The sequence below is a fragment of the Prionailurus viverrinus genome, chromosome C1 (genome assembly GCF_022837055.1).
Source record: "Prionailurus viverrinus isolate Anna chromosome C1, UM_Priviv_1.0, whole genome shotgun sequence".
NCBI lineage: Eukaryota > Metazoa > Chordata > Mammalia > Carnivora > Felidae > Prionailurus > Prionailurus viverrinus.
Genome location: NC_062568.1, coordinates 212,246,851 through 212,372,263, shown reverse-complemented (window position 1 = coordinate 212,372,263; position 125,413 = coordinate 212,246,851). Strand labels below are relative to the sequence as shown.

Genomic DNA, 125,413 nt, shown 5'->3' with positions numbered 1-125,413 from the left:
TCAGAGTTTAAGAACTGCTGGGTTTCAGCAGTGTCTGGGCTGGCAAGAGGCCGTTCAGGGGCCCGCTGTGCCTTTAAGCCCCTCCCCAAGTGTCCGTGGGAGGGGGTCCCGGAAGAGAGGCGCCTGGACTCCCCCCCCCCCCCCCACAGGCCCCAGCTTCTCCCCAGGCGGTGTCGGGGGAGGGGCTGCAAGTCGAGCAGGCCAGAGGACACAGGACAGGGCCGCCGGCCTGCCCCGGCCAGCCAGCCAGCCTGTACCAGCCGCCGCCCCGTCCCTGTCCTTCCCCCGCCTCCGGGGAAGCTCTGGGGCCTGATCTGTCGGGAACGGGGAGGGGGGCAGCAGTTATCCGCCCAAGGACCCGCGGCGCGTCCAGTCTCCAGGGTCCAGCAGCTGTCCGGAGGCCCCCGCGAGGGCCTGGCCTGGGTGGAGGCAGCCTCTCACATTCCTGAGGGTAGGGTTTGGCGGATTTGCAGCCTCCCTGGGTTGGATTCCCGCTTTGCCGGCTCCCATGTGACCCTGGCAAGTGGCTTGACCACTTGGCGTCGGTTCACCTGCTGAGCCAGGTGAGAAGGTTCCGGTGCCCGCCCCCCCCTCCGCCCCCTCAGCCCGCCCCTCCCCCCTCAGCCTGTGCCCCGCCCCCTCAGCGCCCCCACCTCCTCCCGCCCCCTCAGCCCCCCTCCCCATCCCTCAGCCCCTCCCCTGCCCCTCTGGCCGTAGCCCGGGCAGCATGCAGACCCAGCAGAGTGGCGTCCAGTACAGCAGGTGGGATGACAGCAGCCGGGACGAAGTCCACGTGGCTGCCGAGTCTAGCACGGAGGAGGCCTCAAGCTGGGCGAGGTGAGGGCTGGGGGGAGGAGCCCCGCCCGCTGGGTCACGCCCTCCGCCTCCTTGTCTCCGCCGGTCAGCAGAGTGCCAGGCCCTCCTCCTTCGGGGCCCACTGCCCCCCCTTCCCCGCCCCCCCCCCCCCCCCCCCCCCCCGCCCAGCCCCTGCAGCCCACTCGGGCTCACGTGCTGGCGGTTCCCTCTCCAGGATCTCCCGGAAGCTGTGCTCAGGCAAGCTGGGCATCGCCTGAAGGTGCTGGGCGGAGTGGCCCTCTTCTGGGCCGTCTTCATCCTGGGCTACGTCACCGGCTACTACGTGCACAAGTGCAAATAAGGCTTCCCAGCATACACGCATGTGCCCGGGGACGCGGGCCCGGGCGGACACCCCTGTACACCAGAATCCCCTTTGCATGCACAGACCCTCATGTACACGGATCCCTCGTATACACCAGGTTTCCTCCACGTGCATAGACTCGCCGCCCCCCCACAGACCCCACTGTGCAGCAAGCAGTCACTGGCCATCCAGGGGCACGCAGAGGAACAGGGACACAGGTCCTCGATGACATATACACATGCCTCGCACAGGCAGCCAGCCAGGGGCACACGTGGCCGGGAGACTCTGCCCAGTTTGAGCTGGGACCACGGGGCACACCTCTGGGTCCTCCCTGAGTGGGCGCTGTGTGGGGCTGGGGGTGCCTGGGTGGGCCTCTGGGCCCTCTTGTTTTGTAAGGATGGCTCTGGGGGAGGCGGGGCTATGTATGTCCCTCTGCCCACCCCCCTCCCCGGGCTGAGACCCCATCCTGGAAGTCGATCCTGGGCAGGGTGGGGAGCGGGAGCCACCCTCAAGTGTTCTCTGTTCTGTGGTGCGGTGGGCATAGTTGCTCCGGGGCTTGGAGCCAGCAGGAAGGCCGTTGCCCCCTCCATGCCCAGGGCGGATGGGAACCTGTGCACCGATGCAGTCATTAAAAGTCTGTTGCATGAAGGTTGGGTGAGGGCCTCTCCCACGGGGGCCCCCCAGGCGCCTGCCCACGTGAGGCCAGCTGGAGGCCCTCGGACAACAGTGGGAGGCTTCTGGGAAGGGCCCTTCCTCCCACTTGGCTCTGGGACTCCGTGTGTGTCGGCTGCGCCCTCTGGTGGGAAGCGAGCCCCTGGGGGTCGGCCTGAGGGCTGGCAGGTGGCGGGACGTCTTCCTGCCTCGCCCAACCGACCAACTGTGGACAAGGCCTCGAGGCTCAGGCTGCTCCTGCCTGCCCAGCAGATTCCCGAGACCTGCCCTCCTGGGCCTGTGCTCACCCCCACCTACTTGCCGCAAGCTCACATCTCTGGCCCCGCAGACCCTTTGTGGCAGAAACACAAAGTTAGGAGAGTGCTTCTTCTCCAAGGACTGAGGGCTGGAGATGAAGGACAGACACTGTCCTTGTGGGGCCTGAGGTTGAAGGCCACGTGGCAAGCCTGCGTGTCCGAGGCCGAGCTGGAGGGGAATGGCAGAGACCCCCCCCCCCTCCCCCGCAAAGACCGGCCTGCCCGTCAGGCAGGGCTGCACCCGGGTCATCCCAGCCAGGCCCTGTCCACCAGGAAAGCGAAGCACCTGGTGGGGTCTGTCCTGGGCGGGGGTCTCCAAGCAGCGATGCTTCAGTAGCGATCGGCTGCGGGCTGGGGGCAAGGAGAGCTGGTTAGGGGACAGCGGCAGAGGGTCTGGTCCAGCCAGCCCCCCATCTCTGGGCCTCAGCACCTGTCTCCAAAAGACCCCACCTTCCAGCTCTGTTTGGGCTTCCACACTGCAGGCCCACGTCTGTCCAGCCCAACTTTGGTGCCCCAGCTGGAGCCACCACAGGGTGGGCACTGGGTGGGTGGGGCTCAGTTGGGCTGCATGGCCTCCGTGGACTCCAGGAGGTTGGCACTCCGCTCCTGAGGTGCAGGGGCCGGGCCTCCCCGAGGCTGGGTGTAGCCGCTGCCGAGAGCCGGGCTGGGGTGAGGGACGGAAAGGAGGCCCACGGCTGCTCTCTCTACGGCCATTCTGGCCTCCCTAGCTCCCGAAATGCCTTGCAGGCTCTGGGTCATGCTCCCTGGGCAGCCCGAGGTTAGGACGGAGTGGGTCTGCTGAAGGGCAGGTCAGATGGAACTGGCGCGGGACAAGGCTGGAGTACAGTGGGCAGGGGAGGGGCGGGGAGGATAGGGCGGGGTAAGGAGGGGCAGTGAGCAGGTGCTGTCCAGGCACGTGGATGCTGGCAGGATCAGGGGAGGGAGGTGCCCTCAGCCTGTGCAGCTCGTCTAGCCCCGTCCAGCGAGCCCTGTGGGCCCACATACCTACTCCCTGGACTGGGGGTCCCCACGGGGGACAGATGATGGGCCGTTTGATGTGTACTTCATGCCCTGTGTGCCCTGAGGCCCCTAAGCCCCCGGGTGAGAGTGGGGTGCACAGTCCATTCCCTACACAGCGTCCCCTTCCCTGGGCTCCGCCAGCAGCCCGGCCTCTGGCGCACACGACCCCTCCCCCCCTGCCCAGGTGTGGTCCCCGGGCCTGGCCAGAGCCCGATTGGCTGCAACAGAGGTGGTGGTTCCTGCCCCACGGCCCCCTGGGGAGCCCCCTTCCAGCCCCGGGGGGGGGGGGGGGGGGGGGGGGGGTGTGTGTGTGTGTGTGTGTAGGGGAAGATGCTGGGAAAGGGATGTGGTGCCCTGCCATCTTGCCCCTGGGTGGGGGTCCGCCCCCCCCCCCCCCCCCCCCCCCCCCCCCCCCCCAGGCTCCAGGCCTGGAGAGCCCAGCAGCCTCTCTGGGCTGAGACTGTGATGATTCAGTGCCTCTTGCTCTTTGCTGGCAGGCGGGGGTGGGGTGGGGTGGGTCCAGGTCCTCAGTTTCCCCACAGACACTTCCCCGAGATACTGGCAGGAAAGGCTTCACTGGGGAGGAGTGGAGATGTTCTTATTAAATGTTTATTAGAGGGCCGCACTGGCAAAGAGAAAGAGTGTCCGGGTTTATGAGTGGGTCGGGCCGGCCAAGGGAAGACCATCCTCTGTCCACGGTGAGTTGAATACATCCAGCACCTCACCCGGGGCTGAGCTGCATCACAGGCGGCGGGGCTGGCGTCTCCGTCCACGTCAGCGAGGTCACAGTCCAGACAGGGCCTGGCCATGGAACCGAGTGCCAGGAGCCAAGAGAACCGCTCGGCCGTGGCCCAGCCGCAGACCCCGAGCCGGCCACGGTGCCAGCAGTTGCTGTCCCGATCGCTCAAGGCTCATAACATGACAAGCCAGAGCCACCAACACAGATATCTGGCAGGTCTGGGGTTCCCAAGACCAGGCAGAGCCACCCTGGTGCACCTGCTTCAGCCCAGCCCAGCCCAGCCCAGCCCAGCCCAGCAGCCGCAGCCTTCAGGGGCCAACGGGAAGGCTTGGAGGTGACCAGAGCCGGGACAGGGTCTCAAGGCAGCTGGGTCCTGTCCTACAAAGCAGGTTGGCTGAGCTCTGAGAGAACCGTGTGGCTTTTTGAGTGTGCCCTCCCCCCCCCCCAGGAGGAGGCTCAAGCTTCACATGTGTCTGGTCCTGACGGCTAAGGGCCTGGGTTCAGCGTGCCTCTTGCAAATGCTCCCCAAATCAGCAGAACACACGGCTCGTCTTTTACAAGTCACAGAACATGAAACAGACGGAGTCAGTAAATGACAAAAGCCAGGGAGGCAGTTTCTTGACATCCAGGCCACCTAGGAGGCAGAGGCCAGTAAAACCCACCTACTCTGTGGCTGGCTGCTGCCTGGCTGCAAGCACGTTCTGCCTCCAGGGAGGAGTGTGTGTGCTCACACACGTAAACACACACACACGCACGTGCGCACGCGTACACACACACACACACTCACTCACTCACTCACTGGTGGTCTATGGGCCCAGACCTTCAAAACTGGAAATCCCTAAAACACAAGAGGCTGCACAACAGTTCACCCCTCATGCGGCCATGGCCACTGTCCGTCCTTGGGCCAGCTGACGGCAGAGGTGTCCCGTGCATCTGTGAAGCCTGTTCTGCGCCGGAAACCTGCGTGCTGGCCCTGGGCTGCACGTTCCGACATCGGCCCGTCCCTGTGGCGCGAGCGCACAGGCGAGCAAAGCCCTGATCCTCTTTCTGCCCTGCCAGGGCCGCACGGGGGACCTGTGCGGCTCTACCCCTAAAGCAGCCACAGTATTAAGAAAAATGCCTTTGCCAATTCCAAGATCACATAAAAATATTCTTTTCATAAAAAGATGACTTGTGGCCAGCTAGGGACATGGCGTCACTCCAGGCCTCTAAGCTGCACTACTGGTTCGGTGCAATTTTAAAAGCTGCTGTATCGTAGAAAAATAGTTGTGTGGTTCTGTAAAACGCACATTGTTCAGCTTCCCGGTTTAGATCTGAATAGCGAAACCAATCAGTGTCTTTCTCCCCTGAATGACGTTAGTCGCTGTGTCTACGTGATTTCGGAACAAACATCCTGAACGGCTCACTCCAGTATTTGAGAAACTTCATACAAAGCGTTAGTACAATCAGTTTGGTGCCGAAAGGCAAAGTCACCTAAGCACGCGACAACGCGGCATCATCTGTGACAGAATCGTCTGGAAAAGCAAGGGACGCGCATCTTAAAAACCACCGAGGTGAAACTTAACAAACAACGTAACAGCACCGCACACACGCCCTGCTGCGGCCCGGGGCTCAGCGGATCACGGTCACGTGGGGAGCAGCGAGGCCCAGGTCCGTCTTGGAGGGGTACACCACCCTCAGGTGCCCTTCCTCGTCCACCACCCGGACCTGCTCCACCACCAGGGAGGCGTTCCCAGCCTTGTCTGCACTTGCGTCCGCGCTGGGCTCCGGAAGCTGTCCAGAAAGTGCGTCGGCCTCGGCATCCGAAACGGATCCGTCCTCTTTATTTCCCAAAGCAGATTTGTTGATTTCTGCCATTTTCTGCGAAAGAAAAACATCTTTTTAGAGGTGATCAGGAAAGATACGCAGCAAAGGCAGCCATGCGAGGGGCGGCAGGAAGATGCGGGGCGGGGGGAGGGACGACACATGTCATCTGTGCCTCGCGGCCAGAGCGCCGACGGGGCGAGATGATGAGGCCGGCTCACCAGCACCAGGGCGTCCATGATCTCTTTACATATCTGTAGACTCGTGGCACTTGTTACTTCCAAAAACAAATCTGAGGTGGTTTTCTTAATCTTAAAAGGAAATGAGAAGGATCTCAGAAGAGAATAAAGTTGTCGAAAGTAAGACGTCAGCAACTGTTCCAAAAAAAAGCCTCTGGGACAGTGTCTGTCCCCTTCCCGAAGACAGGCATGAGCCAGACCGCCGTGCACACGGGGGCCCTTGGTGCGGCACTGAGTGTGACGGGGACGCCCAGCTCTGTGCAAGCGGCCCGGGCTCTCAGGCCTGCGCGTCCGTCCCATGGGACATCACGTCACTGGACGACTGACGCTTGTGCTAAGTCTGCACGTGAAACAGCCCCGGACGTGCATGTGCAGACGGCGCCTACCTTCGTCTTCTCGCTGTTGGTTATGGGCGGGAAGGAGATCACATCGCCATCTGCATCCACAAGGCAGGGGTAGCTTTCTTTACCGTCCAGTAAGTGCAGGTACCTGTGAGGGAGGAAACAGGGTGGAGACGACACTACGAGAAAACGTGCCTAGAGGCCCGGACAAATCGGTTCTTCACACAGAGTCGGTGCAACACCAGCGAATGTGTCCTCAGCTCTGGACGAAGGACATTCTACAGCCCGTGCTCACACGGGAACGGTGGCCGGCAGGCTGGGTGCCCTCTTGGTTCTGTGGCCACGGGTCGCCCTTCACCAACCTGTGCCCCGCGTCACATGGACAGAACGTAGGGGGTGACCGCAGTGCCCTCCCGTGTCCCTGTGCATCCGGCGTGGACCCCGCTGTCCCTCCAGGCCACAGAGCCTGCACCTGAGAAAGACTGTTCTCCCCAAGTGGCATCTGAGCCCCGGGGCCCTCGAGAGGAGAGGCCTAGCAGCGCTGCTCTCACCCCAGGCAAGAGTCCCTAATAGCCTGGGGAACGAGGTCTGGGAGGTTTGCTCAACATCGGGGAGGAGAAGGGGAGAAGGATGCACGCCAGTCAGCCTGGGAGCGAGCGGGGGTGGGGACGGCGCCCCGAGGGGACGCCCGCTGACCTGTGCAGGCCTGAGACGTTCTGCCTCTTCTTCTGCTTCCTGTGCTCCTCGGCCTCCAGCTGTAGCTGCCGCACCAGGTCCTTGGCCTTGACTTCTCTGCGCCCCAAGGGGACGATCTGTGGGGCGGACACTGCTCCGTGAGCTCCGGGGGGGCCTCCTGTGCTCACTGGGCCATTGGTATCAACGTCCCCTCTTGGCTCTCCCTCAGGGAGCCCTGTGACCACGGGGCCCCTCTCCGGCATGCATGAGCACCCCTCGGGGACCTCACCACCACTCGTCCCCTCAAGGCGGAGCGCAGCCTCCAGCCCACCCACAAACGACGGCGTCTCCCAGGCCTGCGGCCCCTGGACGACCCGAGGGAGGGGGCAGACCTGGACCAGCCAGGCCCACGAAGCTCAGCTCCACACGAGGGGTTTTGCGGTTTGCTATAAACCACAAGTTTTGCTTAAAAGTGACCACACGAAGGAAACCACTTTCCGGCTGCTACCTTCCCTGAGGAGTTCACTTTTATACAACGGGCCTGACGAACCCGCCAGGAGCAGCTGAGATTCTATCTCAGAACTGGCGTCACCAGAGCGCACCTGTCAGGGGGGCACGCGGACAGGGCCGCTGCAGCGGCAGGCAGGGAGGGGCGCAGGGCGTCACCTTGAGGTCCTGCGGCGGGCGGGTGTCATACAGCAGGGGCCCGCGGACGGCTCTGAGGTCGTGGGTGGCGATGGTGGCGGCCGTTCTCTTCTCACAGAGCTCCTCGTGGAGCTTGGTCTGCAACACACGGCCCGAGGCACCCAGAGCTCAGCACCCTGCCCCCGATGCCCTGCCCCCTGGCCTCCCCCTCGGCCTCCCCAGCCAAAAATGTATTTTGTGGAAACTTCCCCGGATGATTATCTTATCTGTTTACTGGCAGAATTTCTTGTTTCTCTAACTCTGGAACAGAGTATTTGAGACTTCAAAGAACCCTCCTTGAACTAGAATTTATGACTGAATAAACAGAAGTAGGACTTAAAAAGAAAACTACCCCCAGCATGGTTTCCTTCCAAAACACCGATCTCTGGGTTTTAAACTCCCGGCTGGGAGTGCCCTTTGCTTCCTCCCTGAACATGAGCTTCCAGAAAGCTGCCTCTGTCCCCACGGGCCACACTGGGGGGGAGGGGGGGGGTCCTGCAAACTTCAAAGATGGGGTTTTTACTTTAAAAGCTGGCAGACTGCATACAAAAACAAATCAGGAAGTTCGTCTAGCTAAAACCCGAACAAAAACCAAACAGCTCACACGACAACAGGCTGGCCAGTGCTGACGATCTCCGTACTGTCTTCTAACAAAACCAACTGTGCAATTCATTACAGAAACCCCAAATCCCATCCCCCAAGATGTCAGAAACTCGGGAAACGCTCATCTCCCATTGCAACAAAGCCTTGAGAAATGAGGCAGGCCTGGAAGGGTCTCTGTGGACGAGCTGACAGGCAGGCAGCCTCCTGGGGCCGAGGCCCAGGTCCGACCTGCCCTGGGGCGCACCCGGCGGGTGTCATCCTCACCCGTGCCCGGAGCCAGGTCCCGCCATGCACAGCGTGACACCGGGCCACCTCGCCCCCACCCCCACCCCCCCACCGCGGGCCGCGCACACCCACCTGGGAGGTGAGGAGCCGTCTGAGCGCGTTCCCCGTCTGCAGGTCTAGGCCCCTCACGATGGCCCCCACGATGAACGGCCGGACGTCCCTGACCGTGGGGCTGACCCGCACCGTCAGCGGGGCGGGGCTCTCGGACACGTGCAGCACCCGGAGCAGCATCCGGCCGGCGTCGCCCACCTCCTCGTCCTCCGCCTCGCCGCTCTCCCTCCTCCGCCGCTCACGCCGCCTCCTGCGGGCCTCGTCCTTCTCCGGGCCGTGCGCCTTGCCCCCGCCCCGCCCGCCGCCCCGGCCCCCGGCGCGCAGGTACTCCAGGATGGACCTGGTCTGGCAGCCGCGGACCATCTTCTCCAGCCGCCGGTCCGTCAGCTTGTTCCCCCGGAAGTTGACCTCCTTGAGCTTGGGGCAGTCGGCCAGCTCCGCCGGGACCTCGCTGAGCTGGTTGTTGGAGAGGTCCAGCGTCTGCGAGGGACACAGAGGACCCGGTCACACGCAGCCCACCCAGCCACGGGGCCGTGCTGCCTCCTCCAGCACCCCCGCCCCCCCCGCGGTCTGTGCCCAGACTGATGCCCGCTACCGCCACCAAGCAGCCCTGAGGGGGACGGGGGGCTGGGGGGGGGGGCGGTGGTTGCCAATGGTCCCCACAGAATGCCTGTCCTCCTCTTCCTGCTCCCCTGCAAGTTCCCTGTGACAACTGTCCCAATGGACAGGTTAGAGGAGGAGCACAGGACACGGAGAACGTGCGGTCATGAACACTGTGTGCTTCAGAAACACGCTCCCCACAAAATGGTGCTGAGATTTTTAAAATTAGACGAACTAAACAGACAGAACACGGCATCACCCTTCATGCAGGAACACGGTGCACGGTGCTCCAACTCTGCGTGCACAAAACGGCAGAGCGGCTCCGACCCTGGCCTGCTCTCGGCCTGCGTCTGGACCCAGGGAGGGGTGTCGCAGCCTCAAGAGGCGCACGGAAGCCGCCCAAGAACCTACCGCCGCTCCTGCCGCCTGGGCTCTGACAAAACCATGTGTGGGAATCAGCAGCACAGAGACGTGTTACCAACGGGCCGCCCTGAGGGGTCAGGCGGGGCAGGAGGAACACTAAGGAGCGAGGTCAGACCCCAGGACACCGAGGCAGCATCTTCTGGTCGTGGGGTCTCGGCTTCCCCTTCTGCAGCCGGGTAGAGGACAGGCCCCCCAGGAAGAGGCCAGCCGCTGTCCCCTCTGCTCTCCTCCCAGGCAGTGCGGGGCATCGTGCACAGGGCCCCTTTCTTGTTCTCCTCCTGGCCCAGTGGGAAGCTCTGGCCTGGCCTGGCTCGGCACGGCTGAGAGCAGACGGGGGCATAGGGCCTCGGGAGAAACCCTCCTATCTGGTCAGCTGGAGTGAGTGCGGGGGAGGGCGGCTTGGGGAGAGCTCTGGGGCACAGGGGGCCTGTCTGGACTGCACCCCGGGTCAAAGCCACACCGGCAGGCAGCCATCTGCACGCAAACCTACGGCAAGAGCTCACACTTGGTGGGCGAGACCGCTGACCGGTCCCGGTTCTGGCTGGGATGTTAACGGGCCCGGATAAAGAGGGTGACAGACTTCATCACGAACTGGAAAGGGGGCAGGGGCTCTGATGATCCAGAAGATGCCTCCACTTTGGCTGGTACAGAGGGCTTCGGACAGAACTTCACAGACTCAGTTACCAACAGAGCTGTCCTGGTTCAGGCCATCAAACTGCCGAGAAGCCGGGGAGCCAGAGTGGAGGAGGGGGTCAGAGCTGGGGGAAGGGACGGTGTCACAGAGGAGCCTCTAAAGGCTATGCTGGGGCCTTAGCAGGGCGGCAGGCTCCCATCTCGCACTCAGGATGGGGACGAGGAAAGGAGGCATGGCTTTTAGTCACCTTGGGGGACCAAGGGGCCCGAGAGGCGGTGGGCAACGCAATTTCGTACAATTGTGCCCATTTCGTGCCTCACTGGGCCCTTCTCCCCGGCTTAAGTGGGAATGGGAGCGGGGGATGAATGGACTGTATCACGGCCTGTCCCGGTCTCTGCCACACGGAGGCTTGTGAGTGGCACTGACATTCTGAGGTCAGCACCCCCCGCACATGCCAGCTTTGACTCGGCCGCACTGTCCAGGGGGCTTTGGCCGGCTCGAGGACTGCACTGGGACGGCCCTCACCGCTACACGGAACCCGCCGGCCAGGCAGATGGAGCGCGCAGGTAGCAGAGAAGAGCCGGCAAGGAGGGGAGACTGGGGGACGGGGCCTCACTGCCCGGCCACTTCAGCTGCAGCCGCTGCAGGCCGGGGAGGTCTCCACAGAGGACCAAGGCGTGGGGTTACTGGGGGGCCAGGGCAGCTCTGCCTTCAGAGGCAACAATGACCGAATGATGGACATTTCAGGCCCTGTAAACAGGGAGGGGAGGAAGCAGCAGATCAGGGAAGTTGTGCCAGGCTCTAGAGGGGGGGCCTTGTAGAGATGCGGACACTTGCACGTAAGAGGACAAGCCGCCCCCACACCAAGCCTGCGCTCCGTTGGCGCTGGGCACCACAGCAGCAGACTCCGTGAGGTCTCACGCCTAGAAAAGCAACACTAATGGAAGACAGGGCCTTCAGGAGATGCCGAGGTGACAGGTAACGCCTGTACGCGGCTGAAATCACGCAGGACCGGGGAACAGAGCTCTTGTTTTCCGACGGAGGAAGTGGAGTCTGGACTGTCAGTGCCAATCCCCAAAAGGTACAAAATGCACAGAGGCTGAAGGGAGTGGCGTCCAGGAACCTGCCTCTGCCTGGAGCCGACCCACAAGGACACCCACTTACTCCCTTCCTGCCGGTAACACAAGCATCTCCGACCTGGGTGAGGCGGCTGACTGCCTTCTGGGAACATCCCTTCTGCTGGGATGTGCTGCTGGGGTGGGGGGGTCCTAGATCCCCGGCTGGGCGAATGGGCGAACCGAAAACATGTGAGCCAAGGGCGTGTTGGCCAAGGGGACCCGGACGTGACCCGGGCACCCAGTGAGCCTGTCACCTCTGCCCTGCTGAAAAGATAGAGATGGACGAAGGGCTCCTTGGGGCTGGACAGGGGTTTCACATGCAAAGTTTGGTTTTTCTGGGAAACCTGACCACAGTGGGAGTCCCATCTGTGAGCCACGTGGACGGTCCCAGTGAGCACGAGCCCCGAAACAGGGGGAGGCCTGGCCGGTGTGGCCTTCCAGCCGGCTTCCAGCTGCCAGGCCCATTCCTCTGTCAGCCCTGAAGGCCAGCGCCCCGGCCTGAGTCAGTCGCCTATGACAAAGGCAAGGGTGACGCAATGGGCCATCATCCCTGGTGCACCACAGGTAACAGAACCCCAGAACAAGGACACATGCCACCAGGAGAAACCACTCCAGATTCTCTTAGGTCTCCCATGGGGAGCCAAGCTGGATGGCCAGACAGCAGGACGGCGACAGGGCAGGCTGGGTCCGGGCAGTTAAGTAGGTGGTGAGGTTACGGCACAGTGGATACACAGCGGTCTCTCGGGCTCCCTCGTCCCAGGTGGTGGGAGTGGGGAAGAGGGTCTGGGGCCCCCATCTGGGGCAGCTTCCTGGGGGAGGGTGCATGAGGCACGCATCTCCTTGCCTCAGGGGAAGTGAGGGGACAAGTGGGGGCCCGTGGGATGCTACTCTGGTGGCCCCCGTGGAACCGAGCCTCTGGGCATTTACATCCTGTGTGGCGTCTCCCCACGAATCTGGACTGGGCTTGCTCACTTAACCAGTGGGTGCAGTGGGAGCCAGGGTGCTGGTTCCAAGCCCCTTCTTCAAGGAGCCCTGTGGTCGGAGAACTGGGCCACCCTGCCGCGCGGGGAGAGGTGCCGAGATGACATGGGGCCAGAGGAGCCGGCACAGCATCGCAGCGGAGCCCAGCCCCAAGCACACGTGATCTATGGCGAGCCCGGGATGGAAAACGGGCAGCACGTGACATGACTGGTGTTGTTTTCGGCCACAAGGTTTTGTTGGCACGGTCCTTAGTCACGGTGACCGCAGCACCACTGCCCCTGTTCACGGCACTGTGGCCGTCCCCAGTCTCTCTCACAGGTGCAAGAACCAGCAGCAATGCCAGGACACGCTGAGGGGACCCCCACCTCTGCCTGTGAGCTCAGTTCTCCACCCAGGCCGCCTCCCCGCAGCATCCACAAGGACGAGAACACGTTTGTACTCAGGACCCCAGCGCGCACACAGGGCAACGTGGCCTCGCACGGATCTGGTACCGCTCCTCACGGAGGCATCGTTTCAGAGAGGCCCCCGAAGGACAGCTGAGTCCAAGAGGGACTCCAAGCGGCTCTGGCACGACCCTCCCCAAGACACAGGCGTCTTCGTGGGGAGGAGAGCCGATGGGGGCCTAGCAGCGGCCAGAGTGGAGGAGGCCAGGGGGCTCAGCAGAGGAGACGCACCCTGACCTGGATGCAGGTGTCTGCACACGATAAAGGCCACACGCGTCACCGGTGGGCACCACGGACGCGGTACAGAACGTCTGAAACGAAGCAGTCGTACACACTGGCAAGCGATTCCGGTGAAGTACAACACCCAATCCTGCCCTCGAGGGACCGCGCTTGGCTACACACCTGGCCCGTCAACCTTCTGGAAAACCAAGAGACCGGACCGAACAGACCCGAGCGAGCAGCATTGCACATCACCCATCACACCTCTGCCATAAAGGGACGCCTTATAGCCGGAGGTGACCAACATGTCCCAGGAGCACCCCTCACAGCCTCTTTCTGGAAATGCCAGCAAGCACTCTGCTGAGAGGCCTCGTCCGTTTCTCTTAACTACACACACACACGTGCACACATATTCATGCACACTTGCAGACACATCTTTACACAGACATACACGTTTGTAAAATCAGGTGGCAACACCTTAAGAGTAACTTCGGCTGGAAATAGATCAGTTGCTAAACTGTATACACATTTTACTGCTTAAAAAAAGTCTGCATGGGGTGCCCGGCGGGGGGCGGGGGAGGGGCTCAGCCAGTTAAATGCCTGACTCTTGATCTCAGCTCAGGTCACGACCTCACCGTTTGGGAATTTGAGCCCCGAGACCTGCTTGGGATTCTTTCTCTCTCTGTGCCCCTCTCCTGTGTGTACGTGCTCTCTCAAATAAACATTAAAAAAATAAAGGTCTGCATGAAAAGGATGAAAAGTAGGAGCAAAACCAAACAAAGACCTGCTTTTTTCATGACGAAAGGAAAAGGGAACACGGGGAAAGAGGGCTGCCCAGGGGCCTCAGGACTGGAGTTAGGGCAGGGCTCTGCAATGTCCATCCTCCCCTCTCCTGCACACCTGTCTCAGCCAAGCATTACGCTGGGGCCTGCAGACCTAACGGGAGTACGTTAGCAGCCTCTGGACAACGGAGTCTAGAGAAAAGCCCAAATGATTTGTTGTGGACTCGGCAACCCCTTCCGGCCTTCGGTAAACCAGGAATAACAACTCTTACTTTAGAAGGCGGTCGTCGGGGTGAAGGGAACAGCATACAGGAAATCACACCGTGTGGCATTATGCGAAATCCCGGTAAATCACATCTCCGGGCCTTGCCTGGGTACCCCCCCCCCCCCCCCCCCCCCCGCCCAGAGTCACTGAATCATTTCACAAATGCGTGAAGACACAGGAATTTAGGCGTGGGGCCCTGCTGTTGAGCCAACCACGCGAGGATGGGGAGCCCGGACACGGGAGGGAGGGCGACTGGGACTGCGGCGTCCCCGGGACGGCTCGCCCGGGAGCAGCTCCCTCCCCACCGCTCCTCCAGGGCCCCGGCTCGCAGTCCCCGCTGACCTTGAGCGAGGCCAGGTGGGCGATGTCGGGGCTGAGCTCTCGGAGGCAGTTGTCGGCGGCCGCCAGTTCGCTGAGCAGGGGCAGCGCGCCGGGGCGGAAGAGCGCGGCGGGGAAGGAGTCCAGGCGGTTACCGGTGAGGTTGAGGGTCTGCAGGCGAGGGGCGCAGCGCGCCAGGTCGGCGGGCAGCTCGCGCAGCCTGTTGCCGCTGAGATTGAGGCTCTGCAGCTGCGGGAGGCCCGGCGGCTCGGCGGGGCCCAGGCCCTGGCCCGGCGGCAGCGCCTCCAGCGCGTTGCCGGACAGGTCGAGCACGCGCAGCGCGGGCAGCGGGCCGAGCTCGGGGCTCAGGCCGGGCCCCAGCGCGTTGCGCCGCAGCACGAGGCTGTGCAGCTGCGGGAGGCCCTGCGCCAGGCCCGGGCCCGGCTCGCGCAGGCTCCCGCAGCCGCTCACCTCCAGGTAGTGCAGCAGCGGCAGCGTGAAGAGCCTCGGCGGCAGCCGCCCGCCCGCCGCGCGCACCCGCTGCTCCAGCCCGGGCCCCGTCAGCAGCAGCTCGCGCCGCCGCTCGCGCTCCGCCAGCTCCAGCTCGGGCCAGGCCTCGGGGACGGGGGCCGCCGCCGCCGCCGCCGCCATGACGCCGCCGCTTCCGCTGCAGCTCCCGGGGCACTTCCGGGGCACGGCGCGTCACTTCCGGCTCGGGCTGGGAGGAGAGAACGCGCGGGGCGGGACTGGTCGCGCGGGGGGGCGGGGCGAAGCGAGGAGGGGCGGGGCGGGCGCCTACCTGGGAAGAGTGGCAGAGAGGTGCCTCCTGGCGGCCGAGGTTCTTTGCCCGCGCTCCGGAGGCCGCACCTGGAAGAGTCACCGTAGCGGAGCGGCGCGTCCTGGGGAGGCGACCCGCCTCCCGGGTCCAGCCCCTCGCCTCGCGCTGCCCCGGGTCCGGTTGCTCGCCCTGATCGCCCTTGACCGCCCCTCGGGTCCAGCCCCGCGCCCCAATCGCCCCGTGAGTCCCGCCCCGCGCTCCGCGCGACCCCCTCCCCGGTTCGGCCCCACGCCCCGCTCGTCTCCCCGGGTCTGGCGCCGCGCCCTGATCGCCCCGACAGCCCCTCCACCCCAGGTCCGCCCTCGCACAGGGGTCTGGGATCGAATCTCCTGGTTTGCACCAGCACCCAGGGCAGCTGTGTCGTCCACAGATGAGTGGCTCTCGCATCAGAAGCGGGAGATTACCAATGACTGAGGCCTGGCCCCTGGTTAGAGAGAGATTCTGGCCTAATTAATGGTCTGGGCTGCGGGTCGGCCCGGGATGGCCCCCAGTTCCCAGGTGTCGAGTGGGTGGCAGGGTTGAGAAGGTGCTCGGGGATGGGTCAGTTTTCCCTGGTCCGGCACCAGGGCAGCTGGGGCGTTGGAGGAGGGAAGGGGGAGTGCGAGCTCAGGGTAGCTGCCCCTCTGCTCATTAACGCCCCACCCCAGGGGTTGGGGGGTTCCCTTGCTTCGTTTTGTTTTAGAATTTTTGAACTTTGTATTGAAGTGTGATCTACACCCAGAAAAGTGTGCACACTTTGAATTTTGCCCCAGTTGAACACATCCGTGTAGCCATCATGCACAAGACACAGGTTATTGCGTCTCCTCAGCCCCCTGGTGCCCCAAGGGACGTGGCTTTCTTGGGCCCGGACACCACACATCAGAGCTTCCTGTGTGATGTGCAGGGTGTTCGCTGAGCCTGGCTGCTTTCCTTCCACACCATGCCTTTGGGATTCATCCACGTGACAGGCAGCTGTGGACGGTCTGCTGTCTAGTATTAGAAGTAAATTGTGAATATGCCGTATTTTTCTCCAGCGGGGTCCTCGGGCTAACTGGGAACCCGCCCCCCTCCCCGCAGCACGTCACCTAGAGAAAAGATGGTGTTTTGCCTTGGTTGCCTTTGCGACCAACTCCATCTGTGAAGGACAGGCATCAGTGGGGGCGAACTCGGAGCCTGCATCTGGCCCTCCTTTCTGAGCTGGCTGCAGCTCAGAACCTGCAGGACCTCGTGCTCTGCGTCCTGCTGGAGCCACGCCACCCAAGCGCTGCAGAACTTTAGCCTTCCCCAGGGATTTCTTGGTTTCTCTGGAGTAGATTTTTGGGAATGAGTCCACCAGCTCATGCTATTTATATTGCCCTCCCGACCGGCTATGAGAACATTAATGGTTTTATAGTAGCCAACACTGGAAACAAACCAGATGTCCATCAACAGGAGAATGGATCAATACTGGGTGAGACATCTCCTAAAATGGGTGAGCACGTCGGGAGTGAGTATTCGGCTACGCCCGACAGCATGGTGATTCTCAAGGTCGTGCAGAAGGATATGTAGTGTGATTCTATTTGCATGGCTTAAAAACACGTCAAGCTCAAGGTGATATTATTTAGGGATACGTTCCTATGTGGTAAGTCTACGTAGGCAGCCAAGTGTTGAGACGTTTCCTGAGAAGCAAGGCCGAGTTTACTACCTTGTAAAGCAAGGGGGCCTCCGGGTCCCCCGAGCACTGCCAACAGGTCTCCAACGGATTATGCAGGTGGTTAGCAAGTGACTTGTTTCTCTGGAGCCCCGCTAATGCCTCCGAGCCAACCTTGTGACGCTGTGTGGGCCAGCTTTTATTTATTTATTTATTTATTTATTTATTTATTTATTTATTTATCATGATTATTTTTTTAATGTTTTTTGTTTTTAAATTTTTGAGACAGAGCATGAGCAGGGGGAGGGGCAGAGAGAGGGGGAGACACAGAATGTGAAGCAGGCTCCAGGCTCTGAGCTGTCAGCACGGAGCCTGACGCGGGGCTCCAACTCACAGAGTGTGAGATCATGACCTGAGCCGAAGTCGGACGCTTCACCGACTGAGCCACCCCAGCGCCCCGGTGTGGGCCAGGTTTTAAAGAGGGAAGGGACGGGCGACCGAGTGAAACTGCTTGCCCGGAGTGTAGGTGGAGTGCATCCGCTGTGGGCAGGGGGCGAGGGAGCCAACGACCAAGTGCGCACTCGGGGCTGGTGTGCCTGCCTCCCGGTCATGTGGCAAGAACTAGGAGGAGGCACCTAAGTGTGAATCTGTAATGGAAGCTTCCATCGGTGTTGAGGGAAAATTCTTTAGAATCACAGTCAGGGCTGGAAGGAACTCAGCCTTGAATCCTCTCAAGCCGCCGCCACGACGGGAACGTCTCTGCTTCGTCCCCTCTGCAGTTCCTGCCCTGGCTGAGCTCTGCCACCTCTGTTCCCACAAGGCTTTGTGTAGGTGGCACCTGCCCTGCCCCAGGGGAAGAATCAGGGCTGGTCACGGAAGTCTCTTTGCCAACAGTTATTCTGAGGATAGACTGACTTCAACCTGGTCCGTAAGCAAAATGGATTTCTGCTGGGGAGAAACTCCTGGGGAGTTTTTCTTTCCTGAGAAGACAGAGGCATGTGAGGAGAAAGCCCGTTCTCTCTTAACCACCTTTGTTTTGGCTTAGCACACTGGAAGTAGGATGTGATGCTTGGTGCTGTAGTAGCCATCTTGTGACCATGAGGAAAGACAGCACCAAATCAATGAGATCTGGAAGGAGCCCGGACCATTTCCAGTGGTTTGCTGTTGTTTAGTTATTTTAAAAATTCTGAAAATTTAAACTATGCACTGAGTCAGCATTGCTAATCTAACAAAGTGACCTGCACTTGCTCAGAAAGTGTTCTTGTATACCTGCCCAATCCTCAAGAGAAGAAAGAAAGTACCGACCAAGAAGGCACAAGCTTCTGTTGCGGGATGATTTGGAAAGTGACGGAATAACTCAGCAGTGGCATTTCCGAGGGCTCCTGGGACACACTGGAGGTGCTTCCTGTGGAAAAAACTGCTTCTCATTATCATTAGAGACAGTGTCATTCCACACACAGAGTCTTCTCTGAATACTACGTCCCCACCAGCGTGGAATGAAAAGGAGCATTTTTTAATATTTTTATAAATGTTATCCTCTATTTTATTTGCTTATTGAATGGTTACTTACACTTAATACTTACCTTTATGAATTTATAGTTCACTTCATATTTTGTAACATGTTTATAAATTATTAAAAAAAATTTTTTAACGTTTATTTATTTTTGAGACAGAGAGAGAGCATGAACGGGGGAGGATCAGAGAGAGCGAGACACAGAATCTGAAGCAGGCTCCAGGCTCTGAGCCGTCAGCACAGAGCCCGACGCGGGGCTCGAACTCACCGACCGCGAGATTGTGACCTGAGCCGAAGTCGGCTGCTTAACCGACTGAGCCGCCCAGGCGCCCCTATAAATTATTTCAAATGCAATGGATATTAAGTTGCCCTGATATTTTTGTCATATGAGTTGTGAACAATTTTTAGTAAAAATACTGTTTTTATGTAAATACTGAAGTGCCTGCCAGTATTGTTATTTTTTTCTGGTATCGCCATCAGTAATCTTTGTTAAACTTTTTCTGAATATCCTCCGGGTTGTGAGGGCCTTTTTGAAACGTGATGTAGACATTAGTCATGTGGTGTCCTTACACGTACGGTGGGCGGAGTAATGGCCCCCAACAAAGTCCACGTCCTAACCCCGGAAGCGGGGAGGGTATCAGGTTTTGTGGCACAGGGGGACTGAGGCTGCGAATGGAATTACGGTGGATAGTCGGTGACCTTGAGGTGCTGGCCTTGAACGTGGGGGAGGGGCCCTGGGTCCAGGAAAGGGGGTGCCTCTAGAGGCCGGGTTCTGCTCGGAGCGCCCACAAAGGGGTGCACCCCGCTGAGCCCCCGTCTTAGTCCAGTGAGACCCCGTCAGACTCGTGAGCTGTGGGACCGTGAGGGGGTGAGTGTGTGCCATCAGTAACTCTGCTCACGATGACGGGTCCCAGCGGCAGCAGAACACTTGGGTGCCATGTTCTGGAATTACCTACCTGTTTTCACTCACACAGAAAGCCTGGCTGGAGGCCTGCTGGTCCCTTTCCTGATGACAGTAGGAATTCCGCGTCTTTTGGGTACTGATCCTTTGTCGTCTGCGTGTGTTTTCCATCTCTGTAAGGTGTCCTTATGCGCCTTTCTCGTGCACGGACGTTCATGATTATAGTGGATTCCAAAGACGGGTTGTTTAGTTGTTGTGTTTGTGTCATTTCACAAATCTCTACCTCGTTCAGGAGCAGAAAATACAAAACATCAGCTCCAGGTAGGTGACAGGTGTTGGTGTTAAAAAGCAAACTTTTAAACTTTCAATAGGAAGAAGGTAAGTGATTATTTTTTCTGTTCCTGGCCCTGTTCTGTCCCAGCCCTGCCCAGGCTGAGACTTGGAGCCAGGCCCGGACATCTGCAGGCTCGCCCTCTGGTCTCCCCCAGCCACCAGGGACTGCGCCCCTCCCCCCCCCCCCCCCCACCATTCCAGGATCCCGGAATTTGGTAAACAGCACTCCCAAGGTGCTCCCTACCCCATGGGGAGAGAGAGAGATCTCCATCCAGAACCCTGGCATTGGTTCCCACAATGTCCCCCACCTTCAGGCAGGACACTGGTCCCAGGACACTGAGAGGTACCAGGACCTCTCCTGGGGAGTCCTGGGGGGTCCTCAACCTGCAGGACCACAGCACACAAAAGGGCTTTGCTTAGGGATGACCTCCTTCTGTGCACAAGGAAATCCAACCAATGGGGAGTCTGACCTCAGCCCTCCCCACTCTCCAGGCCCCTCCCCTGGAATCCCAGCACAGTCCCTCAGGTGGGCAGGTCTGGGGTCTGGGAAGCTCCGTGGGGTTTTGAGCCCTTCTGGGCAGGGGGTGGTCCATGCCTGGGTCTCCCTGTTCCCCAGCCCCTTGCTGCTACAGCCTAATGAGGGACGAAGGGCTGGGGGGACCCCTCAGCTTAAGTGTGGGCTCCCTCCCCAAACTTGCAGACTCACTGCCCAGGCTGGGCCTCTTCAGCACCTTCTATTTGGCTCCACTCCACAGAGGGGAAACTGAGGCAGGGATCAGCTGCTGTCCACCGGCCTCCCTGGTCTGACCCATCACGACCCAGGTGCACATTTGGGCTCACTGCCTTCCAGGAAGCCGGCGTCCCTGTGTACCATTGAGGATATCCTCAGCTGCGTCGTGCGGGCCTCGAGAGGTCCCGGGAGACCCCGGGGGGACACGCTCTGCAGGAGCAGCACAGAAGGTCACCAACCCACTGACCACTTTCTCTGGTGGCCTGCATTTCAGAGCCAGGGGGCTCAGCCCGGGCCTCATCCGGGATGAGGTGGGTGGAGGCCCCAAAGCCCCGAGGGGCAAGAGCCAGGAAGGCTGCTGCACACGCACCAAACCGCTCAGCGGGCCTAGGTTTTAAGAGCAAATACGCAACGGCACAAATGAACACCTAATTCGAACAGCACACGGACGGGTTCTTTCCCTCTCGCACATCTCTGCAGGTGTGAATGCAGCGCACGCCCCTCGCTTGCCCTTGGCTTCTTTGGAAAGCGTGCTCTTTCGTCCTGCACTCGTGCAGTGCACACACCTAGCACCTGCATGTTATAACTTCAAAACGGTAGCAATTATACAATTACCAAAACTAATAAAAGCTTAAAAACACTCCAGAAATCAACAGAGGAAATACTGCCGCTTTACTTATTTGAAAGCAAAATAGCCTTGTTGGCCGGCAAAAGTTCCTCTGTCAAAAGGGAAGAGCCCGTGCAGAGACCGTAAGTGCAGCCCCCCCCCCCCAACATTCCGACTTTATCCCACAAGATAAAGCGGGTCAGCGATTCTCTCCAATTTACACGCACTTAAAATTCTTTAGCTTCTTCAGCGGGGAAACTCCTTTCGACACACCCTACGTGGGGCCAGGCTCGCCCCCCCCCCCCCCACGCCCCAACCCGCCCCAGCCACGCCCGGTGTGGGCCAGAGTGCATGCAACCCGTTCACCTTTTAGTTACAATCTTGAAATAAAAGTGACAGGATGTTTTGTGACCTTTTTATTGTGTTAACATGCTCAGAGTGAACTGACCCCTAGGCCCTGAAATAACAACAAAAATATATTGGTTAGATACTATAATTCTGGTGCCTGAAATAAAGACAAATAGAAAACTATATTAAAACATTAAAAAGTTAAAAATTTTCATTAAAGGTATTTACATGTGTATTCTGATGCCAAATTTATACACACATTTCTTTTAAATTAAAATATTTTGAAATATGAAAATAAGAGAAATAAATATCCACAACATATTCATAGTGAAAATTATTAATTCTTGTTCCAAATTTACATTTTTATTTATAAATGGCCAAGGGATCCTACACTTCCTTCAGAATTGCCTGTCCTTTATTTTCAGTTCCTTAACAGCCTCTACCTCTGCAAAGCTCTTTGTAGCCGCGAAGCAGGGCTCACTTCGACAGAAACGCCCGCTCCTTCTGTAACCAGCAAGGCTAACCGTCTTGAACGCATCCAACTGTTCAATCACTAAAGTGAAATATTTTTATGAATCTTTTTGAAGTTATGATATATGGAAAATATTACATACATGTTTTTTGCGAGTGCTGATTAGAGGGAAGAGAATGGCTCCTCGACTAGCGTTTCTCATCACTGCTCGTGTTACGGAGCGGCTCGCCTGGAGGAGGAGGGACCAGGTCGTGGCCGCGGTCTGTGAAGCCAGGAGGGGTCGCGTCCCAGTTCCCTCGGCGTCTGTGTTCTGCTCTGTCTGATGAAGGTTTACGTTCTTTCTCCCCACTACTTATTTCTTAATTGAGTTATTTTTTGCAAAGGCAGTTCTCTTAGTCCTATTCTTGCTGTATTTTGAGTCAACCATATGCGAAAGTGTTAGTTCACCCAGAACGGAGAGTGGTTAGCGCAAACTCCCCGTCACTAACCCACTCGGGGGACGCACTGCTCCAACGGCTATGAGGGGTTTTCTGAAACGTGTTTTCTTTCACGTGGGGGGGAAGTAAACAGGTGTGTATGCTGATGAGGCGGTACAAATCCCACCCATTTCTCAGCGGCACCCCGGAGGCCTGCTGTCTACTCGCCTACCGCTCGGGAGAACGGAAGCATGCTGGGCTGCGGGCGGGGTGGGAAGGGCCGGCCTCCCTGGGTCTCTGGGGGCCCGGCAGGCAGCGGGAGCGCAGGCCGGCACAAGGGAGACGGGACGCTTCCCAGCAGGTTTCGGACACACCCTGGCTTTGCCCCGCGGCCACCTGGACACGAAGCCCGGGGACCGCTTCTGTGGGACACGAGGGCTGGTCTCTTCATTTTAAGCCATGTTGGGGTTTGAAGTGTCACGGGGGGTGTTTGAGACAAATGAACTTAGGGCTCCGATTCGTAGATCTGTGAGGGGCAGGACAGGCCCAAAGCAGACACCCGAGCCTGCTGGTCCGCGCTGAAGGCTCGTTCGCGCGTGTTAACCAAGCGCGGCTGCTCCCCACCAGGGTCGAGGGCGAGGCCATGCCTGCTCAGGGGTTTGAGAGAGGGCTGTTCTGACCGACACGTGTTCAGGGCGCAGGACAATCGGTGGAGAGGCGGGTCCTAACTCTGTTCTAGAACCACAGGTGTGGTTCTAGAAGGAAGGAGCTGGAAGCACCGGGAGGAGAGCCCCGATGGAGCCACAGGGTGGCAGGCTCGGCTCCCAGGGGCTGCAGCTTGGGGTCGGGCGGGACCCAGCACTCCGCACGGTGGCAGGGGTGGGGGTCGGGGGGGGGGCCCTAGCGGGGCAGGTGCTGCAGGGGGACCCATGCGTGGCGACCGCAGGTGCGTCTTTCCCTCTCGTGACAGCAGGAGGTGCGGGGTCCGCACACAGTGGGGAGGTGCGCTGGGTGGGGGCCGGCGCCCGCCGAGATCCGTGCCCGCCGTCTCTCTCCCGGCTGGTTCGCGCGGCCCAGTGAGCCAAAGCCCTGCGGAAATTCTGTCACGTGAGAGACCGACGTGCACGAGGTTTACAGCGAAGCCTTTATGGAAACCACTCCAAGCGCTTGAGGAGAGGGTGCTCTGCTCAGAGGACACCCGACCCGGACAGGGAGGTCGGTCCCCTTCAAATGGAATGGCTGCTCTTCTGGCAACGGCGGCCTCGGAGGCCAGAAGCCTGGTTGCTTCAAACCGCGGTGAGCTTGGTCTGAACCCCGGACGCAGGCTCTTGCGTCAGCCCCTCACAGGGAGCGGCAGGAGAGGACAGCAGGGCCACGGGCGGAGGGACGGCGGGGGCGGAGCACAGGGTCACCACGTCCAAAGGCGGATCTTAGGAGAGATGGTTCGCAATCAAGAAACTTGCTCAGTCCCTCGTGGGGACGAAGGAGACAGAATGTGGGTCACGTCACCGCTTCGTGTATGTTCTGCCAGAGCTTTTGCTCAGTCCCTTTGGGGTAGGGATCTTGCTTCCGACCTTGGATGCGGAGGTCCCTGATTTGGTCGTGGCTGGGCCTTTACCTGCTGGACACACAACACACAACACACAGGCCCCGTGTCAGCAGGGAGACTAACACACCAACAGAGCGCCAAGCCACAGTGAGGGCATGGCGGCCAGGTGTCGTCAGGCCCCGGGGACAGGCAGAGCGCCAGCGGGGTCTGCAGGGGGCAGCACAGCGGCCACTCGGTCCATAGGCGGCCCGGCTGAGTGGGGCACGTGTGGGAGCTGGCTGCCGGGCTGAGGAGCAGGGCTCGTGCGTCCCCAACGGGCTCAGAGGAGACGCCTGGCCCGAGGGCGGGAAGAAAGAGAACTTGCTCATTTACCCGGGTGTCGGCTGTAGAGACTCAGCTCCAGAAACGAAGAAAAGGAGCAGCCACGTGACTACAGCTTCGCTTCCAGGCTGAGTCGCCCTGGGCAGGCGCCCCCTCCAGGTGCCCATATTCCCTCCGTTATGAGAGAGGTGGCCGGGTGCGGGGGGGGGCGTCAGCCACACTCAGCCCTCGGCCGGGTATCTGGCAGGTGGAGCCCAGAGCCCACATCCCGTCACACTTGTTTTTATTACTCTCTCACTTATTAACGCCCCTGAAGTAAGAACGTCCGTCCACGGTTTTTCGTCAGGAAGAATTTTCTAATGAAAAACGCCCTGCTTTCCTGTCGGCGTTCTCAATCTAACACAAAGCAGCTGCAATTACAATTTACGAGGCAGGGAGCGGCGATATCTGTGAGTCTACTATCTGTCTGTTTCCGAGCGCTCGGCTTTGGCGATGCAGAGAGCTGGGAGCAGGGGCGTGTGCCCGAAGGACGCGGCGCGGCGGGAGCCCTCAGGCAAGAGCGAGCGTGGTGCTGACGACAAGAGGTCTGGGCACACATCAGCCTACTCGCTAAGGGCCATCGGCCGGACGCGAAGACGGGAGGGAAGCACGTCTGTGTGACCCCAGAGGTGCGGGGACCCCGCCACGCGGCACCCACGTGCAGCAAGGCCCCAGACCTCACCTGGCGGCAGAGCCTTGTGCAGCACGTGCGTCTTGCGCAGGTTCATCGTGCAGCCGGCGGGGCCCATGAGGTGAGCCTTCCACGCCTGAAACAAAAGAGGAGGCACACGCCGCGTCAACCAGGCGACCGGGAGGGAGCAGACGAGCTGAGCTCCTGTCAGACCTGAAACCAGAGGCGGCCGCAGCTCCCAACGTGGCCGCACCTCACATCCCGACGCGGCACGCGGAGCCCCTCCGTCCTCGTCACCTCCGAGCACGGCGCGCTCGGACTGTTGTCACATAAGCACGTGCACGTGAGTGGATTCGGGGAGTACACGGGGCAGGGTGACCGCCAGGAGCGGGGAGTGGCCCCTGGCTGCCAGCCGGCAGAAAACAGGGACCCCAGTCCTGTAGTGACAGAAGAATTCTGCCAGCACTGGGGGAGCTCGGGAAACCCCCGCCCCCCGGCCGAGCCCACGGATGAGAACGCGGCCCAGTCTACGTGTCGCTGCGGCCTGGTGACTCCTGGAGCAGAGGACCCGTTCAGTTGTGCCCACGACTCCTGCCCCACAGAAACTGACATCATAGAAGGATGTTTGAGCCGCCAAGCGTGTGGTGACTGGCTGCAGGCATGGACCACTGAACCGAGAGCAAGCAGAGAAGTCCGAGAGGCCTGCTGTCGGCCTTGGAGCCACGAGCTGTCGCACGCCGGGGGACACAGCTGCCAGGAGGAGAGGGGCTGAGGTCTGCATCGCGCGGAGCAGGAGATGACGGCAGCCACACAGGGACCGGGTGTCCCGTGGCAGCTAGTGTCACGGTAGAAATCAGACCCCGGACACAAAGCCTGAGTTTCACACGCGAACGGAGAGCAGGCGTGTGCACGTGAGGACTACCTACACGACTTTTAACAGGGAAAACCACTACAAACGGCCCTGGTAGGAAGGAGGGGCGGTGGGCAGGGGCAGGGACTGCGGCTGCTCTCGGTTCTTCTGTGCGTGTGTCCCATTTTACAGACTTCAGAACCGGTCGAGCGTTTCATATGATTACAGGACTTAATTTTACGCCCCCCCCCCCCAAACCGAATACACAATAAAGCAGATGACGTAAACGCACTGTGGCCGTGAAACAGCTCGTGGACCCCCCACCGCCAGGGGACACGGAAAGGACGTGAACGGGGACTCGCGGCCCCGAGTCTGGGCACTGCCGCCAGGCACGTGCTGCGTGTGGGGTCGCGCAGCGCGCGTGGACGACGGGCGGCAGGCGGGTCTGGCATCTCTGGGCTCTGAGAACCCAACCCTTGGGCTGGGGAAAGGGGACGCTGGGAGACACAGGGTGCGTCGGAAATGTCGGGCTGAACTCATGGGGTGGTCATGTCAGCATTTTCACCCGGCTCTGTCCACCGGGAAGGCCGGCGACAGTGACCAACTCGGTAGCTGTGAGCACGGGAGACACCGATGCTGTTCTAAAATATCCATTTCCACCGGAGGGAGCCCAGGTCCGGGGTCGGCCTGGGCAGGGCCGGCCTGGAGCGGGCAGAGCGTGACAACAGCCGGGGGGTGCCGAGAACACCGGGGTCCGACCAACAAGGCCAGGAGCCCGTCCGAGAGGCCGCGCTGGCCAGAGACCAGGCGACTCAGGCCTCAGAGAGGCTGCAGGACACCGGTTGAGTCTGCGTGTTTACGACACTAAGGGACACGCTGGTGAGCGGCTTGCTCCTGTGCAGCCCGTGGACCATGCGGGAGGCACACACGTTCTCGCCCGGGGGCGACTGCAGGGCAGAGGGAGGGACGCTTCTCTCGGAAGCGGCGGCCCAGCTGACGACTGAAGGGTGGCAGGCTGGGCTGTGTGGACCTGACGGTCCCTGACGGTCGTGGGATGTGTCTGGTCACGGAAGGGCAGGCCACTGGCTAAGAAGTGGCTGCGGGCAAGTCTGAGGTTTAAACGGACCCGGCCTATAGAGCCAACCTGTGATTCACAGGAACCGGGCGGGAACGACCTCTTAACGGTGCCGGGAGGGAAGCCATCCGCAAACCCAGCCCACGGGAAACCCAGCCCACGGGAAACCCTGCCAGGCAGACCGCTTCTCACCAAACTCTAAAACAGAGCACACGGAGGAGGCTACTTAGAAACACATCCAGCAGTCTCCGCGTGCAGCCTCACCGGGGGCCGGGACACTGACCCCGAGGGGAGGCTGGGGGACGCTCTTGAGAGCGCCTCCACGAGCACTGTTTCCGGAGCCCCACGGCAGAGCATTTCCAGAGGAAGCGACGTGCCGTCTGGCTGCACCTCAGCGTGGCCTGGGCGGGGAGCCGCAGCTGGGTGCACATGAGGCAGGGGTGGCTGCGAGCCCACGGCCACGCGAGCCGGCGATGGGGCGTGAGGGGTGCCTGCGGGCCCCTCTGCTCTGCCGCGCACTGTGTTGTGTATCTGACGTTTTCTGAGAGAGGGACGACGGGCCTGGGACGGCGGCGTGGGCGCAGGGCCGTCTGCTATGTGATCTCGGAGGTCGAGGGCGAGCTGCAGAGCACGGCTGGGTCCGAGCCGTCTCGTGGGCACATCCCAGACGGCTGGGGCAGGGAGAGCCCGCGGCGGGACCCGTGGGGAACTGCAGGTGCAGCGGCTAAGGGGGCTGGAGCGGAAGCGACGGAGCCAGAGGCAGGTCCCCAGAACCGCCCTGCCTGGCACGCGGAGGACATCACCACTGTCGTGTCAGCTGAACCTCCGACACGAGCCTCAGACCTGCTCTGCTCAGAGCAGGGGGCCCAGGGAGGAGGGGGGCGGGAACCGGAAGCCAGAGTCCCCGGCGCCGGGGAAGGGAGGAGAGCTTGCAGTCGTCTGCGAGGTGGAACCTCCCAACTGCACTGGGCTGGATGGCAGCAATGAGAAGAGACCCGCACGTCTGGCCCAGACGCCACTCAGGGCCCCAGCGCACAGAGGGGTGCCGCGCCCAGACAGAGGCGAAAGCCCCTCGCGCTCACCCACCCAGAGCTGAGGCCCCCGCAGAGGGTCCATGGCGCTACAGGAGGGAGAACTCATGGGAGACGGCAGGTGACAGCGTGTCAGGCGGACCTGAAGCAGGACCGGGGTGCTCCCCGAACACTCACGGTCCCCCACCCGCGGCCCAGCCCTGACAGCCTCGTCGCCGGGTCAGCCCCGGGTAGGGTCACGCTCCAGTTAGGTCCTCACCTCCTCCCCCGGTGAGAAGTTCTCGTGGCACAGAGGACAGCGGTTTGCCAGCTTCTCCGGTTTGGCGGCTGAAACGGCATCAGCGGGACAAGGCTCAGCTCCTCCCGAGACCTGAGCCAGGAGCTATAGACACGGGACGGGCCAGCGCTCCACGCAGGGCCTCCCCAGGCAGGGCCCGGGGGGCACAGCGGGCACTGAGGGGTCTGGGCGGGGCCGAGCAGGCACTCACGATTACAGTCCTTTGCTTTGATGTGTCTGGGCAGCTCTTCCTTCAGAACAGCCTCGTTGCAGCGGTAACACTTTCCAAACCCGTCTTTCTTGTCGCACTCGGTCAGCAGGTGCTCCGTCAGGCTGGAGATCTCGACCACCTGCATCCAGAAATGCAGAAGGAAGCAGGGTGCTGAGAGCACGGGGCGCGTGCGGCACCACCCTGCACTTGTTCCCCAGGGCCGGAACACGCACACCTCTTCTCTCACTTGGTCCTGACCCCACCGGCCCCAGGGGGCTTCCTCGGGCGTTCACTATACTCTGCTGAAGACCCCGTGCCCCCCGTGTCTCCCTCCTTGTGTTATGGTGGTAGCGCACAGAGGACACTGCCAAGGAGGGGGGGGGGACAGAGGAGCGATGGCTAACCCCCGCAGCGCACGCAGGAAGCCGCGGAACAGCTTAGCCGTGTGGCCTCTGGGTTCAAATCCTGCCTCCCTGTTGCTTGTAAGAATGTGCAGAGACGGGGTCACAGAAAGACTGTTAGGAGAGTCTCTCACCACCCAGGCACGTTCAGCAGGAGTGACCACTATGCACGGACTCATACACCTGCTGGGAATCCAGCCACCAACCCGGGCTGGGAGTTGGGGGGAGGCTAGAAGTCTGCACTGCCAGGCTGTGGGGGGTGGGGGTGGGGGCTCTGCCTACTTGAGAGCTGCTGTGTAGCCTGCAAGAGCCCCAAGGTAGAGGCCAGAAGTTCATTCTCCTCCTTTATTAAAAGGAAGGCCTTACTGCATCAGAGAAGACCTGCAAATCCGGGGGTGGGAGTCTTCTTCAACAAGATACACAACGCGTAAACCACGGGCAAGACGAACAAGGTGGGCAGCGTTTAAACTTAAAAGACACGCTGGGGTGACAAACAGGCCAGACCCCAAGCGGGAGAGGGCAACTGTGGCACCTGGGGCTGGCCAAGGACTCCGGTCCGCGCACCTGAAGCATGACTACAGATCAGTAGAGCGGGGCCGGCAACGCAATTCAAAACGTGAGCAAGAGACTAGAAGCTATTTTACAAAAGAGGGCACTCGGGTGGCCAAGAGACGGATGGACAGGGGCCACACCTCACTGTGGGCAGGAACCACGGAGCTGGCGAGGATGTGGCACAGCCCCCCACGCCCTTAAGACCCCTCCGGAGCCCTTAAGACCCCTCCGGAGCACGGCCTGCGTCAGCCCCGCAGCCCAGCGCTGGCTCGCCCAGCCACTCTGCCCCCGGGGGTGCACCCAAAAAGGCGCGTTCGCAGGCGCACTGGGAGTGGATACAAGAGTGTCTGTGGCAGCGCTATTTGTGATAGGCTCTAACCGGACGCAACCTGAGTTCCAAAAACAGTAGGATGGAGGGATGAATCGCGGACTGCTCAAACAACGGAACACTATAAAGCTGGAAGACCAACCTGACATAAAGTAGGTGCATTTTGTAGGGTTCTATCACGTAAACCCAAAACGCAAGCGACACTAACTTGTGGTGTCAGAAATCAGGACGGTGGGGTGACTCAGGGCGGGGGGAGGTGGTGCACTTTGAGGGGCCTGGGTGCTGGGGACACGGGTGTGTTATTTTGTGGGGGCTCCGCGGGCTCTCACACTCATGGCTTTACGGACGGGCACCTCCTGTCACGTGCTTCGCAGATGCCGCGTTCTCTGCAGACGGAGGGGCTGCGGCGACCCTGCACTGACGGGGTCATTCGCCACCACCGTCCCGGCGGCATTTGCGCACTTTGCGTCCGTATCACGTTTTAGTAATTCTTGCAACACGTCAAATGTTTTCACTGTCGTATGTGTGACGGTGACCTGTGATCAGCGAATAGGACTTTGCCAGAAGCCCAAATGCTGGCCAGCGTTTTTTAGTACGTGTGTGACGCATGCACGTCGTTTTTTAGGTGCGGCTCACACACTGAACAGACCACAGGCCACAGCACACGTAACTTCCCCGCGCCCCGGGAAGCCACAAAGGTCACGTGACTCGCTTTCTTGCGCTCTGTGTGTTCCCGGGTGGTCCGGAACGGGACCCTACCGCTGAGGTGTGCCTGCACGTTTACGTACGTGGGACACGGCTCGCTTAAAATGGCGGGAAAAAGTAAGCAAACGGGGTGACAGCCATTCAGCCACTTTCCCCGCGACTTCTCCCCGGGGAGCGCTACACGTGGGGCAGGTCTGTGACGGGCCGTGGAGGGACCGCGTGCGGCCGGGCGCCTGACCTGCCTGCAGCAGGTGCATCTTGTCAGCATGAGACACTGCTTCCAGTAGTGCAGGTCCAGGCCCTCCTCCGTGAAGGACTCACTCCTCTCCCCACAGAAGATACATAAACTGAAACGAGACAGGAGCGAGAGATGAGGCGCGGAGGAGCCTGGATGCACACGTGCCCTCGCCTTCCCTGGGCGGCCCCGCTGCCCTGGCTGGAGGCTCCGTTGGGGGGGGGGGCGGCCCACTTGTTTGACACAAGTCGGCTTCGGGTCCCGCAAGTTCTAACCCGCCAGCACAATCAGGCAGAAACGCTAACTTGCATCGGAAAAAAAGGCAAAGGTGTTCTATTGAAATTCCTTGCACATGCGCTGTGGCGGCCGCACAGGGGACATGCTTCGCTGTTGTCACATGTGGTACCTTTAACAGCCCTCTGACAATCGGCCGCTAAGCAGTGTTGGGTAAGGTGCGGGGGGGGGAAACCGGACACACCCAGAGTTAAGCCCGTCAGCGTGGAGGGCAATTTACCAACTCGTACAAATGAGCGACGCGAGCCTATCAGCCCACAGGCTCGCAGTGCGCTGGGGCGAAAATATCTACTGAGTCGCGTTTTATGTGGCCGGTCCCGTCCATCTCTATACACCGGGCTGAGGATGACCCCACGCACTTATCTAAGTAGTGAGCGGCGGGGACTTCCGGGGCAGGACGTGCGGCTGCCTTCCCTCCTTCCGTGTCTGAAATGAGAAAGAAAAAATGAAAAAAAAAAAAAAAAAAGGTTATTTTTTAAAATGACCTTTTGTAGAAATTATTTTCAAAGTTTTAGTAACCAGTTTGGTGTGAAATACACTTAAAAGCACGTGAGTTAACAAAGGTCGTACAATGTCCCGCCCTCCAGTATTTGCTAAATGGCCGAGGGGACCGAGCACCTACCCTGACTGTCTGCCTCCAGCGCGGGGCCTGCCGTCGCCTCCTAAGACACAAGAGCAGAAGGGTCAGGGACAAATGGCTGTACACAGTCTGTCCAGGGCGTGTTGACCCTGAAAGCAAATTCTTCTGTTTTCAGACTCTCTTTTTTTTGTTTTTAACATTTACTTATTTTTGAGAGAAAGAGCATGAGCAGGGGAGGGGCAGAGAGAGAGGGAGACACAGAATCGCAAGCAGGCTCCAGGCTCGGAGCTGTCAGCACAGAGCCCGACGCGGGGCCTGAACCCACAAACCGCGAGATCATGACCTGAGCCCAAGTCAGATGCTCAACTGACTGAGCCCCCAAGGCGGCCCTGTTTTCAGACTTTCTACCAACAAGTATCACAGCTCTGTGAGCTCCCAACGCCCAAATACGTGTCTTCCCCTCTCAAGTCCCTGCCTCAGGCTCCTGTCCCTGCTGCCGCTCCCCTGCTCCCCGCTGGCTCTCCAGTGGCTCACCTTGGTGCTGTGAGCTCTGGGCAGCACGTGACCGTCGCCCTGCCCTGTGGATGCCCAGGGTGCCCCTCAAACGTCATTTCCTCAGCCGTCTCCCGTTTCCTAGTTGCTCATGCTAGGGGTGCCCTCCCCGGCCCCCCAGCTTGCCGCCCCCCGGGGTGGATGAGCAAGCGTTCAGCCTTCTCTCCCTGGGGGTCCCAGGCCCCGGCTTCTCCTGACCAGGCCTAGCAGCTGCCCCGCCCACCCTGCTGTGGACGAGGCTCCAGTGCCCCAGGTGCAAACTGGGGCACAAACTGGGAGAGATCTGGGCTTCTCCCCCTTCCCCCACGCAACCTCCATGAGCCCACCGGCGAATCCTAGGCTGCACTTCACGCACGCACAGGCCACCCTCCTCGCCTCTGCCCGCACGGTCCTCTCTCCAGGCCGGGGGCACTACTCAGGAGTCCTCCTGCGTGAAGGCTGGTGGCCCTGTGAAGGCCTCGGAGAGCAGATTTACTCTTGCTTGAAACCCTCAGACAGCTTCCTGAGTCACTCAGCTGTCCACTCAGCTTGTTATCTTTGGTGCCCCGTGCGCCAGCCACCCGGCTCTGGCCGCCCCTGAGGGCCCCTGGTGCTCAGGCTCGGGCCCTGGCCTCCTGTCGCCAGGCCTTTCCCAAGACAAGCTCTACGAGAGGCCCCCCGGAGCAAGGCGCCAGGCGGCAGCCCCTCCTCCGAAGCCGCTCCTCTGCGGTCCCCCACTCTCTCTCACAAGCTCCCTGAGTATCTGGATTGCTGTCGGATGCCACTGAGAGAGGACAGGGTCCCTGGGGATGGGGAGTTTTGTCTGTTCTGTTCTCTGGCACACACCGTCCCCAGCCCACCGGCGGACCCAAGGGATGAAGGTCAGAGCAGCACTGTTCGTGGCAGGGACGCTGCTGGGTGCCACGCCCTGGAACGTTCTCTCCCGCACAGCTGACACTTCACGCTCCCCCGTGGCTACTGCCCACCCCCTCTCCCCCTTTCTTTCTTTTAGAGGCAGGTTCTTTCTACTCAAGGAACCAAATTACGAAATCAGTGGCATGCAGCCGGTGTTTATATCCCCCAAGCACCTCCTGACCCCCCCGCGGACAACGTCCCCCCGAGGCGGAGGACCCTGGGCTCCCTGAGGTGGAGCGTCTACCTGAACCCCCCCTTTTTAGTGCACGGGAATCACATCTTCACATTCAGCCACATTTTCCTCCTTTGCCCCTGGAGGAGGCCGGGAGCTCCGGAGAGGAAATGTCCTTGTACCAGGACCATTTAGCCCAGAGGTTTCCTCTCTAGGAAACCTCCCCCCAGGCGGCCCTGCTTTTAGACATCAGCGGCTGCGAGCGGCTCGTGCCACCGCCCGGGAGGTGAAGAGTGGGGACCCGGAATCTAACGCAGAGCAGCTAGTGGGAGGTCCCTTTATTCACCCCAGACTAGTTTTAGAAGCACTCGCAGCAGAGAACACAAACAGCCACCCGCCTGAGGCCACAGAAAGTCACGCGAGCCTGCCGTGCGTCTGTCTGGGGGGCCGACAGCGGCGACCGGGGAAGGATGCGCTGACCTTGCCAGGCTGGACTCCGGCCTGAATTTCGGAGAGCACTGCCAACTGCCCTTGTAAAGCTTTAATTTCTTCTTTCTTTCGTTTTTCCGCTTCTTCTGTAGCCGCTTTCTTCTGTGCCTGATATGAAAATTATTTTTTCGTTAGAACAGCTTTTTAGGATGGTCTTCGAAATTGGGAGGGAATTACGGCATATCAATTACATCTCTTATATGTTAGAACGGTCGCTGACAACGTAACGAGGGTTCAAAGTAAATTCGCCAGATCGGCCTGAAAACATTTACTGGCAGATAAAATCGCCCATGTTCTCTCAGCTGTCGTTGCTCCAAAACTGAGGGTCTCACAGGCAGCAAGTGCAAGGGCCTGCACCTGAGCTCAGAGTGCCGGTTTCCTCTACGTGGAGCTCCTCTGTCACTTTAGTCGGGGACCAAATAACCCCTTCGGTACAGGATCAGATCGCGGTTTCACACAAACTAACGTACCTTCGTGTCAGCATCTGTAGGTCTGCCGTCTATTTTAGCAAATCCGTCAAAAATTATTTTATAGAGAACGTTCTTGCGCGTGGTGTTGTCGTCTGGAGGGAGGTACTCTAGAATAAAAGCCCGGTGCTGTTTATACATGTCCAAAATAATTCTAACCGCTGTCTCTCGAACCTCATACACTCTGTGCTCCAGGGCACTCACTGAAAACTAAAAATAAAGTTGGGAGGGGTTCTTGTGGTTACTGATTCTTACAATAACAGTATTTTTTCCAGCATAAAAGAAATAAAGGCACATGACGAAAATTCAAAAAACAGACCACCACCCACACAATTCCATTATGACAGAGAGTTTCTCACCGTGTGTCTCACACAATGTGATTGAACTCTGGTCGTATATGTAACTTTGTTTTGCTCTTTTCCACTTAACACACTAACAAGCATTTGTTTAGGTTACAACCTTCCATAAACTTCACATTAAATATTACAAAATATTCCAATCACGGAGGAGAGCAAAGGTGATAAACTTTACACGTCCACCATCCACATCACCAAAGCTGTAATTCTGCCATGTCTCTGTGGGACCTCTGTCTTTCAGAAGCGAGGCACCGCGGTGATGGCGTGAGTCCCCCGTGGAAGCCTCCTGGGCCCACTGTCCTCCCGTGCTCCTTGGAGGCGTGGCTCTCCCGAAGTAGACCTGCAAGCTCCTACCCATCCACTAGTCCACTAGCATCAGTGTGCGTGTACCATGGTGTGTTTAATGTTTTAAACAGCATCCTGCGCTTATCTTTCTGGAGCTTTCTTTTCCTGCTCGACACTCTTCTGTCAAGGACGCCCATCTGTTTCAGCCGCAGGCGCTGTCACGGGGACCTGTGGTGACACGTTCACCCCATCGCAGAATGGTGTTGCCGCGACAGTGGACCGACACCTCCCGTGGTGGTCTGGACGCCAGGCTGCTCACTTCCCATGGCGTCAGCCTGGCCACGGGCTCTTTGGTTTTACCCCAGAGCCTGCCTGCCCCCCACCGCCCCCCGGAGCGGCTCGCCCCTAGGTCTCCTCCCTTCCCCACTTTCTTGTACTCCCTCCCTGACAGCTCCCCAACCCCACTGGGGCTCCGGTCCATTCCTGCACCCACTACCGTCTCCTCCTGTCTGTCACCTCCCTCCAGCTGTCCCTGCCCTGGGCGTCCAGCCTGGACAGTGCGGTCCATCGCTAGGTCACTTCCAGCGTTCACGCACACCCTTAGAATCTGGGACCCCGTCTTCTCCTGCGTAGTCGTGGGCCGCGTGGACTGTGCCTGCAGACTTGAGGCACGTGGTGACTGGCCACTGCAGGTGTCACGGGGACCCCGGTGCACAGGGCACCGACTGTGGCATTTCCAGTCACTTCACCTTCTCAGACGTCCAGGGGGTGTTTCATATTCCTTCTTGTCTCTTGAACCTCTGCCATCGGGTCCGGCTTCCGTGAAGCCCATGTGTTGTTCCCTGCTCCACACGCAGCCAGCCCGCTGAGTCTTTACCAGAGCCACTCGGGACTTTGCTCCTGCGGTAACTGACCCCTCCTTCCCACTTCTGTTCATTTCTTTCTTCTTTTCCTTCCATCAGGATCACTCCTTCCAGCATTCAGATGGACCTGAACGTGGCTACGGGCTCGACAGGCCAGCCTCCTTCTTCAGTGCACACAGCCGTGGCACCCTTCCCAGGTCCTGTGTGTGTGGGCCACTGCGGTCACAGGAAGTGTGGCGGGAGCAGCGTGGCCCATAAGGACACCCTCACCACCCTCTCGTCGCTTCCTTCATTCAGTGACCTCCCAGGTTGTGCGTGAAAGCTGGTGGTGGCGACCCAGGAGGAAGCGGCGACCCTGAGGGCCTGCGTGGGCCAGAGCGCCGTCTCTCCTCCAGAACCAGGACTGCAGGGGAGAGCCGCGGGCACCGCCCCCGCCAGCTTCCAGAACCGATGCTGACGTTGGCACCGTGGAGCGGGGCGCCCGTAACAGGAATTTAAGTGTGCGGGGCAGGCTCCAGGCTCTGTGCTGGGGAGCACGGAATGAACGTGGGGGCGAGAAACATGGAGGTCCCCGTGGCCGCGGGGCTGCTGCCGCCAGAAGTGGTGGAGGCGGCTGGGTACTGTGTACGGGGGCTACCACCGGCTGCCCCTGGCATTTGTAGAAGAAGAGACAGGAGCTCAGGAGCGACCACTGACGGCCAACAGACTGCAAGTCGAAGCTCCTACGGGAGCCAGGCACGCGGAGTCCACAGAGGAGGGAGAGACGGCACTGAAATCACGCCGCAGACCCTGCCCTCCCGCACCGACAGGAGCGAGTACGGGGCGGCTGCGTGGGCTGCACCGGGCACCGTGTGTCCGCATCCGGCCAACACGCTGGTGGCGTGCACAGAGCTTCCGTGCGGACCATGTGGCACCAGGGACGCGGGGCCTCTGCTGTGGCCGTGTCTCTCCAGCGGCTTCTTAGTTGCACTGGGTTGTCCAGGCACACAAACTCCCTGCACTTCCGTAAACCTGACGTTCTTGCGGACTCGGCACCCGCCTCTCTGTGAGCTGTCCACTGCGGCCAAGACCTGTACAGACCAGTTACCAACTCGGGGCACAGCCAACAGCAGGGAGACTTCTGGTGCACTCGTTTGTGACACGAAACAGTGACTGTCTTTCTGAGGTCATGCATTCGTTCGTTCGTTCAACAAGCAGTGACCGGACACCCACCGCACCCCAGGCCCACCTCCCGTGCGGAGGCCACGGCAGCACACATACAGGTGCACTTACCTTCATCACGTTATCGACGGTGAAACCCGTGTTCCCGGTGCCCAGGTCTCTCAGGAGCCGGGCCAGGAGGTCCATCTGACTCATTGCCAGATGAGCCGAAGAGTTTGGTTTTAACGGCTGTACCAAGTACGGTGGGATAATCTGGAGAGACCTAACTTCCTTAAACAAGGCCATTTCCTATAAAAACCAACAGAACTTGTCAATTTTTACTGGAAAACGCTAGAGTCCACGTAGCATAATTTAGCATGATCCCCCAAATATGCTCGTGTTTCTATTCAAGGTGTACTGATTAAAAATAAAACCCTAAAGGAGCCTGTGCGGCTCAGTCGGTTGAGGGTCCGACTCTCGATTTCGGCTCAGGTTGTGATCCCAGGGTCACGGGATTGAGCCCCGTGTCGGGCTCTGCGCCGAGCGTGGAGGCTGTTTAAGATTCCCTCCCAGCCCCTCTGCCCCTCTGCTCCTCTCCCCACTCACACTTGCTCCTTCTCAAAACAAAAACAAAAAACCCTAAAGCATGAGAAATAAAACCATGATCACCCAAAGATAAATGAAAGACTTCCACAAAATGTGATCGAAAACTTAAGATTTCTCAGGATTTCCCAACTGTAAGAAAAAGGTTTTCTAATTTCTAAAATTCTCAAAGAAATGAGTGCTGTGCTACTATTTAGGAAACGTCAACTGAGAGCACAGCAGTCACAGACGGCTGGCGGACGGGGCCTTGGGGGGCTCACAGGACAGCACGTAAGTCCACTAGCAACAGACACGTCTTCCTGTAATTAACGTGTTTATCACTCAGCAACCAGACACAGAAAGAAAACGGTAAGACACTAAAGCATATGGGCTGCAACACAGAAGAAAATCCGTTAACAGGCAGCAGGCCACACCACCTCAAACAGCCTCTGGCTTTTCCAGAAGTTCCCTTTACGTCCGGGCCCCTGGGGACTCTGCCCGAGATCACAGGTGTGTGGGCGGCCAACCCCGCCCACAGCTCGTTCACGGCCGGCCCTGCGACCTGCTGCTGGACGAGGGCACCACACCGCGGCACCTCCAAACTACTCGGAAACCAGAGGTCTTAAAAATGGCTTCATGGAGGAAAGACACGCTCTCGTTTTCAACACCCCTTTTGAAAACTGCCATCTCCCCCAAACCGAGTCACAAGCAAGAGGGGGTGTCTTGTAGGACTCTGGGGTCACTTTTACCTTATTAGCAGAACTCCCTCCTCCTTTTTCATACTCAACAAACTCAGGTTTGTTGAAGAAAATGAGATTAGTGGTTCTTCACACTGAAAAGGATCCCTCTGAGAATGTTGTACAGGACTTGCGGGGTTCATAGACTTGCTGAAGCCCAAGCCTGGAGCTCGGGGCAACAGCTCCCTCGGGATTTCCCACGATGCCTGGCTGGAGGAGGCTCGTTTGCGGCAAGGACACAACTACTTAGACTGAGGTCATTGCACATTTATCTCTTTGCCCCCGATTTCCTATTCTGGTTCAGCTTTCCGTCCAGTCTCACTAGAAGTTACTAGCGCGTGTCGACGCAGACAAATACCAGACGAGCCAAACTATCCTTTACCGAAGTTTATGTCTAAGGCAAAACTCAGCTTTCAGAGCACAAGAGACGCAGGGCAGGGCGTCACGAAGGAGAATGGGTGACGCTCTTTGGGGAGACAGAACCTCGCAAGGCCCACCGGCTGGAGTGACACGCTTTTTTGCCGTTTCAAGTTTCACGGCGGCATCCGTACCTGGATAAAATTGGAAGCTATGACCCGGAGGCGAGCAGAGGAGTCTCCGGTCCTGGTGAGCAGAACGGGAACGGTTCTCTCCACACAGTGGGCCGTTTCGAGCTTACTCAGCTTGTGTTTGGGAATATATTGTGTAATTATCATTTTCAGCAATTTCAAAGAAGCCTGAAAGACCTAAGGAGAAAGTGATAAAAGCCGAGGCGCTCCTCTGACATTTACTGTGAACGATAAACATGAGCATCGTGCTGAACATCACGTGCTGCGGGAAGGGCCGCAGAGGGCGAGCTGAAAACCACCTCCTGAACACGGCGCCTCGAGCTGGGAAGACACGTGCCCGCACCTCACGTGTCAGGAGGCACCCGCTTCGCCCTGGACGCCAAGCGCCTGACCTTCCTGCCGGGCCGGGGAAATGCGGACGGCGGTGCCGCCGGGCGAGCTCACTGTCACGGCCCCTGTGGGGTCGGGGGATTCGCTAACGGCCCTGGGCTCCTCGGGCTTGTGAAACATAAAAACGTCAACCGAGTGCCTGCGGGTCGCGGGGAGCCCGGCCTCAGCGAACGCTGCTTTAAAGAGCGCGGCAAAGCTGGTGCCGTTCGAGAGCAGAGCGCGTGGCCGGGCGGAGACGGACTCCGATGCCCTTCGCTGAGCACGCTTCGTGCCACAGAACCTTGATTCCCAGCGACACCCGTGCCCCCTCCCGGGCTACCCCGAGCCCCGGGGGCACCTCAACCGTAGAGCCGGGGCCACTGAGGGGCGGAGGGGACTCACTGGGGTCACGAGGTCTCTGACGGCTCTCCTCACGAGGAAGATGGACGCTCGCAGAACGTTCTTCAGCTCCTCCTTGGGGGCTCCAGCGGGCATCTGCATCAGCCGTTTGCACAGTGCGAGCAGCGCATCTTCCCGGTACGACCACGTCTTGGAATAGGCCCCAGCGACCTGCCACAGACCGGAGGCTGCCTTACTCCGTGCAGGCGTTTCAGTGATGTCACGCCGCCCCCCAGGACCCTGCGACCCCAGCCTCTGTTTGTTCCGGACGGAGAAAAATCTCTTGTGAGAACAGAATTAATACATACGCTTAAAGAATAATTTCTCTAACGCAGAACACTGAAGGCCCTGCTGAAATACGGAAAGTATCAGAAGTTCCGCCAGGAGAAATACCGTGAAGCTGGCGCCCAGGGGCCCGGGGACCAGGGAGAGGCCCACTGGGCTCATTTCAAGAGGAGACTGCCGTCCTCTGTTTTGTTTTGCCATCATTTCCACCACCCCCCCCCCCACCCCGAGTTAGCAGGTGTTCTGGGTGGGGCAGATTTTCAACACGGCCTCTGGCAATACTAGACAGTATCTTCAATACTCGTTCATAAAATCTTAAGTTCTAGCTTATGCATCTGTTTTATATAATTAATAATTATCAGAAGGCTTCAATCGAACAACAAGGACAACAGGAAGCCAAGGACATCTCAGACACAGAGCCGTGGGCGCTTTCCCGCCCTCGTCCCTCCCCGTGACCCGTGCCCACCCGCAGGGCCCGCTCGTTACCAGGGCTTCTCCGAGCACGTCCACGGCAGCGCTGGCCTCTCTCAATGCCTTCTCTGTTAAGGGCTCCGGCTCCCCAGTGGCAGCTCCTCTGGGAGCCTCGCTGCTATCCCAGTCACTCTTCTCTGGTTCCAGGGCTGCCGCAGGCTGCTTCCGGGTAGCAGGAAGGGGCCGCTCATCGTAGGGCACGGCCTGGAGCTACGGGAGAGGAAGGGCGGCTACAGAGCTCCGGCGGGGCTCCCCCACTGCCAACACCATGTCTACACTGCAGGCTTACTGCTCTGCACTGACCTGGTCTGAACAACGGTATTTCGCTAAATATCAGTTTCATCAGATTAGGACAACTTCCACGACGGTAGGATTTAATAGGAAAAATTAGACAGGGTCTCTATTCCTTTCTGAGTTCACTACAGACCTAACAACAAAGTGGCCCGAATTCTGCGTCAGGTGCTATTCACTGCTGGTAATTACAGTTCACAGGACGTGGAACTGACTAGGGTACAAGTCATTGCGTTTTCTTGACAAGACTTCTGTTTTTTTCCATACTTTATGACTTAGAAATAATGATCAGGCCTCATTTTAAACGTGCTTGTCATCCGGCAGACTTCTAGGAAGACGGGCGGCCCAGCCGAGGACCTCAGGGCAGCCTTCTGCTCTTCCTGCTGCTCCGGGCGCGCGCTCAGCCCCACAGGTGTTCGTCGGGCCCCTGGCCCAAGCAGTGGGCGACACGGACTCCCCGCCTCCCGGGGCTTCATCCCCACGCGGAGACTGACACGCAACTCGACAAGTAAGTATGTAGCAGACTTCCGGAAAATTAAGTGAGAGCAGAAATTGCTGAGTCATTTCCCGAGGCAGGTGTCACTGGGACGCTTCACTCACACTTAATACCCACTGAGACATAAACGGGGGGTACACCGTGTGCGAGAATGAGTTTCTCATCTTCCAAAATCTACTCTGCTGTAAAACACGTTGATGTGGTAACAAAGGGGACGTTAGAGTATCATGTGCCGAGGTATTAAATATGACTTAAAGCAACGAAGTTACAGACAAGATGCTCCTGGGGAGGCAGCCACACCAGTGCCATCCTCGCTGGCTTTCCTGGGCCTCAGGCTGCAGCAGACCCTCCCCGTGCCCGCCTGGCGCCCTGCCTCCCCACCCAGAGGCCACCGGCCACACCGCCTGGCGCACAGACGGGAGCTCTGGTGAGGCCCTCCTCTGGTCCCTGTCACACTTCTGGGCCGGCACGTGACGGATACGTTCAGGTGCGCACGGTCCCTTTGGACAGGACGCCGTGTGCACCTGAAGCCACGTGGCAGGTCCAGCCCCAGGGCGCCTCGGACCCACAGGAAGCAGAGTTGAGACAGGAAGGCAGCGGGCGTCGAGGACACTGCCGAGCTGCTGAATCAAACCAAGCCCGAACCTACGCGGGCCCTCGAGTCCCTCGTTATTGAAGCCAGCAGGCCCCCAGTTTAGCCGGGTTTTCTGTTACCTACAACACAGAAGATTCTGGAAGCACGGTACCTTGCATGTGTACGTGACAAGCGCATGACTCGTCCTGAGGGTCTACCGAAGGCAGCTACGTTAGGCCGCACAAACACTGTCTCATTTATTCCTGGAAGCAATCCTTCCAGCTGCTGCTTGCGCCTGCTTACAGGTGAAGCACAGGCTCTGGAAGCCAGCGTGTCCCGGGCCGCCTGCGGTGGGAGGCCCGGCCGGTCCAAGTGCACACAGGGCCTCCCCAGGAGGGGTGATTACCTGCCGGCTGCTTAGGCTTCGGCACTTACGTCCCTGTCCTGGAACGCGGGACGGGTGGGGGCTGTGCAGGCATGTGCCCTGATCCCTGCGCTGGGAGAGCCCGGGCACCAATGGGTCCTCACTGTGTGTCTCTTGATTGTGCTGCACCCAACGTGAAACTGAGTTACCTACGTGGGTCCTGAAGTGAGGGTCCGCGGCGGGCGGGGCCTGGTCCGCTGTGGCGGGCTGAGGAGGGCCCAGGGGATTTGCCGGAGGCTTTTCCTGAAGGAAGGGCTCTGCATGCAGGCTTTCTGGGGCTCTGTCCTCTCGTGGTCGAGAGAGTGCTGGCTGCTGGTGGCGAGGACTGCCAGAGTGCGCCAGGGGCTGCAGGGGCAGGTCGGGAGGCCTTCGCACCTGGGGAGAAACAGGACCCTTCATTCCTGGGGCTGCTGCCGCGCCATTCCCGGGGGCTGGGGGGGGGGGAGGGCGTGACAGCTGAGGCAGGCCGAGGGGCCCCCAGTCCTGTCGCCCCATCTGACCCGTCTCTCGACGGTTGTATGCGCTATGGAAGAGGCGGCACGCCAGAGCGCCAGCGTGACCGCGAGCATACCGCCTGGGTCACTGCAGGGCGGAAGTGCGCGTGCACACCTGCCAGCAGAGACGAGGTATGTGGGCAGAGGGTGCCTGGCGAGACCCGAACCCGGCACGGCCGTGCGCTACGCCCTGTGGCTGCGAAAGCGGGTGCCTCTGTGTCATCGTGACATCGGTTAGCTCGCGCCGGGCACGGAGGGAAGTGCACCGGACAATCTCCGTTGAGGTACGCCTCGTACATAGGGTAAGGAAACCTAGGACTGGCCCTGAGATCACACCGCCAGCAATGGGGCCGGATCTGAGCCCGGCAGTGCCGCGGCAGGGTGCGCGCTCTCACACGGACTCCGTTGTGCGGCTCTGGGCCTCAGTTTCCTAGCCTGTGATGTGGGATGGGCACCACGGCCCCGTGTGGGCTCTAAAGATCCGAGGCACGGCATCTCCCAGGAGACCGTCTTAGCGAGCCGGGGCTGTCGGGACTGTTCACGCTCGACGCTCCCGAGGCCACGAGGCACACGTGAGGAGGGCTGGCAAACGAGGAAACCGGGCTGGGGAGATGCGGGGAGATACGGGCCCCGGCCCGTTCCCCTCCTCCTCCCCCGTGAGTCTCACCCCTCGTGGCCAGCAGCACCTCCCACGGAGGCCGAGGGAGCCGAAGTCACCTATCTTTTCTTTGGATCTTTTAGTTAAGAAAGTTTTTTAAAGTTTTATTTTAGAAAAAGAGCACACGTGCGCACACGCACAAGCAGGGGACAGAGGCAGAGGGAGCGAGAGAACCCTGAGCGGGCTGACGCGGGGCTCGAACCCACGACCAGGAGATCGTGACCCGGGCTGAAATCAGGGGTTGGGTGCTCCACCGACTGAGTCCCCGCAGGTGCCCCTGAGGTCACCTATCTGAACCGTGACCTGAGCGCCACAGGGCCGCGTGCGTCTCACAAATGCACGCTGTGGGCGAGCGGCCCCTGGGGGCGGCCCGCGCACCTACCAGCTCGGCGTCCACGAGGCTGTGCAGCCGCAGCTGCTCGTACACTTGGCTGCGGAACCGTTCCATCTGCTGCTGCTTCTCCTTGGCGCGGTCGTAGTCCTCCTTCTCCACTGCGCAGCGTTTCTCCACCTCGTACCGCCCGAGGCGCTCGCCCACCTGAAGCACACAGGGTCACTCTGCCTCATGCGGGCCTGCGTGCCTTGGGCACACGCACGGCTTGCCCCGCGAGGCTCGGGTGACGGCATCACTCGCGGGGGGGCTGGGGCCACGGAGCAGCAGCCACGCAGGCCCACGAGGGGCGCTGCGTGTCCCTGCCCCAGCGTCTAAGACCCTGCGCGAGTCACAGGGACCATAAACCTCTTGGGTTCCCTGGCACTTCAGGACAGCGACGCGGCCGTGGAGGACGAGGTCTGAAGAGGCGGGGCCTGTGCCTTCACTTACGCTTAACCTAGGGGCTGGACCATCCCTAACTTCGTTTTGCTTATGTCTTTGGACCCACGCTAAACGTCCACGGGCCTCGGTCGTGCCACGCGTCGGGGTCACGGGCGGCCTTCTCACAGAACTGAGGGGGGGGCCGCTCTCTCCAGAAGCAGTACCTTTTGCAAATCCGCAATAGCTTGTTTCAGCTTCTTGGCATAGTCGTAACGTTCCTTTTGGACGGCTTCGCGTTTTCTTTCGTCTAATTTACGTATAATCTGGGCAACTTCTGGATCTTGGTACATATCGAAAGCTAAGTCATCTAGTGGAGAAATGTAGTCAGATTTCCTAAAGGAACGAAACGGGTATTTCAGAGTGGACAGGGCAGTGGTAGAGGGAGCCCCGAGGGTCCAGTGCCGAAGACAGGGTCGCAGACACGGCACCCCCACCACTTCTGCTCCTGGAGCCTTCTTGCCCGGGAAAGCAGAGGCTCAGAAAAACTGTGACGGGCTTCGGTCACCCAGCTCTCAGTGCAAGCAGGTCTTTCTGACTCCACAGCTTATGCTCTTGGCCATTAGTTAAACTGTACTTGGGGCGTCTGAGCCTTTGCTGCATTCCTCAACAGGTATTTCTTTTTTTTTAAATTCTATTTCTTTTTTAACGTTTTATTTACTCTTCAACAGATACTTTGAGTGCAGACTCCGTGCCCAGCTCTGTTCTGGGCACCGGGGACAGGACAGTGCACGTCAATCATCTGAAGGACGGGGAAAACCCGAACTAAAATGAACACGTTTCTATGCACCATCCTTAAGGAGTCTGACTTGTGGGGCCAGGAGTCCAGGCGCCCAGCATGCCTGACACCAGCACCACCCTCTGACGGGCGCTATAGATGGAGAAGCACTTTGCCTGGCCTTCTCCTCTAAGTGTCCGTCTGTGGGACATCCCAATTCCTGGGGAGACCAGAAAAATCCTTCCAGGAATAAATGACCTTTTTGGTTATCTGAACACCCCATTTATGATTAACTGTCACCCCACTCTTTCTTTCAAATTCCACAGCAGGCTGGCAGCCTTCTCCTGGGTCTAACATTTAAAACAGCAATGCCAACGTAACCGCTCAACAAAAATGCTAAGGACATGTTTCAGAGTCTCCGTCTGCTGTATGAGCTACACAAAGTAAGCCAGTTGTTAGCTTTGGCTTAGAAACTTTTATATACAGGGGGCGCCTGGGTGGCTCAGTCATTTAAGCTTCTGACTTTGGCTCAGGTCATGATCTCATGGTTCATGGGTTCAAGCCCTGCGTTGGGCTCTGTGTTGACAGCTCGGAGCCTGAAGCCTGATTCGGATTCTGTGTCCCCCCCCATATCTCCCCCTCCAGCTCACACTCTGTCTCTCTCTCCTTTAAAAGTAAATAAACATTAAAAAAATATTTATATATAGGTAGATTTTGATGAAAATATTACTCATCATAAAAGTCTGGTTGTCTGATATCATTGTTCACAGCCCCCCAGCCCTTCCCCACCCCTGGAATTCAGCACTCCACCAGACCTGGTGGTGGGGTCAGCTTCAGCAGCTTAGAACAACATCAATTAATCTCGATGATGGGAAGGGAGAGAGAACGGCTAGGGGCATCTGGGGGGCTCAGTCGGTTAAGCGTCCAACTTCGGTTCAGGTCACGGTCTCACGGTTCAGGGATTTGAGCCCTGTGTTGGGTGAACTTGAGCCCCACTTTGGGCTCTGCACGGTGTGGAGCCTCTGTGGGATTCTCCCCCCACCTCTCTCTCTCTGCTCCTTGCTCACTCTTGCCCTCCCTCTCAAGAAGAAACAAAGGTCAGTGATGACCAGGCAGTAACATGCTTTGGTACTGGTACAAGATTAACCATTTCCGCCTAAACGTATTCTATACTCTTCAGTCAAAGTTGCTTTGCCCCGAAGTCCTAGAGATGAAAGCAAAGACTCCATCTCGCTACGAAAATGCCACAAAGAGAAGAGTGGCACCTGTCCTCTGGCCCCTTGGTCACAATTCCAGGGCGCTGGGCAGTTTCAGGAGCGCGGGTCTCCCCACGGTCCACGAGTACCCCCTGGCGGTGACCCGGGCACCTTTATGTCTGGTGCCGCCGCACGACACAGCACACAGGCTTTCTACCGACCTCTCTGTGCCTTCAGCCAAGCCCTGCGGATGCGTCAGGATGGGCACGCTGTGCACCACCGCTCCAGCGGGCTAACTTGATAAAGAACTAACGTAAACAGAGTCCAAATAACCTAAAGAACTTCTGTGGGAGCTACTAAGACCAGCCAGAGGGTCTGGCGGTCCCTGTTCTACCCCTGGGGCTTCACTGAGGGCAGAGCCGAGGAGCTGTCTGGGGGGTGGTGCTGACGGACGTGGAGGGATCACTGTCAGTCCTCACCTGGAAAAGTAAGGAGGGCGTTGCTGTCACCCTGTGGGGCACAGGGAGCGTCTGCGGGAGGCCAAGCGGCCTGTGGAGGTGAGAGGTCACTTTCCTCATTATTTTTATACACACGTAGGGACAGTGTCCCTACTCACATCCTTACACCCATGCCGTAACTGCCAGGCGGCGGGCCCGGGGACGCTCTGCAGGAAGCAAGGCAGTCCAGACCGCTGACACAGAGTAATTCATTCCTAAGCCGGGCTCCTCTGCTTGCATAAAACATGGACAGATTCTCTCTGTGGCTCAGGAGGCACTTGTGTCCCAAGTACACACACCAGTGGACAGTGAGCCTCGCTCCCAGGGGAGCCTCCCTTGGGCCTGCAGCCCAGCTGTCACGGGGTGCGTGTGAGCGGGGAGTGTTTAAAGCAGACATAAGATGAAGGCTCTAGGAACTGACAATTCGGGTCAAGTAATTCCTTTAATTCTTACCCAGAAAGTTGCCTGTGCCAATAAAATATCAAAGCACGGTGGACGGATCCTTTACCTGCGTGCATTTTAGGAACTTTCCAGTAATACCTGAACACACGAGAAATGAAGATGTCTCTGAAGGGCAATAAATGAAGACGTGCTAAAGAAAACAGTGACCTTAATCTTTAAGTGTATTTAAGTCAATCGCATCAGTGGCTTATCTAGCTCAGAATTGAACTGAGAGGCTCTCGAGTCCAGAATCCTCTGGAGGTGACTCACACTTTGGTGATTCTGAGGAGCGTCACAGGAGTTGATGGCCTTGGGAGGAGGGACTCTTACCCAGTACAAGTTCCTTCCAGAGCTGGGTCCTCGGTGTTGTGCCCCAGATAACGATCAATCAGCTTCTCTCTAGAGGTCTTTGGGAACAAAACATTCTGCTTAGCGTCTCAGAGGAAAACAGGATCAACACAAAACCTTAACTAAGAGGTGACGTGATAGGAAGGTGTCAGCAGGCTTTAAGGACCCTAGTCTTTTGGAAGAACAGTTCAAATTCTTGAGTGAAAGAAACTTTAATACACTATAGCTACTAAAAATTATCTGGTAATTATTCAACAGACAATTTTATAAACATTTTCAAGAGGACACTTTATGTGACAAAAGTGATCCATCCCCTCTTGCTAGAAATACATTTTCTTCTCTAGGAATGAAACTTCCCAAACTTACAATATTGCTTTCGTCACCAAAATCTGCAGGGTCTCCAATGATATTTACTGCAACCAGAGCAACCTAAGGGAGAGTTGACCAACAGAAATTAAGTATCAGATTTGTGACTTACTCCCTTTAAGACAAGCTGCCCACTCATACTGTCATCGAGGATGATGCACATCAAAGCACATTCATTATAAAATGCCAAGTGTATTGAATTCTAGTGTATAGAATTACCACGAATAGTTTCTACGAATTACATAAGTTGATATTCTAATACCAAATCGAGTGGCTATTTTAACATCTAAAGTATATTAAAACGATAAAGGCTAAAAGACCTCCACAGGTTGGTTTTTTTTTTTTTTTTCCAACGTTTATTTATTTTTGGGACAGAGAGAGACAGAGCATGAACGGGGGAGGGGCAGAGAGAGAGGGAGACACAGAATCGGAAACAGGCTCCAGGCTCCAAGCCATCAGCCCAGAGCCCGACGCGGGCTCGAACTCACGGACCGCGAGATCGTGACCTGGCTGAAGTTGGACGCTTAACCGACTGCGCCACCCAGGCGCCCCTGGTTTTTTTTTTTAATTAAAAAAATTTTTTTTTTAATGTTTATTTATTTTTGAAGGAGAGAGAGAGAGACAAAGTCCGAGCGGGGGAAGGGCAGAGAGAGAGGGAGACACAGACTCTGAAGCAGACTCCAGGCTCTGAGCTGTCAGCACAGAGCCCGACATGGGGCTCGAACCCACAGACCGTGAGATCATGGCCTGAGCCAAAGTTGGAAGCGTAACCGACTGAGTCCCCCCAGCCGCCCCAAAACCTCCACAGGTTTAACACAGCCTCGTGTTGAACTGCTTCCTCACAGTCAAGTGTTGGGGCCCATCCACATGATCTTGGTAAACTAGACAACGAACTGAAACTCTACATTGACGTAGCTCAGTCTGTCTGGATCAGTGATTCCCTGGGGCGCCTGGGTGGCGCAGTCAGTTAAGTGTCCGACTTCAACCAGGTCACGATCTCGCGGTCCGTGAGTTCGAGCCCCGCGTCGGGCTCTGGGCTGATGGCTCAGAGCCTGGAGCCTGTTTCCGATTCTGTGTCTCCCTCTCTGCCCCTCCCCCGTTCATGCTCTGTCTCTCTCTGTCCCAAAAATAAATAAACGTTGGATCAGTGATTCCCTGAAGGGGGAGGAGTCCCCTTCCCACATCCTCCCTTTCTTGAGGATCACTACCAGAATGAAGTGAGGGGAACTGCAGGTTCACACGCACAAGATGGGGAGGAGAAAGTATCAGTCTTCTAGTTTATGGTCAAGCATGGCTGCAATGGACCAAGTAACGTCTCAGAGCTTGCCTCTAACTCACTGGCTGAATATAAAACTTTGATTTGGTGGAATGTTTCCATTTCTCTTGGAGGGGGCAGGGAGTGTTGAAAGTATCTGTGCTAATTAAGAGTCTGCTGTGGACACAGTTGATTTCTACTACATTAATCATGCCCAAAACAAAACAGAACTGAAAAAGAGAAAAGAAAAAGAAAGATGGGAAGGGAGGGAGGAAAAGATGAGAGTTATTTGCTTGGAGCTGGACTACATGCAACATTTCATCACATCCCCAATTTCTCCCAGGGGGTTGATTTATCTTGCAAAATTTAGTGGGTTTACCTAGAAGAGTGTCCTCTAACAGAAACGGTGCAAATCACACAGGTAATTTTAAATTTCCTTTTTGTTTTTTTTGAGTTTATTTATTTCGAGAGAGACAGAGAGGGAGTGTGTGCGTGCACACAAGGGAGGGGCAGAGAGAGAGGTGAGAGGGAAATCCCAAGCAGGCTCTTCACTGTCAGTGTGGAACTCCACTCGGGGCTCGATCACACAAACTGCGAGATCATGACCTGAGCCAAAACCAAGAGTCAGACGCTTAACCGACTGAGCCACCCAGATGCCCCAAGTTTTCTAATGGACACAGTAAAAAACTGTGAAAAGAATGACGTCGATTTTAAACTGAACATGGCCACAATATTATCACTTCACTGTGGAAATGACTCTCTTCCTCACGTGAAGCCTCTGAACTCGTGTCCAGTTAACCCGCACAGCCCCTCGCGCTTGGGTGCCCAGGCCCCCAGGGTGCAACGTCCGTGTGCGGCAGCGGCTCCTGATGGGACAGCGTGGCTCGGAACGGCCTACCGCCCTTCCGTAAAAGTTACCATCTTAGAGAAAGACTTGAAGTGTCTTTGCCAAGGGGTGCGGGCCCACACAATGCCACCAGGAGGCAGGAGGCGGTCAAGGGGAGGGCCCGCGTCTCACCTGATTATATATGTTGTACTTGTTGAGGTGGTTTTCGTGAAAGGTCAGCTTGAGAAACTGTCCCACCGCGTCCACGTAGACGGACTTCAGCTCCCGGGCTCTGCAGCCCGTCTTCTCGTTGTCACAGAGAGAGACATAGCTGAAAGAGAGCACGCGCCAGAGTCATGTTGACAGGGACCGTCCTGCGCAGCGGAAGTGGCCGCTGCTACCACTGAACTCCACAGGGTTAAATACAAGTTAAGTCTAGAGTGGAAAGACCTAGGGAAAAAGCTCAGAAGTTGCACTCTAACCAGGCTTCTTAAAACAAGTTCTAGATCTGAAGGCAGAGACGAGCTCTATGGATGAAAACGATAGCCCTGCTAACAGAGCATATTCTACGTGGGGCGGCTGCTCAGACACCATGTCCCCCGGCAGCAAAGACAAGTCTGTGACACAGGACCAACCGCAGGGGGTGATCCGTTGGTTTGCATCGCACTGAGACAGGCAGTCGGGTTGACAGTTCCCACCAGACCTTTCCAGGTCACGCTCACCCGAGCCTTCGAAAGCGCTCCGCCTGGTAGGGCACGAAGTACTCGGGCAGGCTCTCGCTGACGTAGAACTCCACTTTGCTGGGGATCATGTACTGGTGGGCGAGCAGCTGCAGCTTTCTTATTCGACACCTCTCCACCATCTGGAGAACGATCTCTTGCGGAAACTGGCAAAATCTGAAAGCAAACCATTGTTTTTTCCACACGGTCACGGCCGCGGTTTCCAGTCGTGTGCGTGGCGCTCCCCACGTAGCAAGGCGGTCCGGGTGCTGACGTGAGGGCCCCACGCGGCACGGCTGCTCCCTCCAGCCTCCAGCTTCGCAAGGAGGGGCTCAGGCTCTAGTTCACACCCGACCTGCGTGAGTCAGACTTTTCACGGTAGAAAACAGTCCAAAATGAAACCTGAGGTTTACCATGAGATCAATACTTCCGTCTTAAGAGGCTGTTCTAGTGGGCAAGCAGGGCCGAAGGGTTTTCCCCAGGAACGCAGATGCTTCAGGGAAACCACCTGCTTGGCGAATCCCGAGCGAAGGGTGCCGGGCAAGAATCAACACTGAGCGAGGCCCACGTGTGCCTGGCGGTGCGCAGAAGCCTGCGACTGGCCACTGTGGAGCTTCTAATTTTGCTTAGTACGCGACACAGCGCGTTAAGAACCTACACTGGAGGTCAGAGAACCGCAGTGTCAGCACAGCCCTCACGCTGCGTGATCTGATCACGATGAACAACAGAGCACAGCGTTTGGGCAGCAGACGCCGCGCCCGCTGAGCTGGCACGCTCACAATGGTGGGGCATCCAGGGCCCCGGGAGGGGGACGCACCCAAGGAGGGGACAGGTGGAAGGGGCTCGGCGGCCTGCAGGGTGTGCTCACTCCTGCCCCCTGGTCGTGCTCCCTGGCCCTCCTCCGCCACCTCTCCAGGCGCCTCCCTCCCCACTGAGAAGACAAGAACCTCAGATGGGGCTGCTCACTCCCCGAATGGGGCGGTGTCCCTGCCGGTGCCCCGCCCCCCCCTCAGCCTCCTGAACAGTGCTAGAGCAAGCCTGCCCCCGAAACTTCCAGCAACACACAGACGCACTCTTAAGAGCCCCCCATCCTAAGAAACCCCTCCTGTGACCGCACCGGGGCCTGGCTGCCCATGTTACACAGGAGCTGTCTGTGGCCACCAGCTCAGCTCTTCACGCACCCTCCCCAGTCCCTGCAGGGCATATGCTGTCACAGCCAACTCTGGCCAAGGCCATGTGCAGTGGACTTCCCAGTCCTGCTCTGTTCAGTCCGCAGCTCCTGGCCTCCTCCTACCTTAGGGTGCCCTCCCCTGGGCTGGGTTCCAGGCTCCTTCCTCTCCCCACACTCACCATAGGGGGCCTATCTGACCACGGCTTTAGAAACCTCCTGCGTCAAGGAGCCCCAACTAAACGTTGCCCGGGTCCAAGCCTACGATCTAGCTGTGACCTGACATTTCCACGCAGACACCCATAGATGTTATTAGATGTGACAGACAAAAACTCCTGACCCCTGCCACCTTCCCCCATCCCGTGCAGCCAGTCTCCTGGTCCCCTGCTTTGCCAGCTGGGGCCCTCCTCCCCATCCACTGTGGCCTCCCTCCCTCCCCACTGCTGCGTAACTGAGTGCCTGCTTCCCAGCAGCACACAGAAAAGAGGAAGGGAAGAGTGAACAAAGGAACACCAGGCTGAATGCAGGAGAATCTGCTCAGCCTCTAAGTCCAGCTCTAGCTCCAAGGGACGTGCAGGGGTGACGGGGCGGGTGAGCACAGATCTGATGGACTTTTGCCCCAGAGGCACAGTCACCAGAAATCTGCCAGCACTAAGGTTTTGAGGTTTCAAAGATGAAAAGCTCGTAAGAGAGATGGCTCTGGGGCAGAAGGCAGCTAGTGAACACCGGGAACCAGGAACCCAGCAGCTTGTGACTCGAACACTCCTCAGTCGCTCACGGTGGTCAAGTGTGGCTTTAGACGTTTAAGATAGTTACTATTTTCAAATGCTAAGCACATACGTCATACTCGGTGGTGAGATCATTCTGGGCACAAGGACACTCTGAAAATCCTACAGTATGTTTAAAAAAAAAAAAAAAAACCTCCAAAATTATTTAAAGAAAAATAAGACACACCAGACAAAATCAGAAGTTCTAGGCTTTTTAAAATCCTTCAAAAACCGGGCCTGTGACTCAGTTGTTCAAATGCAGCTTACAGAGTTTGTGCACGTATCAAAGCTGTCGTTGAGGGACACTGAAGAGGCCACAACGGGACGGTGGGAAGCGTGAGAGGCGTGGACACTGGGGAGGGGTGGGGCGCACTGGGGAGCTGGCCCCACAGGCAGGAAGCCTGTCAGGCACTTGCGTGATGGGACTCCTATGGTTTCGCCTTTGGGGAAGACTGACGACCTCTAAGGAAAAGGCTTAGTTTCAGAAAAATACCAACTCGTATAATGTTACTCAAGCAACGGACAGTTTAAAAGGTGTACAAATATTCGAGACGATCAATTGAAAGAGACGTTCTTGGTTAAAGTTTGGGGCTAACAAAACCTTGCCCACAGGAGCTCGGCTGTGAAAGCAGGGACCCGCAGACACACAAGCCGGCACGGGGCACAGTGAGGACGCGAGGCCCGGCGGACAGTCAGGGGAGACAGTTCAACAACGGTGGCCGGTGAGTTTCCGCCCTCTCCCCGTATTTGTGCGTTTCTGAAGCCAATGTCACTTAATGCTTTGAGGGAAAAAGATCCAACAGATTTTCTTTAAAAACATAGAAAGAGGGAAAACGCCCACTGCATCACTACGCAGACGGCACCGCGGCACAAAAACAGCAGCGTGGTTCTGAGGCCTGAGCTGCAATAGAGCAGAAGCTTGGCAGGAAGGGAGCCCGCCGGCCGCCCTCGCCCCCCCCCCCCCGCCCGCCCGGCCCACCTCACCTCGGTGACCTCCACCCGCTGACGGTAGGTGCGTGGATCATTAGTTCCCGGGCACTGAAGCCATCTTCGTGCCCAGAGGAGCTGACAACAACGAAGCCAATCTTGTGCGGCATCCTGGGCGCTGGGCTGGTTGTAAGGGCAGGAAAGGCTTCTTTAAGAGAAAGGAATCGGCAACGTTTTAGACCACGGAAAGGGTCAGTTCGTGCTTTGCTAACAGACGACATAATTCACAACATATTCAGAATTCCCCCATCACTTTGAAAGAATCTAGCTTTTTGTTAAGTGTTTTTCACAGGAGCCTCTAATTCTACTTAAGGGATCATCTACCTTGACTTTTCCCAAACACACGTCCTAAAAACATGATCACGTAGTGGGTTGAACTGTGTCCCTCCAAAGATAGGTTGAGGTCCTAACTCCCAGTGCCTGTGAATATGACCTTTTTCGGAAATAGGGTCTTTGCAGATGTAATGAGGTTGGGATGAGGGCGTCCTGGAGCAGGGCGGGCCCGATACAGCAGCACCAGGGTCCATTTAGGAGACACAGACACACACACAGACAAGGAAAGGGCCAAGCGCCCGGGGCGATATGTCTACAAGCCAACGACCCGACCCGGCAAGTACTGCTGTCACCACCAGAAGCTGGGACCGGCAGGGGCGGTCCTCCCCTTCAGAAAGAGCGTGGCCCTGCCGGCAGCTGGATTTCGAGCCTCTAGCCTCCAAAGTTTTGTTGTCCTAAGCCACCCAGTTTGTGGCACTTTGTTATGGTAAAAACACAGTTTTGCTAAGATACAAACACCAAGTTTTTGTTTTTTGTTAAATCTGAGTTAAGAAAGCAATGTAACCAGTGTGTTAACAAGTTACACAAAAGTCAGAGGAAAGGGGCAGTTTGATCAGCAGCGTGGTAACGGCTGCCGGCAAGCACACGCCCGCAGAAGGGAGGGCAGGACTCCAGGGAGGCGGGTCGGATGCAGAAGTGGCACCCGGGGCCTGCTGGAGTGACTGACTCGTAGCAGATACTTAGCCACTGGTCGAACGAATGTTTTATGCCATTTTTTAGTGAACCGTTCACAGCTGAATATCATTTTGAGGGTGGATGTTGCGACGTCTGGTTTTGCCAACCTGTCCCTGTGTGAAGACGGCACCCGACTGCAGTTTCCCCCGCACGCTCCACGTCCCTCCCCGGCAGCTAGTTCAGGGACGGGAACAGGAGAGCAGGACCCACACTGGACCAGCGAGGCTCTCCCCAAGGACTCTGCCGGGGCTACTGGGAGAGAGAAGTATTCTTCCTGCTGGGGCTATGGCCGCAGAATATTTCCCAGGGGCCTCCTGGAAGCCTCCTGTGGGGAGGTCCTGCCAGAGAGCGGGCTGACACGGGGCAACAGCCACCTTGGGAACCCTGAGGTTCAGCCACATTTAAAGCCCAAACTACTCATAAGCTTCGGGTTATTTTCGAGTCGTTGAGCCAATCAAATTCCTCTTCAGTAAGCCAATCCGAACTACCTTTAAGTATCCGCAATCAGAAGAATCCTCACTAACATGGATAATCAAGAATTCTCCAGAAAGTTCTCTGGGATAGGACATACTGTCAACTGAAATTCTGAATGGGACGTGACATATAAACATATCCCGCATGAAATTTTGCTTATTTTAATGTGCTTGGTGCGTGATCTAGATCTTTCTTTTACTTCCATTCTGAACCTGAAAAGGCCCACGTGCATAAATTACTGGCTGGTACTTGCTAACGTTTCTTGGGCTGTGGGAACAAAGGCATCCCAAATAGAAAAATAAACCATCATTAGGGAGCCTAGTTATTTCTGACGCAAGCTCACTGCAGGATGTCACAGTACCGCAGGAAAGCTGAAACTCGCCCAGAAGGTAATGAAAGGCAGTGATTATATTTGGGGTGGGCCTGCAGGGGTGCGGGTGGAGCCCCACCTCTGGCCTCACCAGGGCAGGGATTCATCCTCTGCAGGGGCTCTCAGCCTGCACTCACTCCCCACGCCCCGACCGTCCTGCAGATGGCTGACTGGGACTGAATGTCCTCTTCTCCCCCACTCTTTTCTAGGGGACGACTGTGGCCTGTGGCCCAGTCTCCCTGTCTGCAGCACTCCTCCCCAACGCCCAGCTGGGCTCATCAGCATCTGTGTCTTCACTCAGAGCTCCAGATGTGCTCCCTATCCCGGGCTGAAGGGCCATCTGTGTCCTGACCCAGTCTGCTGTTTGAACCCCCACTTCTTATCCTGAATTCTGAAGTCCAGCCGAACTGAAAGTTCTAGGTGTCTGCTCTGAATTCCTCAAATCCCTCAATCATCTTTTTAAAAAAACTTTTTATGTTTCTGAGAGACAGAGAGACAAGAGACCGTGTGTGTGCACGTGCGAATGGGGTGGGACAGAGAGAGAGAGAGACAGACAGAGAGAGAGAGGCAGGGAGACAGAGGCTCCGAAGCAGGCTCTGCACTGCACAAGCTGCTCGAGCCGTGAGATCATGACCTGAACCGAAGTCAGACGCTCAACCGCCTGAGCCACCCAGGCGCCCCTAAATCCCTCAATCACCTTCAAGGGCAGGGCCCACGACTTCCTGTTCCACCTTGGAACTGTAGGTGTCTACGAGGTACCTTCAGCTGAATGTGATCATGTGGACACTACCTTTGAAGCACTTGCTGTGCGCCAAGGACTGTCCTCAGCCCTACACACACACTTACACCTTCGTCACACTGACATAGGTTTGTGGTCACGCCAACCTCAGGGATAAGGAAGCCGAGACACGGACAGGCTGTTGCTCAAAGTTACACAGGTAGTAAGCTGTGTGGGCAGAATCTGTGTTTAGCCGCTCGGGTTCCGGAGTCTCTGCCCTTGAGCAGTCCTCTCTGCTAAGGTGCTAAGACTTAAACGTGAGACTTCCAGAGTCCTAACGAAGGAGGTGTCCATTTACTACACTGTCTCATAAGCCCCAGACAGAGTGCGGGCCTTCAGGACCCAGGTAGGAGGAACGCCTGGGCACTGTGAGGACAACACTACCCCACTGTTTGGAAACGATTCCTTTCTGTCCACCTTCTTCCACGGCCCTTCCACCCTGCACCCTGTGGGACCCTTTGTGGGAATCTTCAAGGGCTGCGTGATACCTGGGGTGTTACTACAGGGCGCTACTATCAGCCTCTGTGAACCTCACCACTGATATTTTGGGGAAAATCAAAGCTCCCCGAAATACTCAGCTCCCGGCAGGTAGGACCGCGGCAGCAGCAGCAACGGCTCTCACCTCGGCCTTGTGGCACACGCTAGCGGCTGCGTGGACGAAGGCAGCTCAGCGGTAGCCTCACCAAGTCTATCAAAACGCAACTTTCCGAGATGTTCTCAGGATCGTTGACCTCCATGAATCAAAGCGAAACAATTCAGCAACTTCCGAACGTTTGGCTACAAGATTAGGAGACAAACCTTGTTTCCATTGTTCTTTTGCGGAAACCTAACTGTTAGGCGGGTAAAGAATGGTTGGCCAAGTAATCTTAAAGGCCGCAAGTGCCGCCGAGCGCACGTCCGAAACCGAAGATGCGTGGGGAGGCGGGGGTGGGGAGCCGCACCGAACCCGCACGGCGGCACGACCGCATTCCTCACTCACTCGGGTCCCCGTCAGCCGTGCGGCCCGAACACGGAGGTCGCGACGTGCAGAGAGTACCCGACGCTAAATGCGACGCCGACTGGAGGCAACCGCAGGCCGGACCCTGGGCTGCGGCGGGCGGAGCGCGGGCAGCGCCCACCCGGGCCCGGGCACCCCGCTCCGTACGCGCTCCCGGGCCCGGCCCCCTGCCCTTGCCCCCAAGCCCCTCGGCCTCCGCCCTCCGGCCCCCGGCCGCGCCCACACCGCCAGGCCCCGCGCGGTGTCGTCGGGACTCCCGGTACCTGTCAGAACGGAAGGCCCGCCCGGACCTCGGCGCCCTCACGGCTCCCAGGGCCCTCCGCCGCCCCCCGGCAGCGGCTTCCGGAGCTCAGGCGGCGCCTCCTCCACCGCCCCGGGCCGGCCCGCACCCCCGAGCCGCAGCGGCGGTGGCCGCCGAGGAGCAGCCCCGGCCGCCTGCGCCCAGCGCCAGGGCCGCGGCCGCCGCTCTCATGACAACCAGACGGGCCGGGCTGGGCCGCGCCTGCGCACAAAGCGGGGTCTCCCCGCCTCCACTTCTCCGGGCCTTCTGGGTAATGGAGTCTCGGGGAGGACGGCGCCTGCGCACAGGCGGGGCTGCCGCTCCACTTCCCCAGGCCTTCTGGGTAATGAAGTCCCCGGAGGACGGCGTCTGCGCGCAAGGCGGGGCTGCACCTCTGCTTCCTCGGGCCTTCTGGGTAATGGAGTTTCCGGGGGGACAGCGCGCGGCCCGGGTCTCGGTCGCAGAGCCCACCGAGCTCCGCACCCCCGCCGCTCAGCTGATCTCTGGGTCCTGGGCGAACAACAGCCTGAGTGGCCGGCCAAGCAGGTGCCGCCGGCGGGGCCGGAGGTCCTGAGGATGTTTACGGTGTTCCGGAAGCCCAAGACGTTCAAGCTGCGGGCTCTGCACAGGACGAAGAAGTTTGGGGTGGCGGGGAGGAGCTACCAGGAGGTGCTGCGGAAGGGGTGCTTCCACTTCCAGGTGCCCGGGGCCGGGGTTCGGGTGCCTTCACTTGCAGGTGCCCGGGGCCGGGGTTCGGGTGCCTTCACTTGCAGGTGCCCCGGGCCGGGGTCCATGGGACCTGGCGCCTCCTCAGACTTCTTCCTGTAGTCACTCAGCCCTTCAGCGGGAGTTTCTGGAGGGTTCTGGCGCAACACCTCCCTCTTCTGACCGTGAAGATTACGGCAGCTCTGGCCTGAGATTCTGGGACTCCCTGTTCTAGTGCATATCTGCTAACTTGCTGTGTGCTCCAGGGCACAGTCAGTGGGCCTCTCTGGGCCTCAGTTTCCCCTTCCGTAAAATGAAGGAGTTGTGTTCACAGGCCAGCACTGTTGACCTGGAACAGCGCGGGTTGTGGGTGTGTGTGCGTGTGGGGGCGGGAGCGTCAGGAGTTGCCGTGAACGCTCATAAAGCTGAGGAGCGTGGAGGGACAGTGTTAGGAAACCAGCGGACCGTGTGCCGTTCACACTTCGTCAGCCAGAGGCAATGAGTCATTTTCAGGAAGATGTTCGCTTTAATCATCGCCCAGGAAAACAGAGTGTGCTGAGCGGGCGTGTCCTGATACCAGTCGGGTGCTGTGTCCTCATTGGTGGGGGTGTGTTTATGGGCTTAGTGGAAGCAGTCAGGCATCATTTTCTGAAAGGGGCTCCGATTTTAAGTGCCTTTAAGGAGCCCGTTTCGAAAGGATCTGTGTGGCGAATCCTGTGGAGTCGACACCGCTAGGTATATATTTTTATGTGACTTGTCATATTTTCGAACGACGTGTAACCCCGGGCACGATTCTTTAAAACACAGTTTTTTTTCTGATTGTGAGGACCGCAGGTGGAAGGGCCTCAGGTTAATGCTCCCAGGCGGCCCGCCCGAGACCCGAGACGTTAGCTTCCTGCCCTACCCTCCCTCTCCGCAGCTCCCCATCACCGGCTCCCGCCTGTGTCTCTACGAAGACGGCACCGAGCTCACCGGAGACTACTTCTCGAGTGTCCCTGACAACTCGGAACTCGTGCTTCTCACCTCAGGCCAGACCTGGCAAGGCTGTAAGTGGTGGGGACGTGGGAGAGTGGCGGGGAAGCCGGCCCGGCTTTGGAGGTGCTGAGGGCCTGCTGTGGGGGACCAGCCAGGGAAACAGAGAATCTTCTCGCTCTGAGCTCCCCAGAGGGGAGCCCCGAGTCGGGAGCCCGGTTGTCCAGTTGGGTGTCTTAGGTGTCTTTTCTAAGTTATGTGAATTTTATGTTCGTTCTGGGTGTCCTAGTAACTCCAGAGGGCAGAAGGGAGGGATCTGGGGGTTGGGGCCTGCACAGGTTTGTGGGTAAGGCAGAGCCAGAGAGAGACGCCATCCTGTGTCGTCGGGCCGTGCGAAGGGAGCGGTGGTGGCTCAGGTTGTGCTCTGTCTGCTCTGTTGGTGTTTGCTGATGTGCTGTCACGTTGGGGGCCCGTCAGAGGCATCGCTTCCAGGCGTGATTCTTTAGGGGCATCCGGATTTAAGAACCAGCTCGATGACAAGTTGCACATTGGAGCTGTAGGCCAGGGGCAGAGCGAGTGTGCGTTCCTGGCTCTTGTGCAAAGTGGCTTACATTTCAGGAGATGCTTCTGGTGCTCCAGGAAGTGGGAGCCCTGAAGACAGAGATATCTGCCTCTTCGGCCGAAGGGACAGAAAGGGGCCCTAGAGTGGGGTACGTGTGGCTTTGCCCTGCGGTTGGGACTCCGCTGTTAGCAGTCACATCTAGTGTCTGCTCCAAGGTTGCAAGCGCTCTATCTCTTTGGGGCCTTGTCCTTCTCGAGGAGGCAGCCAGAGAGCAGAGTCACTGTGATGCCTCCTGGGACGGCCCCTTGCAGGAGGTGGGGACTGGGCAGGACAGGGCTGAGAGCCTGCCTGGCTTTTCCTCTTCTTTCCCATTTCGTGGTAGCGAAGTGAACAGACTAAGAAACACGGACTTGTTCAAGTGTGTGAATCATGAGGGATTGGGATCGCATCTCAATATTTTTTTTAAGTTTATTTATTTTGAGAGAGAGAGAGAAAGAGCACAAGTAGGGGATGCAGAGAGCAGGGGAGTGTGAGAATCCCAAGCAAGTTCCACACTGCCAGTGCAGAGCCCGACGAGAGGCTCGAACCCATGAACCGTGAGATCATGACCTGAGCCGTAATCAAGAGTTGGACACTTCACCGACTGAGCCCCCCAGGGCGCCCCACATTGTTGTTATTGTTTTTAAAGAAACGGGGTGTTTTCCAGAGTGGGAACACCTGTCCCACGGCCTCGGCAGCCTCCCCCACTTCTGGCTTCGCCACTCTTCTATTTTAGCCATTCTGATGGGCGTGCAAGGTGTCTCCGTGTGGACAGCTTTGCGTTCCTGTTGGTAGTGCGGTTGACCATCTTTCCCTGGGCTAGCGGGCTGTCCACCCGTCCTCGCCCAGAAGGTGTGTCTTTGTCCGTTTGTATTTTGTCCATTTTCTAATTGGAGTTTTAACTGTTGAGTTTCGGGTTTTTCTCAGAATACGTACTGGATATGAGTCTTGGTAGACGTGTGGCTTCCAGGGATTTCCTCCTGCTCCGTAGCTTGTCTTTGCGTCCCCAGAACAGGCTCTTTCACAGAACAAGTTTTCCATTTCGATGAAGCCCACATTGCCTGTGCTTTCCTTTTGTGCTCACGCTCTCCACGTGAAGACTGGAAACTTCTCACCAAGCCCTGGGCCCGGAAGCGTTTCCCTCCTGCCTTTCTCGTCAGTGGATATGATCATGTGACTCTTTTTCTTTAGCCCATGAAGCGTGGGTTTATACTGGTTGATTTTCGAGCACTGAACAGCCTCTTGTCCCTGGAATGACCCGCTGGGCCGTGGGAGCATCGTTCTTTCTGTGGGTTGCCGCTTCTGTTGGCCGAGGTGTCACGAAGGGTCGCGGTAGACCGTGGTTCCGCTGGGTTCTAAGCGCTGGCTGGGCTGCAGTCAGGTGGGTGTGGGAGGCTCCAGGAGGGAGGTCCGGAAGGAGGCTCAGAGACGTGGGAGGTTTCGTTTGGGGAAGAGAAGGGCAGCGACCCACCGGCTGTCGTGCCTCCACATCCGGCCCCTCCCCACGCTGAGGGGTGGGCAGACAGGCCCAGGGGAAGGGCTAGCTGGCATCCGGGCAAGCCCGGGGCCCCGGACGCCCCTGAGGTCCGGCAGGTCCTGAAGCGTGGTGATGCTGGGCGTGCGGAGACCCCTTCCTCACCGCAGCGCTCAAAGGACCGCCGGCTTTTCTGTCTGTGACTCTTCTGGTGGCAGATGTGAGTGACATCCATCACTTCCTCCACGCGTTCCACAAGCCGCAGGCGGGGCTCATCCAGGCTGCCCGGCAGCTGCTCTCCGGGGAGCAGGCCCCGCTGCGGCAGAAGCTGCTGGCCGACCTCCTGCACACCGTCAGCGAGAACACCGAGGCCGAGACCAGGGCCGAGGACCCGCCATGGTTCGAAGGTACTCCGGGGCCCGGAGCAGGGGTGGGGCTTGCTGGGAGCTGGCCATGCAGGGGACACCAGGTCCCACCGCAGTCCCTGGGCGGGGGGCCTGCCTGGCTTCTGTGTGCTAGAGGCCCCGGGACCGGCCTCCTTACTCCTCTGTCAGCTGTGGGAAAGCGTACGTGACGTAACGTGTTCCGTCTGAATCATTCTAAGCGTACAGTCTAGGGTCGAGCACGTTCTCTGTGGCGTGCAGCCACCACCAGCATCCGTCTCCAGAACCTCCTCACGTTCCTCAACGGCAGCCGTCCCTATGTCCCTTCCCAGCCCCCACCCTCCACCCGGTCTGGATCTGACTCCCCTCGGGGCCTCCCCTGGGGGATCACACAGGATTCGGCCTCCTGAGCCTGGCCTGCTCCACGAGACACAGTGCCCTCGGGTGCACGCGTGCTGCAGGATCTCCCTCCTTCAGGCTGGATCTCATTCTGTGGTGTGGCCGGACCGCGTTTTGCTTGTCTGTCACCCGGCCGTGGACACTTGGGCGTGTCCACCTCGGGGCGCGGCCTTCAGGCCCGCCGGAGCCGCCCTTGGACTGCAGGAGAGGGGGTTCGGGTGCCTGGAGCCGAAGCCCCTCTGTGGTGTCTAGATGCCCACGATGCAGGTGGGCCAGAGAACCCTCTCCAGGCAGAGGGCAGGAGCCCGCGAGCGGGACACGATCAGCACGTTTCTCAGACGAGGCGGGTGGCGCTCGCAGCCTGCCCAGCCCGGGAGAGGATGGCCGTGGACCCCAGGGGGTTTCGTCTTCTCTTGCTCCTGGCAGGTCTGGAGTCTCGATTCAAGAATAAGTCTGGCTACCTGAGGTACAGCTGCGAGAGCCGTATCCGGAGCTACCTGAGAGAGGTGGGTGTGCGGTGGCGGGCACGGGGGCGGGGCGAGGCGTGGAGACGGTGCCCGGAGCTACGCGCCTCTGCAGGCGGACGGCCCCGCCGGGGCCCAGCTCGCGGTGTCCCTGGGGTGCAGCTAGCGGCCGGTCCCCGCACTCCGCCCTGAGCTGGCCTGAGCTGGCGCCCTGAGCTGGCGCCCTGTGGGGTTGTCGGGGCCCCACCTGGGGCCTTGGCCCCCTTTCTTTTCTTTTTGCGCTGGAGTCTCAGTGTGGGTTTTGAATAGAACCGACCTGTGAACGTCATCAGCCATCAGGTGGTTGGATTTTGACGTGAACTTGTCTTCATCCAGCACTGGCTGTGACGGACGCCCACGTGGGTGGGTCCTGGCCTCTTTCCCCACGAGGACACTTCTGTCTCCAGGCTGTGGCCCTGGGTGGGGGGGCCTGACCTCTGAGAACTGGGAAGGGCCGAGCTGCATCTGCTTTTGGGGTGCTCCGAGCTGTTGTGGGTGTGAGCTCTGACTCCACGGGCCCAGGAAGGAGATGGCATCCTTCCTCCCCCCTGGGAGATCCGAGAAGCGAACACAGGTGGAGATTTAAAGCTTCGGTGCTCCCACTGGACGTGGCTGTCCGTCCCCAGAGAAATCTGTGCCCGATGTGGCCTCTGTCCTGCTGCCCCCTCAGCGAAGAAGCAGAGCCCACGGACAGATTGGCGGCACGGAGGGCAGAGCTGGAGCGGTATCCCGTCCCGCTCAGAGGAAAATTTGGTCCCGTGGCACTCGCCTTTTGCCGTGAGGGTGGGGGTCTGTGCAGCTGCCTTCCGACCTCGTACGATGGGACAGAGGTGGGGTGCGTTCCCCAGGCGCTGACCTCTGTAAGGATGAAACATGTAAGAGGTCAGCTCCTCAGAGTGGACGGGAGTCCAGGCCAAGATCCCGTGACCCCTGCGCCGGGCCCTCCACGCAGGGGTGAGATCGGGTGCTCCCTGCAGAGGCGTGTTGGGGGGGGGGGGCTGCCCCTGTGCTCGTGTGCTTGGAAGGCACTGAGGCCATCTTGCCTCCTGACTTTGCAGATGTTCTTCCTGCCCCGCTCCCTCCCCCTCTCCCTCCACGCCTGCCCGCGTTTCTTGGACTGTAGATCACAGGGTCTGTGGGGCAGGACGATGCATGGCCCGTGCTCCACGGAGAAGGAAAGCTCAGGACCGCAGTGTGGAGGCCCCTGTGGTCCGGCCCGGCTCCCCCACCTTCTCTGTCCTCCCACCTCCGCTCCACCCTGGCCACCCTTGCCTGCCCCTGCTGCTGCCGAGAGTGTGCTTCCTGCCCTGGCCGCCCCGGCCTGTCTCTCAGGCTGTGACCCCCTCGGCACCACACAGGCCCTGCCGGGCCCTCTGTGCCCTGTTAATGCGTCTGCCGTCCTGTTGCTCGCACTTGACCAGGAGCCCCGTGGGGAGGAGGGGGGTCTTTCTCTGCCTCCCCCCGGGTGCTCAGCGTTTGGCTGCATTGTTGTGAGCCTCCCTCCAGCTTGAGTGGGCAGCGTGGGTGGCGGGTGGGTGACGTTCCTCGCCTGCCCGCCTCTTCTCGAGTTTCTTCCCACGTGGCAGCGGCGAGCGCCAGGGAGACGGGGCCAGGACTCCCGGAGCTGAGTCTGTTACGTGGCTGACCCTGACCCCGGCTGCACGTCACGGGCCCAGAGAAGCTGGCCGGGCTTGGCCGGCCAGGGACCGTGTGAACTCAGCACACTGGGGACCCCAGGCGGCAGGGTCCCCGGGGGCCGTGGCACCGAGTGGACTCGGAGTCCCCCGACCGCGCCAGCCTTCAGCGATGTCCCTTGGCGTCTTCAAGGTGAGCGCTTCTGCCTCCACGGTGGGCGCGGAGGCTCAGGAGGAGTACGTCCGGATTGTTGGCCTCATGTGCCGGAAGCTCAGGGCGGAGCAGTACCACAGCAGCTACTTCGACAGAGGAGCCGAGGCGGACAGCCGGCTCTGCACACCCGAAGGCTGGTTCTCCTGCCAGGTGAGCCGGGGGCCGGGGCCCTCCTTCGAGAAACGCCGGTGGCAGGGAGAACGCAGGGCACTGGGGACGGCGGGCACCACTTGGCCCCCTCGGGAGGAGGGTGGTGGGCAGAGGAGAGGACGGTTTCGGAGCTTCTGAAACGTGGTGTGTCCCCGGGCAGCCATCTAGGTGACGGCTCAGATTTCAGGACTGGTGGCCAGGTGTGACCCTTCGGGCATTAGTGTGGCCTGACTCCACTCCCTGGTGGGGTATGGTGGCAGCAGCTGGGAGCAGTGTCCTGGGCCTCCTCCCGGACACTTGGATAAATGACAGAGATACTGCTTCCCAACAAGTGCTACCACCTCTGGGGAACGGGTCACAGTCTGGAGGCTTGGGGCCGGTGACCTTTGCAAGGACGGGCAGGGGCTGTTCCACTGCCCACGCTTCCTTCCCGGCCTCCTGGACCCCATGCATTTCCAGTAAAATGCCCTGTCCCCACTGGTGGCTTTTCTAGTGCCACTGAGGGTACGGAGCAGGCCCTGGAGGCGGGTGTGGGACCCAGCAGGCGCTCGGTTGGGAATCCGGCATTCCTAACAAGTATCTTACTGGGGGTAACGAGGGAAAGGGGGCGCCGTTCCAAAGACAGGGTTCCTGATCGCCCCAAGCAGCACACCGTTTACCAGGACTAAGTCCCCTACCGGGGGCTCGTCAGTCAGCTCCTCCCGCTTGCCTGAGACCCGGGGTAAGGCCCTTCGAGGACCTGAGCTTGCTGTCTGTTGCCTAGGGTCCCTTTGACGTGGACAGCTGTGCATCCAAACACTCCATCAACCCCTACGGTAACAGGGAGAGCCGGATCCTCTTTAGTACGTGGAACCTGGACCACATGTGAGTACGGGTTCCGCAGAGGTCGGGAGTGCTTGTTGTTGAGAACTGAGCTCCCAGACCCACGGGGCACCTGCGGGGGCCTGTCCCTGCCGTGGCGTCCGTGGCCTGCCTGCTGGCTGCCTCGTGTTTCATGTGCCGAGCTTGTGGGTTGTGGACCCAAAGGTGTCCTGGGTGTGCGTGCGGATGGGTGCAGGTGCCCACTCCTAACCTGCCTGATTAGGTGCCCTCCACGGTGGGGGCCTCCGACAGGAGCTGGTCCAGGTCCTTGTCCACGTGCGTGCGACCTGGTACGTGGCCCCTCGGTCACGTCCGGCTCCACCTGTGGGGCCCAGTGGGTGGCTCTCACCGCATCGCACTCTGGGGGTGTCCTGCCCCAACCAAGCAGGAGGTGCTCAGAGCGGGGGCTCTGGGTGGTTACTGTGCGCGGGGCATTTCCTGCTTTCACCGGGGTGCGTGGAGGCCGGCAGCAGTGTTCTTCCACGTGGACGAGCTCTTTCTCAAAAAGGCGCACAAGTAAAATTGCGTTATCTTCACAGACTCTTTTCTGGAACATAATGATGTCCTGGTCTCTGCTTTGTGAAGACAGAGGTCTTCCAGCGCCCTTCAAGTGGCTCCATCACTTTGGGGACAGGTGGCTTTGCACATGTGTAGGACATCACAGGGACAGCTGAGGCTCACTTTCCACCCCTCCTGGATGCACCCCCGTCCTCGCCGGGGAACCGCTCTGCTGCCATTTGCGAGCGTCCCTGTGATGCCTGTTTATGTAGACCTTTACCCTGTAGGTATGATTTGAAAATGGACACGAGTGGTAGCACATGTGGTGACTCTACACCGGGCTTCTCCGTCCTGTGTCGTGCTCGCGGGGATGCGTTTGTGGGTTTCGTGCATTCATTCCACCAGGTGCAGAGCGCCTCGCTCTTTCAAGAGAGTATCGCTCGAATATCCGTTTCCATCCCGGTAGGCGCTTCCGGCCGTCCACCTTCCGCTACTACAGAGCCCCCTGGGCTGAGCGCGCACGCGGGACCGACCTGCGTGGCCATGTGGGTGTGGCCCGTGGACTGGCAGCGTCCTCAGCATGTGGGGACTGGTCGGGAATGCAGATTCTCGGGCTCCGCGCACCGTTACCCGGGTGCTGGGGATTGGGGTGCACGTTCAGGTGAGGAGGCTGTCCTGGTGCCCGAGCTGAGGAGCTGCGCTCCCCTCTAGGCAGGGTGCTGGGTCTCACCCCTTCGATGTGCACGGAGCACCCAGAGACGATTGCCGGGTTCTCCAGGTCATCTGTCGGCTACTTTCCGTGCCCCGCTGGGGCGTGGGGACATCGATCTGGGGGCGGTCCCAGCACTCAAGGGGCGGAGCAGGCCAGCCTGGAGCAGAGTGCAGACGAAGCAGCAGAGGCCGGAGCAGGGTTGCCTGACACCGTGGTTTCAGGTGCATTTTCTCTGTCTCAATATAGTACTTCTCTTTTCCGGCAAATCGGCCCGCTTCTCTGCACGCGTCTGACTTCCGGTTTTCTGTCCTATTTCAGGCTCGTTTCTCCCAGGAGGGTCCTGTGGGCACTAAATGTTCTTTGGTCTTGGAAAATGTCCCTCTGGCCTCTACTCCTGCGTGGTCATTTAGCGATACTGAATTCTGAGCGGTGGGTGTCCCACCTTCAGAACTTTGAAGACGTGCTCACACTCTCCCGGCGTCTGCTCGGGAGAATTCTGCCCACAGCCTGTTCTCTGCCGTTTCTGCGGACATTGCAGATTTTCCCTTTCTCTTTGAACATGGCGTGTGTGTGGGTTTAGATCCTTAAATTCTGACCGGGGCTTGTCTTTGTTCCAAAGACAAGTTTCTCTTTCGTTTTGGAAAACACCTAAGTATTTTTTAGTTACCCCCTCTCGGCTTCTTTCTGTCCGGCTTCTCTGGAGCTCCCGCTGGCCGCACGTTGGACCTTCTCGTCCTGTCTCCCTTGTGCTGTGGGGGTGGTGTCGAGGAGCCCTCCGAGGCCTCTCAGCGGTCTGTTTCAGAGTGCTCTAGCCCAGGTCCTCCGCTGGGGTCCTCGCCCTTTGCGGTGTGCTCGTGACATCTGTGCGTCTGGATTCAGAGTCCACCCTCGGTGGGGACTGTGTTTTCTGTGCACTGGCTTGTCCTGTCCCCACAGGGTGGTTTTGCATTTGTTTCTGCCGGACACTCACGGAAAGCCAGGGCTTCCCGTGGCTCTGAAACAGCGGAGTATTAATTTCTGGCTTGGGTCCCGTCCCCTGTGGCAGGTGCAGTCGGACTGTGGGTCTGTGTGAACGGTGAGCCGAGGGTCCTGGGTTTACTGGTGACTGTGGAAATGGTCACGCTGTTGGTGCGCCCGAATCATGCCTCCTGGGGGTGTGTTGTCCTCACCCCTCCCGCTGCTGACCGAGGCTCGGCCATGTGGCTCCAGCACACAGGACGCCAGCGGACGCCTGATACGTGCTTGTGCGCTGGGGCTCCTTCTCTTTGAGCGCTGGCGTCAGTGGGGAGGGCCCTGGCCTGGCCTCCTTGAGGGTGAAAGGCGCCACGGGGAGCAAGGCCGCCCCCAGCCAGCCCTCCAGCGTCGCGCAGCCACAGGAGCGGTCGGGGTCAGCGGGCGCCCCCCTCTTCTGGGGCTGGGCAGGCAGCAGTAGGTAGAGGGTAGGGTGGCTTCCCCTCCCTCCCGGAGCCCCGGGCGCCCCTGCCGCTTCCCTTCCACTTTAATGGCTGGACTGGGGTCTCGGTCCCACCTCCCTGGCCCTCCCCTTGGGCCTCTGTCGGGACCAGAGCCCCAGTGGGCTGCAGGAGGGTGGCTCGCCCCTGCGGATCAAGTGGGGACTTGAGTTCCTGGCAGTGGGGAGCCCTCACCTGCTCAGCTTTGTACCTGTTTTCCCTTTTCTTCAGTGTTTCTCCGTGTTGGAGGGACAGGTGGGCCCAGCATGCTGCAGTGGCCCTCCTGGCCTTGTTTCTATTCCTCGTGTTACAAGCTCAGTTCGCAAGCTTTACCTGTCAGTACGCGGGCTTTGAAAGGTGTGTAAGCAGAACAGGTTTACACAAAGCAGTATCGCGACTGTCTCCAGTGGACACACACACAAGCACAAGGTCGTGGTTGGGAAGACAGACGTCAGGCCCTTAAGACTCTCCCCAGGGAGGACAGGGGCTCAGCTTTACTTCTGCGGTTCAGCTGGGGAGGTGCTCCTGTGTCACCACGGAGACGGGTGTCAATGGGGACAGGTGGCATAGGGCTCCACCCCCTTTCCCTGTGTACTTCTCAGTACTTACAAACACGCACCGCCAGCCCTCCTCCGTGAGACATTCAAGCTGCTGGCCCTGGGGCCGCATGCGGTGAGGACCGTCCTCCCAGTGCTGCCCCTGCTGACAGCCGCGGCCAGAGGAGGGGTCACTGCCCCGCTGCTCCTCGGGCGTGTTTCCAAGTGAGGCTCCTTTTGAAACCTGAACCTCTGGCCACGTGTCCTCCTGTACGCCCCCAAACATCAGCTCACATTTGGGCCACAATGACCGGGTGAAGCCCTCCAACGTGTCCCCGTGCTGCCATAGCAGGCTACTCGGTAGGGGCCGTGGGACGCCGGCAGCAACCGTGACCCTGTCTCGCCTTGCCCTGCAGAATAGAAAAGAGGCGCACTGTCATCCCCACGCTGGAGGCCGCCGTCGCGGAGCGGGCCGGCAGGGAGGTGTCCTGGGAGTATTTCTACAGCCTGCTTTTCACCGCGCACAACCTGAAGCTGGTCCACATCGCCTGCCATAAGAAAACCAGCCACGGGCTCAGCTGTGACCCACGCAGGATCTACAGACCCCAGACGAAGCCGAAGAGACGGCAGCCGGCCCGCAAGTGCCAGTGATGGGCCACGCGTGGCGCCTCCTCCCCCGGCGGGCACGTCCTCCCGCTGGGCACTGTTACTACACTTTTGCCGCTGCAGTGGTTTCTGGAAAAACTTCACAGAGCCCTCCTACAAGTTCTGACCTCGCTACACTTCCGAATCTGTGTTCGCACCTCCGGCGGCCCGAGTGCCAGCGGACAGGCTAGCCGTGCCCTGGGGCGCGCGGTTGGCTCAGGAGCCCCTCTGTCCCTGCTGGGCGGCCCCCGCAGAGACGCAGCGTCAGGCCCGACGTGGCCGTGCTGGTCCGAGGCACGGGCATTCTGTGTCAGCTCTCTGCTGGCTCTCTGCTCCCGGGTGGATGTGAGGCTGTATCTGCTGGACTTTTCCGGATGCTCCAAAGAGTGGCAACCCATTCAGGGTGAAATGTTTGTAAAGAACGCGCAGGGACACGCGCTGCTGTATGGTTTATGATGGCAGAAAGCGGGAAACCCTCCGAATGCCTGTCCACAGGTGAGTCCTGCTTGTGGTATCGTGCTGAACCGCGGCAAACCGCTGGCTTTGTAGCTCAGAAGCTGTCAGAGGCCGTTAATTTCTGGGTTCGTCTTCCACGTGGACATAAGGCACAGCCACGTGGCAGCTCTGTGTGTTTCATACGGAAAAGGGAAGCTGTCGAGTGCACAAAGCATCCAGTGGCTTGACCATGCAGAGGACGATCTGTTGGTTTTATAAAAGCCCGTGAGTGTATGTCACACGCACGTACAAGACAGTCAGGAAACACACCGTCAGGACAGCAGTAGTCCTGGGGGACAGGGTCGGGGGGGGGTACTGGATTTTAAAGAGCCAATTTTCTAAATCATGTATTTTATAATACTTGAAGTTTTTGAAATGATCACTTATTTCATGATCCTTTAAACATTCATTTTTTAAAATCACACAGATTTTAATATTTGAATTTTTACATATATTGTATAATCATAAAAAGCAATAAAGATTTTTCAGAAAAAGACTTTCAAAAAAGTTTGCACTCACTGGGAATGATGAAAATGAGGATAAAAATAGGGGTTAGTGATTTTTTTTTCAAAGGTTTTAATTTATTTCTGAGAGAATGAGCAAGCAAGTGTGAGCAGGGGAGAGGCAGAGAGAGAGTGAAAGGCACACAGAGAATCCCAGGCAGGCTCTGTGCTGTCAGCACAGAGCCCGATTGAAGGCCTGCACTCACAAGCTGTGAGATGGTGACCTGAGCCAAAACCGTTATTCCATTTTCGGAAATAGAGATCTCAGAGCGAGTCGATCCTGTGTGGAACCGCACGAGTGCCACCTCAGCACGTGGTGTTTACCTGGCTGGACGGGGCAGCCCAGACCGTGGGGGAGTCGGGGCCCGTGGGAAGCGCGCCCTGCTGTCCCGGTGGACCCTCCTTCTCCAGCCCAGCAGCAGTGCGATCTCTTTGCAAAACGGGGTCATGGGCTGTCCGTTTTCAACAAAAGAAGGGAGTTAAAACGTAGCGGCTGGGAGTGTTTAGTCTAGTGATCTGTGGGTGCAGGAATGCTGGGTGGTCCGGGCGGGAGGTCCCTCGTACCGGCAGGCCCGTCACTTGCTGTGGGCCGGCTCTTTGGTCAGCAAGGCTGCAGAGGGAGGACCTCCAGACCCAGGGCCTGCAGGAGGGAGGGAGGCGGCCAGCAGTCAGCCTCTGATGGCAGCTGAGGGGCAGAGGGAGCTGGCTGGAGAGGGAGGGCAGGGAGGCCCAGGGAGGGAGTCGGCGTGCAGAGCTGGGGGGGAGGGACGAGGTGAAGGGTCCGCAGTGGAGGCCCTTGGACCAGTGTGAGCAAGGCACAAGGGCTCTGGTGAGGCGAGGCCTGGAAAGGGGGCATTTCAACCCCAAACACTCTAGGAAGCCCTTGAAGCAATTTAGGAGTGCCCATTGCCAGGACAGGCCGGTCTCCAGCCAGCCTGAGGCTACAGGAACACCCCGCCCTGGGGGTGTCTGTCACCAGCCAGTGACCTGGGCCGGGCTGGGGTCCAAGTCCGAGGTCCTCGGGTGGGCATTCCAAGCTCGTGTGACCCCAACAAGACCCTGGGCGGCCCCAAGGTCTGGGTGAGCTTCCCGGGTCGGCAGCCCTCACGTACACTGCCCCACATCTGGCTGGAGAGGGAAGCCAGGTCTCCGCCACCAGCTCGAGGCCTCTGCACTTTGCCCCAAGCGTCCTTCCTGCGATAAACGGGGACTGGGAGTATATCCTTTCCTGAGTCCTAGCAGTTGTGGGAATCGTCCAGCCTGAGGCCCGTGGGAGGTCCCTGTGCAGCGGGCGTTTAAGACAGCGTGGAACGCCTCTGCTGCTCAGCCAACCACTTGGGCAGCACTTCGTGAAGACCAGTAAGTAGAGATGCTTCCTAAAAATTCACACTGTCACAGGGCCTGCTAGGTCATAAGTAATTCTAACGTGTATTTTGCTATGCCTTCTGAAACTTTATTTTGTCCCCAGGGCTTAGTCTGCATTCCTTTTGTACTGCTAAGGTCATCCCCAACGGGCCTCAGCCCAACGCTTGGTCCTGCAGCAGGCCCAACGCTTGGTCCTGCAGCACGTGAGCACAGCACAGTTTCCCCAGCTCCATGCTGTCTGTGCCGTCTCTGCAGGAGACACCTGCTTGCTTCCTGCAGCACCCCTCACCTGGGAGTAACCGTCTCTGGCCCGCTCGCCACCCCAGGAGGCCACGCGGTGGGAGCAGGGGTGGGGCCCCCAGGTGCACGCTTGGTTTCGTTCTGCATTTTGGTGGGAACATGATAGCAAGGCTCTTCTGCAGCTCAGGCCGATGCTTCTCCCAGAGGCCGGTACGTAGGACAGAGACTCCTGGCATCTGACGCAGTCGTTCACCACTAACTCAGGTGCTGTGATCACTAGTTAATTCTGCAGTAACCCCAACTAGTTAGTTGTTTTCCCTGGCTGCCGTCAAAATGCCTTTATAAGCAACAATTTCAAGTTATTAGTTTGTTGATCAATAAACCACAAAATTATCCAGAGTCGGTGGTCACAGCTGCTAATGGTCACATTGGGCAGTGTCTCGGGTGGGTGTTGGAGGGGCTCGAAAAGCTTATAGGGCAACTCAGCGACCTACCTGCCCCTTCCTCACCTGCCCACCCGCTCTGTAACTGCACAGCACGGGGCGAGGACTGTGCTGAGCGCCGCCGTCTCAGGAACCCCTCAGTCTACACGGAGGGGCCCTCTCCCTTCAAGGGCACAGCCTCAGCTCTCGGGCCTCACCTCTGCCCACAACCCAGGGAGCAGGTACGAAGGCTGACCCAGCCTTAACAAATACAGGCGGGAAAGGACTCGTTTTCCCCACTCGACTCTCAAATATTGTAGACAAGCATGGAGTTTTAGGAACACGAGACTCTTTAAAAATACTTCCAAAATATATTTTATTTCTTAGTCGTATGTGTTTTGCAAAATTCCCAAGGTAAACATTAGCTTCATGTACAGAAATAGAAGGAGAGTTCTTTAAGAACTGGCACTGACTCAATCATGAGAATGATCAAATTTTGATAATGGAAAATAAACGCATGTGTTATCAAAACTAAAGAGCTTAAGTGAGCAGTTTTCTTTAGAAAGATCTCCCAGCCCCCTCAGGGGACTCAAGCCATCGTCCGCACACACGGATATCAGAAACCGCACGATCTCGGAGAACGTTCTGGGTCACACGTGTCCATGCTGCAGGTATCTGGCGTTCTGCACTAGGGCGTTCGTGGGTCAGCTTCAACGTGTGGTCAAGGACACGTTTTCTTGGGAGATAAGGTCGTGTGAATCCCAGAACTTGCTCAACTGTCAGACTACTACTGACTGTCAAATTCGTGTTTTATTCTCTACACTTCTGCACCATCATCATCATCTTCATCGTCTTTGGCTCTGAAATGCATCTTCCTGAATTCTCGTCTGCTCATTGAAGGACAAGACGAAGACGCCGGGGGAAGGTCCTTGGGGGAAGGAAACACTCCCTCAGCCATCGCCGGCCCACCGCACCTGTCGGCTCTTGGGCGAGGACTCGTCCCCCACCGGCTGACGTGGGGGACGCAAGGGTTAAACGGAAGAGGACGCCCCACAAGTGTGGGCAGTCGCTCCCCACCCGTGACCGTGCGTGCGGGGAGGCCCAGAGTCACCTGCCAGGCCCCCCCGCCCCCACCCCGAGGGCCGAGCGGGAAGGAGGCCTCCCAGAAGCAGCTGTGCCCTGGCAACCGCCTGCCGCTGAGGATGGGGAAGGGGCGCGCCCACTTAGTGACTGGTCCGTCTGCTCGTGGGGACCGGAGCCTGTCCCCGAGGCAGTGCCATGTGCAGGGAGTGCAGAGAGCCGGCCAAGTGCGCGCCCCGCGCGGGGGCAGCCACGGAGGCACCAGTCTTACCTGCATGAGCTCCACGTTCCCGAAGAACCGGCCCACCGGCATCGGCTGGTTGCTGTCCTCGTCCAGAAAGACGCTGTCATCCGTCTGCAGTGCCGCCCCGCCCCGTGCGGGGCGGCTGCCGTGGGGGTCCTCTCCCGTGAGGGGCCCGTATGCCGGCGGGGACGGGCCGTCTTCAGTCTCTGCGGGGCGAGTGTCGCCCACAGCGGTGCCATGCCCGAGGAGGCCGCCCGTGGCCGCCGGCTCTGTCGGGGCACCAGCTCCCCTTCCTGGAGGCGCCGTGGGCTCTTTGGCAAACCCCAGAGGGTCACTGTCACAGGGGCGCTCGGGTGGTATCTTGGGCAGAGCAGCACTATCGCTCTTGGGGACTCGTTTCTGTAATTCTGATTTCACAAGATGACCTTTGTCATACTTGAACTTCTTGGAAGTTCGCCTGTCGGCGGCTTTGTGTGATGAGGAAGTCTGTGGAGAGAAAAGTGTGTGAGAGAACCAGACACGTGCAGGAGGGTGAGGCGGACGGCGAGTCAGAAGGCCTCCGTCCCGGGGGTGAGCCCTCCTCACACCTTAAGCAAGAGACGTCGTTGCCACAACTTGCACGATGGGGTCACGTCACTGTCTCCCTTGGAGGGACACGATGTAAACTGGCGGTTGGGGAAGAATCTAGACACACACCCACCGGGGCCTTCTGCTTCCTGAGGCACCTTCGGAAGCACAAACCACCGTATCGTAGTTACAGCGCGGGACCCCGGGTCGCACACATCTCTGCTCGGACGGAAGCCGTTCTGTGGCCCCGAGCAGGTGCACAGCCAGGATTTACTAAATGGACTGCAGTCTTTAAAGCAGCGTAGGCCACTGAAACTCTACACTAGTTGTTGGTGTAAAACCCAAGTCCCAACCAGACCCCGGAGCGCGGCCCGAGGCAGGTCGAGCTTACAGCAACTTCGTGGGCTAGGGTCGCTCGGCACAGACAGAGGCAAACCTCTCTCCCGAAGCGGTCAGGGCTAAAGAAGCGTGGCGCCATGGCAGCCGACACCACGCAATGGGCGGCAAGGAATGACCAGCAAAGGTGCGCGGTGAGTCGGAGTCTGAGACACCCCTGCCCGTGGACGGGCGAACGCTCCAAAAGCACGGCCCTGGGCTGGAGAGCGCACCTTCCTCTGAAAGCAGTTACACGGTTCTCTCCTCTGGGACAGAAGCACCACGACACTTTTCTAACACGACCCATCTCAGGGCGAACATTTCGCGTACAAATGGCCACACCGGTCGAGATCCGGCAGCTCTGTGTTACCGAGACTCACCTGACATACCGTCCTGGCAGACGTGGCGATGCTGGCTTCCCGAGCAGAGGCCAACCTGGCTGAGCGACGGCGGGCTCTCAGGCGCACCGAAGACCGCACTTCACCTGTGAGCTAGACCAGGACCCAAGGCGTCAGAAAACGCTCTTGTGAGACGCGAGCCCGGACACAGCGACTTCCTAACCGAAGAAAACCCTGTTGAGTCCTTCCCACCCCCCTCTTCACCTTTCTGGAAAGTCCCCTGTGGCCTTGTGCAAATTCAAACTAAACTGTCTTGGATTGAAGATGCAGACCTACTCTTTCCAATGGCCTCAGAAGCTTGGGGACAGTCTGTCCCCATCACCTTATACCTCCATTTGTAGGTTAACAGATACTGAGCTAGCTGCAAACGTTTAGAAGCAGCCTTCTCAGAAGGTTCTTGAACTTTTACATGGTACCTGAGTTCCTGATAAAAGGTGATATGAAAAAACAAAAAGGCATCCCCACCCCCATCGCTCCCTCCCTCAAATTACAGGTGGAAACAGTCCCAGTTCTATTGGTTTAAGGCAGTTGACTTTGGACGAATCTTAACACGGTCTGCCGCCATTTTACTCCGAATGCAAGAGTCTTCTAATGCAAGAAAAGAATTAATGAAAAAGTAAAACTTATAACCCACGGTACGTCTGGCAAAATGGAAAAGTTAGCATTGGCTCACCCCTGTTCACTAAACTACAGATTTATCTGAATTCCACTCTTTTTCTCTTTTTAAATAAATACTTGTTTTTGAGAGCGGTGTGCACACACGGAGGAGAGGCAGAGGGAAGACAGAAAATCCCAAGCAGACTCTGAGCCATCAGCACAGAACCCGATGTGGGCTTGAACTCACAAACCGTGAGGTCATGACCTGAGCTGAAATCAAGAGTTGTTCGCTTAACCGACTGAGCCACGCAGGCATCCCTCACCCATTTTTCCACTAATTCCTTATTCTGTTCTGGAATGGATACCAAGTGCACGTGGTGAGCAAGGGTGGGCCGGCATGCAGGTGGCAGGGCAGGGGCTGGGGGCCGAGGGGGCGGGGGAAGGAAGAGGAAACCAAGAGGAAGAGGAAAACGGAGACCGCTAGTTTAGAAATCTGCAATGGCGTCCCACCCATCCCCATCTGCAGCCCTGGAGGTCTCCAGAGGCCCCGGAGGTGGCGGCTCACCCAGGCCGTGAGATACTAGATTGTCCCATACGGCATTCAGGATGGAAGGAAAAGGAAAGGCTGTGGCCTCTGCGCACAGCGGGGACACGGCGCTCCAGGCCAGGTGAAGGGCCTGCCGGGTGGGTGCAGCAGGGTCTGGGCTCACAGCCACTTGTGGGGAGTCTGCAGCAGTTCCAGCACGCCCGTCCTCCCTGCCCTGCCCAGATGACCCCTGAAGTCCTCCTACCTCCCAGGAGGGAACGGCCGCCTTAGTCCCAGGCCACCAACTGTCCTCTCTTCCCCTACGAGTCCTGCTCCCGACACTCCCCCCCTTGTGACCGTGCTCGGTGCTGGTTGAGAGACACGACTGGCCTTGAGGATGGCTGCCGCTATCACCGAGTGCTGATGTAGCTAGCACGTGCTGTGCTTGGGGCCTCAACAGCCTCCTCTTTAAGAGGATGGCGGCTCCGGTGAGGGGCCTGTGTGAGGTTACACAGGGATGCGTGGCCTCAAAGTCCTCCTCGCCCTGCTTCATCACGCACGGCTCTCCCCGACATGAGCTCCAGGAGCCGCCCGCTCCCCAGGGACGGAACCGGGGAGCAGCAGTCCTGGCTCCATGCTGCCGAAGCGCTCAGGCCCTTCTGCGCAGCCGCGTGCTTCCCGATGCCTTCCAGCTTCACCTCTGAGGTGGGGGCTCCAGGCTCCCCAGGCGGGCTCCTTAACCTTCACTTCCGGGCCCCCTGCAGAGGCTCTCTTGGCGGGTATAGGCCAATGCTCAGGAGCTGCCGTCACATCCGGCATGGCATCGCGCTGGCTTTGGGTTCGTCGCGGGTGGAGCCAGCCCCCAGGCGCCAGCTCCCACACAGGATCCGGCAGTTTCTTCTGCCTTGGACAGCTGCTTTGCTTCCTGTCATTGGTCTTCTGCCTTCCAAGCGAGTGGTTAAAAACTGGGATGTGACAGGCAACACTGTGGTTTCCCAAAAGGGCAGGACAAGACTGACTTCCAACGGGTCAGCACAAGGAACCCCGCTGACCCCCACAGAACTGGCAAGAAGTATGAAAACCATTTAAGACTTCTGGAAATGGTCCTGTGGCATGCAAAGGGTAAAAGAATGTTATTCAAGACCACCCACAAAATTCAGTGGTGTATGGACTCCAGACTGCCACCAGACCGCCACCACCAGGACGCTGGGCTCCCAGGCGCGAGGCGGGTCCAGGCCAGGAGAGGCAAGCCTTCCTCCAAGAGCTCAGGGGCAGAGGTGTCACACTAGTGAAGGCACTGACATTTCGCCCGGGGAGGGACAGACGTAAAACAGAGTTCCTAATCAGAATTCTTAATCTCTTCCCTACAGAACTGACTTTTGCAAGGAGTGTGGATAAAGTTCATGCGTAAAGGGGCTCTCCAGAACACTAGAGGTTGTGGAGAAAGGCAGTTAGAAAGTGACATCAAGATAAACTTTAGGTCAGATAGTCTGCAGGTGACAACCAGGGAATAATGCAGCTGGAAGAGCCCTCCTGGGGTCAGCACATACATCCAACACTGACCCCAGAAACTAGGCCTTTAAAGAAGCCACAGCTAGACTGGATTATCGGCAGAGCAATTTATGCCCCAGGCTATTGCTGAAAACAATTGAGCAATCAACAGGCATTTACTGGGAGCTTAACAGCTGGGTGTGGTCAGGGGAGGAGAGGAAGAGAGTCACCCCAGGGAGAATGCGGGCTGCCCGGCAGGCAGGGGCGCGTCCCAGCTGCCCAGGTGAGAGGGGAAAAGACTCCCATAGAAGAAATCTACCCAGTCACCAAACAAAAAGCCTATAAACAATAATCCGTGGGGGTGGGGGTGGGAGACAGGTACCCAGAACTGCTGCACTATCTACTATGTCCAGGTTCAACAAGAAATGATGGCGCGTGCGAGAGGAAGGCAGATGTCTACAGCGGAACAAGAGCTGGCGATGTTCCAAGAACCTGTGATGGTGCCTGGGGTGCAGTTTACCAGAAAAAGCCTTCAAAGTGGCCATGATGAACATGTCCAAAGGCTAAAAGGAACCACAGTTAAGGAATAAAAAATTTGACAATGTTGCATCCAATACAGAATGATGACGATAAAAAGAAATTATGAAAAGGAACCAAAAGGAAATTCTGTAGTGAAAAAGTACAAGAACTGAAATAAACCCTTCAGTGGAGGGAACTGGCAGAAGAAGTAATAAGCAAACCCAAGGTCATGCAAGTCAAACCAGAGAGAAAAAAGAATGAAGAAAAGTGAAGAGTCTTCAAGAAACATGGGACTCAATCAAGGGCACCAACATATGTGTAATGGGAGTGCCAGGAAGGGGAGGGAAGGAGAGAAAAGATACACAGAGAAATAATGGCTGAAACTTCCCAGTTATTGAAAAAAAACAAAAACAAAAACAAAAAAACCAACCACCTTCACACACAGGAATGTCCAGGAACTAAACTCCCAATGAGAGAAATGGAAAGAGCTGTGTAAACAGACGGCGCCGCTTAAAGGCTAAAAGCCTAAGACCAGAGAACTCTTGAAAGCGGCAGAGGAAACACTCACCAGGGGAGCCGGATAAACAAACACACCGCTAACTGAGCAGGGGCAATGGATATAGTCAAACATAGTCAAAGTTCTTCAAGAAGAAATGTGCCAACCAAGAACCCTGAATCTAGCAAAGCGATCAAAGCAAAAGAGACACTTCCGGATAAGCGGAGAGAATGCTGCCCGTGTTTTCTTGCCAGAGGTACTGGGGGGAGCTCTGCAGGCTGACAGCAAGTGGCCCCGGACGGGAATTCAGGTTCACAGAAAGAGGGCGCCCTTTTTGCCGATGCTTACCGACAGCGTACGTGCACGGGTGCCTCCTTTCTTGGTGATTTATAAGCGGTTGTAGAAATAACATTATACAACGTAGACAGGAATGTGCTTTGGGGTGCCTGGGTGGCTCAGTCGGTTAAGCGTCCGACTTCAGCACAGGTCATGATCTCACACTCCGTGAGTTCGAGCCCCGCGTCGGCCTCTGTGCTGACAGCTCGGAGCCCGGAGCCTGCTTCAGATTCTGTGTCTCCCTCTCTCTCTGCCCCTCCCCTGCTCACGCTCTGTCTTTCTCCGTCTCAAAACGAAATAAAAACATTAAAAAAAAAAAAGGAATGTGACTTATTTGCCAGTTACAGCACAAAGGACGGGGGTGGGGGCAGGACTGTTGGGGCAACGAGAGGACCACACATGGAGACACGATCAGAACAGGTCGTTGGGTTTCTAACGCTAATAGATATAACAGGTATCCCGACAGACCAAGAAAGTGGGTGAAGGGAATAAAGGTACATTTTTAGGTCTCACGACAAATCTGGAGCTTGTAGAGGCCGCTTTTAGGCAAACAGGCTGGAGCAACCGGGTGCAGAAAGGGCGCCAGCACCCACCTGTCTGAAAACAGACCCACGAGGCGACTCCGCCCCCGGAAATAGCCATAGGCCCCAACTGGCCAATGGGCTACTTACAACCGGCACAGGTCCCCAAAAAGGGAGAATCCCATTGGTGGCCACACCTCCGCATCTTCCCGCTTTCCCGCAGCCCCGCCCACTGCCTCCCAGCAGCCCCTCCTGCACTGCGCCCTTCCAGCTCCTGGGTTCCCCTTCCAGCTCCTGGGTTTGGCCTCAGGTGAATTTTCACGCCCAGGGCCACTGGCTTCCACGCCACTGCCGCCCCACATGTGGGGGCCCCTGACCGATCAGTCACCCCATTTACACACCACAAAGCCGATTCCACTAAGTTACAGTGCATACGGTGAAACCTAGAGCAACTGCTAGAAAGAAAACACAAATGCCCACCAGAAAACATTCATTTTCATCCATCTACACAAGGAACAAAGATAACAGACGTGCATAAAGAAAACAAAAGTAAAATGGCATGCGTGCATCCAACCAGATCAATAACTTTAAATGTGGGCCAAAAGATTCCATCAAAAGAGAGGCCAGGCTGGTAAGACAAGCCCCCCCCCACACCCCCCGCCCGGAAAAGGGCCCGCTCCTTGGGCACCGGGTGCTCTGTGTCCCGGTCCGTCGCCAGGTACGGAGCGCCAGGAACCAGTGCCGGGTCAGTCCTCTCCCCCTCTGCAGTGGCCTCCTCCCACCCCACTCTGCACTCGAAGTGACTGGGGCCAGGCTGAGGTCACATGCTGAAGCACAGAGGGCTTGGGTGGCGGCAGCAGTACTCAGGGGTCCAGACCAGTTCTGGACAGGGAGACCCCCTTTCCTGGGATGTGGTCTGGCAGCCCCCTACCCTGAAGAGCGACCCAGTACCCCTCTCTCCAACTCGGGCAGTAATCTGGGAGCCCCCTACCCAGAACCTTGACCCAGGACCCGCCCCCCCCCCCCCCCCCGGCCGTAATCTGGCAGCCTGCTACCCAGAAGGCTGACCCAGGACCTGCCCCCCCCGCTCAGGGCCGTAAGCTGGGAGCCCCCCTACCCAGAAGCATGCCCCAGGACCCGCGCCCGCCTACGGGGCCGTAATGTGGGAGCCCCTACCTAGAAGCGTGACCCAGGACTCCCCCCGCCGCAGGGCTGTAATGTGGGAGCCCCCCCGCCACTACCCAAAAGCGTGACCCCAAACCCGCCCCCCACCCAGGGTCGTGATGTGGAAACCCTCCCGGACGTGGTCTCAGACCTCAGACCCGAGTGCGAGGGCAGGGAGTCCCGAGCAGAGGCAGCCCCCGGCCCAGGGCATACCGCGGCCTCCTCAACTCCCCAGACAATGGGTGGCGGGAACGCCAGCCTCATCGGCACGGCTCCCGCCCGGTCTCGGCGCCTCACCTTCCGGCTCCTCATGAGTGTGAGCGGCGCGCTGCCGCCCCCAGCACTGCCCGAACCCCCGCGTCCCGGCCTAACGCTTTTCAGAGGAGCAGCGACCCGGCGGCCCTCGGCCCGCGCCCGGCGTCTGACGACACCAGAAGTTTGGCCAATCACAGCCCGGCATCCTCCGGCATGTGACCCAACAAAGTGGTCGCTGGGCGTAATGGGCGGGGCGGAGGCCATATTTGTGAGGGGCACCCTCGTGGCGGCCCCGCTTAAGCGGGGCGGCGGCCATGTTTGTGAGGGGCACCCCTTTCCCCCCCCCCTCCCCAACCCCCGGAAGCCCGGCCACGTGTCTGGGGGGATGGCGGGAAGTGGTTGTTCACAAGAGGGCGGTCTCTTTCATCCTCGCCCCGGAGGTGGGCTCCTGCCCTGGCGTGTGAATGCCCGGCAAGGCTAGGGTGCGCCCGGCCTGGGGGCTGGCGAAGCCCTGGATCTCGGAGGTGGGCCGGCGAGGCCCTGCGTGGTTCTGCCCCTAAGCTGCCCGCAGGGACGCCCCCAGCCTCGAGCCTCTCCCCGGCGCCAGTGGAGCGCAGCTGGCCCTCGGACGGCCGTACCTCCCGGGGTTCAGCCCTTTCAGTCCCGCTTCTCTGCAGCCCTGGCCTCACGGTGACGGTCCCAAAGGCGCTGCCCTCTCCCCTCTCCGGCGTCCTGGCTTTTGGCAGCTCAGGGACTGTGCATTAAAGCCAGTGTCTGCCTTTGAGAGTTTTAAAGTTAGATGAAATCCAGCCTTGCCTTTAAACACTCCAGGCCCCCAGCTCTGGGCCCTAGGACCTGTGCCTCGAAGAGGCCTCGGTGGGCCCCCGGGGACCGAGGGACGCCCAGCCCTGTCGTCCAGCCCATCAACCCCCCCACCCCCTTTGGGGGCTGAGGGATGCCCAGCCCTGTCCTCTAACCCTGCTTGCTGGTGCCCCTCCGGAACTGGCCTCCCGGAGTCGTGGCACAAAGGCGGAAGCAGCCATACGTGTGCTTTGCGAGTCAATGACAGTGGTGTTTATTATCTTGTGTTTACAGGTGAGAACATTTAAACCAGGCAGTTTTGTCAGAAGGATTAGATCTTCCGGTTAAACTGTACAGGTTGAAAAGTGACCTGTGTTGTGCTTCCGCCTCAGGTACCGCTCGAGGGTCCCGTGTGCATTGTTCCGTAGCAGAGGGTGATTCATATTCTCCTCCAGAAACACTAATGTGCTCTGCTCCTGCGGAATGACTCCCTCAAAGCCCGGAAATACACTCGATGCCTCTTTTTAGTGCATAAAAAGTGAGGGTACTTAAGGATCCTGCCAGCTCTCCCCTCCCTTCACACTACCCTCTCCTTGCAGAGGCATCTTCGGGTAATTAGGCGGAGCCCCTTCGATTAGGCCTCATGTGGGGTCTGCTTTGGGCCGTGAGTGAAAGCACACGCAGCGTTGGCGTGCACACAGGCACGCTCGCGTGCTCACAGGTGCTTGTCCACCCGGCTGCCTGTTTCCCGTGGTCTCCGCGGAAGGGAGAAGACAAATGTGGACTGGCAGGAAAAATCCATTTGAAAAGGAAACTAATATAACCACTGTCAGCTGTTGAAGAAACACCCAAGGCCGAACCGCGTTAAACACCTGTCCCATTTTCACTGAAATTGGTTTCCTGATAAACTAGGTTCAGTGGTTTTATTCCAGGGTCCTTCAGAGCTCCGGTTCTCATAAACTAGGAGCTGACTGTCACCAGCTAGCGTTTGCCTCGAAGGGGATCGTGGTGTCCGCTGATGTCGGGACCGCTGCTCAAGCGCGCCCGACTCGGTGAGGCCCGAGCCCTCGGTGCCTCTGAGCACGGCCTCCCAGAGGGGGATGCTTCATCTCTGTTCACAAATTTGCCCTGCGCCCCCTCCCCTGGGTTTGTGTGAGTGGTGTTTCCAGCCCCCCAGCTGCTCCGGCCTGACACCCAGGGCCACCCGGGATAGGTGACACTCCCTCAGCCCCTGCTTCGAATCAGCGACCATTCCTGCACAGCCGCATGGCTGGACTCCCTTCTCCTCCTGCCCACGCTGCCCACGGCAGCGGGGCGGTCACTTCCCAGTGGTGGCCTGACCCCCCCGCTGAAGCTCTCTGTTGCTTCCCCCCTGCTTCTGGGATCAAGAGCTGGTCCTTTTTTTTAAATAAGTTTTTTTTTTTAAAGTTTATTTATTTGTTTAGAGAGAGAGAGAGAAAGAACAGGGGAGGGGCAGAGAGAGTATCCCAAGCAGGCTCTGTGCTGCCAGCACAGAGCCCGACGCGGGACTCCAACTCACGAACTGTGGAATCATGACCTGAGCCGAAATCAAGAGTCGGCAGCTTACCCAATGGAGCCACCCATGCACCCCAAGAGCCGGTCTTAATATGACCTGTAAGGCCCAGCACATAGTAGGTGCTTAGTGAATGTTTGTTGGATGAACGTGTAGCAGGTGGGGCGCCTGCTGCCCTCTCCCCTTACCCTCCCCTGCTCACGCTGCTCCCCTCCTGGCGCTCAGAGTGCAGCAGATCCCCTCCCCCTCCCAGCCTGGGCTCTGCCTTCTTCCTGGAAAACCTGCTCTCCCGGCCCCCCACCTATCTTTCAGGGCTAATCCAATGCTTCACACCTCAAATCGGCTTAAACTGCATGTCCACAGGGGGAGGGGGACATTACCAGCCGTCCTCCTGCTGCCCACAACCTGAGTTTCCTCATTATGGCTTTATTTAGCATTCTTCTTTTCCTTCAGGACAGGGGCAAGTTAGCTCTTTTCTCTCCCAGAGCATGGCACACTCACTCACTCACTCAGTCACTTAGTATATGTGTGCTGAGCCCCTCATGTGTGCTGAACCCCTGATGTGTGCTGAGCCCCTCACGTGTGCTGAGCCCCTCACGTGTGCTGAGGCCCTCATGTGTGCTGAGCCCCTCACGTGTGCTGAGCCCCTCACGTGTGCTGAGCCCCTCAAGTGTGCTGAGCCCCTCACGTGTGCTGAGCCCCTCATGTGCTGAACCCCTGATGTGTGCTGAGCCCCTCATGTGTGCTGAACCCCTGATGTGTGCTGAGCCCCTGATGTGTGCTGAGCCCCTCACATGTGCTGAGCCCCTCATGTGTGCTGAACCCCTCATGTGTGCTGAGCCCCTCACGTATGCTGAGCCCCTCATGTGTGCTTAGCCCCTCACGTATGCTGAGCACCTCATGTGTGCTGAACCCCTCATGTGTGCTGAGCCCCCATGTGTGCTGAGCCCCTCATTTGTGCTGAACCCCTCATGTGTGCTGAACCCCTCATGTGTGCTGAGCCCCTCGTGTGTGCTAAGTCCCTCATGTGTGCTGAGCTCCTCTATGACTGAGCCAGGCCCAGGGTTACAATGGTGGCCTGCTCCAGTGAATCATCAGGTCTGCCTTTTAGTCCAGCAGGGATGGGGGTGGGCGTTGGTGGAATAATCACACAAGGAATTGTAAATCTGATAAGAGCCACGGGGGAGAAGCCACATCGGGGGACATCATGTGGGGGTGGAGGCGCCAGCTCTGCTCAGGGAGTCAGGCTTCTTGTGGGCAGTGACAGTGACAGTTATTCAGGGTCACCTCTTTCCCTCCGGGACCGAGCCCCTTTCAGGCCCGGTGGGAGGAAGCAGGCAGGAGCCCACACCTGGGCCACGGCCGCCCCTCCTGGTGGGGCGGGAGGCCTCGAGCTGGTGGAGGATCCCTTCTTGGATCCTCTGGCTCCCGGCGTCGGGATGCCATGAATCCCGCAGGGCACAGAGACAGACCGGAACCCAGCTCACGCCTCCGCACGGTTCTGCACGTGCAATTCAGTTCCCTCTTCCAGCTGAACTGTTCCCCGCCTTCCTGCGTGGACATACAGTGAGGGCCGCCCTCACAGCGGCAGGCATGTGATGTTGTTGGGGTCCTGGCTTGTGGTCGGCCCCCCACGGGGACCGTAAGCTCCCTGAAGGCGAGGACCGTGTTGTGCTCACCACCGCGGCCTCAGAACCCAGCTCGGTGGCCGGGACATGCTAGGTGCTCAGCAAATATTTGTTGAATGGATGGATGGTGGGGATAATGCACACAAAGAAATCGAGGATTGAATATTCCAAGGAAACTTTGTATTCTTGCCCATCACGCAAACTCACTCCTCAAACACTGGTATGTCCACAGCTCAGTATTTGCCTTTCACAAACACTGGCAGGCCTGGCGAGAAAGATGAAGAGAATTTTCAATTGATTAAGTCAGCGGATTTGTTCGCTGAGGTCATCCTGGCCTGGAGCGCGTCTCCTTACCGCCAGCACACGGTGGCCTGTATGATGAGGGATTGTCTCTTATATGCTGACCCTTTACATTTAAAAACACATACAATAGTTTTTTAAAAAGCGAGGGAGGGGCGCCTGGGTGGCGCAGTCGGTTAAGCGTCCGACTTCAGCCAGGTCACGATCTCACGGTCCGTGAGTTCGAGCCCCGCGTCAGGCTCTGGGCTGATGGCTCAGAGCCTGGAGCCTGTTTCCGATTCTGTGTCTCCCTCTCTCTCTGCCCCTCCCCCGTTCATGCTTTGTCTCTCTCTGTCCCAAAAATAAATTAAAAATGTTGAAAAAAAAAAAAAAATTTAAAAAAAAAAAATAAAAAGCGAGGGAAAGCCATACGCAAAAAAGCTCACAGAAGAACGTGAGGCAGAAACCCGTGGCTGGTGGGAATGCAAAATGGCACAGCCACTTTGGAAGACAGTTTGGTGGTTTCTTACAGAACCGGACATGCTCATCCCATACGATCCAGCAGTCACATTCGTTCGTATTCACCCAAAGGAGGTGAAACTTATGGGGGCGCCTGGGTGGCTCAGTCGCTCGAATGTCTGGCTCTTGATTACGGCTCAGGCCGTGATCTCACGGTTTGTGGGGTGGAGCCCCGCGGGTGGGCTTTGTGCTGATAGTGTGGAACCTTCTTAGGATTCTCTCTTTCCCTCTGCCCCTCCCCTGTTCTTGCACGTGCACACGCACGTGCTCTCTCTCTCTCTCTCTCTGTCCCTCAAAATAAATAAACTTAAAAAAAAAAAGTTGAAGCTATGTCTGCACAAAAACCTGCACAAGGATGTTGATAGCAGCCTTATTCATAACTGCTAAAACTTGGAAGAAGCCAAGAAGCCCTTTTGAGAGGGCGAGTGGATAAATAAAATGGTCCATCCACAAATGGAATATTATTCAGTGCTGCAAAGAAACGAGCCATCAAGCCATGGAGGAACCTTTAAAAATTTTTTTAAAATGTTTTATTTATTTTCGAGAGAAAGAGAGAGAGAGAGAGAGACACAGAATGTGAGTAGGGGAGGGGCAGAAAGAGAGAGGGAGACACAGAATCCGAAGCAGGCTCCAGGCTCCGAGCCGTCAGCACAGAGCACACGGGGCTCGAACTCACAGACCGTGAGATCATGACCTGAGCTGAAGTCGGACGCTTAACCGGCTGAGCCACCCAGGCGCCCCAAGCCATGAAGCAACCTTAAACACATCACACTAAGAGAGAGAAGCCAAGCAGAAAAAAAATACATGCTTCCAAGTACGTGACCTTCTAGAGAAGGCAACACTAGGTGTAGCAACCAGGCCAGTTGCCTGGGGATGGGGGTGGGGCAGGCGGATGAGCTGAGGACAAGGGAGTCTCCGGGCAGTGAGGCGGGTCTGGGTGAGCAGTCTCTATTTTTGTCCAAACCCATAGAATGTACAACAGCAGGAGCGAACCCCACTATAAACTGTGGGCTCTCGGGGACGATGACGTGTCCACACTTGTTCAGCAACGATAGAAAGTGTCCCACTCTGGGCGGGGGGGGATGTTGATAGTGGGGAGGAGGCTATGGGTGTGGGGGTCAGGGCAAATCTCTGTATGTTTTAAACTTTGCTGTGCACCTGAAGTGCTCTGAAAACCAGCCTGTTTAGAAAAGGGGTGTGATACATTTCAGCCTTGATTGAAAAAAAAAAGTGAAAGGAAAAGCTCGCAGCCTGGTTTTCACTGTACGCGGCTGGGCAATCACAGCCCTACGGTAGGCAGCCGTGTGCTGTTGAAAAGATCTTAATTCCTCACCTGGGTTAAGAAATACCACACAGGGGCGCCTGGGTGGCTTGGTCGGGTGAGCGGCCGACTTCGGCTCAGGTCAGGATCTCGTGGTCCGTGAGTTCGAGCCCCGCGTCGGGCTCTGTCCTGACCGCTCGGAGCCTGGAGTCTGCTTCGGGTTCTGTGTCTCCCTCTCTCTGACCCTCCCCCATTCATGCTCTGTCTCTCTCTGTCTCAAAAATGAATAAACGTTAAAAAAAAAAAAAAAGAAATACCACACAGATTTGCCAGGGTCCTACTAGGCGTGAGGCGTCTTCCGGACGTGGTTGGAGAAGGGTGTGCGGGCTCGTGGCTGCAGAGAGCAGGGAGGAGGGCAGGCAGAGCTCCTGCTGCGGCCTCCAGGAAGTGCCACAATGTTCCAGAGGGCGCCAGCGTTGGGCAGGAAGTGGTGTCTTGTAGAGGTAGGTTGGGCGAGAAGAGGTTTCTGGAAGACGCAGTGCTGCTGAGCGTGTAGGGCGTATGTGCACGTGCCTGAGAGGGGTTGGCAGGCCGGGGGGGAATGCACGCCTGAGCAGGGGTGGGGGGGGATGCCCGATGTTGCCCCTTCACAAAGCTTCCCTGGTAGCTACACACTGATGAGATTTTTTTGTGGCCCACTTTGCAGGCTAATCAAACAGTTTGTGGCATTAAAATGTTTGGGAACAGTGTGCCAGTGTGGGTGGTTACACCTGCTCATGCTTCAGGAAGTTCATGATCAATGGAAGGTCATTATCCGGGGCCGGATCCTCTGGCTCGGGGCTCATGGGACAGGGGGGTGGGGAGGGGGCGGTGTTCTCCACGCTCACAGCCGTGACCCCGAGGACACGCCACTACCAGGGGTCCCGACTCAGGATTTCTCGGTACTGGTTTTCCGCATCCCCTTGGCTTCCGATGTTGCCTTCTGTCTTTTCTGTAATCAAGTGTGTGTCCCCCAAATCCAACAGCGCTTCTGTTTTCATTGATAGTCACGCAAAGTCATTTTGGGAAGTATCGAGATGTGAACGTGCATGAAGGAACGTCCTTACGATGCCTCCGCTCCCCACCAGAGCTGCACCAGTGGAAATTGGCCAGGATCTCCCCGAACCCGTCTCCCGACACCTGCGCACATAGTGACTGTTACCGTTATGCGTTCATGTCGTTCAGCAAACATTGATGGAGTTCCGTGCGCTTCGGCATTGGTAGAAATATCCCAGGCACCACCGAACCGCCGGGGCCCTGACCACGGGAAGATGTGGTTCCTGCTAAGGAGGGTGGGGCATGCGACCAGGGAGACCGAGGGAAGCGGCTGCAAGTGAGCAGAGAGCTGTAGGGACCACCCCGTCTCCCTTTGCCCCGACAACGCAGAGAACATTAAACACACCCACTGGGGGCGGCGGGGAGGGGGGACCGCAGCCACAGTGTCCTCTGAGCAAGGAGCCCAGGATTTGCGGAGCCCGGAAGAGACTACATTTCCAGCCAGATGAGGACAATGCCGTTTCATGAGAAGCCTTGAGCAGGCAGGAAGAAAATTACAGGATGGAAAAGCCCAATTTTGAGAGCTCCCTCGCCCTGCAGCCAGCGGGGCTGTGCAGGTAGAAATCAGCTTAGGATCCTGTGAAACGGCCGGGCGAGGTTGGGGCTGGGGAGCCTGAAGTGTCAATTAAGCGCTCTCACCAGCTTTGTTTCTGCCTCCCGCACACAAACGCTTCCGTGTCCCACGGCCCTTTCGGCTCCTTTCGGCTAAGCGTCAGCGAATGACACGTTAGGGGCAGCCGCCAGAGAGACGAAATTTGCCCACAAATGTGGTGATTGTTAGCGGGTGGCTGTTTTCCCTTCTGCGGCTGCGCGGGAGTCACTCGTGGTGGGACAGTCTGTGTTCCGGGCACCCCAAGCATCGGCAGGGCCTGGCCACCACCGATGCTGGGGGACGGCCACCCAGCAGAAGGCACAGCGGTGGCCCTGCCAGTTCTCGCTGGTGTCCCATACTTGGTAGCACCAGGAGCAACTAACCCCAGGTCTCAGTCCGTTTCTGGCTGTGGCCTTGAAGAGCGAAACGTTATCAGATTCCAAGTCAGATGGGTGTCCTCGGGGCAGCAGATATGCTCCCAGGTGCCCGCATCCTCCTGGGTGGTCAGTACAGGTGACGGAGGCCCTCGAGGGCGGTGGGAAGGGCAGGTAGGGAAGGGCCAGTGCCGGGAGGCACAAGTGCCCCCCCCCCCCGGAGGACGTGACAGCACACAAGGCCCTTCCTTCCAGTGGCCTTTCAAGCGCACGAAAGACACGCCTTCCTTCCAGTGGCCTTTCGAGCACAAGAAAGACACGCTGTTAATATGCACAGTTTGGGCTGGAGAGATTTTGCATGAGCAGCATTTGTTCAGAAACAAGGCAAGGTCAGGAAGAACCCTCTAGGTCCCTACATCACGTGGGTGGTGGCCAGCTTGGGGGACAGAGAAAGGTATCCGATAGGGGAAGTGGTTAAATCACAAAATGGTACCAGATGTTACGACCAAACCCTGGTCCTAAGGGACACCGGCAGCGCCCCCGTGCCCCCACGGCCCCGCGTCCGTCAGCGGGGGTCTCTCTCCCGTGTGCCACGGGCACCGGGAACAGCGTGGCACCTGGTCGGCCCGCCCTCGCTCTGGCTCCTCTGCACGAGGGAACCCCCGCCATCCCCGAAGGGCATCTGTCTACTCCTGTCCCCGCGGCTGCGTCCCCGTCTGGCTGCTTGCTAAGAATCCAGAGCAGATTCAGGTCAGTGCATCTGAGGCAGCTACGTGCCGGATAAATGATATTGTACGTAAACTTAAGTGGCTTAGCCAGGCGGCCCCATTCACAGCAGCTAACAGGTGTGAGCTAATGTCACGGACGTAACCTTGCTTCTCAGGTGGTGCCGTTGCCAAGGCTGGCTTGCTCCCCGGTCCTCTCCCGGCTGCTGCGTGGAACGGTTCCAGCTTGCCTTCCTCCAGTCGCCTTTTCGAAGTCTGGGCACAAAGTGGCAGGCGGGGCCTGCTTTGTTATCTGGTCTCCACACACGGCTCTTGGTTCGCGGGGTGTTGGCTCACGCACAAGGAGCAGCGAACAAGGTTTGTGCCTCGTCGAGGGTTTTATGACTGAACCATCTGGAATTCTTGGGCATTTTCAAACTAACACAGTTGGCATGAATTTAGAGGTGAAAAGGTGGGGGTGATGTCTTCCCCTGGATTTTGTCAGTCCCAGGATATAGAACTTCCGTATTCTAGAAGACGCATCCGCACCAGATCAGGAGTTGGGGGATTGTGGGAACGATATTCATTCTCTCTCTCTTTGTCTCTCTCTCTCTCTTTGTCTCTTGCTCACACACACAGCATGAGCTTAGCCCAACTTCAAAGTGTAAGGATGCTGTCCACACAAGACCTCACTTCAGTTGCCAGCTTGGGAGTCCCCAGACCACCCTCAGGTGAGCTAATTCTCTAGAAGGACTCACGTTGCTCACTGAGGGCCGTTACCCCCACGGTTATGGTCTCTTACAGGGAAAGGATATGGGTGGAGATCAGCCAAAGGAAGAGACACATTAGCAGGGTCCTGGAAAGTGCTCAAGGCGGTTTCCGTTGTCCCCTGCCCCTGGAGTCAGGACACGTTCTCTCGGCCGTGGAGTGTGACGACACACATGGAGGACTGCCATCAGGGAACTCTCCGGAGCCTCGCTGCCCCACACGCTCCTTCGATGGGCTGCCTTTCAGAGGTATGACTGATGATTGATCAACTGCTTATCGATTGGTTGGTCGCCCACATTGTTGATCTCAGTCTCCGGGGGACTGATCCCTGTGACCCCAAGTCCCACTCTAAATCACAGGGTCTGTGTTTCTGGCAGGGCCGGCCCTACCCTACGACTACCACTCTGGGTCCCCTTGTTGGATTACCCAGCGTGACCCACGGCCCCCAGGAAGGCAGACCCTCCGGTCAGGCAGGACATTTTAGACATGACTGCCCAGAAGTGGGGGGACAAAGGCCAGGTTAAACTCTTTGCCCCGCCCCCTCCAGCACAGAAAAGTGGATATAAAGTGTCCTGGTGGGTCTGTAACTCCCTCGCCCTCTTTCCTAGGCTGGGTGGAAATTTCTTATCTCTTTTCTCCCGATTGCTGCTGAATTCCCTGGAACTAATGCCCATTGTATGTACCCGATTACAAAGGGAGCAGTTTTACAGAACATTCTTCCTCTCAGGAAAATGAGAGTCACCTGCCTTTTTCTCGGTAAGAGGGAAATGTTCTTTTGAGTAATTTTTTAATTTACTAAAAGTTTTTGATCCCATTGTCGTGGGGATGCAATCTTCCAGACGAGAGGCACACAGACAACGATGTTTTAATATTTGCACGGCTCTGAGGTGAGGCCAGCGAGAGCCCAGGGGCCGCCCGCACAGCCTTGCCTCTCCCAGGACCACGGGGACCGGGCGAGCCTCCTGTCCCCAGCCCGACCCCGAGAGACACTGACCACCTGTGTGCACCAGAGGCCAGCCTTCCCTGCCAGTCAGAAATTAATTACCTGGGTCTCCAAAGAGGTGGTGCTGTCCACTTACGACCTGGAGTTTTGTTTTTTTTTTTAATGTTTATTTATTTTTGAGAGAGAGAGAGTGAGAGAGCCAAAGTGTGAGCTGGGGAGGGGCAGAGAAAGAGGGAGACACAGAATCCGAAGCAGCTCCAGGCTCCGAGCTGTCAGTACGGAGCCCGACACGGGGCCCGAACTCACGAGCTACGAGATCGTGACCTGAGCTGAAGTCGGACGCTTAACCGACTGAGCCACCCAGGCGCCCCTTAAGTTTATTTGTTTATTAGCAAAGGTTTTTAAAACTTTGCAGCCAGGACAGTCAGCATCCGTGTGCCCGAGTCTCTGAGACAGCAGAGCGGCTACTGAGGTCCGGCGGTCCAGGCCCGCATGCCCACGGACCTCGTAATCCTGCCGGCCTGGGCAGCCTTCACGCTGAGGACGCTTTGAACTATGAGGTCACTGGTTCAACACCGTGCCTGTTGGCTGGCACTGGAGGTGCCGTGCGGCCTTCTGGGGACGGCCGGGCAAGCAGAGTGCACAGACATCGGGAGATGTGTGGTGGCCCAGCTTTGCAGACTCGGCCACCCCAGCTCCTGACCAGCACGAGGCTGTCACCTTTGTAGAGAATGGGGTGTCCGCCCGCCAAGGGGGCTGACACAGAGGTGGGCCTGCTGGGACAGAAGCCGGGCCCTTAGCAGGTCCCTGGTCACTGTTGACTGAGTAACCAAGTCAGGTGACATGGGGGCCATTCTAGCGTCTGAGCCCCCGCGCCGATGGGGTGGGCACAGGGACGCCTACGTGTTCTGAGGGTGCCTCCGTTTGTGCCTGGCACTGTTCTAAGCCAGCCTCTTCCGGGTGTTACGTCATGTGATTTTCGAAGCACCCGGAGGTGGTTCACTCATTGCACCCATTTAGACCTGGGGAGACTGAGGCATCGTGGGGTGCGGGGCAGAGGCCCCCTGTCCCCCACGGAGGGGAATGCGGGGTGCTGAGCCGGGGCCGGAGAGCCGTCCTGGGCGCCCTCACCCTGCGGAGTCTGGCGTCTGGGTCCCGGCAGCAGGGGGCAGGATGAGACAGGGAACTGCAGCCGTGGCCGCGGCTCCTGCTCCGGGAGGCTCCGGAGGAGGGCGGCAGGTGCGGGGCAGGGAAGGTGGCTCCTTCTCTAACGGACGTGCAGAATCTGTGGATGGGCCGGGGTCGGGGGCAGCTACCTCTGTAGAGACGGTGCCTCTGGGTTCCCCACACCCTGGGGGGCACCGGGTGTGAAATCAGAATCGCGTATTAAGCACGGGAAGTGGCAGCCGCTCAGTGCCGGCTTGTCACAGAGGAACCCACCTGCCCGCCGCCTGCGGGGACCCCCGCGCAGCGCCCGCCCGCTGGTCTGGAGGCAACGGTGATCAGGTCCGCAGGGACGCCCGTGCGCGTTCTGTGCTGGGGGTCCTGGTGGGGGGTGGAGCTCTGCTCACCCTGCCCTCTTCCACCCTCTGCTGTCCGAGCCCAGTCCCTTCGCGGAGCTCTTCCCAGCGCGGCCAGGAGGGCCAAGCTGGGCCCCCCACGCCCAAGGGGCCTCTGCCATGGGGCCAGGAGGCACAGCCAGGACTTGGGACGCAGGCCCAGGTTGCAGACTTTCCTTCTCTGCCTGAGCCCCACTCCATGGCTTCTTCTAGAAGACATGTCTTCCTTTGTGGGGACTCCGATGAGTCCTGATGGAGGGAGGGTCGTGCTGGTCCAGATTCCTCAGTCGCGAGGGGGGATGCCGAGGCCCCGATGGAGCCTTGGGGGCGCTGGCTGGGGGGCTCCTGGGGGTGAGTGTGTCCCTGTGGGCAGGGCCGCGTTCTCCGTGTCTCTGCTGGTCACTCCAGCTACTACTTACTCTCCCCCCAGCTTTCTTTCCCATACTGTGTGTTCAAACCTCGTTCCTTCCTCAGCTTCTCTCCTGGGGCGCACACCCGAGCCCCCAGCCCAGCAGGAGGAGGGACCCCACCAGCCCGTGGGTCCCAGAGGCTTTAAGGGCCGTGAGTCTCGTGCTTCCAGAGAGGCCGGCCTTGATGGAACGTGGACAGTCCCCACAGACACTCTGCCTGGGGTGTGGCCTTTATCACGAACTCGGCCCGGGTCCAGAGACGGGGCTGGAACTGAGCACCCAGACCTGCCGTCGGACCACCCAGCAGGCACAGCAGGGGGCATCGAGCACCAGGGCATCTCTTTGCAGGGAACGAGAGACCCGTCACAGACACAGGGCTCCTCCAGAACAGAGCCTTCTGGGTGCGGTCCTGAGCTGCCTTGTGACACGAGAGCTTGCAGGACCGCCTGGGCATCTGGCAGTGAGTGGAGACAGAACGAAGCCAGGACATGGAGGTCAGGGCCGCCCGCCTGCCAAAGTCAACACACGGCGGCGACTCCCTTGAGCTACTGGACCCCTCACCGAGCAGGCTGCACCTGGGGGACTGGAGCGGGGGCTTTGAGGGGCACCCTAGCCTGGCCTAGGTCCCGGCAGCACCTGGATGCCAGCTCGTGTCACAAGGGGATGCAGAGTCCTCACTGGAGAGTGCGTGGTCCGTGCTGGGAGGGCCGGGCGCCGGGCTGACTGCTTTTCCTGGGTCACCACCCGTGATTTTTCCACGGCTGTCTGTGCTCGCTGGCCCGTGGGCCGAAGGGGGGGCCCAGGCAGAGAGGGGTTTTGTGCAGCCCTCGAGCTGTGACCCCTGTTTTAACCGCAGCTCCCTGGCCCTGCCCTAGACCCCAGTAAACGGGTCTCTCTATGGCACGCTCTCCTGACTGCCATCAGACTGGGCCTCTTGTGACCGGGTTGGGATCTTCTCTGTGGAGACGGGCCAGGGCCGGGGGCCGAGGAGCACAAGTTTGGCACAAGCTTCTTTCTACCCAGACCGCATTCCCGCCTCTAGACCCCAAGGCCCAGGAGAGCCGCACCTTTAAGAAACACGGCCGTTTGGTGCCCGGGTGTAGCCCACCCCTCACTTCTCTGCCCTCTGGACAAGGCTCAGGAAGTCACCCCCCTTGCCATCGATCCTGTGTTGAAACCTGTCCCCAGGGATGCCCAGGCAGCCCATGTCCCACTCTTGCTATTTCGGCTTCTAAAAGCCCAAGGAGTGCCTGACGTGGACCCGGGGAAGGTAACAGTACAGGTGTGTGGGTGTTGAAGATGGTGGACAGAAGCCAGGAGGCACTGTCTGTGGCCTCAACCAGACAGGCTTAGGTTAGAATATGGTTCAAAAAATGTTTTTTAAATGTTTATTCATTTATTGAGAGAGAGAGACTGAGCGCCAGCAGAGGAGGGACAAAGAGAGAGGGAGACACAGAATCCGAAGCAGGCTCCAGGCTCCAAGCCGTCCGCACAGAGCCCGACGCGGGGCTCGAACTCACGGACCGTGAGATCACGACCTGAGCCGAAGTCAGTCCCTTAACCGACTGAGCCACCCAAGGGCCCCTAGAATACAGTTTCGAAGTACTGGTTATCCGTTTATCTAACACACATTCATGGAGCATCTGTTTTGCGCCTGACAATGGTGCAGACAATGTTGGGGACACTGCTGTAGACACGAGTGGCCCCACACGCTTGCCCCGTGAAGGTGAGGGTCCGGGGGTGGGGGGATGGAAATCAGTGTCCAGATGCCGCTAAGCAGATTGCACGGCGTGCGGGGCCCCATGAGGACGCTGGGGACAGACTGGGGCAGATAGGGGTCGGGAGTGCGGGGAGGCAGTGAGTGTTGACGTCAGTACAAAGAGCTGGTGCATCGGAAGCCAGTAGCCTGGGTCCGGGTGTGAGGCGGGAAGGGCCCCGCCACAGAGGCCCGAGGACCCGTGAGACCGGGTCTCCCACGGGCTCGTGAGCTGTCGGCCTCTGACGCCGAGGGGCAGCCTGTCTGCTGGGTAATAAGGGAGACACGAGGGCAGCCGACCCCGCCACCCTGCCCATCCCACCGCCGGACGTACGGCTGGATTCCCGACTGCAGCAAAGGACTGGCAAAGACAGACGCCCGGGGGCACCTTGTCTGAAGACAAAACATGGCCGTTTATCTCATGTGTCGACTTGGCTGGGCCACAGTGTCTGGGTACGGGGCCGTCCATTATTTTGGTTGTTTCTATGAGGGTGTTTCTGGATGAGACTGACATTTACATCAGTGGGATTTGAGCGAAAAGCAGATTGCCCTCCGTGATGTGGTGGGCCTCATCCAATCAGCTGAAGGCCCCGACTGGTGTCCCCCAGGCAAGAGGGAATTCTGTGGCAGGCGGACTTGGGACTTGAGCTGCGACATCAGCTTTTCCTGGGTCCCCAGCCGGCCTGTGCATCCTTGCAGCTTCCATAATTGCGTGAGCCAATTCCTCGAACCAAATCTCTCTCTCTCTCCACATGTGCACACATCATTTTGTGTCCGTTCGTGTGGAGAGCCCAGACTCACACATCGAGACGGGACACAACTGGAGTTTCCTAAGACAGAAGAAATGGAGGTTGAGAAGCAGCAGCCAGCAAGGGCTGAAGAGCGTCCCTCTGGACCTGGGTGAGCTCTGCACGGTCACAGCGGGTCTGATGGAGTAAAGGCCATGTCAACTCGACCTCGCCATCCCCGGGAAAGCCTCTCCTTTACTGCATAACACGCACCACCGGTGCCCCTCCCCTGCCCTCCCAGCCCCCTCCCAGCTGGTTCTGGCCGTCACCCCCGCCCCCTCATCATCCCAGCTTCTCCCCCTCGTGTCTTGACCGGTGCTTCCCGGCCTCCCCTGACTCATGGGTACCTCCAGGAAGGGAAGAGAAGGGAGAATCTGTCTGCCGTCATTCTGAAGAGTCCCTTGGTGCTCTGGCCACGCTGGACCGTCTCCTGCATTCCTCTCCAGTCCACCACGGGGGAGGTGCAGCCCCCCAAGTCCCACAGGGTCCCCCCCAACCCCGTTCCTGGGGATCAGACCCCGTCATGTCCACCACCCCCACCAGAGGGCTGGGTGGTCTCTTGTCCACTCGCCAGGCCCTTCCCGCCAAGGCCGGAAGCCGCCTCCGGGCCGGGGGGGGGGGTTGGCCAGCGTGAGGTCTGCGGGGTGCGGTGCAGCAGAGGCCGTGTTCTCAGGCGGCCCTGGTGGCCAGAGGTGGTGGCACCAGGCACAGCGGCTTTCTCAGCTGGCCCTCTGTAGAACCGTGCGTGGCCCCTCTTGGGGCCGACACCCGGGGCCTCGGCTCCCGGGACTCAGTTTCCCCCCCCCCCCCCCCACCTGCTGCTGTTTCTGGCTGGAGGGGCTTGTGGTTTTCTCCCCACCTCCCCAGACCTTCACTCCCCCAGCCGTGGCCCCACATTCTCAGAAGCCATAATTCCCATAAGAAACTCCCTTTTCCTGAAACGTGGGCAGGATGCCTGCCTTCCTGACTGGCCAAGGCCGGCTAGCACAGTAAGCTCTCGGCAGAGGTGTGGCCTCCTCAGGGGGAGGGGAAGCTGCACGAAGCAGGTCAGCTGGTCTCTCCTCAACCTGTCCCATGTCACAGCGGGCTCAGGGCATAGTCTCTGTGTCCCCGTGAGGCCTGGGTGTCCGGGTGGGCGGTCACTGCCTGTTCCTGACGTTCCTCCCTCGGGCGCGACCCTTCATGGAAGGCTCGGCACCTCTTGCCCTGTGCTCTCTCTCTCTCTCCCCTCCCTCCACCAGGGGTGAACCTGCTGGGTGGTTCACCTTTCCCAGTGGGACACAGACAAAATAGGACACATCATGGGCCAAAGGGACTGGGTCTCTCTCCTTCCTTCTTGTCTGCGAAGACCGATGAGGCAGCCAGCCGGGTGGGTGTGCCCCGGGGCTGCACCCCTTCGTGACAGCAGTGAGATTTGGGTTCTCCCAGCCCTGACTCATTTGTCTAATCTGAGTGAAGAGCATGTGAACTTGACTTTGCTCCTTAACCCCTTCGTGCCTGAGTTCCCCTCTGAAAGCGGGGGCAGTATGGGTGACGACTCTGGGTGTTTCAGGCGGCACAGAGAAGCCGCCCAGCCCAGGAAGTGACCATGTCATGTGGCTGCAAAGCCCAGGCTTGGCCACAGACCCTGGCTCTGCTCACCTCCACACGTCATCTGCTCCTGGGGTGACTGGCCCGGTGGGAGGGGGCCCGGGAGAGTGGGGCTGCCAGCATTTTGAAGGGGGCCCCTCCTGAGGCTTGCCTCGTGAAGGGCACACAGGAAAACATCGGATTGCATCGCAGTCTTGGCCGGGGAATAGGAGTGGGTACTTAACCTCCTTTTTAGGAATGCGCACGTGCGGAATTAGCTCACGGGTTTGGGGGGGGGAGGATGAAAACCGGCCCCCGGCCTCACTGTGCTGACATTCATACAGCAGATTTCCTACGAAACTCTTGAACTAATTCCAGGTAGAATTCTCATCCAAAAACACCCACTGCAAACAGCTGGGATGCTGGAGTGATGTCAGAGTGTGACCGCACGGCTGAGACCCAGAGCCCTCCCGGACGCCGTGAGTAGGGTGGGGGACTTATTTCCAGGATCCCCATCCCGGGGACTCGCCGAAGAGGGGGCAGAGGGCTGTTGGGACACAGAAGCATGGTGCTGCGTGATCCCGATCCTTCCGGCAAGACGCCCCTGGCTGCCTCCCTCCCGCCTCTGGACCCCCGTCAGGCGACTCTCCGGCGACAAAGGGCTCGCCCTCTCCAGTGCTATTTGTGGCTCCGCTGCTCACGTGGGGCTCCTTCTCGGTTGGGAGGAAGGCTTTGTGTGCTGGGAAGGCCAGCGTGGAGGCCAGCCCCTCCTGCCATTTAATCTTAGCCCACGGACGTCAGCTGCTTTTGCAGGGACGGTCTTTTTCCTTTTCCAAATAGGGCACGGCAGGCATCTCTGTCGTGACACCCCCCTTCTCAGTGGACGGCTCTGCTCTTTGCTGCTAGGGAAGTGATACTCTGGGAGTGGGCAGGGGTGGGGGTGGGGGGTTGGGCTTATTCGGACACCCCCATAGTCTCTTTGCCACTTTTCCTGGTGATCAAGGCAGATGCGTTGTCAAGTCTAGGCCACCAGGAAGCGGGGGATAAGTGACCTCCGGGGACTGTGCACCTGCTCAAATTCCAGGGAGGTTTTCATCAGCCGGTAGGACTGTTGGAGAAAGATCCAAACGTGAGCTGCCATTCTCTGCCCATTGGGAGCCCGGGAGAAAGAGACAGAGACTGTCCAGTCCCAGGGGCACTTTTGACCACTCGGGAACTCCTCCCCCGTCTCCCCCCTCCCCTGGGATTGCTCTGGAATCTTCCCAGCCTGCTGCCTGAGGCCGCTGTGGTTCCCAGGCCCTCACCCCATGAATGCAGGTGGGCTGGGCGAACTCTGTGATCCGAGGGTGACAGGAGCCTGTGAGCCACACCCGTCTGCCCCCCTTCCCCGGGCGTCAGCCGGCTGGCATTTTTTCCTGCCCAGGTTGGCAGGTTTGGGGGTGACAGTGGGCAGTGATGTGTCAGGGGCCTTGGGGATGGCGGCCAGCCCTGGCCTCTGCTTTAGGGAGAGAGTCACCCGGATTGGGGCAGATCCGCCCGGATCAGGGGTTCAGGACACAAAAGCGAGGCCTCTGCAAGACATGGGTGGGGCTGGGGCCCCAGGGAACTTTCGGGGCTGACGGAGAAGACTACTGCTCTCCCCCTGGGGTGGTGGCTCTGTGGGTGCCTGTCACTGCCCGGCTCCAAGACGAACACTGACGCGGTGCTTTCGCTCTCGTGTGTGAATGACATGGCAGCTAAAAACGTGCCACACGCACCAGCCAGAGCTTCTTTCTTCCCCCTTCGCGGGCAGACGGGGGTTGTGATAACCGAGGCGCTGTGTCAGGCTCTTAGCAAGCACACCCAGGACACGGTGACTGTGGTGACTGTCAATACAGGCTAGCTGTCGTATGTCACCATCCCTCCCACGAAGCAAAACGCATTCTTTCTGCAGCGGAAACGGAGAACGTCTCTTGGTTTCATATCCACCCTTCCGGAAGGCCTCACGCGTCCCAGGACCCAGACTCAGGGTCTCCTCCCCCGTCCCACGTAGCTCATGCCGGGACAATGCAGTTAGACGTGCTGTTACGCAGGCAGATTTTCACCTGCCTGCCACCTACCCGCCCCAGGTGGTCAGTTTCACGACTGCAGGGACCAGGTCTGTTTTCCTCATCGCCTAATGCTTGGTACCCAGCGTAGTCCCAGGCCCAGGGGACTCTTTAGAAACACTTGTAGCATGATTCAAGGCTAATGATGGTGATTTTAATGATTATTATAGTAGTTAACTTTCAAAACCTTTTCATTGCAAAATAAAGCACGGGTACAGAAAAACGGTGAGACAAATGTTAGCTTGATGGATTATCAAAGCAAACAGCCTCGATGCCCCCACCCACGTCGGGAAATGGAACCTGGTTTAGTCTCACTCATTATTTTTATTTATTTATTTATTTAAAATGTTTCGTTTTGGGGCGCCTGGGTGGCTCAGTCGGTTGAGCGTCCGACTTCGGCTCAGGTCACGATCTCGAGGTCTGTGAGTTCGAGCCCCACGTCGGGCTCTGGGCTGATGGCTTGGAGCCTGGAGCCTGCTTCCGATTCTGTGTCTCCCTCTCTCTCTGCCCCTCCCCCGCTCATGCTTTGTCTCTCTCTGTCTCAAAAATAAATAAAACATTTAAAAAAAAAGGTTTCGTTTTGAGAGGGAGAGGGGGGGTGGCGTGCATGAGGGCACACGCAGGAGAGGAGCGGAGAGAGAGGGAGACAGAGAATCCCAGGCAGTTTCTGCACCGTCAGCGTGGCGCCCGACGAGGGGCTCGAACCCACGAACCGCGAGATCGCGACCTGAGCCGAAATCAGGAGTCGGACGCTCAACCGACTGAGCCCCCCAGGTGCCCCAGAGCTGATCTGTCCTTAAGTCTCTTTTCACACACAGGTTCCACATGTATCCCTTTCTTTCCCTCACACCTTGTCTGTGAGAGGCCTGGGCCATTGGACCCACACTCTGGGTTTGCTGACCACATCGTCACCGTGTGGTTTGTCACGTCCCCCCATCCTCGGGAACTGCTGGCGAGAGGCAGCTGAAGCCAGCGGCTCCGTTGGATGCCGGTGTGGTCCCCTTGGCGGGGCGCTGAGTTCTCCCACCCAGGGGCATGTAGTGCCTGGTTTTTCTCTGGTTCGATGTTGGCAGCTGTACCGGGCAGAACTGCGTCCCAAACACATGCTCAGGTCCAAACCCTGGTACCTGTGAATGTGACCTTATTTGCAGATGTCGTCACGTTACGAGGCCAAACTGGGTTAGGGTGGACTCTCGTCCAGTGACCACTGTCCTTACGACAAGAGGGAGATTGGGATATAGACCTCACCACCCCCAGTGATGTGTTAGGGTTGGGGCCCGATCCCTGGACATCACACAGTGTGGGTTAAGGGCCGGCTTGACTGGGGTGGGGGTGAGAAAAGACGAGTCCTCAGGCTGGGCAGTGAGAGGGGTGTCAGATCTGGTGTGTGTCCCCGGGCCCCAGGGGACGAACGGCACCTCCCCGGACACCCAGCTTTTTATAGGGCACACGAAGGAAATGGGCCGTGCCTGGACACGCCAGCTGCCTGGCACTGAGGCTCCGCGGCCACGAGGTTTCAGCCCCTTGGCCCGTGTGGGGAGCGGCCCCTGGGAACAGCCTGTTGGCCGTGAGAAGGGGGAGCCCCATCCCAGCCCCCCTGTGGTCCAGACAGGTCGGTGTCACTGGGGACCTTGCGTCGCATGTTTCCTTGGTGATGGATGGGTGGGTATGAGAGGCACTGGCGGAGTTAGATTAAGAGCAAGTTCGAGGTCAGTGGGGACACGCTGACATCTGCCTGCGGAGTCACCGACTGGCTGCCCAAGTGAACCCTGGGTGAGGTTTGCCCTCCCGAGGGTTTTGCTGGAAAGATGGAGCTTGGGAGTCGTTTGAGGAGCTGGTTCGGGCCCTGCTGCCCAGCCGGGAGCGCCACGTCCGCAGCCTTCCTCCTCCTTCCTCAGGACCCCGCTTGCCTGTCCTCTGGCACGGGCCCTTAACTTGCCTGCGCCCACCCCTTCCAGGGTGGCCTCTTGGGCAGCAGCAGTGCCCCATCACTGTGGGCGGGGACGGTGACAGTAGCTCTCCTGGCTGCCAGCCACGGAGAGAAGGACGCGGAACGGGAGGGTGAAATCCCTGCCGTGGGAGCAACAGGATCCGCTCTTCAGACAGGGCTCTTGGCCAACGGACAGCGTCCTCTGCCTTGTTCTGAGGTTCCCTGTCCCCCGGGCAAAGCCTGGGTGGCAGCCGCCGGGTCTGCCCGCAGTGGCTCTCCCGGTCCTGGAAATCTGTGGTTCCAAGTCAAGCTCACTCCTGTGTTCTGCAGCCCGGCTCTGACCTTTGCCACTGGCCATGATCTTGGCCGGCCCTCAGGCCTCTGTCGCTCCAGGCACCCCGGCCAGAACCAGCCGGTCACCTGCAAGTCTCTGTACCGCCCGGCCCCTCAGGGAATCAGCTTCCTCAATAACCCTTGGACCTGCTTCCTCCTCTGCAGCCCCCGCCCTGGGTGGGCCTTAGCACCTCTCGTGGATTCTACAGTCACAGTGAGCTGCGGACACGTCTGTCTCCAAGCAGATGGCAAACTCCATTCCTAGCTGGGCCCATCTGGCCCAGTGGGTACTCAGTCACCGTCTCCTCCAGGAAGCCCTCCCTGCCCCTGGGAGGCGGGATCCTCCCCTGTGTCCCCGCCTGAAGGAGTTCACTGCAGTCCAACAATATCCTTCCACCCAGTCCTTGGGCTTCCGGAGGGCAGGGGCTCTGTCTGCTCCCCCCCGCCCCCCCCTCCCCCCCCAGCCCCGGGGCTCAGAACATGGGATGCATGAATCGAAATGTTCGGGGGCTCAGTTCTCTCTCCGAGGCAGTGCTGGGCTTGGGAGGGAGGCAAAGGCCGCCAAGGTCATGGTCCCAGACAGTGAGGCACAGAGTTCCTCGTGGGACTTTGCTGGCCCAAATCCTCCCTCGACCCAGAGCCGCGTTGCTACCTGCAGCCACAATTACTCCTACCTGAGCCGTGGAGGCTCTTTCTTTCACCTTTCCCGGAGGCTCTGTCTCGAGACACAGCAGCACTGACGTGGGGACACTTCCCACTTCCCATGGGGCTTCCAACGTGCTGGTGCCGCCGTCCGCGCTGTCCTCAGACTGCTCTGCGAGGGGGCGGAGCTGCGGATACACGATCCCAGCTGCCCCGAGATTTAGGATTATGTCCGAGAGGACTGAGGCACCTGACCCAGGCCCCGGGGCCGGGAAGGGGTGGGAGGTGGGTTTGAAGCCGGGCATCTGGAGAACTGGGGTGGCCAGGATGAGAAGAGAGAAAGTCCTTGTATCAATCTCCTAGTGCTGTTGTAAGCTAGTGCTGTTGTCTTTGGCCGTCTGGGCGTCGGGAGTCTAAAATGGGTCTTCCTGGCTGTGCTCCTTCTGGAGGCTCTACGGGAGAATCTGTTCCTTTGCTTTCTCTTGAGAGGTGCTCACATTCCTTGGCTTGTGGACCCTTCCTCTGCCTGCAAAACAGCTCTCTGTGACACCCCCACACCTCCCTCTTATGGGGACCTTGCGATGACACTGGGTCTGCCCACATAATCCGGGATGATCCCCACCTCAAGGTCCTTAACTTCCTCACATCTGCAAAGTCCCCTTGGCCACGCAAGGTGACGCATTTATGGGTCCCGGGGCTGGTAGGGGGGCACCTTTGGGGGCCATCGTTCAGCCAACCACAGCCCCTGTGGGCTCTGCTTAAGCAGTCACCAGTGTGTCTGGTGCTCAGAGAAGAGGGGGAGCAAGGAGGAGACTCCTGAGCAAACATGGGACTTGCTCAGATCAGAGGCCAACTTTCCCTGGCCTCGGGCAAGGCTCCCGCGAGCAAACGTGGTCCATTATTCAGCATCTTTGTGGAGGGAGATTAAAATTGCATCGGGCTCTGGGAACTCCTGCCCCCCAGCACCTGACAGTGACAGAAGGGGCTGCTGTACAGAAGGCTCATTAAAAATGAAAGCACGATGCTGATTTCCAGCACACTTGACTTACTTAAGCTGGTCTAAGTGGATAAATATTTCATGCCACAGTTTATTAAGTTCGCACCGATGGAACTTCTCTGAACGCTTCCTAGCGGTCTTGGCAGGGGGGCGGGGGACCCCCACTCCAGGCCTCGCCAAGGTGCCGCGAGCAAGTGGCCCTGTGGGTTCTCGGGGTCACGCTTGGGCCCAGCTGTGAGTCACCAGGGTCCTCAGGCCGCCCTCTGATGCGGCTCCCAGCACAGTGGGCGATGATCAGAACCAGAGAGAGTCCGTAAGCGGCAAGAACAAGCAGGGAGCGACTGCCCGGTGCTTGTGTTTTTCTTGGCGAGGGAAACTGGGACCCGGACAATTTGGGAAATGAGCTTCCTGCCCTCCCGCTCTTGCAGATGTGCGGAGGCTGGCGGTGCCCCGAGGCCGCTGGCACTGTGCTGGCGGCTGGGGAGCCCACGTGAGCACTGTCTGTCACGTGTCTGTGGCTGCTGGCTGTGGGGTCACCTGGACACGGGATGGGATGCCTGTCACTGGCTCTCCGTGCTCTTTCCCAGCTTGACATTCCCCTGCTCCCTGGAAGCTCCAAGTACAAAGAGCAATCTCTGTCCTAAGAAACTGTCCTACAAAGGACTTGTCTTCCCCCACAACGGAGCAGAAAATAGACACGCGGGCAGTTTGAGGGGGCCCAGCTGTGGCCTGGTGGGGGCTGTGGGTGTCACATGCTCCACGGTGTGACGTGAAGAGTCCTCTGCGTGAGCTCACGCACAGGGAAGGCGTTAACCCAGAGGGCTGGTGACAGATGCACGGTGCCCCAGCTCCACGTGCTGAAGCCCTAATGGGCGTATCTCAGAATGTGACCCTATTTAGAGGGAGGGTCTTTAAAGAGGTTATTAAAATGAAGCTCTGATCCAGTAGGGCTGGTGGCATCCTTGTGGGGAAATCTGGACATTCAGCAAGAATGCCGTGTGAACATGAAGACAGCTACAAGCAGGTTCCCCTCAGGCTCAGAAGGAGCCACCGGCTGACGACGCCTTGATCTCCGACTTCAGCCTCCAGCACTGGGGGGAAGAAATGTGAGTGGTTAAAGTTCCGCTCCCTGCCCCCCACTCTGGTGCTTCATTACTATTGCCCCAGAAACGAAAAAACAGCCATATTCTGTTCCTTCGGGGAGGGGAAGTCGTCGTTGGTAGCAGTGACTGGGGGGGGGGGCAGCCCATTTGTGGTTGAGTGGCACATTTTGGGTGGAGAAGCCAAGCCTGGGGGAGTTTCTAACGTGAGCTCATTCAGCACTCAGACAGCGGGGCACCGTCTTTTCCCCACCTGACCGACACAGGGAGGTGGAGACTCACCTGAGGTCACGCTGGCAAGTGGCAGAGCTGGGCTTTGACCGTATGACGTCCAGCTCCAGGGCCTGCGTTCCTTCAGGGAGAATGGAGAACGTTGAGGACGTTTCTTGCGTCAGGAGGCAGAGGGGACTTGGCAGCCAAAGGGTCGCATGGTCCCCAGGTTCTGCGGCCCCTGACTCACCTGGAGCATGGTATGAATGGTACTTGGGCAACACGGTGCCCACACTCTTCCTGCCCTGAGGCGAGACCCCTGGGGGCCTCCACCCACACAGACCCCAATTCCTTCCCTGCATGACCCAGATGCCCAGTGACTGCCTCGGGCTGAGACCCCTGCCCTTTTCCAGGTTGTTCCCTCCTGTCTGAGGCCCTTCTAGCCATTGGCATCTGTCCGCACCGTTGTCGCACGGGTGGCGTCTGGAGGAGCCCATCCCGGACCAAACGCCCACCCCGGCCCCTTAGTTCAGTTACAAACTGGAAACACATCTGCACTAATAGTTCAGTCTGCAAAGCCCAGCTGGGGGAACAGCAAACGGGCCTCTGGAAGCCCTCCCTGCGCGGGGCATCAGACCGCGCTGTGGAGCTGTGGGAGGCTAAGAACGGTGACACCGAGACCCGTCCTGGTTTCCGACTTAGCCGTACTGGACATGAGGGTGGGAACCCATCAGCGATGTCAGGAGAGCGAGAAAGCCGAGAGCCCTGCGGGTCGGGTAACGTGTGTGGGGGAAATTCCATGGGGATTGCTAGGAGACCAAGCAGTGCAGTCACTGGGCACTATGTGGCCCTCCCAGTTGTAGATGAAGGCTGGGCATGGGGAGGGGGATGACACCAGAGGTCTGAGATGTTTTCCGTGTTTGCACTCTCCACCTGATTGGGGGGGGGGAGGAGGAAGAGTCCCCAACCCTGACACAGGACTGTGTGTGGGCTGAAAGCATTAGAAGTATGTGTGTGTGTGTGTGTGTGTGTGTGTGTGTGTGCGCGTGCTGCTTTCCCCTCCTGGCAGGAGGAGAGTCACAAAGGGGAGTCACAGCAGGTCCCAGAGCTGGTGGAGGGCTCCCAAAGATGAAGGCAGTTGAGCCACAAGCAGGTACCATGCGTCTGGAGCTGGAAGGTCAATGTGTCCCTTACACTGGCATGGAGACACTTCCTCTGCATCTCTCAGATCCCTTCGTCCCCTCTACTCTGTTTAGGGGTGGAGTCGAGGTCTCTCTGTCTCCAAGAAGGAACCGGAGGTCCTGTGCTTTCCTCCAAATATGCCGGGGGTCTTCAGGGAAGAGAGGGGCTCAAACAGTTCATAGCTCTGTTGGATGTGAGCAGCCAAGTCACCATCCCGCACGGTCCCATGGGGGAAAGGGACACTAGTACAGGTGAGGCTGAAGGTACCAAGGACGTAGGGTGAAGCCATGGTGGCATGTGAAGGGCAGAGAGTCCAGGGTGCCCCCTGGAGGCTGGGAGGAGCCTGGGGAGGGGAGATGGACCCTGGGTCGAGGAGCCAAGGTGGGGAACACCTCTGGTGGCTCCAGCTTTCTCTCCATCCTTCCCCCCCGCCCAACTAGAAGGCCATGTGATCTCCTGGAAGCTGCTGCCATGACTCTCCACATGCTGAATTTAACTGTTGGAGTTTGAGAGAAAATGTTAGGAAAGGAAAAGAAGGCCACATCACTTTAGAACCGGCCTCTTTTGTGGATTCGAGAATGGAGTTTCTCTGGGTTTGTCCTGTTTGTGGTTCACTGAGATTCTTCAACCTGGAGGTTTGTCTGTCACCAAATTTGGGAGGCTCCTCAGCCACTATTTCTTTAGTATTGTTTGCACACTGTGTTCTTTCTTGCCTCTTTCTGGGACTCTGATGATGTGAATATTGGACCTTTTTCTTTTTAATTGTCCCATAAGTCGCTGACTCTGCATTTACTTTTCCAACTGTTATTCTCTGCGTTGTTAAGAATTGATCATCTCTATGGATCTACCTTGAACTTCACTGACCCTTTCATTTATTGTAGCTGATCTACTATGGCCCTATCCAGTGAGTTTTAAAATTTCAATGATTGTGTTGTTCAATTCTGAAGTTTCCATTTGGTTTTTCTTTGTGTCGTCTACTTTGCTAAGTGAGACTTTCTATTTTCCCTTTTGTTTCAAGAGTGTTTGTGTTTGCTTTTTGGAGAATTTTCCTGATGGCTGCTTTAAAATCTTTGTCAGATAATTGCAACATCTGTGTCATCTTGGCATCGGTGATGGTTGTTGATGTTCTCCATGTGAGTTGAGATTTTCCTGGTTCATCATATGCCATGTAATTTTGGATTGTATCCTGGACATTGTGAGTGTTATGAGACTCTGTGTTCTGGTTATATACTTTGAGAAATGGTGGGGTTTTTGCTTTAGCAAGCAATAAAGCTAGGTTGGGTTCCAGCCACATGATCCAACACATCTTGTGTGGGTTGTGGTTTCAATGTCAGTACAGTTTCCAAAGCCTTTGGAACACCCTTCATATCTTTCCCACGTGTGCTCTGCTGAGGGGCCAGTCTTTGAGCCAGAAGTGGTTCAGTTCTTGAAGTCTTTGATATACCACCTACAATCAGATTCGTGCCATGTGTGGCTTGGGAGGAGAGACCAGGAGTTCATAGCGACTTTATGGGGCTGCTTTCCAGAGCTTTTCCCTCTCTGCACTCTTCCCTGTAATCTCTGGCTCTATTTGGTCCTTTGGCCAGAAACCTAGGGCTCTAGAGACCCTGCTCTGACATGCACTTCTGTGGCTCTACCCTTTTCTGGTGCCAGTGATGGAGAAAGACGGAGGAAAAAGAGCAGTGGGGCTTTCCCTACCCTTGTGGTCACAGATCCACTAACTGGAAAGGAAGATTCCTCTGCCTCAAAGTTTTCGCTCCTAATGGTTTCTGTTGTGGTCCTGCCAACACTGTCACAGGACCACGTGGGATCTGGGGTGTGAGAAGGTAGAGAGAAGAGAAAAGATGTGGGGTGCCCACATTTTCTCTGAGCATTAGGAGGCTCCATTCTTTCTCCTTTAAGTCCTTTTTTTAACATTTATTTCATTTATTTATTTTTGAGAGACAGATCGAGACAGAGCACAGGTCGGGGAAGGGCAGAGAGAGGCGGGGACACAGAATCCAAAGCAGGCTCCAGGCTCTGAGCTGTCAGCACAGAACCCAACGTGGGGCTTGAACTCACGGATTGCGAGATCATGAGCTGAACTGAAGTCAGACGCTCACCCGACTGAGCCATCCAGGCGCCCCCATTCTTTCAGAATTAGAAGGCTTCCCTTAACTCTTCTCTGTGCCAATGCCCAGGGGTTGTGAGCTTCACTGTGTGCAGACCAGGGGACACTGGAGGAAAAAGCTGATGAATTCACTACTGATTTAGTGGTACTTAAAAAATATCTGGTTTTCTTCCTCAATCTTCCTGCCACTATTTACTTTTCAAAACTCTCAAATAACTCGTGCATATATGTGTCCGGGTGTTATAGTTGAGTTTAGCAGGAGAGACCAGGTGGGGCGTGTTTACTCTATCTTATCTGAAGTTGGAATCCTTGCCTTTATTTTTAAAAGATAATTTCACCCTATAAGGCTTCCAGTTATGGAATGAATAAGTCATGGGGATGACAGGTACAGCAGAGGAAATACAGTCAATGGTATTTTAATAGTGTTGTATGGTGACAGATGATGGCTGCACTTGTGAGTGTAGATAATGTATAGATTTGTTTGATCACTATGTTTTGCACCTGAAACTAATGTAACATATTGTGTCAACTATACCCAAATAAAACTTCTACTTCTTAAAAAAAGATAACTCACTGTATAAAATTCCACGTTGACAGTTTAAAAAAAAAAATTCAGTGATTTAAAGATATTGATCCACTGTCTTCTTGCTTACATTGTTTGCAATAAGAAATCGGCTGTCATTCTGATTTTTGTTTCTCTTTATGTAACATATCTTTTTCCTCTGGCTATTTTGCAGATTTCTCTTTATCATTGAGGTTAAGCAAATGGTGTGTATTTATGTTTCCAGTGCTGGAAGTTCACTGAGCTTCTTGAATCTGTGGGTTTGTAGTTTTTGTCAAATTTGGAATATTTTAAGCCATTATTTCTTTAACTAGGTTTTCTGTTCCTCTTCAACTTTGGTGATTCTTGTTACACTCTATCAGACTGTGTGAAGTTATTCCTCAGCTCACTAATTCTCTGGCATTTTTTCAAAATTATTTTTTCTCTTTGTGTTTTGTTTAGGATACTTTCTTTTTTTAAAAAAAATTCTTTTTACATTTATTTATTTTTGAGAGACAGAGCATGAGCAGGGGAGGGGCAGAGGGAGAGGGAGACACAGAATCTGAAGCAGCCTCCAGGTTCCAAGCTGTCAGCACAGAGCCTGATGCAGGGCTCGAATCCACAAACCTCGAGATTGTGACCTGAGCCGAAGTCAGACGCCCAACCGCCTGAGCCACCCAGGCGCCCCAGTTTAGGATACTTTCTATTGCCATGTCTTTAAGTTCATTGGTCGTTCCCCTTTAATGTCTAATCTGCTGCTAATTTCATTCGGTGTATTTTTTGTTTCAGATATTGTGATTTTCATGTCTAGAGATTTGATTTGGGCCTTTTAAACATTTTCCATGTTTCTAACTTTTTGAATATATGTGATTGTGGTAACTTTTTCTTTTTTCTTGTTTTTAGGAAGACTGTTCCTTAGAGCAGTTTTAGGTTCACAACAAAAATAAGGGGAAGGTACAGAGATTTCCCATATACTTTGTGCCCCCACATGTGCATAGCCTCTCCCATTATCAACATCAGAGTTATATATGTGTGTGTATATATATAAAACCAAGGAGGAAGCTATGTCATTCTTGGTGTTGTACATTCTACAGGTTTAGGAAGGTGTATAATGACATGTACTCACTGTTGTAATCTCATACAGAGTATTTTCATTGCCCTAAGAATCCCCTGTGCTCTGTCTATTCATCCCTCCCTCCTCTACCCCTGTCAACTGCTGATATTTTTATGGTCTTCACAGTTTTATCCTTTCCAAATGTCATACAGTTGGAATCATGCATAGGTGGTCTTTTCAGATTGGCATCTTTCACTTAGCAATCACATTTAAAACAGCGATCCACATCTTTTCATGGCTTGATAGCTCATTTCTTTTTTAGCTCTGAGTGATATTTGATTGTCTGGATGCACCATAGTTCATCATCCATTCACCTACGGAAGGGCACCTTGGCTGCTTCCAAGGTTTGGCAATTATGAATAAAGCTGCTGTAAACATCTCTGTGCAGGTTTTTGTGTGGACATAACTTTTCAATCCATTTGGATTAATACCAAGGAGCATGCTTGCTGGCTCATACGGTAAGAGTGTGTCCAGTTTTGTAAGAAACCACAAAACTGTCTTCCAAAGTGGCTGCATCATGTTGCATTCTGACCAGTAATGAATGAGAATTCTTATTACTCCACATTTGGTATTGTTAGTATTCTTGATTTTGGCCATTTGAATAGGTGTGCAGTGGTGTCTTATTGTTGTTTTAATTTGCATTTTTCCTGATGACATATGATGTGGGGCATCTTTTCGTATGATTATTTGCCATGTGTATATCTTCTTTGGTAAAGTATCTGTTCGGGTCTTTTGCCCATTTTAAATTGGATAGTTTGTTTCCTTACTGTTGAGTTTTAAGAGTTCTTGTATATTTTGGTTAGTATTCCTTTATCAGCCGTGTCTTTTGCAAATATTTTCTCCTGGTCTGAGCTTGTCTTCTCATTATCTTGACATTGGTTTTCACAGAGCAGAAGTTTTTAATTTTAATGAAGTTCAGCTTTAAGAAAACAATTTTCATGTATATTTTTGAGAAACAGAGAGAGAGGGAGAGAGATTGGGGAGGGGCAGAGAGAGAGGGAGACAGAGGATCTGAAGTGGGCTCTGCACTGACAGCAGAAAGCCCAATTCAGGGCTCGAACTCACAAACCATGAGACCATGACCTGAGCCTAAGTCAGAAGCTTAACCAACTGAGCCACCCAGGCGTCCCTGAAGTCCAGCTTTTTAATTAGTTCTTTCATGGATTGTGTCTTTGGTGTTGTCTCTACAAGGGCATCGCCAAATCTAAGGCCAACTAGGTTTTCTCCTATGTTATCTGCTAAAGGTTGTATAGTTTTGCATTTACGTTTATATCTAGGATCCATTTTAAGTTAATTTTTGTGAAGGGTGTAAGTCCTGTATATAAATTAACTTTTTAAAAATAAAGTCTAAGTTTTTAAATGTTTATTTTTGAGAGAGAGAGAGAGACAGAGAGTGAGTGAGTGCACAGCAGGGGGAGGGCAGCGAGAGAGAGAGAGAGGGAGACACAGAACCCGAAGCAGGCTCCATGTTCCACGCTGTCAGCACAGAACCCAGCATGGGGCTCAAACCCATGAACTGCGAGATCATGACCTGAGCTAAAGTCTGATGTTCAACCAACTGAACCACCCAGGCGCCCTATAAATTTACTTTTTTTCAAAAAGTTTGTTTATTTATTTTGAAAGACAGAGAGAGCAAGAATGCTCGAGAATGTGTGAGTGGGGGAAGGGGCAGAGAAAGAGGAGAGAGAATCCCAAGCAGGCTTCATACTGTTAGTGCAGAGCCTAATGTGAGGCTTGATCTCATGAACCACGAGATCCTGACCTGAGCTGAAATCAAGAGTTGGATGCCTACCTGATGAAGTCACACAGGTGCCCCTAAGTTTACTTTTTTGCATGTGGATGTATGATTGTTCCAGTTTGTCAAAGAGAACTTTGCCTCATTGTCCTGCCTTTGCTCCTGGTTAAAGACAAGCTGACTGTATTTACAGGGATCTACTTCTGGACTCTATTCTGTTCCCTTGACCTATTTGTCTATTCTTTCATCAATACACATTGTCTTGATCACCATAGATTACGTAATAAGTCTTGAAGACAGGTAGTGTCGGTCCTCCATCTTTGTTCTTTTCCTTCAATATTGTATTGGCTGTGGTAACTTTATTTATTTATTTGGGAGCAAGGACCTTTGAAATTTGCTAGCTTTCTTTTTAGGCACATGGTAGTTTTTTTTTTTTAATTGAAGTATAGTTGACATACAATGTTATATTAGTTTTAGGTGTATAACAGTGTGATTCAACAATTCTATGCATTATTTAATTCTCACCCCAATACGTGTAGCTACCATCTGTTACCATACAGTGCTATTAATACAATATTATTGACAATATTCCCTACACTGTACTTTTTAATCCCCATGACTTATCTATTTATTTATTATTATTTTTCCTTTTAGGCATGCAAGTTTATTTTTCTTTTCTTTTTTTTATTTTTAAATTTTATTTAAAGCCAAGTTAGTTAACTTATAGTGTAATAATGATTTCAAGAGTAGAATTTAGTGATTCATCACTAACATAAAACATCCAGTGCTCATCCCAGCAAGTGCCCTCCTTAATGCTCAGCACCCAGACTTACTTATTTTATAACTGAAAGGTTATGCTTCTCAATCCCCTTCACCAAATTTGACCATTCTCCCCATGCAATAACTTTTTAAATGTTCTTGTGTGCTAATTCTAACGTCTATGTCAGCTCTGATTTAATTGATTTTTCCTCTTATCACAAATCATATTTTCATACTTGTTTGCATGTCAAGAGATTTTTGATTGGATGCCAGACATTATTCAATTTTACATCGCTGGTTACTGGATATATTTTATAGATCTAAAATATTCCTGAGCTTTGTTCTGGGATACAGATAAGTTACTTGAGAACATTCTGATCCCTTCAAGTATTGTTTTTAAGATTTGTTGGGTGGGGCCAGCAAATCAGTAGCAATTACCCCAGACCAGACCAGCATCTGGTTTTGGCATAATGAATCCCCATGACTGAGGCAAGACCCTTCTTGTACTCTACCCAATGCCCTGTGAATTATGGGACTTCCTATGCTGGTGGTGGGAACAGTACTTCTCAGCCTTGTGTGAGCACTGGGCACTGTTCCTGCTAATCCTTTTTGGGACCTTCTTTCCCCAGCTGTGGGTAGTTTCCTCACCCATGTGCACTGATCACTCATCTTCTGAATACTTGAAGGAGGTCTTCTGCAGATCTCCAGAGTTCTCTCTGAAGCTCTCTCCTCTCCAGTGTTCTGTCCTGTGAACTCTGGATGCCTTGGTCTCCCTGGATTCTCAGCTGTCTTCTCCACTCAGTGTTCCCTGTGCCTGTGCTGCAGTCTGGAAACTCACCCAATGCAGCAAGCAAGGGAGATCTTCAGGCTCACTTTATTTCCTCTGTCTCAGGAATTACTTGATTTTGTTGCCTGATGTCCATGGAATGAAACCTGTTGTTTCATACATTTTTCCTTTGTTGTTTTTGGTTATTTTATTGTTATCTGGTTCTTTCAGTTAGGAATGTAAATCTAATCCCTGTTATCTTCACCTATAGACCATTAATTGGAGTGAAAGTATCTAGAAAATAATACACTTATTGAGCAGCGACTGTATACCAGCAGCAGTGTTAAGAACTTTATTTCTCTTATCCATAGACTCTTCATATTAATTCGCTAAAGGAGGCACTGTTATTGTCCCATTTCCCACAGGAGATTATTGAGCCTTGCGAGGTCACTCAGCTAGCGAGTGGTGAGGTCAATCCCAGGCTGTGGGGCTCTCAGCCACCCCAGTGTCCTGCCTCATTAGAGGACAGGCTTTAGGCTTCAACAGGGAGCTCCAGGAGGATCTTCTCGTGGACATTTCCAGTATGGTGAGGAATGAATCTCAATTAAATTTGAAAGAGCTTTGTGTGGGTCTTTGAAACTGAAGTGACCTTACTCACAAATCTTAGAACAAAATTCTGGTGCTCAACCTTAATTTGGCCACTGCTTTTTTCTCCTTTATCCCCCTGTGTGCTCCTTTACAACTCCCACCTTGACGAGGCTTGGGCATTTGAGGGACCATGGAGGTCTGGCCACAGTTGAGACCCTCTAAGTTTATACATAGGGAACATTTTTCAGTAGTCCGATGGACCATCCGAGGTACTATAAGGAAGCAACCCAACCATGGCTCACAGGTCTCTGCTTCCCCTAGGAACTTCCCTGACTCTATGCCCTTGCCTGCCCCCCCATCCGTCCTTCACTGGGAGAGACTCTCTCTCATTTTCTTATGCTCACCTGGGTGGTGCATGTCTCTTAATTGTCTCCCCTCCTCTATGGTGAGCATGTGGGACAGAGGACTTTTTCTTACTTGTGTTCTTATACCTTGTACTAAGAAGAGAATACCCAGCTGTACTGGGTGCTCAGTGAAGAGGGTATGAATAAATGAATGAATTAATGACTCTCCTACTTGTGCAAATGAGGACACTTTGGATCTCAAGTAATGGAAGAGCCAACTCAAGATGGTTTAACCATAAAGAGATGCACCATCTCATGGAAACATGTTCTGAAGTGAGGTCAACTGCAGGCACAGTGCCATCAGGGCTCTAGCTTCACTGTTCTATGACTCCCTTGACTCTGCCTCTCCTTGTCCTCAGGCAGCCTCCTCATCACTTTAAGATGTGTGCAGCCAGTTGCCAATTGGACAACACCCAGAGGGAGAAAGATAGATGGAGGGCAAGTCCTTCTCATCCTTCTGATTGGCCAGCCTAGATAATATATTCCCTCCTGGACCTATAATAGTCACGAGGGGAATTCCATGTGCTGATTGGCTGACATAATCACTGGTGAGGAAGATGGCATACTGTGATTGGGTGGGTAATCAGGATGCAACCAGAACAACAGAAGGTATTGGCCTCCCAAGTCCATGGGCGGTGCAAAGGAGAGGTGGACACCAGACCAAATATGGGGTCTTGTGGGGAAGGAGAGAGTGGGGGAAGGTGACCTGTGCCCTGGCCACACACTGAAGGATGAAGGGAAGTCTCCTACATTCTAGGTTGCCCTCTTTTCTCCCCCAAATAAGCAGGGCATGTGCGACAGCCTGCATATCTTGGGTGTACGTCTGGCACCACAGAGGCCCTCCCAATTTCCCTTTGGGAAGGGATTACAATCACTCCATCTTAGAGATGAGGGAATGAAGGCAGGGGGAAATTAAGAAACTCAACCAGGGGCACCTGGGTGGTTCAGTCGGTTAAGCGTCCGACTTCAGCCCAGGTCATGATCTCATAGTTCCTGAGTTCAAGCCCCAGGTCAGGCTCTGTGCTGACAGCTCAAAGCCTGGAGCCTGCTTCGGATTCTGTGTCTCCCTCTCTCTCTGCCCCTCCCTAGCTCACGCTCTCAGTGTCAAAAATAAATAAACTTAAAAAAAAAAAAAAAAGAAACTCAACCAAAGTCGCACAGCTGGTCAGCAACACAGAGGTCTTTTAAGGATGGGTGTCTCTGTGGTTTCCAGGACACTGCCCCCACCCCTTTACCATCTACTTCCCATTGCTTCCCATCTTTAAAAATTTTTTTAATGTTTTTTATTTATTTTGGAAAGAGAGGAGAGAGAGAGGTAGTCGGGGAGGGGCAGAGAGAGAGGGAGACACAGAATCTGAAGGAGGCTCCAAGCTGTCAGCACAGAGCCCAACGTGGGGCTCAAAGTCGTGAACCATGAGATTATGACCTGAGCTGAAGTCGGATGCTTAACCCACTGAGCACTCAGGCGCCCCCCCCCCCCCCCCCCAGTGCCTCCCATCTTGGCCTATCCTTCCCACGCAGGGCTGAGATTCCTCAGTGGGCAGAAAGCACAGACTGTTCAGGGACCCTCGGCCACGTCCAAGGGTTCTTAAAAGGCAGGTGGCCCTGACAGCCTGGAAACCAGGAACTCCCACTCCCCTGGTTGGGGTGGGAAGGGCAGAGCCAGCATCTGGGGTCTCCTCTGTCCCCATTCCCTCCCCAGACCTCCAATTCAATCCCTCTGGACTTGCACAGGGCCAGATGATCGAGAGATCCTTAGAAGGACGTTGTGTGTAACCATAAAGAGTCCATGAATGAGAAAGACAAAATAGCAAGAAGGCATTAAAGCTGAGGCCAGGTGAACCCCCAGGGCAGCAAGTGCGGGAGTGTGCTGCACCCCTGGATGCTGCAGCTGAGTCAGGACCACCCCTCCCTGCCCACGCGGACAGTAACATCAACAGTGACAGCTCTCATTGGTGGCCTGCTCATTGCAGACGCTGGGCTATGCACATCTACATAGTCGTCCGTTCAACAGGCATTTGTTGGGCACGAGTGACAGTGTGCTGGCCATGTTGCCCCCATCACCTCGTCAAAACCTCCCCACTGTCCTGGAGAGTGGGGGCGCTAACGGCTTGGAGAGGGGGAGGGTTTGACCAGCCTTCCTGGAGGCTTTATAGCCAAGCGTGCACCCCGGAGCCCTCTTCCCAGGTTGGATAACCGGGATTCTCAAGCCCCTGGCGCCTGCACCCCACCCCACTCAAGAACTGCCCAGGACGCGGGGCTGCAAATCTCTTTTATGGCCCAGAAGCCGGGTCTCCGAGTCTCTCTTCTCATCACTGTTTGAGGGCAAAAAGCCCCTCTCCCCACTTCCTGTCCCAAAATACAGGACCTCCCTTCCCTTCCGGATCCCACAGGAGCAGCTGCTTCTGCTGCCTGTGCCTCTCAAATTCATCACCCCGTGGACGCCTGGAAAAATGCAAATAAAAGTAATATTATGATGTTTTTTGTAAATAAGCAATGTAGCAACTCAAATCTGGTTTGGGCTGTCAGCCGAATCCACCAGAGAGAAATTGATGTTGAAATATTTGCGTATGTTCTCACGGAACATTTATTGTGGAATGCTGGGCTCCAATAAAGCCTTTATATAAATTATTCATTATGGAATTCAGATGAAACGCCAAAAACCCTCCCACCAAGGGGCTGCCTTTTTTTTCATTAAAAAAAATTTTTTTTTGTTACCTCTAAAGAGCCGGTGTTGGTTAACGTCTGATGCCACTGGCCAGGCAGGCGGTATAATTAGCGTGGAGAAACGGATTGGTCTGCCACCGCATTTCTGACCTTATGTTGGCCTCTTCAAGCGAGCTTGGCTTTTCTTAAAGGATTTTCTCTGCGGGTCGAGCACCTGCTAATGTCATCTCCCGCCCGCCAGAGAGCTGTGGTTTCCTGAGGGCAATTCCTGTCCTTGGTCAGGAAAACTGGTTTACGGCAGCCAGCACGGTCCTGTGAGGTTCTGGGAGGGGGTCGGGGCAGGTGTAGGGAGATCCAGGCTCAGACGTTGTTATCGTGTGCCCCTAAATCCACGCGCTGAGGTGCTAACCCCCAGTACCTATTTGGATCAAATGGGATCATCATGATGGGCCCTCATCCAATATGACCTGTGTCCTCACAAAAGGGAAATTGGGACACGAGGCATGCAGTCAGGGAGAACACTGTGTGAACAGGAAGGTGTCCTTCCGGGAGCCTCAGGAGGAATCAGCCAGCCGACACCTTGATCTTGGACTTCCAGCCTCCCCAGTTGTGACAAAATGCATTTCTGCTGGTTGAGCCGCCCGGTCTGTGGTGTTTTCTCACGGCCGTCCCAGCAAACTAACACAGACATGAAGCGACTCTTTGAGGCTCAAAGACAGTGGGGGCAAGATTTGAACCTACGGCCTCAGTGTCCAGACTGCCAGTGTCTTCAGGTTGGAGGAAGCAGGAGGACACTTTGAAAAATGGACATCCCGCGGAGCCCAAGGATCAGGAAGACAGAGGCTGAAACGGGGAGCTCCACCAAGGCCCTCCGTCCTCCCCGTCCCAGAGCTGGCTGAAGCTCTCTGTAAATATTTGTGGCGTTAACCTCACCATCCACAAATGAATAAATGAAGCAGCAAGCGGGTGAGTCCCCCTTGCTGGGACGACTCCACAGGGAAAATCCCAGACGCCAGCCCTGCGTGTTTGGTGACCACAGCAGGCCGTGTGCCCTGAGCCCAGTGACCTCCTGGGGCTCTCCTGGGGCCCGTGGAGCTGCCCGGGGGCGTCTTGCTCCCCTGTGCCGTGAGATGAGGACAGATGTGGCCCCAGTCTGGGGACGGATGGGTTTCCCTGAAGGAGTCCTGGCCAAGGGCAGTTTCGGCAGGAGAGGAGGGCCGGGCGGCCGGGAGACTCGCTGTCCCACCAAGGGCTTCTACGTGGAGCAAAGTCCGCTGGCCTGGTTCAGATCCAAGTGTGGCTTCTCACGGCCTCGGATGATCTTTGGGGGTTTTCTATTTCCATTGTTAACATTATTAATCACTTCTTTTCTCTCAGGGAGAAGCATGTGGTGCATTAAGGAAATTGTTTGTGAAATGTATTGGATTTATGCTGAAAACAGTTAACGTCTCACAGAGCAGCACCGGGTCCTGAGAACCTTCCGGATCCTTGGTGCTTCCCCACGCCCCATTGGCGGCTAGGAGCAGAGCGGTGCCGGGAAAGGCAGGTCCCGGAGTCAGGGCCGGACGCCCCCTTTCTCCTTCCTTCCCTCTGCAGACTCGCCCGCCCCTCTCTGTCTAATCTGCACGCATGAGCGCGTTTTCAGAATTTCTAGTGTGCTTTGAAGACCCAGGCGTGGACATTTCCAGAGTCCTTCAGTCTGATTGCACCTCCAGCTGTCCCCAGCTGTGTCCCCTCTGTCCCTCTGCCGTGCTTGCCCCCAGTGGCTCACCTGTGTGGCCCCGCCTTTCCCTCTACACCCCCATCTCCCTGCTGCTGGCCCCGCCCCGGCTTTGGGGACCTGCCTGGCCATCTCACCATCCTCCCGCTGTCCAGCTCCCCTGCTGGCCCCCGAGTCAGGCCAGAGCCCATGTCGAGCTATGGCCACCCTGGACCATCCCCCACCTGCCTCCTGGAGCCCCTGTCACAGTCACGGAAGCGCGGCCTCCTCCGAGGTGTGGGCTGGGTTCCCTTTGCCAGTGCTCCTGCTCTGTGCCAGGGACAGCCCCTAGTCACCAGGCGAATGAATACCCTCGGGGGATGACAACACGGTTACTAAGAAAACCCATCCATGGCACGATGCCTTCTTTTTCCCCTGAAAAGAGCAGTGTTTGGGCGTCAGGAAGGCCGCGCTGGCGGCATTGGTGAAATCAAGGATGTGTGTCCTCGATGGCAGATGCGCTGGGCTTTGGTGCACCTGTTCTCATTTGCATAAAGCAGAGAGACCTGGGGAGGGGCTTCTCTCCTCCCTCTCTGGGCTTTTTTTTCTCCATCTGCCTGTCCCTCCCTCCCCCGGGTCCCCCTCTGAGCCGCACTCTTTGCTGTGTTATAGACCGGGGTGCGCTTTGGTGCCTCCTGGACCTACTGTCCTCCTCCCCTCCCCCCAAACAGCTGCATGGAGCGTGATTTATGCATCTGTGACTCTCTGGTCTTGGTGGCCTGAGGTTGTGGCTCCGACCCTTCTGCAGCCAGGAGAGCTGGGGGCCGAGGGACGGTCAGAAGAGAGCGAGGTGGATGGGGCCGGCTTCTGCCACCTGTCCCAGCCCCGCAAGGTGAAATGACAGGCAGCCGGCCCTTCTGGAACCCGTCTGCTCTTGGCTGTTCAGTGATGTGTTATAACATGTTCCTGGAACGCTCCTTTGCCATCTGTCTCGTGAGCTAGATTACCGTGTGGCCTTGGAGAGAGGAGTTCCAATTTGCAATTGTAAATTATTTTTTTTTTTTTTTTCCTTCCTCTTCACTCCTCCTGCAGCCACTCTGGCGACTTCAAGGGGCCGTCATGGGTTGCTTGTATTCCATACGGCACGAAACATCCTCCCTGAAGTCCTCCCACAGCGCAGACACTCCCGTGGGCAGGCTGGGGGGCAAGGAGGCCAGGTGGGAGGGAGGCTGGCGGGAAGGGAGGGGCCCAAGACATGGCCCGTCTCCAAGGTGACCTTGGCTTGATTCTGGGCACTGACCTTGGACCCCGTAGAGGGGACCCAAATCCCAGAGCCCACCCACCAGTACCCACCTGGCCTCCTGGTCTCCATTTCTGTCCTGCCAGAGCCTTTCCAGTGACGCGGGGAGCCCGAAGATTCCTTTACCACACAGGGCAGATCTTGTCACCACGCCCTGGCTAGCACCCACCCCCCGACCGCACCTGCCGGGCCCTGCGCGCACTGCTGCCCTCTGCCCCCCAGGAACACCCCCCTCCTGATGACTGAGCCTCGAACACGCCGGACGCACGCTACGTGGGCCTGGGCCCAGGTGGCTCCACGGCGCAATTCTGCCGAACGTTTAAAATTCATGCCAGCTCTTCCCCAAAATGGAAGATGAGAAAGCACATCCCAGCTCTGTCCGCGAGTTATGCTGCTACCAAAGCGGGACTCGGACGCCTCTGTCTCAGCCCCGGCTGGCGAAACAAGTTCTGTGGGCCGGGGTTCAGACCCAGACCTTTATCTCTCACGGTCCTGGAGGCTGGAAATCCGAGATCAGGTGTGTGCACCGTCGGGCTGTGGCGACGACCCTCTTTCTGGCTCGCGGGCAGTGGCCTTCTTGCCGGGTCCCCACGTGGTGGAGAGCCGGTTCCCGGGTCTCGTCCCCTTCTTACAAGGGCAGCGGTCTTACCAGCCCCCCCCTCCTCCAAACCTCATCCAACATGAGCCACCTCCAAGGGCTCCGCTTCCAAATACCTTCCCACTGGAGTCGGAATTTGGGGGACACAACAAGACAAGACTGCAGGCCCGTGTGCCATTCGCCCCTCTTCCTGGACCCTCCCCACATCTCGGCCTGGCCCCCGCTCGTCATCCAGCCCCTGCTCGGGGCCACTCCCTTCCGAGCTGTTCATAGCATTTCTTTCTGTGCTGCCTCCGTCTCGTCCGGAAGCAGTTCAATCTCAATTACAAATGGAACCCACTGTTTCTGTTACATCACACTGTCCATCATGGGGACGAGGTGATGACAACAGACAGATGGATGGACAGACAGTGTGGACGAGTGGATCAGCGCCAGCTCCGGGGGAGGGTGAGGTTGGCGGTGAGTGTGGAGCAGTGGTGGCGAGGACACACGTGGGTACTGGGGCCCAAGCTCAGCTCCTCACAGCCCCCCCCGCCCCGGGCTGGCCGGTTAATCCTTGGGGACCACCCCCCAGGACAGGTGGAGGGGGGTCCGGTCTGGCACGTGGGGCCAGGCCCCTCATGGGGGTCCCTGTTAGACCATGTGGATGCTGTTCCCCAGATGCTGCCAGGGAACCCCAGACGCACGTGGGCCTGGGGCAGAAAGGGTCCAGAACAAGAACAGGTGTGCCATGGGGGGTCGGCCTCATGCCAGGTCTGCTGGGGAGCCCTGGGCCAGCTGTGGGGCTGTTAATAGGCCCCTAGGGGGGAGGGTACGATCTGGGAACTTACACCTGGAGAAGCAACGATTTAGAACCACAGATGTGGCCGGATTTCTAGGGCAAAGACCAGAGACTGGCCAGCAGAGGCCCAGACCCGTGTGTGCAGCCTGCTGTCTGTCCAGGCTGGCGTTTCACTGGCTCAGCTTCAGGGGGGCCCTGCTCCCTGTGGGATTTCTTAAAGGTGTTAACATCTCCACGACTTAGGAGCCAAGGCAAGGGGACTTCCCTCACTTTTAAAACTTCACTGTGCTGGCTCCCGTGGCTCCCCGTTACCTGCAGAGCTAATCAGACAGCATCTCCTCGCAACACGGCTCTCCTGCTCCTTGTCCTTTGCCCCGTGTCCTCGGGCCCAACCTCATGCCCCGCCTGCGCCCCCACCTCCTCCTGCCTACGCTTGCAGAGTTATGTTGAATTTCAGCCAGATTCTTCCCCTTGGGATGAGAACTACCCCTGATATCATGGGAAGGAAGTCCCCCCTTGATTCCCGCCAGTGGACGAGAAGCAGAAATCCACTGCCTGTAGGCAGCAAGCATACAGGGAGTGACCGAGCCCCAGGCATCCTGGTGGTGGCCTCGCGGGGGGGCTGCGTGCCCCCTGACCTCCCCAGATGGCATCCCTCGCAAGGGAGAGACGACCCCTCGTGGTGAGGCAGGGACTCTGGGGGCAGCCGTGGGACCCGCCTGAGGTCAGGCAAGTGGCCCTCAGCGGGGTCGAAAGCACTCTGTGCGGGCGGCCCACAGGAGCCTCTGGTCCACGGCGAGCACCTAGGAAGTGCTGGTAATAACAGTGATTCGTGCTTTTTTTCTTCTTTTTCTTTTTTTATGAGCGATTGTTTTGCTTACTGCTGTCCCTTGTCCCTTGTCCACACACGTGGAGCTGATTTCGAGGACCCTCCCCCGGCAAGTGGCCAGGAGCACACATGTTTTGTTCCCAGTTCCGTGTCAGGGCCCTGCCTCTCTGCTTTCCTCCTGCTCATCGGGGGTTCCTCCTTGTTCTCTGGATTTGGGGTGAAGCCGGGCCAGATGAAAGCTTGAAGAGCTTTCCAGCTACATGAAGGCTCTGTGACGTCATAGAGCTGTGATGAAGAGGAGGGAGGTGACAAGAGTGTAACCTGCTCGGTGTCACGGAGAGCTCCTGGGGCTTTCCCTGCAAGAGGCTCTGGGACAGACCTGGAAGCAAGAGGATGAGGGAAGGGAGAGGCTTCTGGGAGGTCTGGCCGTGGACCACACATCAGACCTTTGAATGCAAGTCGTCAAGTTCTCGTGGAGACTGGACCGCAGGGGACCCCAGCTGATATCTGGGTTACGTTTGTGACCTAGGTTGAATCCCTTCTGGACAAGACAGAGGCGGGACGCACATCAACAAATTACACGAACCGGAGAGCCCCTCTTCCTTGAACATGCCATTCTCTGGTGACCTGTCCAGCTTTTCCATCCTCACAGGAAACGTTGGGGCACTTGGTGAAGGAAACTCACTCCCCCACAGCCCGGGAACAGCAAGAGATGTGGAATGTGAGTCTGCTGCAGAAGGAACAGGCTCCAAGCTCCCAGCTGAATGGAACCGTGTCTGGATGACGCCTGTACCCACCGTTGTCTCCTTAGTGTGGACAATGGAGAGTTGGTGGCAGCTCCATGCATGGAAACATACGCTTATTTTTAGGTATTCTTGGTGGGCATCGCTAGATCCATCATGGGGCTCTCGGGAGTCATGGTGGAGCGTGCTGGCCATCCATCAGAGATCTGCACACCCTTCCAGGCTGTGGAGCCCGTACTCAGAGTTGCTTTTCCAGGCAACGATTACATTTTCTAGCCTCCTTATAACCAGGCAGAATCAAGTGACTGAATGATGGACACAGTGATAGACCTGCACTGTGGGCAGACGGGATGGATGTAACTCCAGCACTAGGACAGTAGGCCCTCCCCCAGGACGTCAGACCCTCCCCCAGGACAGCAGGCCTTCCCCCAGCACAGCAGGCCCTCCCCCAGGACATCAGACCCTCCCCCAGGACAGCAGGCCCTCCCCCAGGACAGCAGTCCCTCCCCCAGGACATCAGACCCTCCCCCAGGACAGCAGGCCCTCCCCCAGGACATTAGGCTTTCCCCCAGGACAGCAGGCCCTCCCCCAGGACGTCAGGCTTTCCCCCAGGACGTCAGACCCTCCCCCAGGATGTCAGACCCTCCCCCAGGACAGCAGGCCCTCCCCCAGGACATCAGGCTTTCCCCAGGAGAGCAGGCCCTCCCCCAGGATGTCAGACCCTCCCCCAGGACGTCAGGCCCTCCCCCAACAGCAGGCCTTCCCCCAGCACAGCTAGGCCCTCCCCCAGGATGTTAGGCCCTCCCCCAGGACAGCAGTCCCTCCCCCAGGATATCAGGCCCTCTCCCAGGATGTCAGACCTTTCCTCAGGACATCAGACCCTCCCCCAGGACATCAGGCCCTCCCCAGGACGTCAGACCCTCCCCCAGGACATCAGACCCTCCCCCCGGACATCAGGCCCTTTCCCAGGATATCAGGCCCTCCCCCAGGACATCAGGCCCTCCCCCAGGACATCAGACCCTCCCCCAGGACATCAGGCCTTCCCCCAGGACGTCACCCTCCCCCAGGACGTCAGACCCTCCCCCAGGACATCAGACCCTCCCCCAGGACAGCAGGCCTTCCCCCAGCACAGCTAGGCCCTCCCCCAGGATGTTAGGCCCTCCCCCAGGACAACAGTCCCTCCCCCAGGATATCAGGACCTCCCCCAGGATGTCAGACCTTTCCTCAGGACATCAGACCCTCCCCCAGGACATCAGACCCTCCCCCAGGATGTCAGACCTTTCCTCAGGACATCAGACCCTCCCCCAGGACATCAGGCCCTTTCCCAGGATATCAGGCTCTCCCCCAGGACATCAGGCCCTCCCCCAGGACATCAGGCCCTCCCCCAGGACATCAGACCCTCCCCCAGGACATCAGGCCCTCCCCCAGGACGTCAGACCCTCCCCCAGGACATCACACCCTTCCCCAGGACATCAGGCCCTCCCCCAGGACTTCAGACCCTCCCCCAGGACAGCAGTCCCTCCCCCAGGACAGCAGTCCCTCCCCCAGGACGTCAGACCCTCCCCCAGGACAGCAGGCCCTCCCCCAGGACATCAGGCTTTCCCCCAGGACAGCAGGCCCTCCTCCAGGACGTCAGACCCTCCCCCAGGACGTCAGGCCCTCCCCCAGGACATCAGACCCTCCCCCAGGACAGCAGGCCTTCCCCCAGCACAGCTAGGCCCTCCCCCAGGATGTTAGGCCCTCCCCCAGGACAGCAGTCCTTCCCCCAGGAAATCAGGCCCTCCCCCAGGATGTCAGACCTTTCCTCAGGACATCAGACCCTCCCCCAGGACATCAGGCCCTCCCCCAAGACATCAGGCCCTCCCCCAGGACATCAGACCCTCCCCCAGGACATCAGGCCTCCCCCAGGACGTCACCCTCCCCCAGGACAGCAGGCCCTCCCCCAGGACAGCAGTCCCTCCCCCAGGACATCAGACCCTCCCCCAGGACAGCAGTCCCTCCCCCAGGACAGCAGTCCCTCCACCAGGACGTCAGACCTTCCCCCAGGACAGCAGGCCCTCCCCCAGGACATCAGGCTTTCCCCCAGGACAGCAGGCCCTCCCCCAGGACGTCAGACCCTCCCCCAGGACGTCAGGCCCTCCCCCAGGACATCAGACCCTCCCCCAGGACAGCAGGCCTTCCCCCAGCACAGCTAGGCCCTCCCCCAGGATGTTAGGCCCTCCCCCAGGACAGCAGTCCCTCCCCCAGGATATCAGGCCCTCTCCCAGGATGTCAGACCTTTCCTCAGGACATCAGACCCTCCCCCAGGACATCAGGCCCTCCCCCAGGACGTCAGACCCTCCCCCAGGACATCAGACCCTCCCCCTGGACATCAGGCCCTTTCCCAGGACATCAGTCCCTCCCCCAGGACGTCAGACCCTCCCCCAGGACAGCAGTCCCTCCCCCAGGACATCAGACCCTCCCCAAGACATCAGGCCCTCCCCCAGGACATCAGACCCTCCCCCAGGACAGCAGTCCCTCCCCCAGGACATCAGACCCTCCCCCAGGACATCAGACCCTCCCCCAGGACAGCAGGCCCTCCCCCAGGACATCAGACCCTCCCCCAGGACAGCAGGCCTTCCCCCAGCACAGCTAGGCCCTCCCCCAGGATGTTAGGCCCTCCCCCAGGACAGCAGTCCCTCCCCCAGGATATCAGGCCCTCCCCCAGGATGTCAGACCTTTCCTCAGGACATCAGACCCTCCCCCAGGACATCAGACCCTCCCCCAGGATGTCAGACCTTTCCTCAGGACATCAGACCCTCCCCCAGGACATCAGGCCCTTTCCCAGGACATCAGGCTCTCCCCCAGGACATCAGGCCCTCACCCAGGACATCAGGCCCTCCCCCAGGACATCAGACCCTCCCCCAGGACATCAGGCCCTCCCCCAGGACGTCAGACCCTCCCCCAGGACATCACACCCTTCCCCAGGACATCAGGCCCTCCCCCAGGACTTCAGACCCTCCCCCAGGACAGCAGTCCCTCCCCCAGGACATCAGACCCTCCCCCAGGACAGCAGTCCCTCCCCCAGGACAGCAGACCATCCCCCAGGACAGCAGTCCCTCCCCCAGGACATCAGTCCCTCCCCCAGGACAGCAGTCCCTCCCCCAGGACAGCAGTCCCTCCCCCAGGACGTCAGACCCTCCCCAGGACATCAGACCCTCCCCCAGGACATCAGGCCCTTTCCCAGGACATCAGGCCCTCCCCCAGGACGTCAGACCCTCCCCAGGACATCAGGCCCTCTCTCAGGACATCAGACCCTCCCCCAGAACAGCAGGCCCTCCCCCAGGACATCAGACCCTCCCCCAGGACAGCAGTCCCTCCCCCAGGACAGCAGTCCCTCCCCCAGGACGTCAGACCCTCCCCAGGACGTCAAACCCTCCCCCAGGACATTAGGCCCTTTCCCAGGACATCAGGCCCTCCCCCAGGACAGCAGTCCCTCCCCCAGGACATCAGGCCCTCCCCCAGGACGTCAGGCCCTCCCCCAGGACATCAGACCCTCCCCCAGGACAGCAGGCCCTCCCCCAGGACATCAGACCCTCCCCCAGGACAGCAGGCCCTCCCCCAGGACATCAGGCTTTCCCCCAGGACAGCAGGCCCTCCCC

At 57.4% G+C, this 125,413-nt stretch overlaps 5 protein-coding genes across 17 annotated transcripts in view; 2 read left to right on the top strand and 3 right to left on the bottom strand.

Moving 5' to 3' along the window:
- SMIM1 (small integral membrane protein 1 (Vel blood group)) overlaps positions 1–1,804 on the top strand; it is a 3,165-nt gene extending 1,361 nt beyond the window's left edge. Inside the window, 3 exon segments of the mRNA XM_047870001.1 lie at positions 692–837; positions 1,031–1,068; positions 1,071–1,804. Of these exon segments, the coding sequence (XP_047725957.1) occupies positions 728–837; positions 1,031–1,068; positions 1,071–1,156 (234 nt within the window). The 5' untranslated portion in view covers positions 692–727 and the 3' untranslated portion in view covers positions 1,157–1,804.
- Positions 1,805–3,737: 1,933 nt separating this feature from the next.
- On the bottom strand, positions 3,738–15,020 carry LRRC47 (leucine rich repeat containing 47). Its single transcript, XM_047869984.1, has 7 exons — positions 14,372–15,020; positions 8,586–9,044; positions 7,608–7,724; positions 6,963–7,078; positions 6,312–6,414; positions 5,908–5,997; positions 3,738–5,743 (listed from the first exon to the last, which is right to left on the bottom strand). The coding sequence occupies exons 1-7, from the start codon at positions 14,996–14,998 to the stop codon at positions 5,495–5,497; spliced, it is 1,761 nt and encodes a 586-aa protein (XP_047725940.1). The 5' UTR covers positions 14,999–15,020; the 3' UTR covers positions 3,738–5,494.
- A 6,259-nt stretch (positions 15,021–21,279) lies between these two features.
- CEP104 (centrosomal protein 104) lies at positions 21,280–56,867 on the bottom strand. 5 transcript variants are annotated; one of them, XM_047869969.1, is made up of 23 exons: positions 56,729–56,867; positions 56,091–56,245; positions 52,836–52,986; positions 49,920–50,093; positions 49,390–49,528; positions 47,117–47,179; positions 46,733–46,809; positions 43,718–43,886; positions 43,122–43,277; positions 41,741–41,962; positions 39,818–40,012; positions 39,050–39,217; positions 38,282–38,455; positions 36,544–36,720; positions 33,771–33,977; positions 33,292–33,408; positions 31,236–31,275; positions 30,973–31,039; positions 30,323–30,431; positions 28,099–28,237; positions 27,870–27,937; positions 24,706–24,790; positions 21,280–23,735 (listed from the first exon to the last, which is right to left on the bottom strand). In XM_047869969.1, exons 3-23 carry the CDS (start codon positions 52,946–52,948, stop codon positions 23,620–23,622), a joined length of 2,775 nt encoding a protein of 924 aa, XP_047725925.1. In that variant the 5' UTR covers positions 52,949–52,986; positions 56,091–56,245; positions 56,729–56,867; the 3' UTR covers positions 21,280–23,619. The 5 variants fall into 5 exon arrangements, with proteins under 5 accessions (XP_047725925.1, XP_047725929.1, XP_047725926.1 ...); XM_047869973.1 differs by having other exon boundaries at positions 21,280–23,732; XM_047869970.1 differs by having other exon boundaries at positions 52,836–52,961.
- A 236-nt stretch (positions 56,868–57,103) lies between these two features.
- DFFB (DNA fragmentation factor subunit beta) lies at positions 57,104–69,466 on the top strand. Of its 6 annotated transcripts, none has more exons than XR_007154649.1 (10): positions 57,104–57,444; positions 58,370–58,496; positions 60,716–60,904; positions 61,706–61,785; positions 63,610–63,780; positions 64,544–64,644; positions 65,606–65,800; positions 65,918–66,072; positions 66,170–67,659; positions 68,255–68,276. XR_007154649.1 is itself a non-coding variant. In XM_047869989.1 (10 exons), the coding sequence occupies exons 1-10, from the start codon at positions 57,322–57,324 to the stop codon at positions 68,257–68,259; spliced, it is 1,272 nt and encodes a 423-aa protein (XP_047725945.1). In that variant the 5' UTR covers positions 57,104–57,321; the 3' UTR covers positions 68,260–68,392. The 6 variants fall into 6 exon arrangements, 5 of the variants coding, with proteins under 5 accessions (XP_047725945.1, XP_047725948.1, XP_047725947.1 ...); XM_047869989.1 differs by having other exon boundaries at positions 67,534–67,659; positions 68,255–68,392; XM_047869990.1 differs by lacking the exon at positions 57,104–57,444 and adding an exon at positions 57,451–58,185 and having other exon boundaries at positions 58,277–58,496; positions 67,534–67,659; positions 68,255–68,392.
- A 2,401-nt stretch (positions 69,467–71,867) lies between these two features.
- CC1H1orf174 (chromosome C1 C1orf174 homolog) lies at positions 71,868–80,245 on the bottom strand. 4 transcript variants are annotated; one of them, XM_047869996.1, is made up of 5 exons: positions 80,120–80,245; positions 74,155–74,265; positions 73,420–73,557; positions 72,860–73,318; positions 71,868–72,436 (listed from the first exon to the last, which is right to left on the bottom strand). In XM_047869996.1, exons 1-5 carry the CDS (start codon positions 80,132–80,134, stop codon positions 72,326–72,328), a joined length of 834 nt encoding a protein of 277 aa, XP_047725952.1. In that variant the 5' UTR covers positions 80,135–80,245; the 3' UTR covers positions 71,868–72,325. The 4 variants fall into 4 exon arrangements, with proteins under 4 accessions (XP_047725952.1, XP_047725951.1, XP_047725955.1 ...); XM_047869995.1 differs by lacking the exon at positions 80,120–80,245 and adding an exon at positions 78,636–79,301; XM_047869999.1 differs by lacking the exon at positions 73,420–73,557 and having other exon boundaries at positions 80,120–80,168.
- Between the last annotated feature and the right edge of the window lie 45,168 nt (positions 80,246–125,413).

What these genes read in the sequence shown, in the direction of transcription:
- LRRC47 (XM_047869984.1), bottom strand. Translation starts at nt 14,998, where the DNA reads ATGGCGGCGGCGGCGGCGGCGGCCCCCGTCCCCGAGGCCTGGCCCGAG. An exon ending in CCCACCTGGCCTCGCTCAAG is followed by an intron (nt 9,045 to 14,371) that starts GTCAGCGGGGAC and finishes TGTCCCTCGCAG; the next exon opens with ACGCTGGACCTCTCCAACAA. An exon ending in AACGTCTCAGGCCTGCACAG is followed by an intron (nt 6,415 to 6,962) that starts GTCAGCGGGCGT and finishes CCTCCCTCACAG; the next exon opens with GTACCTGCACTTACTGGACG.
- CEP104 (XM_047869969.1), bottom strand. Translation starts at nt 52,948, where the DNA reads ATGCCGCACAAGATTGGCTTCGTTGTTGTCAGCTCCTCTGGGCACGAA. An exon ending in AGCGGGTGGAGGTCACCGAG is followed by an intron (nt 50,094 to 52,835) that starts GTGAGGTGGGCC and finishes GTTTGCTTTCAG; the next exon opens with ATTTTGCCAGTTTCCGCAAG. An exon ending in GATGCACCTGCTGCAGGCAG is followed by an intron (nt 28,238 to 30,322) that starts GTCAGGCGCCCG and finishes TTCTGGATGCAG; the next exon opens with GTGGTCGAGATCTCCAGCCT.
- DFFB (XM_047869989.1), top strand. Translation starts at nt 57,322, where the DNA reads ATGTTTACGGTGTTCCGGAAGCCCAAGACGTTCAAGCTGCGGGCTCTG. An exon ending in TCCGGAGCTACCTGAGAGAG is followed by an intron (nt 61,786 to 63,609) that starts GTGGGTGTGCGG and finishes GGCGTCTTCAAG; the next exon opens with GTGAGCGCTTCTGCCTCCAC. An exon ending in ACGTGGAACCTGGACCACAT is followed by an intron (nt 64,645 to 65,605) that starts GTGAGTACGGGT and finishes CCATCCCGGTAG; the next exon opens with GCGCTTCCGGCCGTCCACCT.
- CC1H1orf174 (XM_047869995.1), bottom strand. Translation starts at nt 78,779, where the DNA reads ATGGCTATTTCCGGGGGCGGAGTCGCCTCGTGGGTCTGTTTTCAGACA. An exon ending in CTGCCAGGACGGTATGTCAG is followed by an intron (nt 73,558 to 74,154) that starts GTGAGTCTCGGT and finishes GTGCTTCCGAAG; the next exon opens with GTGCCTCAGGAAGCAGAAGG. An exon ending in GGAACGTGGAGCTCATGCAG is followed by an intron (nt 72,437 to 72,859) that starts GTAAGACTGGTG and finishes CCTTCCCCCAAG; the next exon opens with GACCTTCCCCCGGCGTCTTC.